This window comes from Heterodontus francisci, chromosome 17, assembly GCF_036365525.1.
Source record: "Heterodontus francisci isolate sHetFra1 chromosome 17, sHetFra1.hap1, whole genome shotgun sequence".
Taxonomy (NCBI): Eukaryota; Metazoa; Chordata; class Chondrichthyes; order Heterodontiformes; family Heterodontidae; genus Heterodontus; species Heterodontus francisci.
The window spans coordinates 70,621,948-70,766,126 of record NC_090387.1 but is presented as its reverse complement, the minus strand read 5'-3'; the positions used below and the strand labels follow the sequence as shown (position 1 = coordinate 70,766,126).

Sequence of the window (144,179 nt, the reverse complement as noted above, 5' to 3'; positions counted from 1 at the left end):
AATAAAGGTGGCCTGACCAATACCCATATTTCAGATTCAATTTTGAGAAGAACTTGGCTCTAGCAAACATTGGGTTGAGCTCCTCTAGAGTGAGAATCTTGCGAGGACACCTCTTGAGTGCTTGATTTAATCTTCTGGGTGCAAGCATACTCTAATGGTACCATCCTTCTTAATTACACTGGTTATAGAGCTACACCAATCAGTGTGTTGCTGAACATGGCAAATAATCCTGTCATTCCATTGTGTCAAGCTCGGCCTTTAATTTGTCCTGTATATGGACACTGCACTTCCATCATGGATCTATGAAGGGAACTGCATCATCTTTCAAGTGAACAATGGCGCCTCCTATAAACCTGCCCATGGTGTCAAATCTATCTGGGTCTTTCTGTTGAGGAAGACCTCAATAAGGTCACACTTGCCTTGACTATCTAGCATTGGCACTTTACTGATCTTGTGAATCATCCTTGTCCAGAGTTCACTGCCTTCTGGTAGTCCTGCTACCACTGGACCATTGGTGTCAACAACATAGAAGACTTGTAGTGACCATGTAGAACTTCCCATATCTGCACTTCAACGTCAATGCTCCCACGCAGTAAACTGGTGGACCGTTATATGTGGAGAGTGTAGCTTTTGTTGGCTGTGACATACATTCCCACTCTGCTAGGCACATGTATTTGAGTATCAGCAGTTGTAAAATGTTGCCGCTTGCCCCAGTATCTATCTTCAGTCACAGCTTATGTTTACCACTTTTGTTAGGACATATAATTTCAACTGTGGTGAAAGCTTCCAGTTGTATGACTGCATCCATGTGCTGTGAGTCTGTCACTGTATACAAAGCTTGTTCACTTTCTTGCTTGAGTTTGCCTCTTTCAGTGCTTTCTTTGCTGTCCAGGTCTTTGTCTACCTCATGGGCATGCCTGTGCTTGAAATGGTACTTGGTGAACTCTTTTTTTTAGTCTTGCCACTAGGCAGCATCTGTTTTTGTTGAGCTGTGGCTTCTGACCACTTCTTCGCTGCCAGATTTTCTACATAGTCTTGCCCGGTATCGCTTTAGATCACAGGCCTCACAGGTATTTCTGAATGCAGGACAGTTACATGGCTGATACATTAGACCACACCTGTGCACGCCCTGCCCTGTCGAGGTGCCTTGGCTACCTCACCAATTGCTGTTGCTACACCAAGCGCTTGTATATATTGCCTGCTCACAGTTACGGCTTTGTGTTTTTGGCATCTTCAAATAGACAGTCGATGTTGTATCCTTTTTTCTTATCATGCAGATCCTTTTGGAATGCCTCTACTGGAGTCAATGCTATTACCAGCTCCATTATTCTTTCAGAGAGTTCTGCATCTAAGAAATCGCAATCTTTTCCTTTTTCACAACATCTACTGACAAACTGGTCAATAGTTTCTTTGTGCTGTTGTCCATAGGCCATCAGTTCAAGTGATTGGACTCTGAAGTTGACCTTGACTCTTAACTAAGTGTTGTCCAGAGTTTAAATGGGTCTTTCTGGTCTGCTTCTGGCAGTCCAGAATTGCTGATGTGATGGAGACCTTTATTGCCAATTGCTATCTTTATTTTTATTGCTCGCTTGTCAGATTCTGCAACGGCAGGGTCTAAACGCATAATTCCATATGCTGTCAAAATAGTTGGAATTCATGACGGATGTCCAGAACTTTCCAATTCATGGCTGGATTTTTCATTGTCATGGCGCCAAAATTTCTTGCTTCACAAGAATTACTTTGCCAGAGCGTTCCCTTTAAACTGCTTTTCCTTTGATGGCTTTCCTTCAAAGGAAAAAAAACAATGCAGATCTATTGTGTCTGCAGCACTGGACCTCTGCCACACCCTGAGCTCTATGGCTGCAGCACTGGACCTCTGCCACACCCTGAGCTCTATGGCTGCAGCACTGGACCTCTGCCACACCCTGAGCTCTATGGCTGCAGCACTGGACCTCTGCCACACCCTGAGCTCTGTGTCTGCAGTGCGGGCTTTCAGCCTCTGCATGGAGAGACTCTGCCCACAGAGCTCTTTTCAACTGGAAATCTCACAACACCTAATGACGGTGCAATCTTGCAGCCCTGATTCAGATTGGCTTTTTTTTCCGCTCAATTCCACCAGAACACTGCCTTTCTGGTTGACTACCGTTCCGAGAAAATTCCCCTTTCTATTACTCATTCCCTCAGAATATTGATTCTCGAGGGTGATTTTCGAATCCAGTCCCAAATCCCGCACCGCTGCTTCTTCCAGCCATTTTCCCAGGCTTTTATGGCTTCTCCTGTTATCCATAATGTCACGCTTGTGATTACTGTCACAATGTCAAACACCACTGCTAGCATGTTGTGCACATCTGCATCACTGCCACCATATTGTGTTATTGGCTCTTAACACAAACACACCAAACACTATAACAATGATTAGTAAACGAAATAAAAGATTCTTTCTTGAAGAATAATAGGATTCTGGGAGAGCTCTTCAATATAAGTGCTAACTGCTAACTCTGCTCCAACTACTCTATCACATGTTAACTTGCATCACTTCCTGTGATGACATATACCAAACTATTTACATTTTCAGTATTATGTTAATCGGAATTGAAGCAATTAAAGCAATATCACAACACAGATCCCACCTCTGCTAAAGGCAGGTGTGGGCTCTGTAATGGGCCTACCGAATATCAAAGTACAAAAGTAATCAAACCACTAAGTGCAGGCTTTAGTTTCCCTTTAAGGAATTTTCATTTTCAATTTGCCCTTCAGTTGATTCATGTCTGCTGGTTTGCCACATTGAAAGGACAAGGTGTCATTCCAATTTATCTCTGGGCCCTGGGTGGGATGGGGGCGGTGGTGGTGAGGTGGACACAGGGGACACAGTTGCACCTCTACAATACAAGACACCTGCTTCTATTATTAAATTCACCCATCCCCAGGATGTGAGATGGTATCAACAGCCTGAAGAGTCAGAGGCCAGAATTCCCACCTGATTGCAGTTCCAGTAATGGAGTGGAAACCGAGCAATTTCAGAGTCTTACTATCAAGCCAGTAGCATCAGATATTCTCGACTGTTGTTGTTCGTCCTTTGAGGTGAAGATGACCATGTTCATCATCTGAGGTGTTTGGTAGGGTTCTGGTGGGTACGTAGGTGACGGCTAATGCCGATCTGCGCCCGGAAGGTTCTGCTGCAAATTGGGCAGGATACCACAGAGAACTGAGTTTTGGATGAGCTGCTGGCTCAGGATTTCCTCTCCTTGAGTTTTCTCTCTGCCTCTGTATGCACTTGCTTTTGAGAGAGGTTGCACCCTTTTTTATTTGGTTGCGCCAGGTGCAGCGATCCTGGGTGAGCTTCTCCTAGGGTGGGGTTGATATCAAAACTCCTAAGCAAGGCCTTCAGAGTGTCCTTGTAGTGCTTCCTTTGACCACGATGGAAACGCACCTCAAGCTCTCCATAGAAGACTCACTTTGGTCAGCGAGTGTCAGGCATTCTGGCTACATGACCAGTACAACTCAGTTGTGACAGTCTCAATCTGGTGCGGATGCTCGGCATGCCAGCTCAGGTGAGCACCTCTGGTATTTCGTCCTGCCATCTGATCTTCAGAAGTTTCCAAAGGCAGCTCAAGCTTCTTGGCATGACGCTGGTACCGTTCAAATCTCACATGTGTAGAGCAGAGTGGGCAGGACTGTTGCTCTATAGACTTTCAGTTTGGTAGGCGGACTTATTCCTCTTCATTCCCAGACTGATGCTCGAAGTCTGCCGAAGGCTACACTTGCTTTGGCAATTCTTGCATGTGTCTCATCATCAATATAGACAGCTCGAGAGAGTGTGCTGCTGAGGTAGGTGAACTTATCCGCTGCTGACAGGTTCTGATCATGGACTGAAACCTTGGGCTCGAGATAGGGCTTTCCTGGAGCAGGCTGGTACATTATTTCAGTTTTCTTTGTGCCAATCATAAAGATGAAGTTGTCTCATGCCTTGGAGAACAAGCCCATCCTACATTGCATGTCCAGCTCTGAAACGGCAACAAGTGCACAGTCATCGGCAAACAGGAAATTGCAAAGTATGTCCTTGGAGACTTTGGATGTTGCCCAGAATCATCTCAGCTTCTCATCCATGCAATGTCTGATTTTGATGCCATTATGAAACACATTGGAGAGTATGGCAGAGATAAATAGGCTGAAGATGGTTGGTGCTAGCATGCAGCCCTGCTTAACTCCAGTAGTGGCTGGGAATGGGTCAGAAGACTCACCATCATCCAGGACATGCACAAGAATGTCATCGTGGAACTGTCAAACCATTGTGATGAGTTTCTCAGGGCAGCCAAATTTCTCCATTATCTTCCAAAGGCCCACACGACTGTGTCAAAGGCCTTGGTCAGGTCAACAAACATGTTGTATAGGTCCATGTTCTGTTCTTGGCATTTCTCCTGGAGCTGTCTAACTGCAAACACCATATCAGTAGTTCCTCGACCTGTTCTGAAACCGTACTGACTCTCTGGCAACAGATCCTGGTCGAGATGTTGCACTAAGCGGTTCAGAAGGTTTCTGGTGAAGATTTTGCTGGTGATGGAGAGGCGTGAGATTCCTCTGTGATTGTGGCAAGATTGGCGAGTTCCTTTCCACTTGTACAGGTGGACAATGGAGACAACTGTGTATTCTTGTGGGATGGTTCCGTGCTCCCACATAGACTGAAGGAGTTCAATGAGCTTCTTGATTAGGCATTAAGCTTCAGCCTTGTAGGCCTCAGCTGAGATAGCACCAGCTCCTGGAGCTTTGCTGCTAGGCAGGCGTTTCATAGCATTTGTCATTTCTAACAGTGTGGGAGGGTTATCGAGAGAACAGTTGATGGCAACTCATGGCAGCCTGTTGATTGCTTCTTCCTTGACGGATGAAGGCCCATTAAGGATGTGGTTAAAGTACTCTGTCCATCTTTCTAGTAGTTGGGCAATGTTGACCTGTGGGAAACAAGGATTGGTGATGAATTGGTAGTCTGGGGCCCATAGACAGATTTCAGAGCATCGTAGAATCTCTTCCAGTCTTTGTGGACAGCATATGACAGGAATTTGTTTGTTTTCTGCTTCAGCCAAGTGTTTTGCATCTCTCTGAGCTTGCATTGGATAGTCCTGAGGATGTTGCAGTAGGCATCGTCCTCGGATAGTAATGACTTGTCATTGAGATAAGCCCGACAGAGGTAATGTTTCTGCTCCACCAGTTTTTGGATCACCTCATTGTTTTCATTGAAACAATCTTGACGCTTATGAGAGGCAGGGCCAAGGACCTCTAGAGTAGTGGAGTGCACTTTATCCCTGAAGGTCGCCCAGTCATCTTTGATGCAGTGAGTGTCTATTTTGACTGTACACAGGCAACTCTCAAGTATCTCTGAAAGAGATTCCTTCATGACTGCCTGTGTGATCCTTGAGACGCTTCTGGATATTCATGCCTGGGGGGCGACTAGGGGGCTGGATCTTGATGTTTAGCTTGAGACAATAGATGGTGGTCAATCCAGCAGTCAGCACCACACATGGCTTTTGTTATGCACACATCCTGCCTAACCCTCTGCCTGGTGATGACATAGTTGATTAGATGTCAATGCATGGAACGGGGGTGCATCCAAGACGTCATGTTGCTGTTAAGGAGGTGGAAAACAGTGTTGTTGATTAAGAGTTCCTGCTCAGCACACGTCTTCAGCAAGAGGAGGCCATTCCTGTTACAACTACCCCCTTCCCAAGTTTGGTGATCTGAACCAATTCTTGCATTGAAGTCACCAAGAATGATTAGTTTGTCTGACTTTGGCGCAGCAGCAATCATGGAGTGGAGGTCATCATAAAATTTATCCTTGACTTCATCGGGGTTGGTCATGGTAGGAGCATACACACTGATGAGAGTTGCTTGCCTGTTACCATGCAGGGGAAGTTTAAGCACCATTAGACAATCATTAACACCCTTGGGAGGGCAAGTCAACTTACTGACAAGATGGCTCATGACAGCAAAGCCTACACCAGCTTCGTGCCATTCTTCTTTTCCACAGCCACTCCAAAAGAATGTGCAACCTGTTCCTTGAGCTGACCCTCCTCAGGTAGCTGAGGACTGCGATCTGGACGCTGTACCTAGCCAACTCTCTACCGACAAGAGCAGTTCTTCTCTCCGGTCTGTCGGCTGTAGCGTTATCCATGAGGACGGCACGTTCCATGCGCCAATGGTGACCGGTGTCACCTTAGCTTTCATTTTGGAGATTGACTTATGACCGCATTGATGGGATCCCTGCCAGCTGTGGCCTGCCGGCCAGGATAGGTGAAACAGATAATGTTTAGGGCAACCTTTCTAGCCCCTTCCTCATTCTAGAGTGGTGAACAGTGGTGGGCCTGAAAAGAGCAGTTCAGTCACTCAGGAGCTTCTGAGTTCCACTACTGCTTTCTTCTAGTGAAAAATGACCCTCTGGCCTGAGCCGCCTGTTTTCAGGTTCACGGCGACAGCTCCCAGTGAATCCACACCTGCTGCTTCGTTGTTCGCACATTGCCACAGGACTTGCGACAGATCGATACTGGATGACAGATAAAGATGAATATCATGACTTGTGCATGAATTGGATTTTAGCGAGGGAGTGTTGCATATCATCAGCCTCTCTGTCTCATTCTGACCTATCTTGGTCCAGTGGCAAGACAATTCGAGATGGCTGGATAGAGATCCGCCTGCAGTGGGTGGCCAGGATGTCTTCTGAGTCTTGTCAAGCTCTGCACATTCTACAACACGTTGCTGAACCACCTTCAAGGCTGTTGGACCTTAGATTGGTCTTATCTGCCCAATTTGCCAGAATCAGCCTTCATATGCCAGGGTAGACAAACCCTAATTCGCCGAAGGTAGGACAGCGGATGGCTTTCCTCGCCTTGTTTGAACTGCCCATCGAAACAGTTTAGTGGGGTGTTGCTGCTGTTGCATCCTAACAGCTGCTTGGAGCCACAGGTGAGGAGCTGGGTGAAGGTGAGGACCAATACAAGACGAGCCATTCCAAGGAGTGTGGCGAACCCGCCTGTGAGAGGTGCTACCCCGCCCTTACACCCCTATTCTTGACTACTGAAAGTAGGATCTTGCATTTACGTGGTGTCTTTCATGACCTCAGGAAGGCAGTCCCAGGAGGTTACAAGGTACAGGAGTGGGAAAAGAAGCCATTGGTGTAGCAGCATTGGCGTTATTCAACAAGAAGCACCGTAATCATGTGAGATTGATTCCACAAACCCACACAATGTGAGGGAGTAGTGTGATCAACTATATCAGGGTAGATGAGCATGAGAAGGAGCGATAACACACCACAGTCATAGATGTCATTCATGACTTTGGCCAGTATCAGCTCAGCACTGTGAGCTTGGTGAAAGGCAATTTACAATGATTCAAACAGGGAGTTTTGGGAGAGAGAGAACAGCACAGATGCATATAAGAGGAAACTATATAAGTGCATAGAGAGAAAGGAATAGAAGGATATGTTGATATGGGTGATGTGAAGTAGGGTGGGAGGAGGCGCATCTAGAGAATAAACACTAGCATAAAGCTCTTGGGTCAATAGCCTGTTTCTGTGCTGTAAGTACATTGTAATTGCAGTCAATCAGCCAGTGCATTTCCCATCAATTATTCAATAGCAACACAAAATGCAATGGATGCCTATTTGCCTCTGCCATCCAGTGCTGCAATCCTGGTAGAGGAGGGAGAGACTGAATTTTCAGGTGCCCCCAAAATACCAATGTAGCCAGTATGTGAGTTTGAGAACACTGTTCCCAGCACCAGCAATGTTAAACAGGACAGAGCAAAGGGCAGGACAGGGATCCCACTATCCTCCCTATTGAAGCCAATTAAATTAGTTTTAAAGCTCACTAAGAGCTTGAGGGGAGGCTGGAAGCACACTGGTTTCAGGAGTCATCTGTCACAGCTAAGCTGAAGGGTGGCAGATACAGAGTGGGGAGCCAGTCATGGCTGACCCAGGGTGTTCTGGTACACTTTTAAGTAGGTGTGGCTATGATCTATGTACATCACCACCTAGGAAATGATGTAAGGTATCACATGATAGGTAGTCTGCACTGTGTAATCATCCAAATAAGACGCGTTATCAAGAGCTCGCGAAGATTGTGCATGTGCTCCTTAATCTCCACGAATAAAGAACCCACCTATGAGTTTACCAATCTGATTTGAGTGGTTGGTGATTTGTGTTCCGTCGTAAGAAAATGAAACAAAATATGGTAGCAGCTTGTGGTTTCTGAAGATTTTTGATTTTTTTTATTCTTTCATAAGGTGTGGACATTTCTGGCAAGGCCAGCATTTGTTGCCCATCCCTAATTGCCCTTGAGAAGGTGGTGGTGAACCACTGCAGTCCATTTGATGCGGGTACTCCCACAGTGCTGTTAGGGAGAGAGTTCCAGGATTTTGATCTTGCGACAGTGAAGGAATGACAATATAGTTCCAAGTCAGGACGGTGTGTGGCTTGGAAGGAAACTTTCGGTTGGTGGTGTTCCCATGTGTCTGCTGACCTTGTCCTTTGTAGGTTTGGAAGGTGCTGTCAAAGAAGCTTTGGCAAGTTGCTGCAGTGCATCTTGTAGATGGTACACACTGTCACTGTATGCCAGTGGTGGAGGGAATGAATGTTTGTGGTTGGGGTGCCAATCAAGCGGGCGGCTTTGTCCTGGATGGTATCGAGCTTCTTGAGTGTTATTGGAGCTGCACTCATCCAGGAAAATGGAGAGTATTCCATCACACTCCTGACCTGTGCCTTGTAGATGGTGGACAGGCATTGGGGAGACAGGAGGTGAGTTACCTGCCTCAGAATTTCCAGCCTCTCACCTTCTCTTGTAGCCACAGTATTTATGTAGCTGGTCCAGTTCAATTTCTGTTTTCTGGTAACCCCAAGGAATGTTGATAGTAGGGTATTCAGCAATGGTAATGCCATTGAATATCAAGAGGAGATGGTTAGATTCTCTTTTGCTGGAGAAGATCATTGCCTGGCATTGATGTGGTATGAATGTTACTTGCCACTTATCAGCCCAATTCTGAATGTTGTCCAGGTCTTGCTGCATATGGGCACAGAATGCATCAGTATCTGAGGAGTTGCGAATGGTACTGAACACTGTGCAATCATCAGCGAACATCCACATTTTTGACCTTAAGATGGAGGGAAGGTCATTAATGAAGCAGCTGAAGATGGTTGGGCCTAGGACACTACCCTGAGGAACTCCTGCAGCAATGTCCTGGGGCTGAGATGATTGGCCTACAACAACCAACCATCTTCCTTTGTTCTAGGTATGACGCCAACTACTGGAGGGTTTTCCCCTGATTCCCATTGACTTCCATTTTGCCCAGGCTCCTTTATGCCATACTCAGACAAATGCTGCCTTGATGTCAAGGGCAGTCACTCTCACCTCCCCACTTAAGTTCAGCTCTTTTGTCCATGTTTGGACCAAGGCTGTAATGAGGTCTGGACCTGACTGGCCCTGGCAGAATCTAAACCGAGCATCAGTAATAAGTGCCACTTGATAGCACTGTCGCCGACCCCTTCCATCACTTTGCTGATGATCGAGAGGAAGCTGATGGGATGGAAATTGGCTGGATTAGATTTGTCCTTCTTTTTGTGGATAGGACATACCTGGGCAATTATCCACATTGCCGGGTAGATGCCAATGTTGAAGCTGTACTGTAACAGCTTGTCTAGGGGTGTGGTTAGTTCAGTAGCACAAGTCTTCAGTACTGTTGCTGGGATATTGCCAGGTCCCATAGCCTTTGCAGTATCCAGTGCCTTCAACTATTTCTTGTTATTATACGGAGTGAATCGAATTGGCTGAAGATTGGCATTTGTGATTCTGGGGACCTCAGGAGGAAGCCAAGGTGAATCATTCACTTGGCATTTCTGGCTGGAGATTGTTGCAAATGCTTCAGTCTGGTCTTTTGCACTGATGTGCTGAGCTCCCTCATCATAGAGGATGGGGATATTTGTGAAGCCTCCTCCTCCTCTTAGTTTTTTAGTTGTCCACCACCACTGGTTGCAGCAGGACTGCAGAGTTTTGATCTTATCCTTTGGTTGTGTGATCGCTTAGCTCTGTCTACTGCATGCTGCTTCCACTATTTGGCATGCAAGTAGTCCTGTGTTGTAGTTTCACCAGGCTGACACCTCATTTTTAGGTATGCCTGGTGCTGCTCCTGGCATGCCCTCCTGCACTCTTCACTGAACCAGGGTTGATCCCTTGGCTTGATGGTAATGGTAGAGTGAGGGATATGCTGAGCCATGAGGTTACAGATTGTGGTTGAGTACAATTCTGCTGCTGCTGATGGTCCACAGCACCTCATGGATGCCCCGTTTTGAGCTGCCAGATCAATATATGAACATATCAATTAGGAGCAGAAATAGGCCATTCAGCCCCTCTAGCCTGCTCCACCATTCAATAAGATCATGGCTGATCTGTTTGTGTCTCGAATTCCACAGTCCCATCTACCCCGCTAACTGTTGGTTCCCTTGCCTAACAAGGGCGGCACAGTGGCGCAGTGGTTAGCACTGCAGCCTCACAGCTCCAGGGAGCCGGGTTTGATTCTGGGTACTGCCTGTATGGAGTTTGCAAGTTCTCCCTGTGTCTGCGTGGGTTTTCTCCGGGTGCTCCGGTTTCCTCCCACAAGCAAAAAGACTTGCAGGTTGATAGGTAAATTGACCATTATAAATTGTCACTAGTATAGGTAGGTGGTAGGGAAGTATCGGGACAGGTGGGGATGTTTGGTAGGAATATGGGATTAGTGTAGGATTAGTATAAATGGGTGGTTGATGGTCGGCACAGACTCGGTGGGCCAAAGGGCCTGTTTCAGTGCTGTATCTCTAATCTAAAATCTAATCTAATCTAAGAATCTATCTACCTCCGCCTTAAAAATAATCAACGACCCTGCCTTCACACCTTTTGAGGCAGAGAGTTCCAAAGTCGCACAACCCTCTGAGAGAAAAAATTTCTCCTCCTCTCTGTCCTAAAAGGGCGACCCCTAATTTTAAAACAGTGTCCCCTAGTTCTGGATTCACCCACAAAGGGAAATCTCCTTTCCGCATCCACTTTGTCAAGACTGTTCAGGATCTGAAATACTTCAACCAAGTCATCCCTCACTCTTCTAAACTCTAGTGAAAACAAGCCCAGTCTGTCCAACCTTTCCTCATAAGACAACCTGCTCATTCCAGGTATCAATCTAGTAAACCTCCTCAGAACCGCCTCCAATGCATTTACATCCTTCCTTAAATAAGGAGACCAAAACTGCACACAGTATTCGAAACTATAACATCCTTACTTTTATTTTCAATTCCTCTTGTAATAAAGGATAGCATTCCATTAGCCTTCTTTATTACTTGTTGTACCTGTATATTAACGTTTTGTGACTCATGCACTAGAACACCCAGATCACTCTGCACCTTGGAATTCTGCAGTCATTGTCCAGTTAAGTAATGCTCTTTTTTTTAATACTTCCTGCCAAAATGAACTACTTAACATTTTCCCACATTATACTCCATCTGCCAGATTTTTGCCCACTCACTCAACCTATCTATATTGGTTGTAACCTCCTTATGTCCTCTTCACTACATACTTTCCTCCCTATCTTTGTGTCATCTGCAAATTTAGCTACCATGACATCGCTCCCCTCACCGAAGCCATTGATAAAAATTGTAAAAAGTTGAGGTCCCAGCAGAGACCCCTGCGGGACTTCACTCGTCACATCCTGAAAAGGAACCATTAATGCATACTCTCTGTTTTCTGCCAGCCAGCCAATCTTCTATCCATGCAAATGTGTTACCCCCTACACCATGAGCTTCTACTTTGCGCAATAACCTTTTATATGGCACCTTGTCAAATGCCTTCTTGAAGTCCAAATACAGTATGTCAACGGGCTTCCCTTTATTCACAACACATGTTACTACTTCAAAGAACTCCAATAAATTGGTTAAACATGATTTCCCTTTCACAAAACCATGCTGACTATTCCAATTACCTTGAGTTTTTCTAAGTGCCCAGCTATAGCCTCCTTAATGATTGATTCTAACACCTTCCCCACAACAGATGTCAAGCTAATTGGTCTATCATACCTGTTTTCTGCCCCCCCCCCCACCTTCTTGAATAGAGGTGTTATATTTGCTACTTTCCAGTCTGGCGGAACCTTTCCAGAATCTAGCGAATTTTGAAAAATTAACACCAACGCATCTACTACCTCATTAGCCACCTCTTTTAAGACCCTATCATGAAGTCCACCAGGACCCGAGGACTTCTCAGTCCGCAGCTCCATCACTTTGCTCAGTACTGCTTCCCTGGTGATTGTAATTTCACCAAGTTCTTCCCTTCCTTCCACCTCCTGATTTACAGCTTTTACTGGAATGTTTTTTGTATCCTCTTTAGTGAAGACAGAAGCAAAATATTTGTTCATTTCATCCACCATTTCCTTATAATCTACTATTAACTCCCTATTCTCACTCTCTAGAGAAGCAACACTCACTTTACTTACTCTTTTTCTTTTTAAATACCTGTAGAAACTCTTGCTATCTGCTTTTACATTTCTAGCTAGCTTCCTCTCATACTCTAATTTCTTTCTCCTGATTAACCTTTTAGTCATTCTCTGCCGTTCTTTGTATTCTGACCAATCATCTGACCTACCACTCATCTTTGCGCAATTATATGCTTTTTCCTTAAGTTTGATGCTTCCCTTAACTTCTTTAGTTAACCACGGATGATGGGTCCTCCCCTTAGAATTTTTCTTTATAGTAGGAATATATTTATTCAGACTATTCGGAAAAATCCCCTTAAATGTCTGCCACTACTTCTCTATTGATCTATCTCCTAGCCTAGTAACCCAGTTCACTTCAGCTAGCTCAGCTTTCATGCCCACGTATTTGCCCTTATTTAAGTTTAAAATACTAGTCTTAGAGTCACTGTTCTCTCTTTCAAGCTGGATGTAAAATTCAATCATACTCTGGTTGCTGCTACATAGAGATGCCTTTACTCTGAGGTCATTAATTAATTCTGTCACATTTCACATACCAAGTCTAATATAACCTGCTGTCTGGTTGGTTCCAGACATGCTGCTCTAAGAAACTATCTTGAAAACATTCTCTGAACTCCGCATCCAGGCTATTATTGCGAATCTGATTTTTTCAGTTTATATGTAGATTAAAATCACTCATATTCATTGCCGTACCTTTATCACAAGCACCCAATATTTCTCCTTGAATACTCCGACAATGGCCTACATTGTGATTACTGTTCAGGGGCCTGTAAACCACTCCCACTAGTGACTTCTTTCCTCTTCGTTTCCTCATCTCCACCCAAACCAATCTACATCCTGATCTCCTAAACCAAGGTTATCTCTAACTATTGCACCAATGCCATGCTTGAATAACAGTGCTGCCCCTCTACCTTTACCTAGTTTCCTATTCTTCTCGAATGTCATATACGCCTCAATATTCAGGATCCAATCCTTGTCATCCTGCAGCCACGTCATCATAATGGCTATCAGATCATATTTATTTACTTTAATGTGCGCTATGAGTTTTTCTACTTTGTTATGAGTGCTACGTGCATTCAGATACAGAGCCTTTAGTTTTGTCTTTTTGAATTGACAGTGGACTTCTCAGGGTTTTTTAGAGAGTTTCTGGAAAACAAGCTTGGTTGTGGTCTTCTCTCCTCCTTCACTTCTTCAGCAGGATGCTAACTCCAGAAGGTAAAGCACACTGACAGTACAACCGAAAGCTTGTTAGTTTGCTGCCCTCTCAGGTGCACTCAAGTGGAAGGCAGCAGACATTCTCTCTGAATTCCATCTTTACATTGTCCTGATTAAAGTGTTCAATACCTACACAAAAAGATATGTGCAGAAGCTTTGCCTCGTGGCCTGGGATAAGGAATATTCAGCACAGCGAGCCAGGCTTCATCCATGGTGCTTTTCGATCAGACAAACACTCCTATCATTTCAGACCATTTTTCTTTTCCGTCCATTCTTTAAGTTTCTCCCCTCACTGACTTATTATGCTGGACTTCCATGTTTGGGCCCAGCCTCCTGAACCTTAACAGGAGCCCATTCTTCAGAGTTGGTCTAGGCAGTGAATGTTGGTGGAGTTTTCCATTGTGTGCGGTATAAGATCCCAGTTCAATTCTGTCCTCAACAACAACTAGCACTTATATAGCACCTTTAACATATTAAAATGGCCCAAGTTGCTTCACAGGAGCATAATCAAAGAAAATTTGGCGCTATACCACAAAAGGAAATATTAGGACAGTGTGATGTTCTCAGGACTAGAGTGAGGTTTAGCCAGGTTTGGTATAAGATATGAGGCAGAGATTGAGACAGAAGCAGCAGGCTGTTGAACATAATGGAGTCTTCTTTGTTCTGTTTTACTTTCACTTTCCTTTGCTAGCATCTGTGTTCTACAGCAGCCTCCAGAGTATGCAAAGCACAATGCAATTGGAATTTCAAAACCCTACAAAACTATACCCCTCCCTTCTTAGAAAGTGAGAGACATAGCATATTTCAATGGTTTATTTCTGCAAGTTGTTACGACCGAGGTGGAAGGATTGCACTGTTTTTTCTAGTTCCACTTCTCCACAGGTCACAACATATATTTAAATTTTTCCCACTTACTGATACGGTCAATCATAGACTCTATTTTTATCCCAGAATAAAACACACCAACCAGGTTTCTTCAATAAACAATAAAATTATCAGTTTATTATAAAACAAGTCTTAACCTGTAATGAAGCAAAGCATAAACACACAGATTAAAATATTAAAATTCAATTTTTACTTTAGCCCCACACACACACACACACACACACACACACACACACACACACACACACACACACACACACACACACACACACATATACACCAGTTAATCAGAAAAATAAAAGGGATGTTTGTTTAGAGCTCTGTTACAAAAAAAAAAGACAAAAAAAAAACACTTAGGCTGAATACTTGCCGATTCTTGAAGAAAAAAAAGAGAAGATATGGAAAGATGTCCTTTGTTTTGGTTTGGAGTCCCAAATGTTTATAGATGACTGTTACTAGGATCTTCCTAGAACAGTTTAGATTAGATTAGAGATACAGCACTGAAACAGGCCCTTCGGCCCACCGAGTCTGTGCCGAACATCAACCACCCATTCATACTAATCCTACACTAATCCCATATTCCTACCAAACATCCCCACCTGTTCCTATATTTCCCTACCACCTACCTATACTAGTGACAATTTATAATGGCCAATTTACCTAACAACCTGCATGTCTTTTGGCTTGTGGGAGGAAACCGGAGCACCCAGAGCAAACCCACGCAGACACAGGGAGAACTTGCAAACTCCACACAGGCAGTACCAGGAATCGAACCCGGGTCCCTGGAGCTGTGAGGCTGCGGTGCTAACCACTGCGCCACTGTGCCGTTCTTTCCAGGCAATGTTGAAGATCAGTTTGGGTAGGCTTTCCAAGAAATGCAGCTACAGAGGTTTCAGATAGGCCGTCCAGCAGAAATGTGGAAATAGGAGTTTCAGTTCCCACACATTCGATACACAAGGTTTCTTCAAATACGGGAGGAAAGAGGAGACTGACACACTGGACACACAGGGTTTCTTTCCAAGAGAGAGAAAGAGATGACCTGGGTTTTTCTTAGGAGGCAAAAAACCAACTGTCTTTTGTACATATTCTGTACAAGTGAAACCAAAATCATTTCCAAAGTCAAGTCTGACCTCTATAAATCTTGACCTGTCACTTCTCTGTTAGCATCTTCTCCAAGTCAAAACAACAAGCACCCTGTTGGTATTTTATCTGAAATCAGGTGCCTTCCTGTAAGGGCTTGTTTACAAGCCAGGTCCGGAAACCTTCAGGTGGCCTCTTTTAACAAAACACAAAGTTCAGCATCTCATCAAGCGTCCAGATGAATCAATGTCCATAATTCAACCATAAGTCCTTAAAAACATATTTTACAAAATAAAGAAGCACTCTTGTAACAAAGTGTAAACAACAAACTTAAACTTAAATAGTTCACTTCGTAACATACCCACTAAAGTAATTTTTTTTAGTTCTTTCATGGGATGTGGGCATCACTGACAAGGCCAGCATTTCTAGCCCTTGAGAAGGCAGTGGTGAGCTGCCTTCTTGAACCACTGCAGTCCATCTGGGGTTGTAGGTACATCCACAGTGCTGTTAGGAAGGGAGTTCCAGGATTTTGACCCAACAACAGTGAAGGAATGGTGATATATTTCCAAGTCAGGATGGTGTGTGACTTGGAGGGGAACTTGCAGGTGGGGGTGTTCACATTTGTCTGCTGCCCTTGTCCTTTTAGGTGGAAGAAGTTGCTGGTTTGGAAGGTGCTATCAAAAGAGGCATGGGGAATTGCTGCAGTGCATCTCGGAGATGGTACACGCTGCTGCCATTGTGCGTCAGTGGTGGAGGGAGTGAATGTTGAAGGTGGTGGATGGGGTGTCGGTCAAGCAGACTGCTTTGTCCTGGATGGTGTCGAGCTTCCTGAGTATTGTTGGAGCCACACTCTTCCAGGCAAGTGGAGAGCATTTCTTCACACTCCTGACTTGTGCCTTGTAGATGGTGGGCAGGCTTTGGGAAGTCAGAAGGTGGGTTACTCGCTGCAAAATTCCCAGTCTCTGACCTGTTCTTGTAGCCACAGTATTTATGTGGTTGGTCTAGTTCAGTTTCTGGTCAATGATAACCCCCATGATGTTGATAGTGGGGGTTTCAGCAATGGTAATGCCATTGAATGTCATGGGGAGATGGTTAGATTCTCTCTTATTGGAGATCGTCATTGTGTGGCGCGAATGTAATGCCACTTATCAACCCAAGGCTGAATTCCAACCAGGTCTTGCTGGATGTGGGCATGGACTACTTCAGAATCTGAGGAGTCGTGAATGGTACTGAACACTGTGCAATCATCAGCAAACATCCCCACTTCTGACTTTATGATGGAGGGAAGGTCATTGATGAAGCAGCTGAAGATGATTGGGACTAGGACACGACCCTAAGGAACTCCTGCAGCAATGTCCTGGAGCTGAGATGATTGGCCTCCAACAACCACAACCATCTTCCTTTGCGCTAGGTATGACTCCAACCAGTGGAGAGTTTTCCCCCTGATTCCGATTGACTTCAGTTTTGCTAGGGCGCCTTGATGCCACACTTGGTCCAATGCTGCCTTGATATCAAGTGCAGTCATTCTCACCTTGCTTGATGGCCAGCACGGACACGATGGGCTGAAGGGCCTGTTTCTGTGCTGTATAACTCTATGATTCTACGACCTTACCTGCTATAAAGGGTGTATGTGAAATGAGTTTGGCAGTCTCAATCCAGTTCCTATTGAGGATACATGGAGAACAGAACTTTGTTACAAATTGTCACTCTCATTCAAAGAGACTGAGTTAACAAGGGCTGGTGAGAACTGGAAAACTCACACTGTTGCATCAGGAGGAGTTCTCCAAGACTGGGGTTTAAAGGCACTTTGTTGCAACATTGCAGAGAGAGTTTTGCTGCAATTTGGACATTGGGTTGTGTTCTCCAAGTGTTCCATTCCTAGAGCTGACATCCATTATTTTACATTCAGTGAGTAACTTGTAGAGATAAATAGAGATAACTTCGCTGATCAGTGCAGTAATGATCCACACCAGATAAAAGCATGTATTTTATAATTAATGAGGAGGTGATATCATCCTAGAGATCTCTCACTGAGATAACAGGTTATCTCATGGATACAGTACAATTTCCTTTGTATAGGAAAGATAGTCCTAACCCACTCACACTAGGGGTTAACAAAGGTTTGTTGATCTTTGTCACTTGTAGGAAGAGCTCACCATCCCCAAAGAGCCATGCTGTGCCTTTAACATGACAATTTTTCAACACCATGCACTCTGAGACCCAGGTTTATCTGCCTGCAGTCTGCCCCAGTGTGAAATCCTGATCCCAGGCATGCCCTCAACATGGGGTTGGAAGCACAAGCAGGGCACACCCCACCAAGTGGTGGACGGTAATTTCTGGGTCACCCTTGTACACTCCCTAGTGGCCAGCTTCATAGCAACTTTGGCTGGGAGGCAGGGATCAGGCCACCAAACTGCCCTACGCAACCTGTGAGACTGCATGTGGCACTGATAAACCCAGGAGAAGTGAAGGGAGCAAGCATAACTCAACAAACTGAATAGAAATACTCAGCAGGCCTGTCAACATCCGTCCAGAGATGAAAACTTGGTAATACTTCACACATAAACCTTCATCAGAAATAAATCAAATGCTCATTTGCTTGGTTTTTGTCTTAGCAGGCCTCCCAGCATTGATGGTACTTGTGATTACTGCAGTAAACAAAGGGGACAGCTGTGATATATATCAGATTGAGACTGTGGACACAAATTCTGCTTCTATGTAAGTTTCACGATTACTGGAGCCATGAAATAGAAACTCACATTGGACATTCGGGCGGCACAGTGGCGCAGTGGTTAGCACTGCAGCCTCACAGCTCCAGGAACCCGGGTTCGATTCTGGGTACTGCCTGTGTGGAGTTTGCAAGTTCTCCCTGTGTCTGCGTGGGTTTTCGCTGGGTGCTCCGGTTTCCTCCCACATTCAAAAGACTTGCAGGTGATAGATAAATTGGCCGTTGTAAATTGCCCCAAGTGTAGGGAGGTGATAGGGAATATGGGATTACTGTTGGGTTAGTATAAATGGGTGGTTGTTGGTCGGCACAGACTCGGTGGGCTGAAGGGCCTGTTTCAGTGCTGTATCTCTAAATAAATAAACCCAGGGTGTCAGAATGCTGTTCAAAGCTCTTTGTCCATAAGGTGAACACAAGCAATGCAATTCCAACCAGGCAGCACCCACATCTTTCAGTGCGCAAAATTGTAGCAAAGGCAACAGTGTTGGAGATGTTAAGTGTCGGAGCACCAGGCCAGATTGGACACAGGCCTTGATAGGCTCAGGCTGCCTGGGGGTGGTGGTGGGAAATCAGTGGGCTGTTCTGCTGTACCAACAGCTATAGTTCCGAGCAGCAAATAATTGGTTTTACAAAAACTCCAAGACATCTATTACAACTTCCAGTGGAAGGAGAACATCTGGATGACAGAGTTGGAACTTTGGGGTTTATGGTGAAAATTCTAATGGAGGTACACCGTTAGAGCAGATGAACTCTGATCGTGTCTGTTTATTTTTCCCCACAGATGTTGGGTAACAAACAAAGTTGACCATTACCTCACCAACTGTGGTTGCTTTGTTGTAATATTTCTCGGTAACATGGTTATGCTGGCGGTCATGTGTCACAAGGTTGTTCAGTTACAAAGACTATCACCCAGTCACAATGAGAAGCGTAGGCTCTTTAAGAATGTCTGTGGGGTATTGGGCTTGTGCTGCCTGCTGGGAGTTACCTGGTGCTTGGCTTTCTTCTCACACGGAGCTCTGAATCAAGCTGGATATTACTTATTCTCCATACTAAACTCCTGACAAGGTTCGTTGAATAGAAATTACATCTTACAGTTTATTAGAGGTAAAAATATTGGTTTGGTAATCATTGATTATTCAAACAATTATTCATAATTACTGTAAACAGGTTTCTATGAAGACCCCTGTTCCATGTTTTAATTGATGAATGATTGGGGTGGGATTTTGGCTTTGTACCATGGTCTAAGACGCGAATGAGGCCTGTCTTCCATCTCGCTCATTGACTTTAACGGAAATAAAACTGAAGCGAATTGTAAAATCGGCTGCGAACACAATATCAGATGTTTTACACATTCAAGCAAAGTCAAGATCTATCCCCATTGAGTCTGCTGCACCGATGAGCTATACAGACCAGGATGATCCCAGTCCCAATCCCATCGCTGTGCTGAATTGGCTCATCTCAATTGAAGTCAGTGGCAAGAATATAGAGCGGCTGTAAAACCAACATTCCAACCTGATCCCGTGGGTTAACCACCTGGTAAGTTAGATTATAGTTACACTCCCCACAACCCCCATCCTCTCCTCTGCCACCCCACCGACCCTGGTCCCGAGAGACTGGGCACACACATGAAGAAAGACTGGCTGGGGACTGTAGTGCAGAGCTGCCAGTGTCTGTGTATCTGGACCCCAGAAATCATCAGGACCACGGGGAGAGATATATAAATGACTTGGATGAAGGGACCAAAGGTATGGTTGCTAAATTTGCTGATAACACAAAGATAGAACATACGAACATACGAATTAGGAACAGGAGTAGGCCACTCGACCCCTCGAGCCTGCTCCACCATTCAATAAGTTCATGGCTGAACTGATTCCTCCACATTTCCACCTACCCCCAATAACCTTTCACCCCCTTGCTTATCAAGAATCTATCACCTCTGTCTTAAAAATATTCAAGGACTCTGCTTCCACTGCCTTTTGCGGAAGAGAATTCCAAAGACTCACGACCCTCTGAGAGAAAATATTTCTCCTCATCTCTGTCTTAAAGGGGCGACCTCTTATTTTTAAGCAGTGACCCCAGTTCGAGATTCTCCCACAAGGGGAAACATCCTTTCCACATCCAACCTGTCAAGAGCCCTCAGGATCTTATATGTTTCAATCAAGTCACCTCTTCCTCTTTTAAATTCCAGCAGATACAAGCCTAGACTGCCCAATCTTTCCTCGTAAGACAGCCTGCCCATTCCAGGTATTAGTCTGCCTCCAACACATTTACATCCTTCCTTAAATAAGGAGACCAGTACTGAACACAGTACTCCAGATGTGGTCTCACCAATGCCCTGTATAACTGAAGCATAACCTCCCTACTTTTGTATTCAATTCCCCTCGCGATAAAGGATAACATTCTATTAGCTTCCCTAATTACGTGCTGTACCTGCATACTAAACTTTTGTGATTTATGCACTAAATTCATTAAATTCACATCTTTAAACAATATACCCATGCACATTTTTTAATTTCAAATGTGTTGAGTTGTTGTAATCTCACCTGCTGTCATGCTGTGTCTCCAAGGTTCATTTTAACTGGAGTCACAGAATGGGCTGTGAACGGGTGGGTCCCACTCAAAATCACTGATGTAAAGTGCAGCCAAGTGCACCTGAAAAATTCAACAAAAACAAACATACTTCCTTCCATTAAGAAGGCTGGATAAGCAATCATCACCAGTTTTGGACCCATTGACCCTGTTTTCATGCACAGGGCATGTCTTGAGGCAAAACTTTCATTGCCGGAAAATTCAACATGGGCCTAAATTTGGCCCATGTTGAATGAGTCCATTCAAATGAGACCATGCACCTGCCAGCAGTACCACCTCTGTTTTTCTTGCCAAGATCAACAATGAGTGACTGAATGCTAAGATGCAGATACAGCACGCAATTATGAAGGCAAATGGTATGTTGGCCTTCATTACAAAAGGAGTTGAGTGTAGGAGTAAAGATGACTTAATGCAATTATATAGAGCCTTGGTGAGACCGCACCTGGAGTATTGTGTACAGTTTTGTTCTTCTTATCTAAGGAAATATATACTTGCCGTAGAGGGAGTGCAACGAAGGTTCACCAAATTAGTTCCTGGGATGGAGGGATTGTCCTATGAGGAAAGATTAAATAGACTGGGCCTTTATTCTCTGGAGTTTAGAAGAATGAGAGGTGATCTCAATCAAACATACAAAATTCTAATAGGGCTCGACAGGGTAGATGTAGGAAAGATGTTTCCCCTGGCTGGGGAGTCTAGAATCAGGGAACACAGTCTCAGAATAAGGGGTAGGCCATTTAGGACTGAGATGAGGAAGAATTTCTTCACTCAGAGGGTGGTGAATCTTTGGAATTCTCTGCCCCAGAGGGCTGTGGAGGCTCAGTATTTTAGTATGTTCAAGACTGAGACCGATAGATTTCTACATATTAAAAACATCAAGGGTTATGAGGATAGTGCAGGAAAATGGTGTTGAAGTAGAAGATATACCATGATCTCGTTGAATGATGGAGTGGGCTCGAAGGGCTAAATGGCCTACTCCTGCTCCTATTTCTTATGTAATCAGAAAACAGAGTGCCCCACAAATTGGATATTCCAGGTTGGGCCTCTGGTTTTCCCTCCCCCACTACTGCCCACCTCCCTCCTCCTGACAGCACAGGCCTCATAGTAAACGCCTTGATAATTATTTTACATTTCCACTTCAGTAATGATGATTCTGGGAATCAGAGCTCCAGAGATGGTGTCAGGTATGAATTTGTTTTATTGAAGGATAGATTAAAGCAGCACATATTCGATGTCTGGATGCTACCTGCTGACTGCTCACAGCACCCCAATCAGATAGAAACCACTGCCTCTGACAAACGACCTTTGTGAACTGCATTTTCTCAATGAAGTTGCTCCAACAACATCACGGTTGGAAGTCCATCCAACTATTTAAAAAAGACTTCCATTTATCTAGCACCTTTCACTTCTTTAGGACATCCCTAAGCACTTTACAACAATTTGCATACTTTTTGAAGTGTAGTCGTTGGGCAGAATTTTCACTGTGGAGGTGGGAAATGGAAGTTGGAACTGTTTTCAGGTCCCCAACCCATCCCAGGGGGAAACAGAAATGAGCCCCGAGTTTCACAGAGACGATGAGTTAATTGATGTGGAGACGAATTTGCCGTCCAATTAACTGCTGCAGGGAGCAGGAACGGAGAAAGGCCAACTCAACTGCGGGCCCGATTTAAACTCACCATGGCAGCCATTACCTTCACTGTCAATTGACTTCAGTGACTGGATAGTGAATCAATCCAATCAGGACACTGACCTGGAGGAGATGCTGCAAGCCATGAGTGAGGTCCTCTTCCCAGAGGGTGGCAGGAGGAGGCCACACACGGGCCAATCTGCCTGGATGAAGGTAGCTGCCACTGTCAATGGCAGAGGCCTGGTTACAAAGACTTGGATCCAGCGTCAGAAGAGGTTTAATGAGCTGATATGCTTTGGCAAAATGAGTGCAACTCCCAACCCTCAAGATAGGCCTTTGGGTATTCCCACTTCAGCTGACACTCCAGCTGAGGAGCTTAAGGGCACATGTTGGGAGGGGTGTGTCAAGGCCACTTACTGAGCTCTCAGAATGGCTCAGAGACTTAGTGCTGTTGAATAACAGATGAATGAATGCCAGGAATGCCCGGGGATTTATTAACATGTGTTTCAGATGCGATTCAAAATATCATTATGCGGTAAATGTTCCAAAACTTTATGAGTACTGATGTGGTATGAAGTGAGATACCCTTGCAGCTGAGCAAGCCTTCCATGAAAAAGGCACAAGTGAAATTGGACATAGAACATAATAAAGCAATTTTCTTTGGAAAGTCAGTAGATTTGCAATTTACCCAATCAGGACGTTACTGCATCCCTCTGACAAAACCTAGCATCCCCAATAAGAATGTTAGTGGTGTTAATGGCATCAGGCGATAGGAGTTTGAGAGACAAAAAGCAAATTGTCTGAAAGTTGCATCGACAATTTGCTCATCCCTCTTGTCACAGATTAAAAATCCTACTAAAAGATGCAGGGGTGATTGATGATGAGTAAACAAAGCTTACTGAAGAGATTAGTGACAAATATAGAGGAGGACGTCATCATGGCCTATTGTAAGTCTTCCATTAGCAACAGATTTTAATGAAGTAGTAGACATGGATTTAAAAGCTGCGGGACAAGGACAGAAAAATTTTCATTTTGCATTTGATAGACATGGGGACATGATTCAGTCTTTCCACAGTAATACATGGTAAGACAAAAAAGTGATTGTGGATAAAATCATGGAAAATGAATAGGGAGTGGACTGGGGATACCAGCTAAATCCCTGACTGACAATGGTGGGGGCGGGGAGGGGGGGGGGGGGGGGGTGGATATTTGCCAATGACGAGTTTAGAGACATGTGTGAAAATATGAACACTGCAGTGATGAACACTGCAGCTGAAAGTCCTTTCAGGAGTGGACTCTGTGAAAGATATCACAGTGAATGAGATAGTCCTAAAGATCTTAGTTTGCAATTTGGTTGGTCAGCTAAGATGTGCCCTGGCATGGGCAGTCCGTGCGAAGAATTCACTTCAAATGTTTGGGAACTGTAACCCTTATCAGTTGGTCTTTGGGAGGAACCCCAAAATACCTTCTGTGCTGTGATCATCCCCCAGCCATAGAAGGAATGACAATTAGTTAAATTTTTTCTGCACACTTGAATGCCCTACATGCAGGGAGAAGGGCCTTCAAGGCAGAAGTCTGAGAAAATTCAACAAGCCTTATGGCATCACATAAAACCATCAGAGATAAACTTTAATCCTGGGGATTTAGTATTCTATAAAAGAGAGGGTGAAAGAGTGGAAAGGTCTGGGTAAAGTGATGGGAAGGTGGAGATTCTCCAACTTGGTAGTCAAACTGTTAGGGTCCATTCATCTAGGTTAATAGGGATTGATCATAAACTTGCAGGATCTGAACAATTAGTTGAAGGTGATGAGGCACCCTGTACCTCATACCCATATGTTATACAGTTGTGAGGAACAGAATACAGTAGATAAAGGGCTGATGACGATGGACAAAGAGATATTCGTACACAGGATGGGGCTATTTTACCCAAAGGACAACTGCCTAAAGTCAGTACTAGGGTAATGTACATACCATAAGGGTCCACTGAATGGGGGAATTGTAGGGCGAGCAGGGAAAGCCACTGGAAAATTCAAACATTGGCTAAACATCCAAGATGATGGACAAGAGGTAAGATCTATGGACTGGCAAAATGAGGTGAAACAGTGGAAAGTAAGAAAATGCATTGTGAGTCCCCGTAGTGGGTCTGGAAGTGACTCTGACACTAGGAAACAATTCCATACTAGCGATAAAACCTCTGCTTGTAGGAGGGAAGATCCTGTAGCAGTAGTGATAAAGAGATAAGAGGGCAAATAGAGGCCATAGTTTGACTAGGATATGCAATACAACCAGGACTACAGGACAATCTTGGAACACGACTAGAAGTAGAAGCCCTCATGATCAAGAAGTTATGACGGCTGCAAACAAATTGGAAGAAAAATTAAGAGGCTAAACAATAAGAGTTGGAAAATTGGAAGGAATTTGGGATCTATTCTGAAGTGCATGATATGGGATAGCCAGCCTTGTCACACTGATGGAAATGTATGGAGAAAGTACTCCTAGATGGGACATATAAGGCTAAAGTGAGACTAGTGGCTTGAGGTTTTGAAGAGAGACTTGGTGATTGACAAGTTAAAGTGGACTCCCCCACAGCAGGAAAAGTAATCTTGAAAATTTTCTTAGCCACATACTCGTGGGAAAGTAAGTCGATTGATATAAAAGTCGCATTTCTTTTTTGCAGGGTGTAAAATTTCAAAGAAGTCTTTTTGGAACCACTATAAAGAAGCAAGTGATGTAGAAGGGAAGCTGTGGAAATTAAACAAATGTGTTTATGGATGGAATGATGTGTTGAGAGTATGGTATTTCTCGGTTAGGTCTGTCTTGCTGAAAGTAGGTTGTATTCAGTTGAAAGCAGATCCAGCAAAGTTCCACTGCTATCACAAAGAGAAACTCGCAGGCATTTTTACGATGCATGTCAATGATTTTCTATGGGGATGTTCTGTGGAATTTGGACCATTGGTTGCAGGTAAATTAAAAGGGGAGTTTAAGAATGGAAGTCAGGCTTCAGTGGCTTTTAAATATATAGGTTAGACATTGATCAGAATAGGTTGGTAATAACCTTGAATCAGCAATCATGTTTAGAAAGTGTTAACTGGATCCCGATTAAATCAGGTCAGGTCATCACAGAAAGATGGTTTTACCCCCAAAGAAGAAACAGCGCAGTTAAGAAGTTCGTTTGGACAGTTAAACAGGTTATGTGCTCAGACAAGGCCTGATGCCAGTTATGGCATATTGGAACTTAGTAGTATGATGAAACACACTATAATTGAGGTTTTCAGGGCAAATAAAACATTAAAGAAATTAAATTTGGAGAAATGCATATTCAAGTTTCCAGTCATGGGTGATCCAAAAGACATGAAATTAGCCCTATTTAGTGATGCTTCTTATGCCAGTCTTCCAGATGGTTATTCGAGTGCAGCTGGATTTATCATATTCTTAGTGGGGGAAAATTGGAAGTGTTGTCCCTTGGCCCGGGAAGCCAAGAAAATAAAAAAAAGTTAAAAGTACCCTAGCTGCGGAAACACTGACGTTAGTAGAAGCAATAGATATGGGATTCTATTTATCTAAAATTTTGAAGGCAAAGGGCATTCAGAGAAAAGTTTGGCCATTGAATGCTATTTAGATAACCATTCTCTATGGGATAATGTTCATTCGATAAAGAGTGTCACTGAGAAAAGATTAAGGATTGACCTTGCAAGTATAAAGGAAATGTTGGAGAGAAGAAAGATGTCTAAAACAAAATGGGTTGATGCAAGTCACCAATTATCGCATTGTTTTACAAAGCAGAATGCTTGCTCCAAGAAATTATTGGAGGTCTTAGTGGAGGGACACCTTGCATTATGAAGAGTCATGAGAAATATGGAAAAAAACAATTTGTTTCTTCTTTGATTGCTTTGTAATTATTGAAATCTCTTTGTTTAAAGAAAGGGGCATATGTTAATGGTAGGTTAATCATGTTTTTAGAGATAAACAGGTTAAGGGTATTGTTTAATTAAGGCGCCAGAGCAAACATAAGGAGAGCCTGCTGGGGCAAGGGGAGAACAAAAAGGCAGAGATTTGTAATGCCGCATTCTGTGAATAAACCAACCATCAAGAAAAGGATCTGTATCAAGCTTCATTCTTCACCATTTGGCTGGGAATCACTTAACACTCTCTCTCCTTTGAAACCATCATCACTCTCATTAAAAAAAAATCCATCCTTCCTCTCCAACCTTACCCTCCTCCAAAGGCCCTCAAATGAGCTGCCATCCTTCAGATCCATATCCATCTCTCCCTATTTGAATCCCAGCTCACCCCGCTGACCCCCACTGCCCCACCCGTTCCGTTTCCGCCCTTCTCAAAGTATCAACTGTGCCCTGGTCAAAGTCCCAGATTAAATCCTCCATGACTGTTGTGCACCATCCATTCTGGTCCTTTTTGACCTCACTGCAGTTTTCAGTATAGTTGGCCACTCCATCCTCCCTCAAATGCCTCTCCGCTGTCCTCTAGCTCCTTCAGACTGTCCTTGCACAGTTCCATTGACACCAATCCAAAGCCAGCCACTACATTTTCAGCATTGGCTTTTCTTATTCATCAATCTGATTTGTTAAACACCACATCTGCTTTGCAGTCATTATGACTGACTGAAGCAATTACCTCACCTCTTTCTTTTATGGTAAAGCATGACATAATCTGTAAAGGCAATTCTTTTATTATGTAGTAAAAATACAGCTACTTAGAATTTTTGTTACAACCAGAAGATGGCAATGATTCGTAAACAATTTTGAAGTTGTGACATTACTCAGGTCCTGCCTGTGTTGCAACCTTTGCCTCCTCCCTGGCAGTTATAGAACAGGAATCGTCCAGAGGACATTACAAAACTATAGACTGAGGCTTCAGATAGAATGATACAGTACAGGAGGCCATTCAGCCCATCATGTCTGTACCAGCTCTTTGAATGAGCAATCCAATTCATCCCACTCCCCTGCTCTTTCCCGTAGCCCTGTGAGTATTTCCCTTTACATATATAAAAATGAATAAATAAAAAATTTTAAATCCTTTTTATTGAATCTGCTTCCTCCACCTTTCAGGCATTGCATTCCAGATCATAACAACTCACTGCCTAGAAAAATCTCTTACCTGGTTACCAATGGATCTTACCAATATATATTAAAAACAAGGTTTTTCCTGATGGCTCTGTGGGCCGTTTTACGAATGGTGATGTGAGTGCACTGCAATAGGGCCTTGTACTCAGGGAATGCTGCATAAATGGCAAAAGTGGGGTTGTCTCTTCTGCCACTGTAGAACAACATGCATGACTGCACATGGCAGGAGAGGGTAATAGCTACCCCTGAAGGCAGCAGGGATCTATGTGCTTGTTGATCAGAGCAGGGTGAACATTCAGTAGCGGGAAACACCCAGCAGCACAAAGGTTCAGTGCAGTGGACACTTAGACTTTCACAGAGATTGCCATCGCAGCATTGTTCCCTGACCACAGGACTGGTTCAGGGAGCCGAAGCAGGAATAACAAGCAGTGAGGGATTGGATGATACAGCCAGGCCACTGAGACTCCTCCTATTGGCAATATCTACTCAAACGCTGTCAATACCCTCCAGTGCTTCAACAGCAGCTTTAAAGAGGAGAAATTAACATAATGATTTGAATGAAGTAAACCTGACTAAAGAAAGGAAGGACTTGCATTCTTTGGCCTCCTTATCTCGAGAGACAATGGATAAGCGCCTGGAGGTGGTCAGTGGTTTTTATGTAGTGAATTATCATGTTCTCAGAATATGTCAAAGTGCTTCATAACCAACAGATTACTTTTGAACTACAGAACTGGTGTAAACTGCGCAGCCAATTAGCAAGGTCCCACTAAAAGAAACGAATGTTGGCTGAGGGAGGAATGTTGACCAAGACACCAGGTGAAACCCCTGCTCGTGTCCGATTAGTGCCATGAAATATATTATGTTCTCCTAAAAGGACAGACAGGGCCTCAATTCAATCTCTCACCCAAAAGACAGTATCTCTAACAATGTGCTGCACACAACTACCTTGAACCCACTATCTCATGACCCAAAGGAGAGCGTGCTACCAACTGAGGCAAACCTAATTTTCATGTGGCATATTAATGTACGTTACAATTGTTTACTGCGAGTTAATTTAGGAGCTTGAGCAAAACTCAACTCCGTCTCCATTAAGAACATAAGAAACAGGAGGGGGAGTAGACCATATAGCCCATTGAGTCTGCTTCGCTATGATTTTTGTATCATCGTCAGCCACGGGTGAGGTACCGGAAGACTGGAGGATAGCTAATGTTGTGCCTTAATTTAAGAAGGACAGCAGGGATACGCCAGGGAACTACAGGCCGGTGAACCTTACATCAATAGTGGGAAAGTTATTGGAAGGGATTCTGAGAGACAGGATTTTTATGCATTTGGAAAGGCATGGTCTGATTAGGGATAGTCAGCATGGCTTTGTGTGTGGGAAACCATGTCTCACGAATTTGATTGAGTTTTTCGAGGAGGTGACCAAGAGGATTGACGAGGGCAGGGCGATGGACGTTGTCTACATGGACTTTAGCAAGGCCTTTGACAAGGTCCCACATGGTAGGCTGGTCCAGAAGGTTCCAACACATGGGATCTAGGATGAGCTAGCCAATTGGATACAAAATTGGCTTGGTGATAGGAGGCAGAGGGTGGTAGTGGAGGGTTGTTTTTCAGATTGGAGGCCAGTGACCAGTGGTGTGCCGCAGGGATCAGTGCTGGGCTCTCTGTTGTTTGTCATATATATTAGTGATTAAAATGAGAATGTAGAGGGCATGATTAGTAAGTTTGCAGATGACACCAAAATTGCTGGTATAGTGGACAGTGAAGAAGGTTGTCTAAGGTTACAACAGGATATAGATCAACTGGGAAAGTGGGCAAGGGATTGGCAAATAGAATTTAACGCAGACAAGTGCGAAGTGATACATTTTGGGAAGTTAAACCAGGGCAGGACATATACAGTGAATGGCAGGGCCCTGGGGAGTGTTGTTGAGCAGAGAGACCTTGGGGTGCAAGTACATAGATCCCTGAAACTGGCAACACAGGTAGACAGGGTGGCGAAGAAGGCGTATGGCATGCTTGCCTTCATCGGCCGAGGCACTGAGTACAAGAGTTGGCACATCATGTTACAGTTGTACATAACGTTGGTTAGGCCGCATTTGGAGTACTGTGTGCAGTTCTGGTCGCCGCACTACAGGAAAGATGTGATTAAGCTAGAGAGGGTGCAGAAAAGAATCACAAGGAGGGTTTGGAGGGCTTGAGTTATGAAGAGAGATTGGATAGGTTGGGTAGGAGGCTGAGAGGGGACATGATGGAGGCATATAAAATAATGAGAGGCATAGATGGGTAGATAGCCAGAGTCTGTTTCCCATGGTAGGGGTGACTAAAACTGGAGGGCATAGATTTAAGGTGAGAGAGAGGAAGTTTAAAGGGGATCAAAGGGGTAAATTTTTCACACAAAGAATAGTGGGCATCTGGAATGAGCTGCCTGAGGTGGTGGTGGAGGCAGGAACAGTAGCAACATTTAAGAGGCGCCTGGACAGGTACTTGAATGAGCAAGGCATAGAGGGATATGGAATTAATGCAGGCAGGTGGGAATCGCATAGATAGGCATTATAGTTGGCATGGACGCAGGGGGCCGAAGGGCCTGTTTCTATGCTGTACGACTCTATGACTCTGTGACTCAATATGATCATGGCTGATCTGATTAACACCAACTGAAAATGATGACCCTTTCATTCACAATTCACATGTGTGCACCAGTTCCAACACAAGGTAAATTACATTTCCAGCTGATTTTGAAAGAAAATCCAAGTCTTTAATCAAAGGAGTAAAAAAGTATTCTTCAGAGTTTGCTATAAATTAGGACACACAATAAATCTATAAATGTACAACACCATCAATGACAAAACTTCATTGCCACGTCATTCCTCCCAATCTTCTTCAGGTGAAACACTAATTTTTCTCGATTGGCATTCTTCCCCTGCTGCTGTTTCCATTTGTCAAGCACCTGATAGGCTTTCTCATCCAAGCCATGGCTATCACAGTCATGATCGATGCCATGGATATCTCCTTCAGTCAAACTCAAGTATCTGCCTAATGTCTTCCAGTCTTTATTGAGCAATTTGGCCAATTCCATACATTCATCTGAAGTCACACTGGCTAATGGAGCTGCAACCAGATAGAAAGGCTTAATATAAAACAGGATTTTAAAAAAGTCCAACAAATGCATTTATACATGTATTTATATCAATAGTTAAAAGGCTGGGGTGGGGGACAACATTCTGTAGCAGAGCCAACAGAATAACTTATTCCACTATTTTTAAATCACTTTTGTTCAGTGACTTTTTTTAAAAATTCATTCATGGGATGTGGGCCAGGCCAGCATTTATTGCCAATCCCTAATCCCTAATTTAAGGTGAAGGGTGGGAGATATAAGGGGGATGTCAGGGGAAGGTTCTTTACCCAGAGAGTGGTCGAGGCATGGAATGCCTTGCCCGGGGAAGTTGTTGAGTCAGAAACTTTAGGGACTTTCAAAAGGCTTTTGGATAGGTATATGGATAAAGGAGAATGATGGGGTATAGATTAAATTGTCCTTGACAGAGGACAAAGGATCGGCACAACATTGTGGGCCGAAGGGCCTGTTCTGTGCTGTATGTTCTATGTTCTATGTTCTATGTTCCCCTCAAGAAGGTGGGGGTGAGCTGCCTTCTTGAATTGCTGAATTTGAATTGTGGTGATAACATGCAGAGCCTGGCTTGGGAGATACAAGGAGCTTACCAGTAAGTTGAATTAACATAACAGAGTGATTACACTATATGATACCAGTGTATGGATGCTTATTGTGCTCATTTAAGATTTCTTGCTATTTTAACAGAGGTGTTAACTGCTCAAAATAAACACACTAATTCAGATGTAAACTGGTATAACTAAGGGATGGCAATCACTATCCTGAAACTAGTCAAGAGACACCAGTCACTGCCCTGTAAGTAGGCAAGCTGTGGCAACTACTGCCCAAAAGGATGCCAGTCAGCACCCAGCAACTAGTCAAGGGGCAGCAGTTGCTATCTACCAACTAGCCAAGGAAAACCAATTACTACACGTCACTGCCTGGCAACTACCCTTGTGGCAGCAGGCATTATCAAGTTAGTCCACCAAGCCAGTTTCCCAGTGGTGGCATCAACATTCATTGTTTGAACATTTTCTTGCTGTGAGCACAAGCCAGAGAGAGATAGGGCTATAATACCGCAGAACTGACTTTCTGACCATGGCTCGCCTTAATAGAGGTTCCTTGAGGCAGAGAATCCTTGTGAAATGACCCCTGTAAAGCCTGAATGAACAATGCAGAAGGTAAGATTCACGGAGCGATGGGACACGAAAGAGCTGTGCTGAGGGGGTCAACACCCCAAACAAGCATCTCGCTGATCTGAGCGTGCCACATTTGGTGGGTTCTGAGGACAGGCCAAGCTCTCCTTTACAGGATAGCAGAGGGTGGTGAAAGAGGAAGTCATCACTCAGCTCACTCCAAGGCGGGGATATTCTTGAGACAGGAGGGAGATTTCTTCAGCACAATGTCAAAGCATAAAAGGGCCAGTTCTGTTGCCTAAAGATCAGGTGATGGTGATTAAAAGAGAAAAACTTGCATTTATATAACCTTTCACAACTTCAGGATGTCCAACAGCCCTTTAGAGCCAATGAGATACAAATGATGTGTAGCCAATGGTGCAATTTAGGTGTAACTTCAAATTTGCCCCTTTCCATCAACTCCAGTTCTACAGGAAAGCAGCTTTTTCAATAGTGCCAGGTCCCAGTTCCATCAGGTTCGAGACCTGGTGCGGGAACACCCGCATCACATGGGCACACACGATGCCAGTGACAACAGAGGCAAGGCTGGAAGGAGATGATGCAATAATCACTTGCTCCCACTTCCGGTGGAATCTGGGAGCACATAAACCTGCTGCTAATGTGTCCCACCCTTAATTCCTGCCCCCTCCCACTTGAACAATGACGGCCAACACCCAGGAATATTTTTTGGCTCAGAATTGCTCATGAGGGAGCAAAATGTTGAGGGAGGCCAGGAACACACTAGACAGACAACAGACAATGTCTAGAGTGAAGAATCAAAGAAAGGGGTACGGGTGACTGAAGCAACCAGGCTAGTTCAGAACCGACAATAATGAATTCATTCGGCCCCATCATAGGAACATAGAAAATAGGAGCAGAAGTAGGCCATTCGGCCCCTCGAGCCCACTCCGCCATTCAACTGGATCATAGCTGATCTTCTACCTCAATGCTATTTTCCCACACTATCCCCATTCCTTGATATCTTTAATATCTATCAATCTCTGTCTTGAATATACTCAGACTGAGCCTCCACAGCCCTCTGGGGGAGAGAATTTCAAAGAGTCACCACCATCTGAGTGAAGAAATTACTCCTCATCTCAGTTTTAAATGGCCTACCTCTTATTCTGAGACTGTTCCCCCTGGTTGTAGACCCCCCTCCCCCCACCACTGGCAGGGGAAACACCCTTCCTGTCGAGCCCTGTCTGCTTCAATGAGATCACCTCTCATTCTTCTAAAATCTAGAGAATACAGGCCCAGTCTTCTCAATCTCCCTCATAGGACAATCCAGGCCATTCCAGGAATCAGTCTGGTGAACCTTCGTGGCACTCCCTCTATGGTAAGTATATCCTTCCTTAGGTAAGGAGACCAAAACTATACATAATACTCCAGGGCGGTCTCACCAAGGCTCCATACAATCACAACACCACTTCTTTATTCCTGTACTCAAATCCTCTTGCAATAAAGGTCAACATACCATTTGCCTTCCTAATTGCTTGCTGTATCTGCATGTTAGCTTTCAGTGACTTATGAACAAGGACCCAGGTCCCTTTCGACATCAACACTTCCCAATTTCTCACCATTTAAGAAATACTCTGCATTTCTGTTTTTCCTACCAAAGTGGATAACTTCACATTTTTTCACATTATATTCCATCTGCCATGTTCTTGCTCACTCACTCAGCCTGTCTAAATCCCCTTGAAGCCTCTTTGCATCCTCCTCACAACTCACATTCCCACCTAGTTTTGCGCCATCAGCAAAACTGAAAATATTACATTTGGTCTCCATATCCAAATCATTGATACAGATTGTGAATAGCTGGGGCCCAAGCACTGATACTTCCAGTACCTCAATAGTCACAGCCTGCCAACCTGAAAATGACTCATTTATTCCTACTCTCTGCTTTCTGTCTATTAACTAATTCTCAAGTGTAGCCAGTATATTACCCGCAATACCATGTATTCTAATTTTGCTTATTAACCTCCTGTGTGGGACCTTATGAAAAGCCTTCTGAAAATCCAAACACACCACATCCACTGGTTCCCATCTATTCTGCTAGTTACATCCTTAAAAAACTCCATCCGGTTTGTCAAACATGATTTCCCTTTCATAAATCCATGTTGACTCTGCCCAATCCTAGCATTATTTTCTAAATGTCCATTTATCACATCCTTTCTAATAGATTCTAGCATTTTCCCTATTACTGATGTCAGGCTATCAGGTCTGTCGTTCCCCATTTTTTCCCTCCCTCCTTTCTACCTTCCAATCTTCAGGAACCGCTCCAGAATCTGTAGAATTTTGGAAGATGATCACCAATGCATCCACTATCTCTACAGCCCCCTCTTTCAACACTCTGGGATGTAGATGATCAGGTCCAGAGGATTGTTCAACTTTCAGTCCCATTAATTTCTCCAGTACTACTTTTTTTTATTATTAATACTACTTTCTTTCAGTTCCTCATTCTTGCTTGTCTCTTTGTTCTCTCTTATTTCTGGGTGATGTTTTGTATCTTCCTCCGTGAAGACAGACACAAAGTATTTGATTAGTTTCTCTGCCCTTCCTTATTCCCCATTATAAATTCCCCTGTCTCTGCCTGTAATTGACCCACATTTGTCTTTGCTAATCTTTTCCTTTCTACATACCTATAGAAGCTTTTAAATCCATTTTTGTTTCTCGCTGGTTTACTTTCACATTCTATTTTTCTCTTTCTTCATCAGTTTCTTGGTCCTCCTTTGCTGAATTCTATTATGCTCCCAATCAAAGAACAAAGAACAGTACAGCACAGGAACAGGCCATTCGGCCCTCCAAGCCTGCGCCGATCTTGATGCCTGCCTAAACTAAAACCTTCTGCACTTCCGGGGTCCATATCCCTCTATTCCCATCCTATTCATGTATTTGTCAAGATGCCTCTTAAACGTCTCTATGGTACCTGCTTCCACCACCTCCCCCGGCAACAAGTTCCAGGCACTCACCACCCTCTGTGTAAAGAACTTGCCTCGCACATCCCCTCTAAACTTTGCCCCTCTCACCTTAAACCTATGTCCACTAGTAACTGCCTCTTCCACCCTGGGAAAAAGCTTCTGACTATCCACTCTGTCCATGCCGCTCATAACTTTATAAACCTCTATCATGTCGCCCCTCCACCTCTGTCGTTCCAGTGAAAACAATCCGAGTTTATCCAACCTCTCCTCATAGCTAATGCCCTCCAGACCAGGCAACATCCTGGTAAACCTCTTCTGTACCCTCTCCAAAGCCTCCATGTCCTTCTGGTAGTGTGGCGACCAGAATTGCACGCAATATTCTAAGTGTGGCCTAACTGAAGTTCTGTACAGCTGCAGCATGACTTGCCAATTTTTATACTCTATGCCCTGACCGATGAAGGCAAGTATGCCGTATGCCTTCTTGACTACCTTATCCACCTGCGTTGCCACTTTCAGTGACCTGTGGACCTGTACACCCAGATCTCTCTGCCTGTCAATACTCCTAAGGGTTCTGCCATTTACTGTTTACTTCCCACCTGCATTAGTCTTTCCAAAATGCATTACCTCACATTTGTCCGGATTAAACTCCATCTGCCATTTCTCCGCCCAAGTCTCCAACCGATCTATATCCTGCTGTATCCTCTGACAATCCTCATCACTGTCCGCAACTCCACCAATCTTTGTGTCATCCGCAAACTTACTAATCAGACCAACTACATTTTCCTCCAAGTCATTTATATATACTACAAGCAGCAAAGGTCCCAGCACTGATCCCTGCGGAACACCACTAGTCACAGCCCTCCATTCAGAAAAGCACCCTTCCACTGCTACCCTCTGTCTTCTATGACCGAGCCAGTTCTGTATCCATCTTGCCAACTCCCCTCTGATCCCGTGTGACTTCACCTTTTGAACCAGTCTGCCATGAGGGACCTTGTCAAAGGCTTTACTGAAGTCCATATAGATAACATCCACTGCCCTACCTTCATCAATCATCTTCGTCACTTCCTCAAAAAACTCAATCAAATTAGTGAGACATGACCTCCCCTTCACAAAACCATGCTGCCTCTTGCTAATAAGTCCATTTGTTTCCAAATGGGAGTAAATCCTGTCCTGAGGAATCCTCTCTAATAATTTCCCTACCACTGACGTAAGGCTCACCGGCCTATAATTTCCTGGATTATCCTTGCTACCCTTCTTAAACAAAGGAACAACATTGGCTATTCTCCAGTCCTCTGGGACCTCACCTGTAACCAATGAGGATGCAAAGATTTCTGTCAAGGCCCCGGCAATTTCTTCCCTTGCCTCCCTCAGTATTCTGGGGTAGATCCCATCAGGCCCTGGGGACTTATCTACCTTAATGCTTTGCAAGACACCCAACACCTCCTCCTTTTTGATAATGAGATGACTGAGACTATCTACACTCCCTTCCCTAGGCTCATCATCCACCAAGTCCTTCTCCTTGGTGAATACTGATGCAAAGTACTCATTTAGTACCTCGCCCATTTCCTCTGGCTCCACACATAGATTCCCTTCTCTGTCCTTGAGCGGGCCAACCCTTTTCCTGGTTACCCTCTTGCTCTTTATATACGTATAAAAAGCCTTGGGATTATCCTTAATCCTGTTTGCCAATGACTTCGCATAACCCCTTTTAGCCCTCCTGACTCCTTGCTTAAGTTCCTTCCTACTGTCTTTATATTCCTCAAGGGATTTGTCGGTTCCTAGCCTTCCAGCCCTTACGAATGCTTCCTTTTTCTTTTTGACGAGGCTCACAATATCCCGCATTATCCAAGGTTCCCGAAACTTGCCAAACTTATCCTTCTTCCTCACAGGAACATGCTGGTCCTGGATTCTAATCAACTGACATTTGAAAGACTCCCACATGTCAGATGTTGATTTACCCTCAAACAGCTGCCCCCAATCTGAATTCTTCAGTTCCTGCCTAATATTGTTATAATTAGCCTTCCCCCAATTTAGCAACTTCACCCGAGGACTACTCTTATCCTTATCCACAAGTACCTTAAAACTTATGGAATTATGGTCACTGTTCCCGAAATGCACCCCTACTGAAACTTCGACCACCTGGCCGGGCTCATTCCCCAATACCAAGTCCAGTACGGCCCCATCCTTAGTTGGACTATCTACGTATTGTTTCAAGAAGCCCTCCTGGATGCTCCTTACAAATTCTGCCCCATCCAAGCCCCTAGCACTAAATGAGTCCCAGTCAATATAGGGGAAGTTAAAATCACCCACCACTACAACCCTGTTACCTTTACATCTTTCCAAAATCCTCAGCCTTACTGCTTTTTTGGCAACTTTATAAGCCTCTTTCTTTGATCTAATACAATCTTTAACTTCTCTTTGTTAACCATGATTGGATCAATTTTCCTGCTGGGAATCAGCTCACAGACTGGAAATTCCCAGCTAGTAATAGTATTTACCAATCAAACAGTGTAACACAATTACTCACACTTTACAATTTCTTCTTGGCTGGTATTCTGAGCTGCTTCTACAAAGAGATAAAATGAAAAACATTGTCATTTTTTTTTTTAAAGAGTATGCAGCCTCAATTTCTGCCCCTCTCCCAGTCTTCACTCAGACACATGCCTCGTGGGGTCAGAGGACAGGGTAAATGGCCCTGCTCTTAACTGGCACCATGAGTCAGCAGAAGAGAGATTGTTCCGGATCAGTCCTCCCCTATCACTGCAGACTACTTCCTTACACACTGCTCACTGTCCTCAAGCAACGAGGCTGCTATTGACACCTCGGTATTGGTGGGGGGTGGGCGAAGTGAACCAGTATTGCTCCATGCTGGGATGACAGCTGGCTGTGCACTGACATGCAAAGGCATGACATCTATTAATTATTTTAAATATTCACTTTCCCTGTTTCAGGCACCGAGGCTGAGAATTTTCACTTCAGCACTGGGAGTGCTTGCCAAAAAAATTCCACACAAGCCTCTGATCTCTTGGACCATTAATGTGAACGGGTGAAATTTGCTGCCATGCACTCCCAGCATGCACCAGGACAGCGGAGACAGGAAATCCTGGCTCCAATCCCACAACCCAATGGCCTCAAAATCAACTGAAGTTCAACCAACTGCACCGTGAAGTTCCCCAGCCCCAAATGCAGTGAAGTAGCCCTTACTGAAACAGTACAGCATTGAGTTCCCCACACCAGCCATCCTGTGATCTGAGTGAGGTTGCCAATTTAGTCTCAGTATTACAGAGTGTCAACTCACACCCATTGGGTACAAATGTGTCCCATCAGCCTGGTAGGGCTTTGAACCTTGATCCGACTGCACAACCCAGACTTTGGCAGCTTTCCTGCTGAACGACAGAATGGTGAAGAACTAACCAACCAACTGTGACATGCGGGCAGGAGTTAAGAGCACAATCTGAGCATATAGGCAGGTACATCCCACTGTCTTGATAATTGTGATCTATATTTATTTTATTTTTTTATTTAGAGATACAGCACTGAAACAGGCCCTTCGGCCCACCGAGTCTGTGCCGACCATCAACCACCCATTTATACTAATCCTACACTAATTCCATATTCCTACCACATCCCCACCTGTATATGATAACCATTATCCAACAGATTCAATTCCTGCAGTGGTGATCATGTAAATAACCATTGCTGCGTATATTAAAATAATTGGGGGTCAGAGGATGACAGACTGCTTCAAATTCATCCTCATGGATTATAACATCACCCACTCTCTCCCAATCTTTCTCACCAATAACCCATTGTTCACTTCAATAAATTGATCCAGGATGGAAGGGCACAGGAGCGCCGTTTGTCCGACTGGGCACAGGAGCGCCGTCTGTCCGGCTGGGCACAGGAGCGCCGTCTGTCCGGCTGGGCACAGGGAGTTTTTCTTCTTCTTTACACCGGGAGAATATTTAATATCTGGGCACAGTAAAAGAGTAAATGGAGGAGGGAATAGTTGCATCGGGTCTCTGCTCCCACTACATTGCCCTATGATAGCCTGGGCTATCTGCAAATGGACGGACTGGAGTCTATAAATGCAGTAGACACAGGCTCATTAGAATGGGGGGTAGGGTGAGGGACAAACATTCCATGCCCACTGGCCACACTATCCTCCCATTGAGTGCCTGAGCAGAGGAGTGTCTGCAGAAACCTGGTCTTGCAGCTCATGCTGATCTCCAGAGATCACAATCGAACCCCAAAGATTTACGAGATGAGTTTTATTTCCTCATTTCCACACCATCCCCAACCCCTGGATAATCTCTACGCCGGAAGCAGTCTCTCTCTTCTCACAGGTGCTGGACACCTTGGGTATGTTGTGTCTGTTGGCTCCCCTGTGAAGCGCCCAGAGAGGAAAATTACTCTTCATATTTCCTACTACCTTTGCAACCTGTAATAGAGATTCTGGCGAGCGAGGAGCCACTCACAGAGCTAGATCACCACAGGAAGACAACATCAAACTCACCGGCCAGCTCCTTTATGAAGTTGGTTTCCGGAACAGGTTCTGTTTTGTTTAGACAAATTTTAAAAATGGAAAGAATTGGTTAGAAGTGAGAATGCTGATATACTAATCTCATATTATTCGCAGTCAGAAATCCACAGATTTTGCTATTTTAATATGTACGAGGATATAGCTGCTTATAGAATGTAGAATGAGTCAACACCAATGCAGGCCATTCAGCCCGTCAAGCCTGTGCTGGCTCTTTTGTATGCCATCCACTTAGTCCCATTCCCCATAGTTTTGGAAATGTTACTTTTTCAAGTATATATCCAAATTCCTTTTGAAAGTTCCTGCTGAATCTGCTTTCACTGCCCTTCCAGGCAGCGCATTCCAGATCATTGGGCAATTCATTGCATAATAAAAATCATCTCTCCTCGTGTTCTTATGCCAATTATCTTAAATCTGTGTCCTATGGTTACCAGTCCTCCTGCCTGTGCAAACAGTTCCTCCTTAGTTACTCAATCGAAGCTCTTCACTAATCTGTGCTGCCCTATCTTCCTCATTATTAAAGAACTCCTGGTACGGTGACAGATCAAATCAGGTCCAAACCAGAGATGAGCTGTTTAAGGTTCAAGTGTGGTTTTATTCCTCACTCTCTCTCCTCTCCTGGGCTGACACGGAGCTAGAATTCCACGACAAACCACAGCCTTCCACCCACCCACCTCATCCCCAACCCCCAGTACCTCAGCAAGCAGCCACTCATCACACAGGCAGTGAACTTCAGCAGACCACTCGACTAAAGGGCATCCCACTTGAGCCCGATCCTGCCCTCATTTGCTGTCCACTCTCCAGCAGGATTACTAAATCATGATCAGGATCAGGAACCCTGGGGTTTATCGCTTCCCCTTCTCTATTCTGTGGATGTTGAGGGTCATTGCAACCCCACGATATCCAAGGGTCAGTGAACTCAGCCCAGGCCAGGGGCAGACCCAGAGCCTTCCTGAGCATCACATCTCACAGGAGCTGCTGTGTTAACACTTCTGATCCACCTTTAACTGGGCACCAGCTAGACAGTGAACCAGTAAACTCATTGAAACCATCCAATCAGATCAGCCTGAGCCAAACCACAACACATCTCTTCCGACGGCTTTTTTAAAATCTGAGACTGAGGTTTTCTGCTGCCAGATCAAGCAGTTGCAGTGTGGTGAAGCTGGCATGCTTTGGTGAGTGACGCTACACTAGCCTGTGATAGCACAGCTCACCATAAACCAGGGGCACTGGGTAGCCCTGGCACTCACATAGTGTGAAGTGAGCATTTTAACAGCTATGCTGCCAGACGCCATTTGCTTTAGTCACTTTTCTTCCATCCTGGTCTCAAGGCACAGACTCACACAGGTGGCCTCGATAGCCAGTGATGGCAGATTATTTGAGCACAGTGGGCATCACAGCCGAAGCTCCTCCAGTCCTCATCCACCAGCAAATAGTTCAAGGCTGAGTTCCTGTGTCCGGCCTATACTGTTACCACCACCCAATGGCCCAGTCTAGCAAGGTTACCTCACTGAACTGGCCCTCTGTTGCATACACACACACACGCATGCACGCACTCACACACACGGACATTCCAGCAAGGGCCAATGAGCACATGTCAGAAACACAGACTATAGTCCAGGGACACTGAAAACAATTACTCCGGCGCCAGGTGAGATCAGCTCAAGCAGCAGAGACAGGAAACAAGAAAGCCCCCATGGTTCAAGTGAAGACTTTGAAAAATAGAACCTCAGTGGCTCCCGGCGTACTATTTCTTTGAGGGGAAAAAGCTATGGCTTACCGATTAAGTTGATGTGTTCATTCTGTTCCTCAACTGGTTCTAAACAACACAAAGAACGATTAGAAATCAGCAGGGGATATTGTAACAGGAATTAATCTTTGAGCAGAAGGACCTCTGTATTCCTGATGTCGGCATCCTTTAAAACACAGGTCAAGTCATTTTTGACAACACTGGGTCAATATGTAACCCTGTACAATCCAAAACAACTGGCCTGTACTGCTACCTAGTGGTGACACAAAGGAACTGCACCATGTAAGCAAGGATGCAGGGGAGATCAAATAAAACAAAAAGCTTATCTCCCTTCCAGGTGTAGGTAAACGAGAAGCTGGAGAAGTACCAGTGCTTAGCATGTGACTCTTTCTCTGCACATTAACTACATTCTTCAGTGAACAGTGGGCTGACCATCCAGTGCTGATGTCAGAGAACGGAATATCCTTGAAGAAAATCAGCTCAGCATCACTGGCACATGCTGTGTACATGCTAATACTGAGAAGCCCATCGGAAGAGACTGGGCCTGTGTTCACTGTGTTCATTCTGTACAATAAGCACATGCTCTAAGGGAATCTATCTGGCTGATATCATCCCATCCATGCACACCAGGTAGGGAAGGACTGAACGGTTTATCCCAGGAAAAGCTGAGCACTCATTCAGGCACCATATCCAATAATAATCTGATGGATAATGTTGTCATGTTTGGAAGGAGTGTGATGAAATAAACCGTAGAAATTATAAAATTAAAAATTAAAAAACTGTGGCACTTGACTATACAATGAAATGGAAGAAGAGCGCCCCCCCCCACCCCCCGCAACCACATTGGAAATATACATATTTGTCTGCTGAAGCTGAAACTTGTTAACCTTGTTGGAATTAACTTTGGGGAGAACCCATTAAATTGAAAGGAGTCCATTAAATATTGATGACTCCTACCTACAGGAATGAACTAACAAAGAATTTTTGCAGACAACCAGCCTCTGTGGCCAAGGTCATCACAATGGGTGTGAAGAACACCACTTCATCAGAATGGACCACATTCAGGTTCCCATATCCTGGAACATTGTATGAATCACCCAGGGAAGAAAGCCTTTAGTCACCTGACTGAAACCCCAACCTGACAAGCTTCTACCTTAAAAGGTATTCCTCTGGAGAGAGATGGGCGACGCACAGGCCAAACAGCCAGAGAAGGTCTTTTCCAGCCAGAACAGTTGTGAGACAGTCCCAGCTCAGCAGGAGCCCTGCTGATAACATCTTCTAACTACTGCAGCAGAGAAATTGCAAGGTGACTTTGGAATTCCCTATCTGTGAAAGGGAACCAGGATTTTCCCCCATTGACTTTGGATTAAGGCTTAACCACAAGGAGCCTGCAATACTGCTTCATTTTCAAAACAAAGAACTTTCAGGCCTGCACCACTGAAAGATTTCCTTCCAAAAAGCTTCTAAAGGTTTTCTTAAAACAACGGACTTGTTTGCCACAATTGGACTCGAACTGTATGCTACCACTCTACTCTCTATCTTTTCTTGTGTGTGCGTGAATACGCGAGTGAGTGAGGTTGCGAACATTTTTCGGTTACTGTGTAAAATAAATAATTATCTTTCTTTTTTAACCTACAAGAGAACCTGTCATTTGTCTATTTATTTGACCCTTGAAACACACAGGGACTAAAACTATTTTTAAAACACTACCGGCGGTCAGTTGAGAGGTGAAAAGTAGAAGTCACCCACACTACTTCCCATCTGACCATAACATTATCAAGAAACGGTCATACACTGAGCTTTGTATAAAACACCTGGCACTGAAGCAAACAGTCACCAGAAGTGAAGGTTGTAGAATTCCTGACCTCATACCCCTCCTATAAATTAAACTCATTCTAAATAGTTCAAAGATGAAAGGTCACAGACCTGAAACGTTAACTCCATTTCTCTCCGCACAAATGCTGCCTGATCGGCTGAGTATTTCCAGCATTTTCTGATTTTACTTCAGATTTTCAGCATCTGCAGTATTTTGCTTTTGAGTTGAACTGCAACCTTCCGCAGATACAATGTTTCTATTGTTAAAAGCTTTGTGCAGCTGAAGAGTTGCACGAAAGAAGAGAAACAGAATTCAAACCAATAAGAGCTTCTAATAACTGGCTTGAATCTAGTTTTGAAATTCCAGTGAATGGATTTGCCGTTCAATTGGACGAGGTCAATGTTTGGTTGTCTTACTTTTTTGTTTGGTCAGTATTTATGGTCAGTTCTCAAAATGAGAACTCTTGGTGTCCCAATACTAATCTGACACCTGGTACAAGCAAAGACTGCTGGTTAACACAACTTGTCAGTACTGTGGAAACGTGAGTAGTCCATTTCCTTTGTTTCATTTTACACTGCCTCTTCTTGTTGTGAGGAAGAAGAGACCAGAGCTCAAGGCTGTCATCACCTCTGCAGATTCATGGAGCATCTCAGACCTTAGCCTGGGAGTAGATCATTTACCCCAACCCCCACCCCACCACCAAGATGCTGCCTGACACTGCAAAAGGTGAAACATAAATTTTAAACAAGCAGTAGGAGGCACTGAGTGTTGCAGCTGCAAAATTAAACATCAGAGAGTGAGAGCAGTTTGAAATTCTCTGCTTCCTTCAATTCCCAATTTGAACTATGCTGAATGGGAGACGCAGAGGGGAGACTGCATGGGGGAAGTGAATGATCTGCTGTGATCTACGACACTTCCCGCACTGGGTGATCTGCTCTGATCTACGACACCTCCCGCACTGGGTGATCTGCTCTGATCAACGACACTTCCCGCACTGGGTGATCTGCTCTGATCTACGACACATCCCGCACTGGGTGATCTGCTCTGATCTACGACACCTCCCGCACTGGGTGATCTGCTCTGATCTACGACACCTCCCGCACTGGGTGATCTGCTCTGATCTACGACACCTCACGCACTGGGTGATCTGCTCTGATCAACGACACCTCCCGCACTGGGTGATCTGCTCTGATCTACGACACCTCCCGCACTGGGTGATCTGCTCTGATCTACGACACCTCACGCACTGGGTGATCTGCTCTGATCATTGACACAGCTGCACTGGGTGATCTGCTCTGATCAATAACACAGCTGCACTGGGTGATCTGCTCTGATCTATGACTCTGCTGCACTGGGTGATCTGCTCTGATCAATGACTCTGCTGCACTGGGTGATCTGCTCTGATCAATGACACAGCTGCACTGGGTGATCTGCTCTGATCTATGACACAGCTGCACTGGGTGATCTGCTCTGATCAATGACACAGCTGCACTGGATGATCTGCTCTGATCTATGACACAGATGCATTGGGTGATCTTCTCTGACCAATGACACAGATGCGTTGGATGATCTGCTCTGATCCATGACATAGTTGCACTGGGTGATCTTCTCTGACCAATGACACAGCTGCACTGGGTGATCTGCTCTGACCAATGACACAGATGCAATGGGTGATCTGCTCTGATCAATGACACAGATGCAATGGGTGATCTGCTCTGATCTATGACACAGCTGCACTGGGTGATCTTCTCTGACCAATGACACAGATGCATTGGGTGATCTGCTCTGACCAATGACACAGATGCACTGGGTGATCTGCTCTGATCAATGACACAGCTGCATTGGGTGATCTGCTCTGATCTATGACACAGCTGCACTGGGTGATCTTCTCTGACCAATGACACAGATGCATTGGGTGATCTGCTCTGACCAATGACACAGATGCACTGGGTGATCTGCTCTGATCAATGACACAGCTGCACTGGGTGATCTGCTCTGATCAATGACTTTGCTGCACTTGGTGATCTGCTCTGATCAATGACACAGCTGCACTGGGTGATCTTCTCTGACCAATGACACAGCTGCACTGGGTGATCTGCTCTGATCAATGACTTTGCTGCACTGGGTGATCTGCTCTGACCAATGACACAGATGCACTGGGTGATCTGCTCTGATCAATGACACAGCTGCACTGGGTGATCTGCTCTGATCTATGACACAGCTGCACTGGGTGATCTGCTCTGATCTATGACATAGTGCACTGGGTAATCTTCTCTGACCAATGACACAGCTGCACTGGGTGATCTGCCCTGATCAATGACTCTGCTGCAATGGGTGATCTGCTCTGACCAATGACACAGCTGCACTGGGTGATCTGCTCTGACCAATGACACTGCTGCACTGGGTGATCTGCTCTGATCAATGACACTGCTGCACTGGGTGATCTGCTCTGACCAATGACACAGCTGCATTGGGTGATCTGCTCTGATCTATGACACAGCTGCACTGGGTGATCTTCACTGACCAATGACACAGCTGCATTGGGTGATCTTCACTGACCAATGACACAGCTGCACTGGGTGATCTGCTCTGACCAATGACACAGATGCATTGGGTGATCTGCTCTGACCAATGACACAGATGCATTGGGTGATCTGCTCTGATCTATGACACAGCTGCACTGGGTGATCTGCTCTGATCTATGACACAGCTGCACTGGGTGATCTGCTCTGACCAATGACACAGATGCATTGGGTGATCTGCTCTGATCTATGACACAGCTGCACTGGGTGATCTGCTCTGATCTATGACACAGCTGCACTGGGTGATCTGCTCTGACCAATGACACAGCTGCACTGGGTGATCTGCTCTGATCTATGACACAGCTGCACTGGGTGATCTTCTCTGACCAATGACACAGCTGCACTGGGTGATCTGCTCTGATCTATGACACAGCTGCACTGGGTGATCTGCTCTGACCAATGACACAGCTGCATTGGGTGATCTGCTCTGATCAATCACACAGCTGCACTGGGTGATCTTCTCTGACCAATGACACAGCTGCACTGGGTGATCTGCTCTGATCTATGACACAGCTGCACTGGGTGATCTGCTCTGATCAATGACACAGCTGCATTGGGTGATCTGCTCTGATCAATGACACAGCTGCACTGGGTGATCTGCTCTGATCAATGACACAGCTGCACTGGGTGATCTTCTCTGACCTATGACTCTGCTGCACTGGGTGATCTGCTCTGATCAATGACACAGCTGCACTGGGTGATCTGCTCTGATCAATGACACAGCTGCACTGGGTGATCTTCTCTGACCTATGACTCTGCTGCACTGGGTGATCTGCTCTGATCAATGACACAGCTGCACTGGGTGATCTGCTCTGATCTATGACACAGCTGCATTGGGTGATCTTCACTGACCAATGACACAGATGCATTGGGTGTTCTGCTCTGACCAATGACACAGCTGCATTGGGTGATCTGCTCTGATCTATGACACAGCTGCACTGGGTGATCTGCTCTGATCTATGACACTTCCCGCACTGGGTGATCTGCTCTGATCTATGACACAGGTGCACTGGGTGATCTGCTCTGATCAACGACACCTCCCGCACTGGGTTTTCTGCTCTGATCTACGACACCTCCCACACTGGGTGATCTGCTCTGATCTACGACACCTCCCGCACTGGGTGATCTGCTCTGATCATTGACACAGCTGCACTGGGTGATCTGCTCTGATCAATAACACAGCTGCACTGGGTGATCTGCTCTGATCTATGACTCTGCTGCACTGGGTGATCTGCTCTGATCAATGACACAGCTGCACTGGGTGATGTGCTCTGATCTATGACTCTGCTGCACTGGGTGATCTGCTCTGATCTATGACTCTGCTGCACTGGGTGATCTGCTCTGATCAGTGACACAGCTGCACTGGGTGATCTGCTCTGATCAGTGACACAGCTGCACTGGATGATCTGCTCTGATCTATGACACAGATGCATTGGGTGATCTTCTCTGACCAATGACACAGATGCGTTGGATGATCTGCTCTGACCAACGACACAGCTGCATTGGGTGATCTGCTCTGACCAATGACACAGCTGCACTGGGTGATCTGCTCTGACCAATGACACAGCTGCACTGGGTGATCTGCTCCGATCAATGACTTTGCTGCACTGGGTGATCTGCTCTGATCAATGACACAGATGCATTGGGTGATCTGCTCTGATCAATGACACAGCTGCACTGGGTGATCTTCTCTGACCAATGACACAGATGCATTGGGTGATCTGCTCTGACCAATGACACAGATGCATTGGGTGATCTGCTCTGATCTATGACACAGCTGCACAGGGTGATCTGCTCTGATCAATGACACAGCTGCACTGGGTGATCTGCTCTGATCTATGACATAGTGCACTGGGTAATCTTCTCTGACCAATGACACAGCTGCACTGGGTGATCTGCCCTGATCAATGACTCTGCTGCACTGGGTGATCTGCTCTGACCAATGACACAGCTGCACTGGGTGATCTGCTCTGACCAATGACACTGCTGCACTGGGTGATCTGCTCTGACCAATGACACAGCTGCACTGGGTGATCTGCTCTGACCAATGACACTGCTGCACTGGGTGATCTGCTCTGATCAATGACACAGCTGCACTGGGTGATCTGCTCTGATCAATGACACAGCTGCACTGGGTGATCTTCTCTGATCTATGACACTGCTGCACTGGGTGATCTGCTATGATCAATGACACAGCTGCACTGAGTGATCTGCTCTGACCAATGACACTGCTGCACTGGGTGATCTGCTCTGATCAATGACACAGCTGCACTGGGTGATCTGCTCTGATCAATGACACAGCTGCACTGGGTGATCTTCTCTGATCTATGACACTGCTGCACTGGGTGATCTGCTATGATCAATGACACAGCTGCACTGGGTGATCTGCTCTGATCAATGACACAGCTGCATTGGGTGATCTGCTCTGATCTATGACACTTCTGCACTGGGTGATCTGCTCTGATCTACGACAACCCCTGTACTGGGTGATCTGCTCTGATCTATGACGCTTCTGCACTGTACGTCTCCCTGAGCAGCATGACCAAAGTAAGGATGAGTGGATATTTGAGAGCTGTCCGCAGCACCGGTCTGAGTGGGATACAGAACTTTCGTTTGAAGAATAACATTATAAAATGTCAAACGTGATAGATCTGAAGGCTGGATTGCTGACCAATGATTGATAGGATTGCCTGTATTGGAACAAAAATATTCTGCCTTAATTTGGACAGTAATGTGAATCTGGGAAGGAAGCTCCTGATGAGAGTTACCTTGGAGGGCACTGTAGTCTTCACTATATCCTGAGGAGCTCGGGGCAGCACTTCCATCCACACTCTGTGACTCCTGCACAGAAGGAAAAATAAAAAGATCAGGAAATAAATAAACACCCGCAACTCCAATCAGAGCTGCTTTGAACTTTTTCCCTTTTTGCTTCTAAGCTACAAAAATGTTATCCTACACATCTTTCCTAATCACTTCAACCTCATGATGTTGGAATCAAGATTGATTACACAGTCTTATACTCTAACACATTCCTTACCAGGTCTTCATAGCTGCGCATCTCCCTCAGAGTTTCCTCCCTCCTACAATCCACAGACTTTTCAAACACCAGCTTAACATCACCTAATCACTTCTTAATTTATTTCATCTTCTAATCAGACCTCTTGTCAATGCCCTGCTCCATGGGTCTTGCCATCCCTTTGATGCCCTGCTCCATGTTCTTCCATCACCTCAGTCTCACAGTAAAGAATAAATGATCCTGGGCAAGCATCAAGCGGGAGTAACCAACCAAAGATGCAAAGCTCTCCTGGGTTCGAGGAAGACATGTCAGGTGATCTGCCCAATTCAGAGCTAGCTGCTTCATATTTCTTGCCAAAACCTGTGCAGGAGGTAAATTCCTGGATACCTCCATCTCTTTACTCTGTGGAAAAACTGGACTAAACCATTGTCCAAAAGTCAGTAAAATATTGGGCATTATTGTGATTAACGTCCCACTAGAAACATCAGCCCTTTCAGGTACTGACCAGACAACTACACAATTTCAAGATATTCTGCCTTCATTCATGCTTTTTCAATTTACTCTTACAGCTGGTAATATATTGTGAAAGGGCTCATTGGTGATAATCCTGTCCTGGCATTACTGCAACCTCTTCCTGGACCTTCCCAGTAACCCTTCCCAAAACACTTGTAAATCCACTGGAATACTGCCCTGGATTAACACCAGAGTTGCCTTATTACAATACAATTTCTTGTACCCAATGAAGGAGCAGAATATGTTGCAATCCAGCTGTTTTATTCACAGTAGGTATGGACTGCAATTAAAAAAGCGTTCCCAATATAAATTAAATAAGACACACTTGCATTAGTTTATCCATTGCACATAAACAAAATATCTGTTTTCTCGTACAGTTTTGTGTTACAAATAATGGGTACAAAATAAAGCGTATGCTCAGGGAGTTTAACATCATATTCAGTGGAATTGAGAAGTTTAAAGGGTGATTTAAATGAGGTTTTTCAGATTTGAAAGGAGTCGATAAGGTTGATGAAGAGAAACATTTTCCACTAGCGAGCGAGTCTAGGTCAAGGGGATTTAACCTTAAAATCTAAGTCAGACCAATTAGGAAACACTTCTTCACACAAAGGGTGGTGGAAGTGTGGAAATCTCGCCCACAAACAGCAGTAGATGCTAATGCAGTTCATAATTTTAAAACCAAGATTGACAGATTTTTGCTAGGCAAGGGCATAACAGGATATGGAGCTATGGCGGGTGAATGATACAGGTCAGACTTGATCTCACTGTGTGGCAGAACAGGCTCAAGGGCCTGAATGGTCTACTCTGTTACTAAATATCATGCAAAATATTTGTGCTACATCAATTTGAATTGTGAAAAGCATTCAGCAGCACAATTACAGACTCACTCAATCTCACACTGCTTTAATATACCACCAGGGTGAAGTACAGATTTTTAAGGGCCTATCGTGGGTAATAACACAGCAATTTGAAATGCTAAATTAAGAGTCGCACAAAAGTACATCATCCGTCATTAAAGTGTCATTTCTCCTCTAGCATATGCATTGAGTGACATCAACAGTAGGGGCACTAACTTTAACTTCAAAACATGGGAGGAAAAAAATAAGCCGGGTTTCCCAATCCTGACCCCTGCTGGATGCCTGTTGGGAATCAGGTCCTAGCTCAATGCCCTCTATGGTTAAATAGCACACCATCATACACTGTCTAGGTATACAAGTGAAAAACTGGCACTTCAGTGAGGTACTGAAAGGTGCCCATTGCCTGAGGAACAGTACCTCAAGCAGGGGAGGCATTACATTCAGGGGAGGAGAGAAGGAGAGGCTGTAAAAAGGAGGAGGGAAATAAACAAATTGAACAATGCAGACAGAATCAAGTCGACAAGAAACAATTCACTAGTTTGGCAGAAGCTGCATGAGGGACAAGGCCAGCATAGTGCTACGGTAAACTGTACCTGTTTTGTCAGGGTCTGGATTGCCAATCGAAGCTCCTGTTCATTTGACTGTACTTGTTCAAGCTCATAAACACACCCTGTGACAAAAAAGATAACTAAACACTGTAAATCTGCACATATTCTCAATCTATCCACTGTAACCATCTCACCAATTTCTCCAGATTAGACTGACTCTCAATCATTTCAGATCATTCCCATATGGTCCTGCAGACTGACTCTCACATATTCCCAGATCATTCCCACATGGTCCTGCAGACTGACTCTCACATATTCCCAGATCATTCCCACATGGTCCTGCAGACTGACTCTCACATATTCCCAGATCATTCCCACATGGTCCTGCAGACTTGTCTCTGTGTCCTTTAAAATTGCAGTTGGGATCCTAACTATTTCATAGAACCACAAATCGCGAGACCTGTCCCATGAAAACCAGCAGGGCCTCCAGCCTTTCAAAATGGCAGTAGCTGTAACATTGGTTTTGGTGGGGCAGTAAGTCTACCAAACCCATTTTGAGGCTGTGTTGGAGAGAGTCAGGAGCTGTGCAAAACACAAGGCCAGGAATATATATTTGTCACAAGAAACTACAACTACTGACTCATGAAATACTGAAGCTTGTGGGATAGGGTTGAAGGTTGTGGGTGGAGTCATGTTTCATAACATAGTGACTGTTAAAACATACTTGCAAAGGTTGGACGTTCATCAGGGTTCGCATGCCAACATCTTTTCATCAGATCAATAAGTACATCAGAAGATTCTGGTCTAAGTGCAGGAATCTCTTGAAGGTCTGGCCTGTCCCCCTTTTCTACACAGACTTTTAGATGCTGAGAATTTACAGCATCTGAGAAAGAGAAACCTCAGTGACCACAGAGTACAATTTAGGGACCAATAGCTAAACAATATTTCTGTCCCATTAAACAGGATAACACATTGCTTGATGCAATTAGAAATATGCGCAAACTCTTCTATGCCTGCTGTTCAACAAAAGGTTGGCCCTTCAATTTTAGGTTTTTAAAAATTGGCCATTTCTTGGATGAGTGAACTGTCAATCACAAAGCTGCAGCTTTTGATTACATTAGAGAGTAATATCCACTTCATATTACAGCACTGCCACCAACCCCCTGGCCTGACCAGCCTAATGTCAGTGGCAGTAATGTGAAGTAGGTAAGGAAATGCGACCGGCTATTCGAGAAGCAAGCAAGCACCTCAAGAGGTGGTTTGTCTGTCAACTGGAAATATAAATGGACGCTGTCCACAGTGCTGGCTACCATTTTATTTCGGGCAAGGCCAAGTTGCACAATCCGCCCACTGTGCAAGGCAGTAACGAGACCTTCACTCCCTTGGACCTGCACCTTTCTGCGGCCACTGGCAAGCGTTTGCAGCCATAAAATGAAAGTTATGCTTGTGATTCTTAAACCGACTGTTCCTCTAAGACTGCCCTTTGACATGGTCTTGGAAACCATTCAGTAATGGTGATCGCACTTATTGCATTGCATCAGAAGCCCTGACCACAACATGGGACCCATTCCAGTGTAACAGAGAGCGAGATCCCTTAATGATGGGTTACAGAATAGGTACAGTGGTTACCAGATAGGGTCTGTAGATTAGACTGGATAAGAAATATATATAATTGAAAAAAAGGATTAGACGAGCATGGAAAATGCAACTGGCTCATGACACTGCATGTGTGTAGTATAATAAAAATATAATAAAATAAAATTCATCACTTCAGGATTCTCTGTTGGTTTTTAATAAACCCAGGCACCTAGTTTAGTTACCCAAGATCAAGTCTGACAAATGATCCACATATATCGAAAATAACTCCTCCACACACCCTAAGCTATTGAAACACATACAAAGTTGTACTTACTTTTATAAGGTTTTTGGCAGGATAGTATCTCCCAGATGACAATTCCATAACTACAAGATTATAAATAGAAAATAGTCATAAATTTATGTTATAATTGATTTCAGGAATTACAGCTATACAGTATTACAGCTTTAAACTTGTGAGATAAAAACAGAAAATGCTAGAAACACTCAGCAAGTCTGGCATCAGTTCTGATGAAAGGGCACAGACCTGAAACGTTAACTCTGTTTCTCTCTCCACAGATGCTGCCAGACCTGCTGAGTATTTCCAGGAGTTTCTGTTTTTATTTCAGATTTCCAGCATCTGCAGTATCTTGTTTTAGTGTTAAACTTGTGAGGTCTGGTTAAAGGCTAAGCAATCAACCAGATGGACAATTGTCCATTTATTGAGGGATTTGATCTGGCAGGGCCTCCGAGTCTGCACTAACCACCAGTATCCAGATCGGGAAAGAGCAGATAGTAAACCCTGGAATCCCCCAAATGCACAGTACAGGCTCTAGACCATTAGCATAAACTCAGAAAATTAGCCCCTGCTTGTCCAAACTGCAGAACATGTGTCATACGTGGCATTAATGCCCTAGTGACTTGGTCCCTCCCACAATCCAGCCCCCTGCTCCATAGCTACTTCTAGTTGTGTTTCTTAGGCTACTGGCTTCATGGTTTGAATCTGTAAATGCTGGTAGTTTGGCAACGTCTGTCCTGAAGTGTTGCCCCTGGACGGGTGAATAAATCCTAAATCCATCAACACAGAAGCAGCATTGAGACCTGCCGTTCCCAAACCCCAGAAAATCTAGACACACAATACCAATGGTACAAGAAATACAACCAGAAATAGTGACCAGCAACAAGGGAGAAGCCCCTGGATAAATTAGTTTCTGCAATGACTAAACATGATATAGAAACTACATTAACCAAGGAGCCAAGTATGGGCAATAAACTAAACTTCAGTTTTATCAGAACAAGAATGCAAGGTGAAAGGAGCAGACAGAAAAGACAGAATGGCAGAGGGAGTAGAATCAAGTATGGTCTCAGTGGCAGCACTAACCACGAACAGGCTACAATGCAAAGATCAGTCACTTGTCACTAAAGAACTTCAAAAATACTGAACATTTGGGAAACGTCTGAACAGAAAACACAGGAGGTCCTGGTGAAGTCTTTCAAATCAGACATCAAACTGAAGCCCCATCTACGCTCTCAGGTGGACAGGAAAGATCCCATGGTACTATTTGGAAGAACAGCAGGGAGTTTTCCCCAGTGTCCTGGCCAATATTTATCACTCAAACAACTTATCTGTTCATTATCTCGTTGATGTTTGTGAGATCTTGCTGTGCACAAATCAATTCATACATAACAAAAGTACTTAATTCACTGTAAAGGGCTTTGGAACATGCTGAGGTTGCAAAAGGCACTAAATAAATGCAAGTCTTTCTTTCATTTCAAAATGCAGGGAGCTGTTGAAAGCGTTCAGTTAGCTCTGGATGAAACATCACAGGCTGCGGTGGGTTTTGTGGGGGCATCGCTGCTTCCTCTCCTAATACACTTCCCTGAATAATGCCCCCTGGAATCTATTATGTATTTAATCACAGTTTCCAATGTGGCTTGGCTCGCGCAAAATGCTGCTGCTTTTTTGGAATTTAATATCAAATCATTTATCTGTCACATTAGCATTACTTAGAAAGGACACAACAGTAAGTAACTAGGACAAAAACTGTGACAAAAAGTTTGAATGTCATAGAATTAAAGCTCATTGTATCAATTATTTTGAGAATAACAACTTACATTAATAAGACATAGAAAAATGGGCCTATACATTTCACAGAGGTGTAAAAAAAAGGATGTCAAGAACATCATGGAGATATGGAGTACAAGGGCATGAAGTGATTTAAATATGAGGATGAGAAATTTAAATGGGGATTGTGAGCCAATGTAGATCAGTAGGGATAGAGATAATGGATAAGGTGGGTCTTGCAGCAGGATAGGTTATAAACAGCAGAGTTTTGGGTGACCTGAAGTTTAAGGAGGAGGGGAGGCTGGTCAGGAGATGGGCTGAGACAGTCACAGATACATTAGATATTATGGAGGGCTTTGTGATGGAAAGGATATGGGTCAGAAGCTCAACTCCGGATCAAATAGTACACTGAGATTATGAACACTCACATCAGATTGAGATAGTGGGGTGGAATCAGGGACAAGGATGCAGATTTGGTGGTGGGGACAAAAGATGATAATCTGGTCTTCTCAATGTTTAGTTGGAGGAAATCGTAGCTCATCCAAAACTGGATGCAGGGAAAGCAGTCCAACAACACTTAGACAGGGGTAGGGTTTAAGAGAGATTGTGGAGAGGTGGAGCTAGGTGTCATTGTAGATGTGGAAGGTGACCCCATATCTTTCAGATAATATCGCCAACGAAACACATGTAGAGGAAGAGGAGGAGGAGGAAGAGGAAGAGGAAGGGGAGGAAGAGGAAGGGGCCAAGGATAGATACTTGGAGGACTTCCCAGTCAACAGTGAAAAGGCAGAAAGAGAACCCACTGCTGAAGGTGTCCTGGCTCTGATCGAATAGGCAAGAGTGGAACCATGTAAGGAAGCCCCATTGATCTGGCCTACAAAGGAGTGAGCATTGAAGGATAATGATGTGGTCGACCCTATCAAAAAGCTACAGAGTGAGGCAGAATACTGTCAGAGGTGTCAACTGGGATCTTGGCGAGGGCCATTTTAGTGCTTTGTGGGGGGTGGAAACTTGATTGCAGAGATTGAAACAGGGAGTTATGAAAAAGATGGGCGCCAACAGTGAGGAAGTTATATTGGAAAGAATTATGAAGAACACTGGTTGGGCCTCAGCTGGAGTACTGCCTCCAGTTCTGGGCGCCACACTTTAGGAAAGATGTGAAGGCATTAGAGAGAGTACAGAAAAGATTCAGGAGAATGGTTCCTGGGATGAGGGACTTCAGTTACATGGATAGATTGGAGAAGTTGGGCCTGTTTTCCTTGAAGAGAAGATTGATTTGATAGGCATTCAAAATCATAAAGGGGTCTGGACAGGGTGGATAGGGAAAAACTGTTCATATTGGTGGAAGGATTGAGAACAAGAGGGCACAGATTTAAGATAATTGACAAAAGCAGCAATAATGACATGAGGAAAAACTTTTTCCGCAGCGAGTGGTTAGGATCTGCAATGCACTGCCTGAGAGTGTGTTGGAGGCATGTTCAAATGAGGCATTCAAGAGGGAATTGGATTTTTATGTGAAAAGGAAGAATGTGCAGGGCTACAGGGAGAAGGCTGGGGAGCGGCGCTAGTTAAAAAGCTCTTTTGGAGAGTCAGTGCAGACACGATGGACCGAATGGCCTCCTTCCGTGCTGTAACGATTCTGTGATTTGGGGGTTGGCGATGGAATGGTAGTTTGTAAGGAGAGAGTTGTCGAGGGCAAGCTTTTTTGAGGGCTAGGGGGGGATGATAACAATGGTTTTGAAAGTGAGGGATATAGGACCTGAAGAAAGGGAACCACTTACACTGTCAGGTGGTATGGGGACCAGGAAGTTTAGTGGGAATGGGGTCAAGGGTAAAGGAGGTGGTTCACACTAGGGAGGTTTGATAGAGATATAATAAAGGACTAGATTATGTTCCCCTTGATAGAATGGGGAAGACCAGCAGGCATGTCTATAGGCTATTCATGGGTAGGGCTAGGTTAGGTGTTCAGCTGTTCCTCTTTTACGAGAGGACAGCGGACCTTTGCAACAAGTTATCATCTTGTGCTCACTCTCTGCAAATCTTCAAAGAAGAGGTATACCAGTTTCTGATTGGGCTGAAGATCTGATCTTATAAAAAGGCAGGTGAGATATAAGCATGACCAAAGTGGCCTCCTGAACTCATTTTCCACCACTTAAGGAAATTGGATACAATTTTCCAGATTTTTTTCCCACCAAATTAACTTCAAATATATATATTTGTGTTTTTGCCTTTCCCAGGAGACTGCATGGCTGCTGGTGGGTAGGTGGGAGAGTAATTAAACACGATGCTTCAAGCTTCACAAATGTGTGGGGCGGTTAATGGACCAGCTGATCTATTCCTGCCTACGTTCATATTAGGGGAGCTCAGTAGGACATCAGGGCAGATGGAGGTGAAAGCAAAGAGAGAGATATGAGTTAAGAGCTAGCGCAGAATGGAGTCTGAGTTGGTGGGAAAGAGGGAAGCAGCAGAGGCTTCTGAACAGATGGTTTTGACCTTGGTGACAAAGAAGTGCCTGAAATCTTCGCACATTGTTGTTGAAGGTGGAGAAAAAGGGAAAGGGAAGAGGGGTTTAAGGAGACAGTTGGTGCATGGAGAAATGAAGCCAGGGGTTATCTTCGCACTCCAGGATGATGCTGGAGTTGTGGGTGGTTTTGGCAGGGGAGAGAGAGGCTCGATAATGCTTGGTGTGATCCAGCTGGATCTGGTGATGGACGAGTAAACCAGCTGAACTCCTCAGACTTGAGGGAGCAAAGACAGGCGCCAGATCAGGGGGAATGATTAGGTTGGGAAACAGCAAAAGATGCCACCTTCCGCATAATCCCAGGTAAGTGGGGTGAATGGGAGAGAAATCCTCCAAGGATCCAAGCACTGTCCTGTCCTGGCACAATTTACATGTGACAAACGAGGAAGGAGCAGCGAGCAGGGGGCTCAGCCGGAATGGGGAGAGGGTCATTCTTGTCAGGATGGTTGGCCTCACTGCCTGAATTTTCCATCATTCTCTGCAGTGATCCCAAGAAGGATTTTCAATAATATAACAGAATAGTCAGTGCCTCACTGAGATCTTACACTACTCAGCAACCTCACAAACCGAAATGATACCCCAAACTAGCATGTGCAATAAACAAAGTATAAGTCTGGTTACTAAGATTTCTATTTATAACAATCCCAACCATAAGTATAGAAGTATCTAGATAATATCACTGATCCCAGCCATAACTAAAAGTCAACCAAGCAATCTTCAGCTACATGAGCCTTTGTACAGTTGGCCACAAAACAAAACTGCAGCTCGGAAAGTGAAAGGAAAAGTCAGTTACTCACATTAAACTTCAGCACAATAAACAATACGACTGTATTCCCAGAGCTGTCTGCTCATTGACCCAAGAGTGCCCTGGAGGCAGTGTTAGTATGTCATTACTGCTTACAATGCAGGTATTTGTTGTGCACATTTCATGATAAATCCATTCAATGATTTAACAGCTTTTCAAAAAATTAGTAGATCCGCGATGGTAATCCTGTCAGTAAATTGGAGGTTACACTATTTTCTAACCACCGGAGCATTATATTATAAAATGCAGAGTGTATTATCCAGCTGCCAAGGTGTACTTGTGTGTAATCTGATATGCCCCATTAATATCTAATTACTATGTATCCTGAGGTTAATTAGAGGGTAATTGCTCAGGAAGATGTCAAAGGGGTTGGGGGTGAAGGGTGAGGGGTGAGAGAAAAATCTCCAGCAGGAAATGACTGGCATTCTTTGTTCAAAAAAATACATATTGAAAAATCAGAGGATGATTTGCATTTGAGACAAAATGTGGCACATGAAGCATGACAGATATATACCCAAACTTTTATCTATTAGCAAATCTCTCATGACGTTGCTGGGCTATGGATGAGGGGAGCAAAAATGTTGAAATAAGGTTCTGGTTGCTATCTATTGATTCATGTTGGAAAGTGTGCATGAGTGAATATACAACGGTCGATTGTCACCTTGCCATTTAGGTGTAATGCTGCCATAAAAAGGGAAATGAAAATTGGGCAGTTTCTGTAATAAGCGGCTGATCCACAACACCAGGTTTACACCTGGGCGGCAAATTGAAAATCTCCCCCACAGATGGGGCAGGTTCAGAGTCAGCTATGCTGCCCACGTCGCCACACAGTCTTGCAACAGAATGGCTGCAGCAAGAGTCAGGGTCTCAAGTGGAGGGAAGAAAATTGGAAGGACAGCCAGGTAGTGCCAAAAGATGCCAGATTATTGTTGCTACTATTTGTGTTTTAAAGTTGGTTGAATAACATTTGGGTGCTCATTAGTCAAAGGTAACCCTAAAGAACTGCTGAAAACAAACTTCAAGAATAAAGGACCAATTTCTGTCGATATTGTAATTTAGGAACTTTTCTTCCTTACCTGTACACATCAAACTTCACACCTTTTCTGGCATTAATGCTCTCAAAGCATTCAGGTGGTATATAACTGACAGTGCCCTCATTTCTGTTGCAGTCATAGCTATTCTGACCTGTGGGCTTCCGCCATTTTGCCAGGCCAAAATCACAGATCTAGGAAGAAAGAAAGACCGGATGTGAGACATACAGTTTCAAAGACAACTTGGAGCAAGAATCAAAAAGTGCTGGAAATACTCAGCAGGTCAGGCAGCATCAGTGGAGAAAGAAGAGATAACATTTCAGGCCTGTGACCTTTCATCAGTTCTGATGAAAGGTCACCGACCTGAAATGTTAATTTGGTTTCCCTCTCCACAGATGCTGCCTGACCTGCTGAGTATTTCCAGCACTTTTGTTTAATTTCAGATTTCCAGCATCTGCAGTATTTGGCTTTTATTATTGGAGCAAGAATCTCCCTTTTCTCTCAAGCTGTACTATAGAACTGCCATGTCATCTGACAGTGTGAAAACTGCTCCATTAATAGTGTGACTCTTCCATAGCAGCCAGTACAAAACAGCAGCTGTGCAATCTTATGCATCCGCAATTACTGTTAACTTGCTATTTGTGACTTTGTTTCTGGCTGCTCTGCCCTCCTCAATGATTGGGGAACCTATACATAGCCCAGTGAACGTATTCTGCAAGCTTCACCCTCCTTCCCAACAGCAGAGTGTGGTTCCTGCCTCCAATATATGAGTGCAGATTGTGAAGGAGGTTATTTATCCAAACATGAACTTGTCTTTTCACCTGATAGATGCTGACAGATCGGCTCTGCATTTCCAGCATTTTCTGATTTCATTTTAGATTTCTGCCATTCGCAGTTTTTTTCCCCCTGTACTTTGCAGGTATTGCCCCTAGAGGGAAACCAGCACTTTTTAAACAGGTCCCAAGGCAGTACCTCATTTGTGGTCCTACTGCTGAGATTACAGCTGCAGTCAGTGATAGGAATATTTGGGCAATATTAATGGCTTTTTAGAATAGTGCTTCAAGCTTAACATTATATTCAATTTACCTTAATGCGATAGTCCTTGTTCAGTAGAATATTGGCAGTCTTCAAGTCATGGTGAAAGAGGGCTGGCTTGAGGTTATGAAGGAAGTTCATGCCTAAAGCGATCTCATATGCAAAACGCAGACGAAGAGGCCAAGGGACTTTATAGTAACAAAGGAATTTATCCAATGATCCATTGTCCATGAATTCAGTTACCAATCCCAGTGAGGTGATTCCATTACGCAAGCACCATTTTGTGACTCCATACAATCGAAGAATGTACTCAAATTGTGCTTTGTACATCTTCTTCGCCTCTTTCACCAAATCATGCTCATCACTATAACAATAAGCAAGTCAGAGAGATGTCACAGTGATGCAATTTATCACCATCATATCTTAACAGGTGAAAAATCTCTCAGTTCCCATTCTGTTCACTCCTACAAACCTACTTCAGTGCACTAAAGGCTGAGCACAAGGTAAGGCAGCAGTGTCAGAACCCAGATCTATGAGGATAATGTATAGAAATGCAATATATTATTCCATTAAATCAAAAATTAAAAATTGGTGGAACATCAACAATTTCTTTTATTTATATAATGCCTTTCACATCCTCCGGCTGCCCCAAAGTGCTTCACAACCAATGAATAACTTCTGAAGCATAGTTACCATTGTAATGTAGGCAAATCACAGCAGTCAATTTGTACTCAGAAAGGTTATACAAACAGCAGTGAGATAAATGCCTAAAAATCTGTGTTTTTTGTGTTTTCTGTTCAGTGAAAATTACTACTTTATTTCTCCAGTATTTCTTTGATTGAAAGAAGTGAGAGGCTCACTATCCCTCCCGTCATTCCAGCTGACTGATTCTCCTCTAACATAATTTTTTTTTAAATAACTTTAATGTTTTTCTTAAGTTTAAATTCTACTCTCACAAGGCACAATACAGTGCAGCTGGTCTTTAAAAGTCTGATGATTGGCAATCATTCTTCGAACACAACACAATGACAAGAATTGTGTCAAATAAGTCATCCATACATAATGGGCCAGAATTTACTGTGTTACGACTGTGGCGGGAGCAATGCATTGTCAATTCAGTCCCGTCACTCCACAGGTCGCAACATATTATTTAAAGCTTTCCACCCAACCGGAAAACAGCCAAATTAAACACTCATAGTAACCCCAGAATAAAACAGACCAAACCAGGTATCTTTAGACAACAACAAATTAACTATTTATTAAAACTAAGTCTTAAACACTATTAAGATAAATCTATCTCTAAAGACCTTATAACTTCTTATTTCAATCTGACTCCCCCATTCACACACATATACTCAGAAATAACAGGAGTTAACCGGGTTTAAAAGTGGTTTTTAAAGAATTAGCTGTTTCTTAAGAATAAATAAACAAGTAATTCTTTGTTGGTTACATCCCTGATGGATGAAGTATTCTAATGTGGAAATAGTCAAAGGCCACTCGAAGTCTTCACATGGATTTGTTGCAGTAGTTGATTCTTAATAGGCATTCAACTCTTCAGCTGCAGTAGGCATCAACAGTTCCTTCAGCATTACCAAATGGTCTCTTAAAAGGGTTATTTCCTCTTAGGCAATTAATTCAGCCTGTAGTTCCTTGTAGAATTTTGCTGAGAGAAAATAGACAGTTCTCTTCTCTTCAGGCACCTTCACTAGAGAGTCTCTCAAAACTAACTCGTTCAGACCCAGTTTTATACACAGTTAAGTGGAAACATTATACCATGTGACTTCTCTCTCTCCTGCTGTCGCTTAGGTAACAAAAATGCAGTTACTGGCATACTGTGCCTTAGAAATTCCAGAGCTTTCTCTCCCTTAAAGGTGCACTGTTTTTAATACAGTCTTAAAGGCATACACACTGTTTTTGATCCAAGGAGAAAAATAATTACATGTCCATGACATCTCCGCCCTTGGCGAAATGAAACACCATTCCTGAAATGCGTTACATTACAATGCCAAAAAATGCAATTGAGAAAAATACATTTTTCACATTCACACACCATTCACTCTACTGATAATTTATAGCATTTTCTTTATAAAATTGCCATCCACGTAAGTTAAAATGGTTAAATTCGTGACAGTCGGCGACAACATTATTTTTCCCCGAAATATGCAAATTTTTAAATGATAAGGCTATAACAACAAATTCCATCAAAACATTTTTGGCTTTAAAATTTTGACACAGTTTGTCCCATTCAGCCCATTACAATCTTCCAAACATAGTCTCCCAGTTGTTTCATTCCGACACACAGTGGCAACAGTGTGTACCAACTGCAAGATGCACTGCAGCCAAGCACCAAGGCCCCTTAGATAGCACCTTCCAAAGCCACGGCTTCTACCACCCAGAAGGACAAGGGCAGCAAATGCAAGGGAACACCATCCCATCTGCAAATTCCCCTCCAAGCCACACACCAACCTGACTTGGAACTATATCACTGTTCCTTCACTGTCACTGGGTCAAAATCCTGGAACTCCCTTCCTAACAGCACTGTGGGTGTACCGACCCTACATGGACTGCAGCGGTTCAAGAAGGCAGCTTACCACCACCTTCTCAAGGGCAATTAGGGATGAGTAATAAATGCTGGCCTGGCCAGTGACACGCACATCCCATGAATGAATTTAAAAAATGCTTTCCTTCCAAGTGTCCCTTTAGTCCATCACCTCAGCCAGGTGAACTGCATAGGAACGAACACTGGCCACTACTGGGTTCACTATTCCCTGAGAAGTTTCTAAAGTATCCCTTAACCTGTGTGGTATTCACTTGACACTGAATAACTCTGTCCATTATAACAAAAACTGACTTTTCGTTATCTTGGGGTATCAAAGAAACAATGACATCCCCTCAACACATTTATCGCTGTAAGACACAAGGTGTTGCTCACTCTGTCTACACAGTCTTTTTTTTTAATGCATTCATGGGATGTGGGCCGCACTGGCCAGGCCAGCATTTATTGCCCATCACTAATTGCCCTTGAGAAGGTGGTGGTGAGCTGCCTTCTTGAACCGCTGCAGTCCATGTGAGGTAGGTACACCCACAGTGCTGTTAGGAAGGGAGTTCCAGGATTTTGACCCAGCAGTGAAGGAATGGCGATATAGTTCCAAGTCAGGATGGTGTGTGACTTGGAGGGGAACTTGCAGGTGATGGTGTTCCCATGCATTTGCTGCCCTTGTCCTTCTAGTTGGTAGAGGTCACGGGTTTGGAAGGTGCTGTCTAAGCAGCCTTGGTGCGTTGCTGCAGTGCATCTTGTAGATGGTACACACTGCTGCCACTGTGGGTCGGTGGTGGAGGGAGTGAATGTTTGTGGATGGGCTGCCAATCAAGTGGGCTGCTTTGTCCTGGATGGTGTCGAGCTTCTTGAGTGTTGTTGGAGCTGCACCCATCCAGGCAAGTAGTCAGTATTCCATCACACTCCTGACTTGTGCCTTGTAGATGGTGGACATGGTTTGGGGAGTCAGGAGGTGAGTTACTCGCCGCAGAATTCCTAGCCTCTGACCTGCTCTTGTAGTCACGGTATTTATTTAGCTACTCCAGTTCAGTTTCTAGTCAATGGTAGCCCCTAGGATGTTGATAGTGAGGGATTTAGTGATGGCAATGCCATTGAATGTCAAGGGGAGATGGTTAGATTCTCTCTTGTTGGAGATGGTGATTGCCTGGCACATGTGTGGCACAAATGTTACTTGCCACTTATCAGCCCAAGCCTGGATATTGTCCAGGTCTTGCTGCATTTCTACATGGACTGCTTCAATATCTGAGTCGTCGCGAATGGTGCTGAACATTGTGCAATCATCAGCAAGCGTCCCCACTTCTGACCTCATGATTGAAGGAAGGTCATTGATGAAGCAGCTGAAGATGGTTGGGCCTTGGACACTACCCTGAGGAATTCCTGCAGTGATGTCCTGGAGCTCAGATGATTGACCTCCAACAACCACAACCATTTTTCTTTGCTCTAGGTGTGACTCCAACCAGCAGAGAGCTTTCCCCCGATTCCTATTGACTCATTAAGGGCTCCATAATGCCATACTCGGTCAAATGCTGCCTTGATGTCAAGGGCAATCACTTTCACCTCACCTCTTGAGTTCAGCTCTTTTGTCCATGTTTGAGCCAAGGCTGTAATGAAGTCAGGAGCTGAGTGGCCCTGGCAGAACCCAAACTGAGTGTCACTGAACAGGTTATTGCTAAGCAAGTGCCGCTTGATGGCACTGTTGATGACACCTTCCATCACTTTACTGATGATTGAGAGCAGACTGATGGGGCGGTAATTGGTCGGGATGGACTTTTCCTGCTTTTTGTGTACAGGACATACCTGGGCAATTTTCCACATTGCAGGGTAGATGCCAGTGTTGTAGCTGTACTGGAACAGCTTGGCTAGGGGCATGGCAGGTTCTGGAGCACAGGTCTTCAGTACTATTGCCGGAATATTGTCAGGACCCATAGCTTTTGCAGTATCCAGTGCCTTCAGTTGTTTCTTGATAGCACGCAGAGTGAATCGAATTGGCTGAAGTCTATGATGCTGGGGACTTCAGGAGGAGGCCGAGTTGGATCAGCAACTCGGCACTTCTGGCTGAAGATTGTTGCAAATGCTTCAGCCTTATTTTTCGCACTGATGTGCTGGGCTCCCCCATCATTGAGGACAGAGATATTTGTGGAGCCAGTTAGTTGTTTAATTGTCCACCACCATTCACGGATGTGGCAGGACTACAGAGCTTTGATCTGATCCATTGGTTATGGGATTGCTTGGCTCTGTCTATCGCATGCTGCTTACGCAGTTTGGCACGCAGATAATCTTGTGTTGCAGCGTCACTAGGTTGACACCTCATTTTGAGGTATGCCTGGTGCTGCTCCTGGCATGCCCTCCTGCACTCTTCACTGAACCAGGGTTGGTCTCCTGGCTTGATGGTAATGGTAGAGGGGGGGGATATGCTGGGCCATGAGGTTACAGATTATGGTTGAGTACAATTCTGCTGCTGCTGATGGCCCACAGCGCCTCATGGATGCCCAGTTTTGCATTGCTAGATCTGGTCGAAATCTATCCCATTTAGCATGGTGGTAGTGCCACACAACACGATGGAGGGTATCCTCAATGTGAAGGTGGGACTTTGTCTCCACAAGGACTGTGCGATGGTTACTCCTAACAATACTGTCATGGACAGATGCATCTGCGGCAGGTAGATTGGTGAGGATGAGGTCAAGTATGTTTTTCCCTCTTGTTGGTTCCCTCTCTACCTGCTGCATACCCAGTCTAGCAGCTATGTCCTTTAGGACTCGGCCAGCTCGGTCAGTAGTGGTGCTACTGAGCCACTCTTGATGGTGGACATTGAAGTCCCCCACCCAGAGTACATTCTGCGCCCTTGTCACCCTCAGTGCTTCCTCCAAGTGCTGTTCAACATGGAGTACTGACTCATCAGCTGAGGGAGGCGGTAGGTGGTAATCAGCAGGAGGTTTCCTTGTCCATGTTTAGTCCGATGACATGAGGTTTCATGGGGTCCGGAGTCAATGTTGAGGATTCCCAGGGCAACTCCCTCCCGACTGTATACCACTGTGCCGCCACCTCTGGTGGGTCTGTCCTGCCGGTGGGAGAGGACATACCCGGGAATAGTGATGGTGGCATCTGGGACATTGTCGGTCAGGTATGATTCCATGAGTATGACTATGTCAGGCTGTTGCTTGACTAGTCTGTGGGACAGCTCTCCCAACTTTGGCACAGGCCCCCAGATGTTAGTAAGGAGGTCTTTGCAGGGTCCACAGGACTGGGTTTGCCTATGTTGTTTCCGGTGCCTAGGTCGATGCCAGGTGGTCCATCCGGATTCATTCTTCTTTGACTTCGTCACGGTTAGATACAACTGAGTGGCTTGCTAGGCCACTTCAGAGGGCATGTAAGAGTCAACCACATTGCTGTGGGTCTGGAGTCACATGTAGGCCAGATCAGGTAAGGACAGCTGATTTCCTTCCCTAAAGAACATTAGTGAGCCAGATGGGTTTTTACAACAATCGACAATAGCTTCATGGCCATCATTAGACTAGCTTTTTAATTCCAGATTTATTAATTGAATTCAAATTCCATCTTCTGCTGTGGTGGGATTTGAACCCATGTCCCCAGAGTAATACCCTGGGTCTCTGGGGTTACTAGTCCAGTGACAATCCCACTACACCACTGCCTTCCCTAAATGAGCAATTGGATAGGCGTCTGCCTTCACTACCACTACGACTTTTCTGCAGTCTCTGCGAAGTTGGGCCAACCCACCAGGTTTAGGAATCAAGACTACCGTCGAATTCCTGCTGCTCTGACTAGGCTCAACTAAGCTGCCGTCCAGCATGCTTTGGATCTCTGCTTTTACTTGGGCCAGTTTGTCTGGACCTACGCCAGCAAGGATGTTGTGTAAAAGGAATGGTTCCCCCTATACCCACATCATGTGTGGATAAGGTTGTATCCCGGCTTATCCCCACAAACTCTTTTAAACGTTGTGAAAAGCCTGGTTAGGTCTTCACGTTGTTTTGCCTCTGAGTGCAAAAGCATGTTGTCGAATTTTTCTAGCCATTCTGTATTCGCTAATCTGATAGTTGGAGGTTCAATCTGAGAATTTTCTAGGCCTCCTTCTGCCTCATCCTCACTATCTTTTTCCTTCTCAACAGTCCTGATTACCTGACATACCTGTACTGGCTTATCCTCCTCCCTGTGGTAATATTGTTTTAACATACTGATGTGACACAACCGGTTCTTCTTCTGGTGATCAGGAGACTCAATCAAGTAATATACCTTACCCACTCTTTTGATCACTCTATATGGGCCACTGAATCATGCTTTTAATGCTTCTCCCTGTAATGGCAACATTATGGAATTCCTTCCCTGGTTGAAAATTGCAGGCTTTTGTATTCTTGTCTGCCCATTTTTTCATGTTGGCTTGGAATGCTTTAAGGTGTTCCTGAGCCCCGCCGCAAGCTTTCGTGAGCCTTTTCTGGAACGCAGATACATTGTCCAGTATCGAAGAATCATTCTTTTGTTCCAAGAATCTGTCTTTTATGAGTTTTAGAGGACCTGTTACTTCATGTCCACAAACCAATTCGAAATGACTGAAGCCTGTAGACTCATTCGGTGAGTCTCTGGTGGTAAATAAAAGAAAGCCTAGTCCTTTATCCCAGTCATACGGATATTCATGACAGTGTGTTCTAATCATTGTTTTGAGAGTTTGGTGGTATCTCTCTAAAGCTCTCTATGAACTATGGGTGATACGGTGAAGATTTCAACTGTCTAATCCCCAAATTGCCCATGACTTCTTGAAATATCTTAGACATGAAATTAGAACCTTGATCTGACTGAAGTTCAAGTGGTAATCCATATCTCGAGAAGAATTGGATTAACTTTCCTATTACTATTCTAGAAGTAATTCTCCTCAAAGGAATGGCCTCTGGAAATCGAGTAGCCATATCCATGATAGTAAGTATATATTGATGTCCCGCTTTTGTTTTTGGCAAGGGTCCTACACAGTCTACCAATACCCTGCTAAATGGTTCCTCAATCACTGGTATGGGAACTTGTGGTGCTGGTTGTATGGTAGGTTACGGTTTTTACAACCAGTTAGCATGTCCTACATAATTGTTTCACATTCTCTAATAACTGGCCAGTAATAATGTTAGCTTATGTGTGATTTGGTCTTCCGGAATCCCCCATGTCTGGCAAAAGTAATGTCATGTGCTAACCTTAATAATCCCTGGCAATATTTAGGTGCTACCACTATCAGTTCAACAACTGTCCAGTCTTTGTCCACAGGTCTATGAGGCAGTCTCCATTTCCTCCTCAAAACCCCGTTTTCCATATAATAGCCTTCCAGAATTCCTTTCACCTCAACTGTGCTATTCAGTATATCTTTAGATTAGCTTGCTGTGCTTCAATGATAGAAGATCTGTTAAATATCTCATTTGGATTATCTAAATCCCCAAACAATGTTTCAGATACTTGGCTATCTGTTTGTGGTCCCACTTTTACCTCCAACAATGGATCCTGTTTAGCCATTGCTCGGGTGACTACACACGCAGGAAATATTCCCGGAACTTCTTCCTGTAATCGCTCCATTTCCCTAAATTCACACGGTCCCTCTGTAATTATAAGAGAAACTGATACTTTGGATCCGGCCAAATCATTACCTAGGAGTAGATCAATTCCCTCTACTGGTAAACTGTGGATAATTCCTGCAGTTACTATCTCAGATATTAAGTCACTCTCTAGGCATACTTTATATTAAGGTGCGGGTATATACTCCCCACCATTTACATTAACTAAAACTTTAACGTTCAAGGTGTTCTCTGGTGGAAATGTTATATCTTTCCCCAGCAAGTGTTTGGGTTGCTCCTGTATCGCTGAGTATAATCATAGGTTTGCCTGCCTCACTTAAAGGATATGGAGTTGCTTTCCCCCTTGACAAAAATTCATTATAACTTTCGGGTATTTTATTCTTAACCTCTACAATCACTTTAGTTTTTGTATCTGGTTTTACAGCTGCCCTTAAAGCTATAACCTGGTCTGCTATACACTGTGAAATCAGTTCGGGTGGAAATAAGGAATAGAAGTCACGGGTGAGAGTCGTCTATATGCTTCACTGTAGGACAAAGTATAAATTGGGAAATAACGTAGGCATGTAAGAAGGGTGCTACAATTGTCATGGGTGGTTTTAATCTACATATCGACTGAACAAATCAGATTGACAAAGGTAACATGGAAGACGAATTTGTAGAGTGCATCAGGGATTGTTACTTAGAGCAATATGTTGTAGAACCTACCTGGGAAAAGGCTATTTTCGATCTAGTAATGTGTAATACGATAGGATTAATAAGAGATATCGTAGTTAAGGATCCTCTAGGGGGTAGCAATCACAACATGGTAGAATTTCAAATTCAGTTCGGGTCTCAAACCAGTGTCCTCAACTTAAACAAGGGAAATTACAGAGGTATGAAGAACGAGTTGTCTGAAGCGGGCTGGGAAAATAGACTAAGAGGAAGTTCAGTGGACGAGCAGTGGCAGAAATTTAAGCAGATATTTCATAATGCTCAGCAAAAATTTATCCCGGTCAAAAAGGACGACTCGATGAGAAGGATGAACCACCCGTGGTTAACAAAGGCAGTCAAGGAGAGTATCCAATCAAAAACTAAGGCATATAAAGCGATGAAAACTAGTGGTCGGCTAGAGGATTGGCATTTTTTTTTTTTGGAACTAGCAGCGGATGACTAAAAAGCTAATAAAGAGGGAGAAAATTGATCATGAAAGTAAATTGGCAAGAAATATAAAACAAACAGCAAGAGCATCTACGGGTATATAAAAAGAAAAAGAGTAGCTAAAGTGAGCATGGGACCCTTGGAGGATGCGACTGGAGAATTGGTAAAGAGGAACAGGGAAATGGCAGATAATTTAAACCAATATTTTGCATCGGTCTTCACGGTGGAGGTCACTATAAACATCCCACAGATATCAGATAAGCAAGGAGCTAATGGGAGGAAAGATCTTGTAACAGTCTCCATCATGAGGGACAAAGTATTTGACAAAGTAACGGGACTAAAGGCAGACAAGTTGCCAGGACCTGATGACTTGCATCCTAGGGTTTTAAAGGAAGTGGCTGCAGTGATAGTGGAGGCATTGGTCATAATATTCCAGAACTCACTGGATTCCAGGAGGGTTCCAGCGGATTGGAAAACTGCTCATGACACACCCTATTCAAGAAGGGAGGAAGACAAAAAGCAGGAAACTATAGGCCTGTCAGCCTAACATCAGTCGTTGGAAAAATGTTGGAGTCCATTATTAAGGAAAAATTAGCAGGACATTTAGAAAAGCTTAACGCAATCAAAGAGTCAACATGGTTTTGTGAAAGGGAAATCATGTTTGACAAATTTGCTGGAGTTCTTTGAGGATATAACAAGCAGAGTTGATAAAGGGGAACTGGTAGATGTTGTGTATTTAGATTTCCAGAAGGCATTCGATAAGGTGCCACATAAGAGATTATTGCACAAGATAGGAGCTCACGGTATTGGGGGTAATGTATTAGCATGGATTGAGGATTGGTTAACTCACAGAACACAGAGTCGGGATTAATGGTCTTTTTCAGGTTGGAAAGATATAACTATTGGAGTGCCACAAGGATCAGTCGTAGGGCCTCAATTATTTACTATCTATATTAATGACTTGGGCAAAGTGTACTATATCCGAATGTGCTGACGATACAAAAATAGGTGGGAGGGTATGTTGTAATGAGGACATAAGGAATCTGCAACGGGATATAGATAGGTTGAGTGAGTGGGCAAAAACTTGGCAGATGGAGTTTAATGTAGGAAAGTGTGAGGTCATGCACTTTGGTAGAAAGAATCAAAAGGCAGACTATTATTTAAATGGAGAGAGACTCCAAAAAAGTGCAGCGCAGAGGGATCTGGGTGTTCTTGTGCATGAAACACAAAAAGTTAGCATGCAGGTGCAGCAAGTAATTAAGAAGGCAAATGGAATTTTGGCCTTTATTGCTAGGGGGTTGGAGTTTAAAAATAGGGAAGTCTTGTTACCACGGTATAGGGTGCTGGTGAGGCCACACCCAGAGTACGGTGTACAGTTTTCACCCCCGTATTTAAGAATGGATATATTGGCATTGGAGGCAGTTCAAAAGAGATTCACTAGGCTGATTCCTGGGATGAAGGGTTTGACTTATCAAGAATGGCCCAATAGGTTAAGCCTTTATTCATTAGAGGGGTGATCTTATTGAAACATGCAAGATTCCGAGGGGGCTTGACAGAATAGATGTTAAGATGTTTCCACTAGTGGGGGAAATCTTGAACTAGGGGACGTAGTTACAGAGTAAGGGAACACTCATTTAAAACTGAGATGCAAAGGAATTTCTTCTCTCAGAGGGCAGTGAATGTCTGGAATTCTCTACCGCAGGGAGTTGTGGAGGCTAGATCACTGAAAGTATTTAAAGAGGTAGATTTTTGAAATATTGGGGCATTGAGGGCTCTGAGGAGCTGGCACGAAAGAGGAGTTGAGATCTGGGGCAGATTAGCCATGATCTTATTGAATGGTGGGGCAGGCTTGAGGGGCTGAATGGCCTACCCCTGCTCCCATTTCTTATTTTCTTATGTTCTCAGAGTGTTTTCCTCTACATTAGTTTTGCGCACCCCATCATCAAGTCCTATGGGTTTACTTCGCAATTTACAGCACTCTGAACGAAGATGACCGGTTTTGTGGCAATGATAACACTTTGGTTTGAGAACCTCACTTCTACCCTCAGCACCTTCCTTTCCTGGCCTGAGGAAGTGCTCCTGGGGCATTCCCAGCTGTTCCTTCTTGGCCCCGGCTACTTGTCTTCCTTTCACTCTCCCATTTTCTATCCTTCTCGGGTTTATGGGTGATGGACAAAAGGTGTCGGCTTATTCACAAGCTTGAAATCATCAGCAATTTTTGCTGCTTGCCTAGCTTTCAAAACTTTTAGATTATCTACAGGAGATCACTATGAGGGAATGGAATTTTTAAACTGAGATTCAACTCTCGAAGGTTCTCATATGCGGTTTCCATCTTTAATGCCCATATCTAACGGTCAAAATTAATTTGGTTCACCCTCTCAAATTCTACATTTGTCTGCCCAGCCAATCTCCGGAAGTTCCGAAACTTCTGACTGTAAACTTCAGGGACCAACTCATACGCAGCGAGAATAGCCTTTTTTGCTATCTCAGTCTGTGGATGCCTCTTCAGGAAGCATGGCATAAGCTTCACGAGTTCTGTCTACCAACCTGCTTTGCATAAGCAGTGTCCAGATTTCCTTTGGCCATTTCATCCATTTGGCTATTTTTTCAAAAGATATGAAAAATGCTTCTATGTCCCTTTCCTCAAACTTAAGAGCTTGTATAAATTTAAACAGCTTTTTGCTGAGTCCTGATCTAAATTCAGATTTTTCCTGACCTGAACTTGCCCTGGAGTCAAGACCATCTCTTTGTCTTAGCTCCATCTCTCCATTTAAATTCCCTTTTTGCTCTTCACTTTCTCTGAAATGGTCCATCTTCTTCCCTTTCCTCTTTAACCAATTCATGTTTTCTTATTGCTATTGCTTTTTTGTTTTCCTGTTGAAGCTCCAGTTTTTTCATTTCCAACTGAATTTTGGCTAATACACTATCACTCTGACTTACTACCTTCTTGTTCCTCATCTTTTACTTCCAGATGTCAGGCCATTACCTCAAATATCACTGCTTTCTTGGCACCTGATTTTGCCACCAATTCTTTTAGTTTATTCTTAAAGTTATCAAGTCACTGAGGGGAAAAAATTCTCCTTTCCCAGAAACTCTGCTGCAACTGCCAATGTTATTCTGATGGAATAGACTGCACCGTACTATACAAGAAACTGGGTTCCTTTTATTTTTTCATAATTGGCATTAGATTCGGATCCCAACAATAGAGTTTCCAATTAATATGATCCCAGATGCAAGACTCCTAATTTAAATTATCCCAGAGATGAGTAATTCATATGATTCCAAACATGAGCCAGCCAATTAATTTGATTGATCCCTGACAAATTAAATATGGTACAACCGTGGCAGGAGCAACGCATTGTCAATTCAGTCCCGTCATGCCACAGGTTATTTAGAGCTTTCAACCCAACCAGAAAACAGCCAAATTAAACATTCAAGTAACCCCCAGAATAAAACAGACCAAACCAGGCATCTCTAGACAACAAATTAACTATTTATTAAAACTAAATCATAAACACTATTAAGATAAATCTATCTCTAAAGACCTTATAAACTTATTTCAATCTCACTCCCCCATTCACACATACACTATTACAGTAGTTAACCGGTTTTTTTTTTTAAAAAAAAGTTTTTTTTTTTAAAGAATTAGCTGTTTCTCAAGAACAAAAACAATTCTTTGTTGGTTATGTTCCTGATGGATGAGGTATTCTAATGGGGAAATAGTCCAAGGCCACTCGAAGTCTTCACATGGATTTGATTCAGTTGTCGATTCTTAATAGGCATTCAACTCTTTAGCAGCAATAGGCATCAACAATTCCTTCAGCAATACCAAATGGTTTCTTAAAAGGGTTATTTCCTCTTTCGGCAATCAATTCAGCCTGTAGCTCCCTGAAGAATTTTGCTGAGACACAATAGATAGCTCTTCTCTTCAGTACGCTTTGCTGGAGTCTCAAAACTAACTCATTTAGACCTGGTTTTTGCCAGTATTATACAGAGTTAAGTGGAAACATTATACCATGTGACCTCTCTCCTGCTTTGCCTAGGTAATAAAAAATGCAGCTGCTTCCAGAACTTTCTCTCCCTTAAAAAGGTGCATTGTTTTTAAACAGAATCTTAAAAGGCGCACACACTTTTTAATCTGGGGAGAATTAAAAGTCCATGACAACTGTCAACCTAAGGGTGAGGTTAATGGTGCTCACCATTTTTAATGTGCAAGTTGAACATCAGGCGAGGGTAGATGCTTGGTTAAATGAAAAACTCCAGAGGTTGCTGCTGGAGATGTGTCATTCCACTGTTAGCTTCTTGGAAACAGCACCTCACTGTCTGACTCACCATTCATATACATCGATCAGTCTGATGTTCCTTGGATGGCAAATACAAACTAAACTTCCCACAAAAGTTAGGATTTGTCAACTTCAGTCTAAGCACTATTTTTAACAGCGTGGCAAGTTTTAATTACTGTCAAACAACCTCTGACACTGAAAATTAACTATGGCAAGTGTAAAGTCTCAATCCTTCTTAATTGTTGTTGGAGATTTTTTTGGAAAATGTAAATTTTGTTATTTACTTTTTCTACCTCTTATCTCTGTCTCTCAATCCAATTTTACTTTATTTCACTTTCTGTACCCGATTGACATTTCTTGCTTCAAGCCCTGCAATGATTCTTCAATCTGGTTGGTTAACCTTCCTCGCAAAATCGTATGGAAATTAAATTGGCAAATGCAAATTTAAAAACAGCGGATGCTGTTTGTTGGCCAGTTACACTTAATTCTGGCCCATTGCCAATGAAGAAATACAGGGGACGGTTCCTTTTGTTTTTCATTAGTATTGCGGAAAATGTCTGTTCACCTCTATAATTAGAGATTCAACAACAAAATCACCATCCCACAAATGGCAAATCCCAGTTGCTCTTTCCTGCAGTTTTGTTCGGAATTGGGAGAAAAGCAGGTATTTTCCCTGTTCATTAAAAGACGACTTTCACGTCCAGCATTGTTTAAACGTTCCCCCGCCTCCACAACCCAATTAAATTAAACATATACATAACTCATGTAAGATCGGTATGACTGTTCAGCTGTCCAATTAAAATTAGACAACTCTTCACTCTCTCATCGCGCAGTCTTTTACAAAATGAAATAGGTTAGAATTGCGGATTTACAGTAAATCCAGTGATACTCAGTCTCCGCCCTCATTAGAGAGAGGCGCAACTTAGTGGCTGTTTATTCCGTACCTGCCGTTCATTCTCAAGGACTTTATCGCTACCGGAACCCCCCACATCTGATGTCGTGCTTTGTAAACGTCGCCGAAACCTCCGGAGCCAATAATCTTCCAATTTGTCAAATGCTTGTAATCGATTAAAGCGGAGAGAGAAGCCGTGTTGGCGGTGGTTATATCCTGAAACGTCTCCTGGCCCAACGCTGCAGTCTTGTTCTCCATTCTCGTCTAGTGACGCTGGCAGTAACAGCCCAAAACTGCTAGAATTATTCCGGAAACTCCCGCCCCCAAGCCGCAAACTGCTAATCACAGTAGCTTTAAACAGCAGCTTGGCATTTTGCATCATGCTGCCTTTCCAGGAATCAATTTCAGTCTTGAACATATTAAAATGGAAAATCCACAAGCCTCTACAGATTCCAAAAAAAAAATCACAATCTTCTGAATGAAGAAAATTCAGTCCTAATGATCCACCCTTTATCCTGAGACTGTGGCTGCATTCTCAGAATCCAGCTAATACTGGCCCAATTTAATCAACTCTACTCAGAGCAACCCTCTCAACCCAGGATCTTCAGTGTACTACTGCCAAAGTATATCCTTGCTCAGATATGAAGACCAAAACTACCACAGTATGCCCAGCTGTGGTCTTAGCAAAGCCCTATGCAATTATAGCAAGGCTTTTTATTCTTGCACTCCAAACCCCTTGCACTAAAGACCAACGTGCCATTTGCCTTCTTATGTACCAACTTCTTGTATTGCTTGTATGAGTACAAGCAAGTCTGCTCATTTACAATTTTCACACTTTTTTTTTAAAAAAAAAAAGGGTCCACTTTTCTATTCTAATGATTAAAGGAATAATCTCACTTCCCCATCTGCCAGCTTGTTGCCCACTCACTTAACTATATATTTTTGCAGCCAGTGTCCTCCCCACACCTTGGGAATATATCAACATGAAATCTAAGGGGACAGGAAGCTTCAGCTAAGTTACTAACATAGACAAGACGCCAGAACTGATCTATGCAATGCTTCACTATTCACTGCCTGTTAACTTGGAAACACCCCCATTTCCATAATTTTTGCTTCATTAACCAATCCTCCATCCATGCTAATATCATTCCCACCTACATGAGCCTTTGTCTTGCATATTAACTTTTTGTACAAGACCTTATCAAATGCCAGCTGGAAATGAAAGTATAATACATGCATTGGTTCTAATTTACTAGTTAATCTGCAAAAACTCATTCTCTTTCCCCCCCCCCCAAATTTCCCTTTCTCAAAGTTATGTTGGGTTTAACTGATCATACCATGATATTAAGACTTCCTGAATAGTTTAGTTTAGAGATACAGCACTGAAACAAGCCCTTCAGCCCACCAAGTCTGTGCTGACCAACCACACACATTATATATATATATATATCCTCCACACACAGAAGTCCTTGAAGCGGCCAACACCCCCAGCTTATACACACTACTGAGTCAGCGGCGCTTGAGATGGCTTGGCCATGTGAGCCGCATGGAAGATGGCAGGATCCCCAAAGACACATTGTACAGCGAGCTCGCCACTGGTATCAGACCCACCGGCCGTCCATGTCTCCGTTATAAAGACGTCTGCAAACGCGACATGAAATCGTGTGACATTGATCACAAGTCGTGGGAGTCAGTTGCCAGCATTCGCCAGAGCTGGCGGGCAGCCATAAAGACAGGGCTAAATTGTGGCGAGTCGAAGAGACTTAGTAGTTGGCAGGAAAAAAAGAGAGGCGCAAGGGGAGAGCCAACTGTGCAACAGCCCCAACAAACAAATTTCTCTGCAGCACCTGTGGAAGAGCCTGTCACTCCAGAATTGGCCTTTATAGCCACTCCAGGCGCTGCTTCACAAACCACTGACCACCTCCAGGCGCGTATCCATTGTCTCTCGAGATAAGGAGGCCCAAAAGAATCCACACACACAAATCCCATATTCCTACCACATCCCCACCTGTCTTGATATTTCCCCACCACCTACCTATACTAGGGGCAATTTATAAAGGCCAATTTACCTATCAACTTGCAAGTCTTTTGGCATGTGGGAGGAAACCAGAGCACCCAGAGGAAACCCACGCAGACAGGGAGAACTTGCAAACTCTACATGGGCAGTACCCAGAATTGCACCCGGGTCACTGGAGTTGAGGCTGCGGTGCTAACCACTGCACCACCCCATGGGGAGCAGAGCTTTGGATGAAATAAAGTTTATGGAGTAACAAAGATGCACTCTTCAGCTTCCTGTCCCCTTAGGTTTCATGTTGAGTATGCAAAACCTTGTTCCTGGTAATTTGCCAACTGCTCAAAAGCATGAAAGATTGTTGAGTTGGTTCTTATGGACTTGCTTTTTTTAAAAAAAAAAACAAAGTACCTGGAAGTGTTTTTATAAGGCAGTAATCTCATTAAGGGATGCAGGGGACATAAGTCATGAAAGCAGAGCACTGTCAAACACTGAGGGGATAGGGAAAGGATTGTTGTAGCACTGGCTAGCCACCTAAAAAATTAGTAACCAACATTCTTTGGTCCATCACACATCTACAGAAATCTATAGAATCACTACTTATTTCCAGGAGAGAAATAAATACTCGAACATAAAATTTGCTTTACATGTCAACTGGAGTAAAACTTTTATAGGTCTAACAGGGTTAGAGGACTGTAGTAAGACAACTGCATTATAGAGACTTGCATCAGTATTTAATACTGCAGTTACAGAACTCCATTGTGTAATGAGTTTGTAGGCAAAAAGTCAAATTTCAGCTAAGCAAAAATTGTATTAAAATAGAATTGATTTTTGCTTCCTTAGTGGCTATTAATTTTATAAATAACTAAGTGCAAGTTTGATTATGTTACTGGAACCAGAAAGTTCAAACCACTTAAGGCATGCTAGAACATATTGACAAAGTAGCACAGTTTACACATGCTTACATTCTAATAGATACTGGAGAGATCAGGAGTAGAATCAAGTTTCAACCATTTAAAAAGAATGGGTTATGTAGCTTGAGGTGCAGGTTTTATATATCACTTAAGTTCAATAAACTAGACTGTAGCACAGCAAATTAAGGCTTTGGCAATTGAAGCTTAAAAAAGGAGCTGGAAAAATTTAACATTCCTACATTTATAAAAAAAGTCATCCTTCAAAAATTAAGACATTAAGATTCTTTAAAAAAAAAATATTTACTATCGATACCCAATTTGGCCACATTCAGATTTAGTATCCAGCTCTGGCCAAAAAGAACTCCAATTTAGCTAGGAAAGCTTGTTATTGAATTCCAAAGTCTACAAATGTAGAAGAAAACAAGAGCATTATGGTTAGAATGGTGAAAATGTATCCCAAATGTGTCAAGTACTAGACAAAATCTCAAATGATCTTTGCTAAACAGAAGAACCACCATGCTGTTAAATAGCAGACAGGAGCAGTGCCAACACCAATGTTTTATTCAAAAGGATTTAGTGGCATTATAGAATAGACTTGCACATTGATAGGTGGGCAGCCATAAAGGCAGGGCTAAAGTGTGGTGAGTCGAAGAGACTTAGCAGTTGGCAGGAAAAACAGAAGCGCAAGGGGAAAGCCAATTGTGTAACAGCACCTGTGGAAGAGCCAGTCACTCTAGAATTGGCCTTTATAGTCACTCCAGGCACTGCTCCACACACTAATAACCACCTCCAAGCACTTACCCATTGTCTTGAGATAAGGAGGCCAAAGAAGATGAATAGATATAGCTGCCCAATGAAATGCATTAATCTTAGTTTCTGAAAAAAAGTTTACAAGAGCTTTCACTGTTTAACTGGTTAGTTACCCAAGACCACATCTGTAGAATGTCTCTACACCTGCCAATGCAGTTGGCAAGTTGACTTCCAAAGCCAAATGTGACAATGCAAAGTCAATTACCCTTGGGAAAGGTTTGTGGGGGGGGGGGGGGGGGGGGGGGGAAAAAAAAAAAAAAAAGAGGGGAAAAAAAAAAGCAGGCAAGAACTAATCTGCAAGATTTTGCTCTCATTTATCTAGACTATGAATAACACTTCTATAAAAAAAAACATTCCGTAATGCTTGAACTTGAAGACATTCAGTAAAACCAAGTCTTCACAATTCAAAAATGTAGACTATTAAAGTTCACTGTTGGAGGATACCACAACTTGTTAGCACTGGGTGTAGCTGCTTAACTAGAGAAGAAAGATTATAAGTTATATTGTTCAGTAACTTAGTGTTTGTAGTTCAGTTAGACTGACTGGATTGGTTGTGAAGCATGGCTCATTTGTGTTATACACAAACCACAAAATCAGTCATGTGTATTGATCACTTTATTTAAGTTTTTTTTTATACATTTAACTGCTGGTTAAATAGCTTCAAGAACTCCAGTTGGTCTTCATTTTCGCATTACTTTGGCCAAAGTAATTGCAAGGACAAGGAACACCATGGAAGAGATCACAATGATACCAGGAATAGTAGCAAGCATCAGGTCTGCAGGAGGAGATTTAAAAATTAGGCTCGCTGTGATAAGAAAGGTGTTGCTGACAGCATAACAGGAAACAGCTGGTGTTTGAGAAAAAAAAAAAAAAACTTGACCTCCATCCATTTCCTGAATGGAATTGATATCTTGAAGCAAGTGACCCAATTTCTCTTGCCAACCAAGTGGCAAATAACTGGAGTTGTTCAATTAGAATATTTTGCATAAAACATTGTATACCATTCAGGAAATTCAAAGGTGTAATTGCTGCAGTGCAAATTTTGAATTATGTATGATTGAAATCTTAATGCTGCACCCTACAGTGCCATTGACTAAAAATCAAATGGCAGTGCTACTTGCTTGCTAATTAGGTGTTTTATTAAATCCTCAGTACGTGGCAAGAACAAGGGGCCACCAGGGAGCAAAATATAGTGTCCAAACTAGTGGGACTGTTGATGAATACAAAATGTTGGGGGGGGAAAAAAAAAAGACAAATTTGATGTCTATTAAATAGAAGTACTTGACAAGACTCTTGGAAAAAGTTGTGAATTTTGGCACTAATAGTTTGTATTAAATGGAAACCCACAGTAGAAGTACTAATTCAGCTAGTATGGAAAAGAACATCCCCAAGACAACTAGAAAAGCATTGTTCGCATGAACAGGAGTGCCAATTTGGCTTGTTTTTGCCCCAGTTGTATGCAATTAAGAAAACTTACTAGGTTGGCCAACTTCATGCACATGTCTGTCAGAGAGTGTCCAATGAATAGGTCCATAAGTCAATAACCCTTCATATGGAGTGTTAGCATCCCTTTTGGTCTTCAGAGAAAGGCCAGGACAGTCCTACAAAAAAAAAAAAGAAAGAAAAAAAATCATTGAAGGTAATTGGCAAAAAAGGCAATTAATTGCTGCCTTTAAAAAATTGCAGGGTGGTAGAAGAGTTTATTAAATTCAACACTGTTGAAAACTCACTGTAGAGGTAACTTACAATCATACAAGGCTCCAGGCTGCCAGGAACACAAATCTCAGTTCTGCAATGCAAGAACACTACTGGATATTTAACAAATCGAAACATCTGCACACTGAAGTTAGCCATAGTCTCATTTCCAATTTGATTGTGATACTGTACAGTCTCATCAGTAGGGCATCTAATGAGAAGCACAAAATTAAATTTAGTCCATTGAATAGCTCAGTTTAAATGCTTACAGCACACCAGGGGCTCATTAAACTCTGCTGGCACAAGTTTTCTGTCAATAGAATTATGACTATGGTTTAATAGTCAAGAATTGACTAAAAGACATCTCAGTTCTTTAGTTACATTACAAAGTTAATGTTAAAAGTTGATGCTGTTCAGCAAATAAATTGCAGTGCAATTTAAATTTAAAATATTTGCTGCTAATTTTTCCTAAAACAAAAAAGTTAAGAAAATTTGCCACTAGATGTATTGAACTTCCACATTTTCCAGGTAATTTTACTTGGATCAGCAGCAATGAGTCAACTGATTCTGCACACTTGAGCTATGGTTGAGGAGCTGGCAACAAAAAAACAAAAACAAACCCTTGATGTGATAGGCCTACCCAATTTCAGAAATAGGATTTGGGCATTTTTTGCTACTGATCAAATGCCAGTACCAAGCAAAAAAAAAAAAAAAAAACAAATATAGCATTAATACCCAAAACAAAAAAAAGGGTTTGAGCTATTCTTAGACATTTCAACTATTTAAATTTCAGTAGAGTCCACTGTTTGCAAATTAATGAAAATTGGATATTTCAAAGTTCAAACATAATCCCATAGTGCAAGATGCAAAAAATTTAGAAAAATGGCTAAGTTGTACCAGCAACATCCCAACAGTTTTAAGCTATTGTGCATAAAGTGAAATAATGTCAGCTCAATACTTACCCCTTCTTAATTAGATAATACTGGGGCAAGTCATCTGGATTTTTTGTTGGTGTAGCCCAGCAATCATTTATAGTCAAGTCGAAAAAGTTATTTTCTCCAGGTTCAATCTTCACACTGATGTATAGCCTCTCTGTCCAAGGCAGAACTGGCAACTCCACATAAGCACTCTCATACTTTGAACTTTTATATAGAGCCATTGATACAGTGACTATTCCTTCTTGTACATGTAGCACTGCAATACTAAAGAAATGGCACAGAAATAAATAGTTAATTGCATCACTTGCATGACATACTTCAAGAATGTATGGTGTCACTTGAGTTCCAAGTCAAATCTCTCACTTTTTGGATCTTTTAGTACAGCTCACATTAATTTGCCTCATTCTGTCACTCAATGTCCTACAACAGGACAACTGAGCCAATATTGCTATAGTCTTACATTGAGTAGTTTAAATTAATCAAATTTCCCTCCAGGATTCTTGAATGTAGTTAGCATTTTACCACCATAGATTTCTACTTCTGTAAAAGCCAATTAGCACTTTCAAGAAAAGTCAACCAAAGCCAGCCTATTAGTTATCACAATCAGTTCAGGGAAAGAAAAAAAAAAGACAGCTAGATCAATGCTATAGAAACTGCTGCCAAATACTGAAGTAAATGGCCCAAATTGTGGACATTTTCAAGGCTCCTTACCAAGGCATGTTAGTACAGGTAAATAGTCCACAATAGACTAAGTTTACACCTGTATTAATTTCCAATTGCCAGTGATGCAATGGAGCAAATAAAGGTTTAGACTCCATATCTTGATGGAGAGTCAAAGGGTTTATGGTATTAAAATAAAGGGACAAACACTGAGGTCACTGAACAATTCAAGTTACATTTCAACAGTACATCACCAGTATTTTCAGGATCAAATTCAGGCATGTATTTAGATCAGTGGCTCAATGTTTTACTTCATACAAAGCTGGTTTAAAAATGTTCCAGGTAGATCTGTGGCAGCAGTGGAGGCTGTTGGAAGGAGGGCTGCATGGCATTTAATGAATAAAATCATAGTGAATGCTATAGAGACAGGTTACTGGTGATAGTTGAGCCTAGGTAGGTGAACTCTTGAACCACTTCCAGAGCGTGGTCGCCAATATTGATGGATGGAGCATTTCTGACATCCTGCCCCATGATGTTCGTTTTCTTGAGGCTGATGGTTAGGCCAAATTCATTGCAGGCAGACGCAAACCTGTCGATGAGACTCTGCAGGCCCTCTTTAGTGTGAGATGTTAAAGCAGCATCGTCAGCAAAGAGGAGTTCCCTGATGAGGACTTTCCGTACTTTGGACTTCGCTCTTAGACAGGCAAGGTTGAACAACCTGCCCCCTGATCTTGTGTGGAGGAAAATTCCTTCTTCAGAGGATTTGAACGCATGTGAAAGCAGCAGGGAGAAGAAAATCCCAAAAAGTGTGGGTGCGAGAACACAGCCCTGTTTCACACCACTCAGGATAGGAAAGGGCTCTGATGAGGAGCCACCATGTTGAATTGTGCCTTTCATATTGTCATGGAATGAGGTGATGATACTTAGTAGCTTTGGTGGACATCCGATCTTTTCTAGTAGTCTGAAGAGACCACGTCTGCTGACGAGGTCAAAGGCTTTGGTGAGATCAATGAAAGCAATGTAGAGGGGCATCTGTTGTTCACGGCATTTCTCCTGTATGGGTACAACAAGCGCATGGGTAAGGCTTCCACTGCTATGTTCAGACTGACCAAGAGAGTGTGGGAAAATGGCGCACTGACACGGAACACAAAAGTCCGAGTGTATCAGGCCTGTGTCCTCAGTACCTTGCTCTACGGCAGCGAGGCCTGGACAACGTATGCCAGCCAAGAGCGACGTCTCAATTCATTCCATCTTCGCTGCCTTCGGAGAATACTTGGCATCAGGTGGCAGGACTATATTTCCAACACAGAAGTCCTTGAAGCGGCCAACATCCCCAGCTTATACACACTACTGAGTCAGCGGCGCTTGAGATGGCTTGGCCATGTGAGCCGCATGGAAGATGGTAGGATCCCCAAAGACACTGTACAGCGAGCTCGCCACTGGTATCAGACCCACCGGCCGTCCATGTCTCCGTTATAAAGACGTCTGCAAACGCGACATGAAATCGTGTGACATTGATCACAAGTCGTGGGAGTCAGTTGCCAGCATTCGCCAGAGCTGGCGGGCAGCCATAAAGACAGGGCTAAATTGTGGCGAATCGAAGAGACTTAGTAGTTGGCAGGAAAAAAGACAGAGGCGCAAGGGGAGAGCCAACTGTGCAACAGCCCCAACAAACAAATTTCTCTGCAGCACCTGTGGAAGAGCCTGTCACTCCAGAATTGGCCTTTATAGCCACTCCAGGCGCTGCTTCACAAACCACTGACCACCTCCAGGCGCATATCCATTGTCTCTCGAGATAAGGAGGCCCAAAAGAAAAAAAAGAATGCTATAGGCTTCACATCCAGTTACATACCACTAAAGAAAGGTTATTGGACATAGAAATACTCCCTAGAATACACAAATGCATCTTAATGGTGTGTTAAGAATGGCAACACTTCTTAATGTAGAGTCTCTTGCATATTCTACATTCACATCTTCCAGGAATCAGCACAAGATTTAACAAAAAGTAATGAGCACATTTTGCAATTTTAATGCAAGAAAAAAATGTTATGGCTGAAAGATTAGTTGTTCAGCACCCAGAGTGAGAATCTGGCCAAAATTCTTGCACATTAGCTTCAGACAAGTTGGATTTTTGGTTGTATAACGATTAAAAATCCAACTTTAGTACCTAGTGAAGATCCTCAGCAGGTTAAAGCACTTTCAAACTAGCTGGGTTTCAGACTAAGTACCCATACATTTCCATGGGCACTAAAGTTAAGCTGCTTTCAGAGAGAGATCAGTGCAGTTATATTTCTGGAATACAAGCAAAGTCAAAGTTGTACTGAGATAGGAATAGGACAGAAATTTTGCAAACATTTAACAAGGACTTACGTTTTTGGCTGTATGGGGAATTTAAGTTGTACTGTCCTTTCACGATAGTATACACAAGTGAAGTCAATTGCTTCAGAAGGAAGTCTGGTGATGATGCCAGTCATATGTCTGGTCTGCAATCCATTCATATACATGATGTGTGTAGCATTACTCTATTTAAAAGAAAAAATTACAAACTCAAAAAACTTCAATTCTCAAGTGGTTCTACACCAGCTCAGAAAATGTAAATCAGTGGAAGAGAAGTGAACTCATAATTGAAAGTCACATGTAGGAGGACATAATCCATCTTCCCAATAAAATATTTTATAGTCAGGGGTCTGCATTAAGTCAATGCAAGTTACATTGAATATCTACATTTGATATCAGGTCAGTAGATTTAATCAGATGCAGAGTCTAAGGTAAGGATTTTAAATTTCTTTAGAAATTAGTTCACAGCAGTTCAAACTTTTTTGGTTGAAGTTCCCTTTTTCAAATAGATTAGCATTATACTAGATAAAAATCTTAAGTGCTGGATGTAAAGATAGTTTTTAAAAGCATTATTAAAACATGTGTTCCTTATAGATGAGATATGTAGTACTTAATATTTTACATCTCCCTGGCATTGGTAATTGGCCATTATTGTACTGCCCTCCTCCTCAGGTAGGCAGCCAGTCTACTGTGCTGCACATGTAGCAGCCTCACTCTAAGCTCACCTCTGGATGTAACTCAACTATTAGATGCCCTGGAAAGTCTGTACAAACCACAATGAGAATTACTGGTTGATGTAACCACACCTTAATTTAAGCCTTGGTATCATGAAAAGTACACTGCAAAGCTCATGTCCCGAGGTATTATGTCCAAAAATTGAAGTTAATGCTCCAAATGGGAGCTGACTAGAAACACCCCCAATCTGGAATTAAAAAAAAAAAAAAAAAAGTGTGACCTGGACAGCACAATATTCTAACCTTCAAAAAAAAAAAAAAAAAAACCCTTTTTGAATGCAGTGATTTTATTTGAAAAAAAAAGGGAGACATCCAGAACAAACCATTAATATCTAATTGAGAAAATTAAAGACTGCTCCCATTCACAAATTGGGAAGCAGCAATACTGTTGGCCTACTGTGATTTTTCTTTACTATTTGTAAACTGTTGTGGTTCTCAAAATGAGGTGGCACATGTGGTGGTTGCACTTCACTCCTACAAAACCCACCAGCAGCTACTGCTCAAATTATGTTGCAGACACCTTGGAAAGTCTATTGACCCCAGTTTAAGAACCACTGGCTACAGCAAGACTAGTCAAATCTGTTTTACATTATCTAAAAAAATTTTAGATAATGCTCCAAAAAGTCTCCAGCCCTCCCATCAGGTACCAAAAAGGTCAATTGAAGTACAGCTAATATGGAGGAACACCATGCACCTTCAAGTTTCCAGTTCTAAACTGGGAAGCTTTGGATCTCCCGGCTACAGTTTCACACAGAATTAATGTCACCTTCAAACTAGTATGCAATTCTACATTTCTTGCCCCTCCCAAATGAAGTTGCTAGAGAGCCTCAAAAGGACAGTTTAATGCCATGACTACCTATATATGTAGCTGGTTACTGGTCCCTAACTTCTAGAATTTATATGGAACATTTGCCTGATTAAATAAATAGACAATTTGATCGTGATTTTTGCATATTCAAACAGTGATAAATTCTTACCAGAAGAACAGTACCACAATGAGTGTAATTATTGTGGTGTATTGTGATACTGTAGTACTCTTTCCCATTTATAACTTCTAGTATAGCTTTGCAGGCACCCTCAAACAACTGTACAGAGTCCATGGTTATATTTTTCCAATCAAAGTAATCCTTCAAGATCAATACTTTTATGTAGGTCTGCTCACACAGCACCTCCATTTTTATATCTGCAGAGAAAACCAAAAAAATTCTATAAATCCCTCCTTATTGTAGGTATTAAGTCATTACAATTTTATATTCCAACTATAATCTGTGATGTGGCCTCATCTGCAAATTAGGCAATGACAGTTTCCATTTATATAGCACCTTTAATGTCAAAGTGCCCCCCAAGTTGCTTTACAAGCATTAACAAACCATTTGACAACTGCCAGAGATTAGGCCTGATGATCAAAAGCTTGGTCAGAGATAGGCTTTAATGAAATGACTAAAAAAAAAACAAAGGCAAGGGTAGAAGGGCAGATTTAGGGAAAAAATTCTAGAGCTTGACATCTGAAAGCAGTCAGCAATGAGGGCAGTAATTAAAATTGGAAATGTTAGAGGGGCCAGAATTAGCAGAGCAGAGATCTCAGGATGGTGGGGCTGCAAGGCAGTGGTTAGCACCGCAGCCTCACAGCTCCAGCAACCCAGGTTAGATTCTGGGTACTGCCTGTGTGGAGTTTGCAAGTTCTCCCTGTGATCATGTGGGTTTCTGCCGGGTGCTCCAGTTTCCTCCCACAGCCAAAGACTTGCAGGTTGATGGGCCAATTTACCTTAGTGTCAGTAGGTGGTAGGGGAATTGAGGGGGATGTGGTAGGAATATGGGATTAATGTAGGATTAGTATAAATGGGTGGTTGATGGTCAGCACAGACTTGGTGGGCCAAAGGGCCTGTTTCAGTGCTGTATCTTGAAATAAAATTGGGGGGGGGGGGGGGGGTGCAGAAGGCCATAGAGGAATTTGAAAAATGAAGTGTTGCTCAGCAAGTATATTAATTAACAGTCCTGCTCACCTTTAAGGCATAATGAGCAGTTTCACATGTCAGATAGAACTAGGGAGACCAGCTAAGAGTGCATGGTAGTCAATGCCTAGTGCTAACTAGGCATAGATGAGGGCTTCATCAGCAGATAAGCTGAGGCAAGGATGGCATTAGGCAGTCTTAATGGCATAGATGTGGAGGAAACTTACTGGACCAAATATGAAACCAGGTTTGTTAATAGGCTGGTTCAGCTTTATTCAGTTGCCAGGAAGGATGGTGTTTATGGCAAGGAAACAGTGGCTCCTGTCTTTCTAATGTTCACCCTGTGTCTGTGGGTTTTCTCCAGGTGTTCTGGTTTCCTCCCACAGCCAAAAGACTTGCAGGTTGGTAGGTAAATTGGCCATTCTAAATTGTCCCTAGTGTAGGTAGGTGGTAGGGAAATATAGGGACAGGTGGGGATGTGGTAGAAATGTGGGATTAGTGTAGGATGAGGATAAATGGGTGGTTGATGGTCGGCACAGACTCAGTGGGCCGAAGGGCCTGTTTCAGTGCTGTATCTCTAAACTAAACTGAAAAGAATTTCTGCACATTCAGCACCAGATGTCAGACAAGCTGAGAGATTGAGAGGAGAGACAAGGTAGCACTGTATTGTTAGATGTAGGAAGACAATCTTCAGATGTTGCTATCAGGAAGCACATGAGAAACAGGAAGGGAGCAAGGAACAGTTGCAGGTAATTCTCTGGCTGCACCTGGATAAATATGACTGGAACTAGGATAGTGCAGTCCCACCCAGCTGACAATGAGCCATTAGAGAACTTAATGTTAACTGTGTCAAAGGCTGCAGACAGGTAGAGAAAAAGGAAATAGTTTACATCCAACATTTAGAGTCGACTTTGATGTCATCTATGACTTTGGCAAGTGTTATTAGAGTGCTGGGGTAGAAAACCATTTGGAGTGTCTTTCAGCACTGTAGTTGAGAACAAGTATGAATGAGGTGCAAACATGTTCAAGGACAAGGAAAGGAGTTGAAGGCACTAGCTTGCCAGAACAGAAGGGGTCAAACGTTGCTTTTTGAAAAAAAAAGGGTGATCCAGCCAAAATAAGATGGATTGCTAAATTAGTGTACCACAGACAGACATTCAAATCTGTGTTCCTTAGACTCAAGGTAGTGAAGTTTGGTGGTGGGGAAGGGGAGAATGCAGGTATTACAGGAAGCATAGGGGGTGCACATGTGTAATGGTTTTAGTGGTGACCCAGGGAAAGAGAACAGGAGCCAAAAATTAGCTGCAGAAATGCAGGCCAAAGGCTGCATATTTCAGAATGTGAAAGTGCACTAAGGAGCTGGAGAAGATTTTTCCTGGGATGGACAAAGCAATGGGATAAGAGGGGAATATGGGTAGAGTGCAATATAAAAAAATGTCATGCCTCAGATTAGTTTTGTAGAGAGGCCATGTATGATAACAAATGAAGGGGTGGCCACAATTAAGGATAAAGTTTATATGGAGTGAGAATTGAGGAAAAAAAAAAGGCAGTAAACTCAGGTGAAAGCAAGAGTTGGGATGGAGACTGAAGTCACCAAGTGAGGTTACTTAGTCTAGAGGCAGAGGGAGGAAAGTGATTTGTGAAATTGAGAGAAACTAGGAGGGTGGACTGTACAAAAGACAAGACACTCAAAAGAGTTGATACCAGGGGAGTAGGAGACAGACAAAGGTGTGATTTAAAAACAACAAGAGCCACACTACCACTGAGTTTAGTGGGACAAATAGTAAAAGTTAATGCAGTTTCTCTGCCCGACAGAGGGAGGGGGAGAGGAGAGGAGAAATGTACCACCTCAGTCTCCATCAAATCAATCACAATCACCTCATGGATGGTAAAGCCCTTATTTACAAGCAAGTAAAACATTCTAGAAAGATGTGCAGAGGTGGGGTGATAGCTAGGTTCAATGAGGGGTTAGCAAGATTAGCCCCTCAGGCATGCAGGGTAGGAAGAGAATAGAACAATTGGAGCTTGCTGCGAGGCAGTGATGAGTGCCTCAGTGGGTTCTTTGGAGGATGTCCAGAGACAGTGAGAAGCTGTAGAATACCTAGAAGGAGCCAAGCTCAGAAGGCCAGCAAGAGAGCAGAAAAGACAATGAGTATCCAAAGGAGGCAAGATGTCAGGCAGGATAGAGGGGTTTAAAAAAATATATATATATATACACACAAGTAATGGACTCTGGTCCAGAGCAGCAGCCAAAATGCACATGTCTAAATTGTTTAATTTTCAAGAGTCTGTTGTTAGTCAGCAAACAAATTGATAGCTAGGTGATATAGTAAGGGGTTGAGGTGTGGATTCAATAGTTAAAATCTTTAAGGCAATATCAAATGAATGATTGCTGGTGATTAAACTTCCACACAGAGCAAAAGTTACTCATGCCTGTGGATGGTCCCCCAAGAATTGCATTTGAGTTGTTGAAGTGCAACTCCTGTTTCAACTGTCAAATGCCAGAAGGTCAAAGTATCAGTGAAAAAAACTGTTCAAAGCACTGCTGCTCCAATTTAATAAAAGGTGCTTTAAGTGATATGAGTGGAAATGGAGCATGGTCTTCCAGTTCCGATTCAGAATGCTAAAACCAATCTCCCTTGTGCACAAACTGATTTTTTTTGGCCACTGAAATCCAAAAGCAACATTGGGATCTTCCCCAAATAACAGTCAAGTTTTTCAACAGCTATTTTATAATTCTTCCCCCACACATGTAAACTCATACTTTTGACAAGCTTTCCAGTTACTCAATATTCTACTCAGCCAGGATTAGTAATGTTCTCAACCAGTTACCAGCCATTTTAGACCCCCCAAATAAACAAAACTCTTTAATGAAATACAAACTGATGAAGGATTAAGTACCTGTGAATCAGTAAATACAATTAATTTTACAATTTATTGGCTCAAAAGTAGTTTGCCAGGATTTCTGTCGTTATTAAAAAAAAATTAACAAATGGGTATAATTCTTCAGAACACTTTAAATTCAATCCCCTTTTGAACATCTGTTCACATGCAGCGGTTATGTTTGTTAGAAAGACAGTCAGGCATTCATTTGGCATTAGTTTTCAGTGCACAACTTCACTAGCCTGAATTAAAACATTAAATAAGCCAGGTGACTACTCCAATCAAGAGCATTTTTACCTTCACATCTCTCTCCTTTGAGACCATGTATACACTTGCATTGAGCAACACCGTTCACAAGAGTACACATTCCTTCGTTCTTACAAGGATTTGGATCACAACCTATTGGATAAAAAGCAGTTGAGTTTATCCCAATTTATACCTTCACCCTTTATATAACCAGTAGTGATGCTATTAATTCTTTCAACACTTGTATATTGAAGCCATCAAATACACATTGTCACCAATGAAAGTCAGTTGAAAATTTCACGAAGGTAAAATATTTGCAGCAATATCTGATGTTCCGTTTGGTTTCATTACAGTGCCAGGTCCGTTACTAAGGGCCTTGTTTATGGTCCAGATAAATAAGTGTCATTTAAAAACTAATTAAGGAGCTGCTTTAGATCACGTTAGAACAGCCACTCCCGACTTAGAATTCCTAGTTAAGATTTGGTCCAATTATAATACAAACTCGATGGGAATGGATTTCTTATTCCTAGTTTAATCTGTTTGACAATGACCGTTTGGCCTTTTTAATGAAAAAAAGCCTTAAGCTAGTGAGGATCAAGATATTATTGTTTACTGTCACTAGAGTAAATAGAGTCCACAAAGCCAGTGTGCACATTAATTGATCAGAAATTAAGTGATGGAAAGAATTAAAAGAACTGATTGTGGAATGCATTTTCTTTTCTCTTCTGCAGAAAGCCTCGATGAAGTTTTTTTTTTAAACCCGCATTTCGCGATCAACATTTCTATTCCAGTTAACCAAGGTCCAAGGGGTGGGAAAGGGAATCACTAATACTTTAGTTTGCGATTTAGCATACCAAGTTTTATCTATACACGTTTAGAGAGACTGAAACAGATCGAATTATTAACACGTTGAACCAGTGATAATCACTTTTTAAACTGCACCGTGAAACATTTCTCTTATACACTTACCAGTACTATTGGTTGTAACAAAAACGCCACAAAATAACAGCATCAGTACCTTGAACAGCGCCTGCGAAAATACACAAGAAATCATTTCTGCTCTACACACTGTAACTTTTCAGAATGCATTAAAATACACTTGCACACACCATTTGTATACTTTTACCCACCATTGCCTATCCTGCACTGGTCAAAGGGCTTTTAAGATTTTCTTTGCCGGTTAGTGGGCGGGGCAACAGATATTAGTCTCAGCTGTTGTGTCAATTCTCCAAGAAGAGAGTTGGCTCGATTCGAGATCAAAATTAGCACTAAAATTAGCCATTTGAGGATATTGAAAGGGGGAGGAACCATGTTGACATGGTAATTAACACTCCATTCCACAAGTTGCTCCTGGACATGTGACTATTGATCTCCCAGAAAGAAGAGGGGCACTGGCTTTAAAATCTAGACACTGAGTATTTGAGGTGTGATGAAGATTAATTGAGGACACAGCTACCTGGAAGAGATAGTATAAGAACTTATACAATTGTAATGCCCAAGGGTCTATCTTACATCCATCAGTAGGGGGTGGCCTTTTTTTATTGAACCAATTTCACTAATCCGAAAAACAGCTCTACAAGTTCCCCCTCATCTGAGGAGGCTCCAGCGATGTAATAATCTGAACATGAGGTTTTCCTGATCATTTCTAATCTCATTTTCCAATGTCGTGTCAACTTGTTTCATTTTACCTGGTAAATATTGAATTAAAAAATTATTTAATATTTCTACCATTTCACTATAGCTACCTGTGATTTTATCCTGACTGTTCCTTTATGACCCTATTCCCATACTGACCTTCATTTTTTTAATTGATGTGTCTGTTGAATATTTTAGTAGAACATAGAACAGTACAGCACAGTACAGGCCCTTCGGCCTACGATGTTGTGCCGAACCTTTAACCTACTCTAAGATCAAACTAACTACCTACCCTTCATTCTACTATCATCCATGTACCTATCCAAGAGTCCCTTAAATGTCCCTAATGTATCTGCTTCTACTACCACCGTTGGCAGCGCATTCCACGCACCCACCACTCTCTGTGTAAAGAACCTACCTCTGACATCTCCCCGAAACCTTCCTCCAATCACCTTAAAATTATGCCCCCTGGTGAAAGCCCTTTCCACCCTGGGAAAAAGTCTCTGGCTATCCACTCTATCTATGCCTCTCATCATCTTGTACCCCTCTATCAAGGGGTACATCCTTCTTCGCTCCAATGAGAAAAGCCCTAGCTCCCTCAATCTTTCTTCGTAAGACATGCCTTCCAGTCCAGGCAGCATTCTGGTAAATCTCCTCTGCACCCTCTCTAAAGCTTCCACATCCTTCCTATAATGAGGCGACCAGAACTGAACACAATATTCCAAGCGTGGTCGAACCAGGGCCTTATAGAGCTGCAGCATAACCTCGCGGCTCTTAAACTCAATCCCCCTGTTAATATTAATGTTTCTTGACAATTTAATTTCATAGCTCCTCTTTGCTTTCCTTTTTTTTTTACTTTTCGAGTAATCTCTTCATATTCTCTCTTGTATTGCTGTCTTCTGCTGTCCATGTACTTTGCGTGTGACCCCTTGCTCACCCGCAATTTTGCCCTTGTGTCTTTATTCATCCATGGTGACTTATTAATGTTTTGGTTGATTCTTATTCTTTAGTGGATTGTACTTTTCCTGGGCTCTGTTAAACACCTTTTTGAATGTTCCCTTTTACTATTCTACATCATTGTTACCCAATATTGTTGTCAACTCTATTTTCCAGAGTTCTATTCTCAGCCCCTCCAAATCAGCTTTTCTCCGATCTATTACCCTGATCTTTGTCACACTTATGTCCTTCTCAATTTTAAAAATTCATACTTGGGATGTGAGCATCGCTGGCAAGACCAGCATTTATTACCCATCACTAATTGTCCTTGAGAAGGTGGTGGTGAGCTGCCTTCTTGAACCTCTGCAGTCCCTCTGGTGTAGGTACACCAACAGTGTTGTTTTGGAGGAGTTCCAGGATTTTAACCTAACGACAGTGAAGTAAAGGTGATATAATTCCAAGTCAAGATGGTGTGCGACTTGGAGTTTAGTTTAGTTTAGTTTAGAGATACAGCACTGAAACAGGCCCTTCGACCCACCGAGTCTGTGCCGACCATCAACCACCCATTTATACTAATCCTACACGAATTCCATATTCTTACCACATCCCCACCTGTCCCTATATTTCCCTACCACCTACCGATACTAGGGGCAATTGCTAATGGCCAATTTACCTATCAACCTGCAAGTCTTTGGCATGTGGGAGGAAACCGGAGCACCCGGAGGAAACCCACGCAGACACAGGGAGAACTTGCAAACTCCACACAGGCAGTACCCGGAATTGAACCCGGGTCGCTGGAGCTGTGAGGCTGCGGTGCTAACCACTGCGCCACTGTGCTGCCCCACGGATGACTTGCAGGTGGTGGTGTTCCCATGTGCCTGCTGCCCTTGTCCTTCTAGCTGGTAAAGGTCGCAGGTTTGGAAGATGCTGTTGAAGGAGCCTTGGCGAGTTGCTGCAGTGCATCTTGTAGATGCTATACACTGCTGCCACTGTACGCTGGTAGTGGAGGGAATGAATGTTTAAGAAGGTAGACGGGTGCCGATCAAGTCAGCTGCTTTGTCCTGGATGGTGTTGAGCTTTTTGAGTGTTGTTGGAGCTGCACTCATCCAGGAAAGTGGAGAATATTCCATCACACTCCTGACTTGTGCCTTGTAGATGGTGGACAGGCTTTGGGGAGTCAGGAGGTGAGTTACTTGTCACAGAATTCCTAGCTTCTGACCTGCTCTCATAGCCACAGTATTTATATGGCTACTCCAGTTCAGTTTCTGGTCAATGGTAACTCCCAGGATGTTGATAGTGGGGGATTCAGCGATGGTAGTACCTTTGAATGTCAAGGGGAGCTAGTTAAATTTTCTCTTGTTGGAGATGGTCATTGCCTGGCACTTGTGTGGTGCGAATGTTACTTGCACATATCAGCCCAAGACGGAATGTTGTCCAGGTCTTACTGCAAGCAAACACGGGCTGCTTCATTATGCCATGCACACATGAAGTGCAATGATACAAAACTTATGGACAAAAACTGAAGAGTTATAAAAACTGACTTTGTCTTTTTAAAAAGCATCTTTCTTATAAAAAGTGAACAATGCTCCAAAATGGCCACCAAAGGAAAAGGACTTGGCTTATGTATTTTCAAACTGTCTAACAGGAACAAAGGAAAATCATCAAAGCTAAAAGGTGTCATTTGCACCCATCCTACACCCATCCTAAAATATTCCAGAATTGAATGGGTTCTTCTGAAACAAATAAGGTGTGAAGTAACCATGTCCTGGACCATTGTGTGATCACCATGGGGCTGAGACCAAAGCAACTCCTACCCAGAGGCAAGATGTAACACAGTTTTATCTTGAAAAGCAGCCTAGAGATAGAGTGTGGGAGAGACACCCAGAAAGCAGCATCCAGAAGCTTGTTTCCAACAAACCAGAAGCCACATGCCCTGCTGTAAAATTCTACATCTACACTTTATACAGAACTAGAAGTTATCCACCATCTTCAACTGAACTTTCAACCAAGAGACCAACCTACAAACACCTCAGGCCTGCAACAAATGAGAACTTGACTGCAAGAGAATTCAACAGGTTTACCAAGACTCCCCCTGAAACCTACACCCCACTTATAAATGCTTACCCCTTTTTTCCTCTCTATCTGTCTCTTGGGTGTGTGTGTGTATGCATGCACATGTGTGTGTAAATGTGTGCGTGTGCGAGCAAATGCGTGAGTGGATGCAGTTGCGACAATTTTGGGATAAGGCGTATTGAGCAATAAATAATTGATTTTCTGTTTTAAACCTACAAGAAAACCTGTCGCTGTCTGTTTATTTGACAAATAGAACACAGAGGGGTTAAAACCTAATAACAAAACACACTTGCTGCAGTCAGGTGGGAGTTGAACAGTGGGAACCATCCACAACTCACTATGTGGCTGTGACAATTATCTGAGGATTTGCGAATGATACTGAACATTAGGCAATCATCAGTGAATAACACCATTTCTGAACTTATTTTGAAGGGAAGGTCATTGATCAAAATGGTTAGGCCTGGAACACTACCTGGAGGAACTCCTGCAGTGATGTCCTGGGACTGAGATGATTGGCCTCTTTCTCCTAGATTCCCTGTGGTCTGACATTGATTTCACTAACTAAATATCAGTGCGAGCTTCATTTTCAAAAATGAAAACAGAAAATGCTGGAAACCTTCAGCAGGAATGATGGCATCTGTGCAGAGAGAAGCAGTTACCATTTCAGGTTGATATTCTGATGAAATATGCACTTGGGTTAATAAGCAATGTCATAGTAAAAGATCCACTGGGAAATAGTGATCATAATATTTCATGTTAAGTTTAAAAGTGACACATTTCAATCACAAACAAGAATCTTAAACTTAAACAAAGCCAATTACAAAGGTATGAGGGATGAACTGGCTAAGGTTAATTGGGTAAATAGACTGGAAGGTACGGCGGTAAATGAACAGTGGGAAACATTTAAAGAAACAATTCAAAGGGTTCAACAAAAGTACATTCTGTTCAAAAACAAAAAACTCATCCAAAAAGACCCATCCGTGGCTCACTCAGAAAGTTAAGGAGAGCATTAAACTAAAAGAAGAGGCATACAATGTTGCAAAAAAAAGTAGCAAGTCTGAGGATTGGGAGTGTTTTAGAAACCAGCAAACGGCCACCAAAAGGTTGATAAACAGGGAAAAAATAGAATATGAGAGTAAACTAGCCAGCAATATAAAAACAGATTGTAAGAGCTTTTATAAGTACATAAAAAGGAAGAAAGCAGCTAAAGTAGACATTGGTCCCTCAGAGGCAGAGACAGGAGAAATCATCAAGGGGAATGAGGAAATAGCAGAGGCATTGAAAACATATTTTATGTCTGCCTTCACAGTAGAAGACACAAGTTTCATACCAGAAATAGGCAGTAACCTAGAGGCTAAAAAGAGTGAGGAAATCAATCAAGAAAAAGTATTGGAGAAACTTGAGGGATGAAAATCTGACCAGATGGTCAGACCAGATGATCTGACGAGACCAGATGACTTACATCCTAGGGTTCTAAAAGAGATAGCTGCAGAGATAGTGGGTGCACTATGATTTTGAAGAATTCCTTAGATTCAGGAATGGTCCTGTCAGATTGAAAGTTGGCAAATGTTACACTGCTTTTCAAGAAAAGAGGTAGGGAGAAAACAGGGAACAACAGGCCAGTTAGCCTAACATCAGTCGTTGGGAAGATGCTGGAAACTATTATTAAGGAAGTCTTAATATTGCACTTGAAAAGGTATAGTATAATTAGAACAAGTCAGCATGGTTTTATTAAAGAGAGATCCTGTTTGACAAATTTATTATAGAGTTTTGCGAGGATGTAACTAGTAGGATAGATAAAGGGCAACCAGTAGATATAGTATACCTGAATTTTCAAAAGGCATTCGATAAGGTGCCACATAAAAGATGAATAGGCATGATAAGGGCTCATGGTGTTGGGGGTAATATATTAGCGTGGATAGAGGATTGGTTAACAGACAAGAATCAGAGAGTGAGCATAAATGGGGTATTTTCAAGTTGGCAGGCAGTGAATAGTGGGGTGCCGTAAGGATCAGTGCTGGGGTCTCAGCTATTTACACTCTATACTAATGACTTGGATGAAGAGACAGTGAGTAATGTATCTAAGTTTGCTGATGATACAAAGCTTGGTGGAAAGGTAAGCTGTGGGGAGAATGTAGAGAGGCTGCAAAGAGATATAGACAGTTTAAGTGAGTGGGCAACAAGATGGCAAATGGAGTATAATGTAGGGAAGTGTGAAGTTGTTCACTTTGGTCGTAAGAATAGAAAAGCAGCATATTTTTTAAAAGGTGTGAAACTGTTAAGTGTTGATGTTCAGAGAGACTTGGGGGTACTCATACAAGGAACGCACAAAGTTAACATGCAGGTGCAGCAGGCTATTAGGACGACAAATCGCACGTTGGCCTTTATTGCAAGGGGATTGGAGTACAGGAATAAAGAAGTCTTACTAAAATTGTACAGGGCTTTGGTGAAACCGCACCTGGAATAGTGTGTGCAGTTTTGGTTTCCACATTTAAGAAAGGAGGCAGTGCAATGAAGATTTACTAGATTGGTCCCTAGATGAGGGGTTTGTCCTATGATGTGAGGCTGAGTAAATTGGGTCTATATTCTCTGGAGTTTAGGAGAATGAGGGGCAATCTAATTGAGACATACAAGATTCTGAAAAGGCTTGATAGGGTAGAAGCTGAGAGATTGTTCCCACTGGTCAGGGAATCTAGAACACGGGGACACAGTCTCAGGATAATGGGTCAATCATTCAAGACTGAGATGAGGAGAAATTATTTCACTCAAAGGGTTGTGAATCTTTGGAATTCTCTAACTCAGAGGGTTGTGGATACTCCATCATTGAATATATTTAAGGCTGGGAGAGATAGATTTTTGGTCTCACAGCGAAATCAAGAGATATGGGGAGTGGGCAGGAAAGTGGAATTGAAGCCCAAGATCAGCCATGATCGTATTGAATGGCGGAGCAGGCTCAATGGGCCATATGGTCTACTTCTGCTCCTATTTCTTGTGTTCTTGTGAAACATCAAAGGTTGACTCCATTTCTCTCTCCACAGATGCTGCCTGACCTGCTGAATATTTGCAGCATTTTCTGTTTTTATTTCAGATTTCCAGCATGCATAGTATTTTAATTTTATTTTCTTAATTTTCAAACCAAATTTACCTTAATATGTGAAGCACAACCCCATATTTTATCATGTTTCCATCTCTCTCATTTTGCTCAGTTTTCTCACTTCCTCAGCTATTTACATACCCTTTGTTACTCTAATGTCTTTTACTTGTTCAATGGTTCTATTACTTGAGATGATCTTTTCCATAATTGTACTTCCAATTCTTCTCTGCATTTGTACTGTTTCCACATGAAAAGGGGAACTATAAATTAATTAAGAAAAATAAATTTAACTTAATTAACACAATAAAGATTGCAGGTCAGGTGATGGGTTGTAGCTGCAGCATGTGGGAGCTTTGGATGCCGCGGTAACCATTTCTGCAGCTTGAGGAGCTTTGGCTCAGTGTCAATGAGCTGGAGGCTGAGCTGCAGACACTGTGATGCACCAGGGCGGAGAAAGTTACTTGAACACTTTGTTCCAGAAGGCAATCATACCCCTTAGGATAGGGTCATCTGATTTGATCAGGGATAGGAGAGTATGACTACGAGCCAGGCAGGTAAGGGGATCAAGAAGTTGAGAGCGGAGGAGATTCAGTCCTTGAAGTTGAGCAACAAGTTCGAGGTTTTTGCAGCTTGTATGGACATGAGTGAGGGCTGTAGTGTGGATAAGCAGGTTGACCATGGCACCATGGTACAGGAAGCCATTCAAGTATGGGTCGTGAAAAGGAATGTAGTGGTAGTAGAGGACAGTATAGTCAGGGGGATAGATACTGTTCTCTGCACCAGAGAGCGAGAGTCCAGAAGGCTGTGTTGCCTGCCCGGTGCCAGGGTTTGGGATATCAGCTCAAGGCTGGAGAGGAACTTGCAGTGGGAGGGGGAGAGTCCAGTGGTCATGGTCCATAGTTACCAATGACATAGATAGGACTAGGAAAGAAGTTCTGCATAGGCAGTATGAGGAGCTAGGCAGTAAATTAAAAAGCAGAACCTCAAATGTCATAATCTCTGGATTGTTATCTGAGCCATGCGCAAATTGGCATAGGGTAAATAAGATTAGAGAGATGGCTGAAAGACTGGTGTGGGAGAAGTGGGTTCTGGTTTGTGGGACACTGGCAATAATACTGGGGAAAGTGGGGGCTGTACCATTGGGACAGACTTCACCTGAACTGTGCTGGAACCAGTGTTCTAGTGAGTCATATAATTAAGGAAGTAGAGAGGGCTTTAAACTAAATAGAGGGGGGATGGGATCATGTAAGGGAAGATTGAGTAAATTATAGGGAAATGACATGTCAATAGATCAAGGTAGTAATAAAGGTAATGATAATCAGAGTATGGCAGGAAGGGACAGTGACTGCAAACTTAAGAGTGTGCCAGCAGATAGAACCAGAACTTACAAAGCAGTAAAAAAAAACTGAATTAAGGGGTCTGTATCTGAATGCCCGCAGCATTCGCAATAAAACAGATGAATTGTCAGCTCAAACAAAAATTCATATGTATGACCTGATAGCCATTACAGATACGTGGCTACAAGGAAACCAAAACTGGGACCTGAATATCCAGGGGTATGTGACATTCAGGAACAACAGGAAGCTGGAAAACGGTGCTGGGATAGGTCTGTTAATTAAAGCGGGCATTTGTATTGTAGTGTGAGATGATCTTAGTTCTAAAGATTAAGACATAGAATCAGTTTGGGTGGAACTAAGAAACAGCAAGTGGCACAAAACATTGGTGGGAGTTGTTTATAGGCCACCAAACAGTGGTAATGTAAATCACAGTATAAATCAGGAAATTAGAGGTGTGTGTAACAAGGGGAATACAGTAATCATGGGAGATTTCAATCTAAATATAGACTGTGTAAACTTTATTAGTACTAATGTTGTGGAGGATGAATCCTTGGAATATACACAAGATGGTTTTCTAGAACAGTACGCTGAGGAACCAACTAGGGAACGAGCTATTTTAGATCTAGTATTGTGCAATATAAAGGGCTAATTAATAATCTTGTTGTAAAAAAACCTTTAGGAAAGAGTGACCCTAATATGGTAAAATTTTACATTAAGTTTTAAAGTGATGTAGTTCAATCAGAGACTAGGGTCTTAATTCTAACTAAAAGGAACGATGAAAGTATGAGGAGCAAATTGACTATGGTGCATTGGAAAACTACATTAAAAGGAGTCCTACTCAGGCCCCCTCCCCCAAATCTTTTTCCAGTACATTGATGACTGTATCGGTGCCGTTTCCGAACTGGAAAACTTTATCAACTTTGCTTCCAATTTCCACCCTTCTCTCACCTTTACATGGTCCATCTCCAAGACTTCCCTTCACCTTATTCGACTTCTCTGTCTCCATCTCTGGCGATAGGCTGTCTACTAATAATCATTACAAGCCCACCGACTACCACAGCTACCTCGATTACACTTCGTCACACCCTGCCTCCTGTAAGGACTCCATTCCATTCTTCCAGTTTCTCAGTCTCTGACGCATATGCTCTGATGATGCAACCTTGCACGACAGCGCTTCTGATTCTCAAACGAGAATTCTCTCCCACTGTGGTGGACAGGGCCCTCAACCGTGTCTGGCCCATTTCTCGCACCTCTACCCTCATCCAGAAAGCAGCATTCCGAAAGGATCGTTCCCTCCGCGACACCCTGGTCCACTCCTCCATTACCATCAACACCCCGTCCCCTTCCCACGGCACCTTCAATTGCAGGAGGTGTAATACCTGCCTTTTTACCTCCTCTTTCCTCACCATCCAAGGCCCCAAACACTCCTTTCAGGTGAAGCGGTGATTTACTTGTACTTCCTTCAATTTAGTATACTGTATTCACCGCTCACAATGTCGTCTCCTCTACACTGGGGAGACCAAATGCAGATTGGATGATCACTTTACGGAACACCTCCACTCAGTCCGAAGGCATGACCCCGAGCTTCTGGTTGCTTGCCATTTCAACACTCCCCCCCTGCTTTCATACCCACATCTCTGTCCTGGGCTTGCTGCAGTGTTCCAGTGAATATCAAAGCAAGCTCGAGGAACAGCATCTCATTTACCGATTAGGCATGCTACAGCCTGCCGGACTGAACATTGAGTTCAATAATTTCAGAGCATTATTTTTAGTTATTTTAGCTTTTTTATTATTTATTATTTGTTTATTTTATTTCAGTTGGTTTCATCATTTTTTTTTACCATATGCCTATCCACTTTTTTTTCATGTTTGTGCTTTGGGCCAGGGCTGTTCAATTTTCTGTCAATTAACACCCTCTCTGCACTAACGCTTTGTCTTTCAGCACACCATTAACATACCATTTGCCTTTGCTCCATGACCGACTGGTCAGTTATTCTCTGTGATCCTCTATCCTATCAACAGCTTGCCTTTTGTTATCTCTTGCCCCACCCCCACTTTATTTGCTTAAAACCTATTACATTTCTAACAATTGCCAGTTCTGAAGGGTCACTGACCTGAAACATTAACTCTACTTCTCTCTCCACAGATGCTGCCAGACCTACTGAGTATTTCCAGCATTTCTTGTTTTTATTTCAGATTTCCAGCATCTGCAGTATTTTATTAAAAGGTATGATGGTAGACAGGCAATGGCTAACATTTAAAGAACTAATACATAGTTTACAACAAAAATACATTCCTTATAATGCACAAAAATCCAGCAAGGAAAGTGGCTAACAAAAGAAATCAAGGATTGTATTCGAGCAAAGGAAGAGGCATATAAAGTTGCCAAAAAAAAGGTAAGCCTGAGAATTGGGAGCATTTTAGAATTCTGCAAAGGAGGACCAAGAAAAAGATTTTTTTTAAAAGGAAAATAGAATATGAGAATAATCTAGCGTGAATCATAAAAATGGGCTGTAAAAGCTTCTGTGGGGATTAAATGCAATATTTCCAAATTGGCAGATGACACAAAACTAGGTGAAAGTGTGATTTGTGAGGAGGATGCAAAGACACTTCAAGGGGATTTGGAGAGGCTAAGTGAGTGGGCAAAAATTTGGCAAATGGAATACAATGTGGAGAAATGTGAGGTTAACCACTTTGGTAGGAAAAACAGAAATACAGAGTATTTCTTAAATTGTGAGAGGCTGGGAAGTGTTGAACTTCAAAGAGACTTGGGTATCCTTGTTCATGAGTCACTGAAAGCAAAGATGCAGATACAGCAAGCAATTAAGAAGGCAAATGGTATGCTGGCCTTTATTTCAAGGGAATTTGAGTATAGGAGTAAAGATATCTTGCTGCAATTATATAAAGCCTTGGTAAGACTGCACCTGGAGTATTGTGTGCAGTTTTTGGTCTCCTTACCTAAGGAAAGATATACTTGCCATAGAACGAATGTAATGAAGGTTCACCAAACTAATTCCTGGGATGGAGGGATTGTCCTATGAGGAAAGATTAAATAGGCTGGGCCTTTATTCTCTGGGGTTTAGAAGAATGAGAGGTGATCTCAATCAAACATACACAATTCTTACAGGGCTCGACAGCGTAGATGCAGAAAAGATGTTTCCCTTGGCTGGGGAGTCTAGAACCAGTGCACACAGTCTCAGAATAAGAGGCAGGCCATCTAGGGCTGAGATGAGGAAGGATTTCTTCACTCAGAGGCTGGTGAATCTTTGGAATTCTCTGCCCCAGAGGGCTGTAGAAGCTCAGTTATTGAGTATATTCAAGATGGAGATAGATAGATTTCTACACATTAAAAACATAAAGGGTTATGGGGATCATGTCGGAAAATGGTGTTGAAGTAGAAGATCAGCTGTGACTTATTGAATGGTGAAGCAGACTCGGAGGGCAGAATGACCTACTCCTGCTCCTGTTTTATATGTTCTTATGTTCACCCACGAACACACTCAATGAACTCTTTTTTTGAACTGAACTAGCAATAACTAGTTAAATAAATACTCAGAATATTAACTAATTTAAAACTTAGTTTATAAAGCTTGGGCATTGAAACTAATGAAAGGGAAAATCTGAAAAAGTAAAGTCACAGCAAGCATGGAGGAGGAGCTCTGAGGGTGAGTAAATCAGGTGAATAAACAGTAAGTGATTTTTTTTTTAATTCAAGCGATCAATAAACAAGTAAATAAAAAAGACCTGAGATGACAGGATAGGCTATGTATCAGGACTGTAATATGCAGAGGTTTGTGGATAGTGAGACTATGCAGGGTTCCTACATCTGCAGGAAATATCGCTACCTTCAGTCATTCTGGCTCAGAGTCATTGAGCTGGAGTATGTGTTACAGACATCCTGGCACATAATGGAGGGGGTGCATTTCTGAATATTTTTATCCAGAACACAGTAATACCCTAGAGGAAAGCACAGGTTTAGGAAGGGGAGGGAGTGACTATTAGGGAGCAGAGTAGTGGGATCTTGGTGGGGTGGGGGGGGGGATTAATAAGGATGACCTGCAGATACTGGCCTTGTCCTACAGGTATGTTATGCTTACTACCTGTGAGGACATGGAGAAAGACTGTGGGAGGACAGCCACAATGCAGACCAAGGCAACATGCCTCAGAAGGTTGTGCAAGTTGGGAGGGGGAGGGGGAACAGAGAATAGAAATGTGGTTGTAATAGAGGATTCTATAACTAGGGGAATTGATAGTGTTCTCTGCAGCTACAAGTATCAGTCCTGAAGGGTGTGTTCTCTACCTGGTCCCAGGGTAAAGGCTATCCCAAGGCAGCTGAAGAGGAATTTGGAAAGGGAGGGGTAAAATCCAATTGTTCCGGTCCATGTTGGAACAAATAACACAGGTAGGAACAGGGAGGAAACATGGCTAAGGAATTATCAGGAGTTAGGTACTAAATTAAAAAGCACCACCTTTAGGGTAATAACCTCTGGATTACTGCCCAAGCCACGTGAAAGTTGGCATAGAGACAGAGAGATCAGGAGAGTTAACACATGGCTAAAGAGCTGGTATGAGAAAGAGGGGTTCCTTGTCTTGGGATACTGGTACCAGTACTGGGACAGAAAGGAGCTGTACCAGTGACCTAGCCTAGCTGTTCCAGTGCAGCTACAACACAGGCATCTACCTGACAATGTGGAAAATTGCCCAGATAGGTCCTGCCCACAAAAAGCTATACAAATCCAATCCAGCCAATTACTGCCCCATCAGTCTACTCTCAATCATCAGCAAAGTGTTGGAAGTTACTGTTGACAGTGCTATCAAGCACCACGTACTCAGCAATAACCTGCTCATTGATGTTCAGCTTGGGTTCTGCCAGCGCCACTCGGCTTCAGACCTCATTACAGCCTTGGTCCAAACATTGACAAAGAGCTGAATTCAAGAGGTGAGGAGATGGAGACTGCCCTTGACATCAAGGCAGCATTTGAACAAGTGTGGCATCAAGGAGCTCTAGCAAAATTGAAGTCAATGGGAATCAGGGGAACTCTCCACTGGTTGGAGACACATCTAGCATAAAGGAAGATGGTTGTGAATCACAAAAGTTAGCATGCAGGTACAGCAAATAATTAAGAAGGCAACTAGAATGCTGGCCTTTATTGCAAGGGGAATGTAGTATAAAAGCAGGAAAGTCTTGCTGCACTTGTACGGGGCATTGTTGAGACTGCAACTAGAGTATTGCGTGCAGTTTGGGTATCCTTACTTAAGGAGGGATGTATGTCCATTGGAAGTAGTTCAGAATAGGTTCACTAGGCTGATAAGGGGTTATCTTATGAGGAAAGGTTGAGCAGGTTGAACCTATATTCATTGGACTTTCGAAGAATAAGAGGTGATCTTATTGAAACATATAAAGTTCTGAGAGGACTTGAGAGGGTAGATGCTGAGAGGATGTTTCCTCTCCTGGGGGAATCCAGAACTAGGGGTCGCCATTTAAACATAAGGTGTCTCCCATTTGAGACGGAGATGAGGAGGAATTTCTTCTCTGAGAGGGTTGTTAATCTTTGGAATTCTCTTCCCTGGAGAGCAGTGGTCATTGAATATATTCAAGGCTGAATTAGACAGATTTTTGATCTACAACGGAGTCAAGGGTTATAGGGGGCAGGCAGGAAAGTGGAGTTAAGGCCACAATCAGATCAGTTATGATCTTATTGAATGTCTCGAAGGGCTGAGTGGCTTACTCTTGCTCTTATTTCTTATGATCTTATGATCCATTGCCTTCCTGCCTCTCGTCCCTTTCCTCTGCTTTCCTGATACCCAGGGCTCTGCCCTTTCTGTGGAGGATGTTATTTCACATCTCAATTGGACCAGAAATCTGAGAGTCGTGCTCCCATTGCCAGCTCCTGCCTTCAATGTGTTCAGATGGAATTGCAATTGTGTCTAGAAGGCTTGCTTCTTTCTCTTGTGCCCCCGTGATGCCAGGAGGGTGACAAGCTCCTGAGTTGCCTATGCGTTTACCGACCACTCTCTCTGCAAACCCGATGGCACCTGTGTGCCAATGTCCAAATCCCCCTCTGCGCCATTCCCTCTTTCATGGGGTGCACCTAATTTGTTCAGGTGGCCATGACTGGCTCCCCACTGTGTTGCCGCCTCCACATACCTGGTCTGCCGCAGAGATCACATGCAGCCCACACACCTCTGCCAAAACCAGAACATGACCCTCAACAAGCTCACAATGAGCTCTTTAAGCACCGTAATTGACATCAATACCGGATCGGGTTCTCAGGGCTGCCATTTGCCCATCCTGGTGAAAGTCGCCAGCGCCGGGAATGGTGATGGGAAACTGGCACACTGGATGGCACCAGTATTTTCATCTCCCACCCGCCTCCATTCCCATCCCTGACTGGACCCCAAAATGTTGCCCAGCGTGTCAAAGAGGGGATGGTCTTTTTCGGAGCAGAGAGGTTAGGGGAGGGAAAGTGAGTGGTTGGCACAGAGTGGTTGTAAACACATTGCACTGCAAACAGAATGTAAAATTTGGGTGTTTGGTGCAAGTGGAACTTTCTGGTAAGTAGTCATGAGTCAGTAGTTTCAAACTGAAATTTAGTTTAATTTTTTGAATTGGGAAATCTAAATGAAACAGCACTTAACAAAAGATGCCTGTTAACTGTTAACTAGCTGTAAATGATTGCCTGAATTACTGAGAACAGGAAGCTAAGTCAGCACTTGTAACTTCAGTGTGGCTCAAAAAGGTAAACAGTATCTGCTGACACATAGTGTAAAAGGTTTGGTGAGAGTGGCAATTTAGTGCAGGCGTGAAAGAAGGTCTTGATTTTTGCCTCCAATACTTGCAGAGGTTTGTACTACAGATAAATATTTACCATAGAAACACAGAAAGGTTACAGTAGGAAGCCATTCAGCCCATCGAATCCATGCCAGCTCTCTGCAACAGCAACTCAGCTGATCTCACTCCCCTGCCCTTTTCCTGTAGCCCTGCAATTTTTTTCTCTTTAAGTGATTATCCAATTCCCTTTTGAAAGCCACGATTGAATCTGCCTCCACCACACTCTCAGGCAGTGCATTCCAGATCTGAACCACTTGCTGCATAAAAAGATTTTTCCTCCCGTCACTGTTGCTTCTTTTGTTATTCACCTGAAATCTATGTCCTCTGGTTCTTGACCCTTCCACCAATGGGAACAATTTTTTCCATCTACTCTGTCTCGACCCCTCATGATTTTGAATACCTTGATCAAATTCCTTCTCAACCTCTTGTTTAAGGAGAACAACCCCAGTTTCTCCAATCTATCCATGTAACTGAAGTCCCTCATCCCTGGAACTAATCTTGTGAATTTTTTCTGACCCTCTCTAAAGCCTTCACATCCTTCCTAAAGTGTTGTGCCCAGAATTGGACGCAATACTCCAGTTGAAGCCAAACCAGTGGTTAGACAGATTCATAATTTCCTTGCTTTTGTACCTATGGCTCTATTTATAAAGTCCAGGATCCCATATGCCTTTTTAACCACTTTCTCAACCTGCCCTGCCACCCTCAATGAATACAGCCCCAGGTCTCTCTGTTCCTGCACCCTCTTTAGAATTGTACCCTTTAGTTTATATTGTCTCTCCTCGTTCTTCCTACCAAAACTTATTACTTCATAATTCTCTGCATTAAATTTCATCTGCCCATGTCCACCCATTCCACCAGCCTCTCTATGTCCTCTTGAAATCTATCACCATCTTCCTCACAGTACATCCAAGTTTTGTGACATCTGCAAATTTTGAAATTCTACCTTGTAAACCCAAATCTTGGTCATAAATACTTATCAAAAAAATCTGCCTATCGCTTAAACTAGATCAAGTACTTTGTTGAAAGACTAAAAACTATAAGCTATGTTGATTTAAAAAATTGACTAATTAATCAAATAAATAATAGATGGTTAGATGACATGGCAAACAGGTAGTGTGCCTCAAATGCAGGATGTGGGAGTTTGTGGAGAGCATTGCAATCTTGGACAATCACATCTGCAGTAAGCAACTGCCCTGCAAGGAATTTCAGCTCAGAGTTGTTGAGCTGGAGTCCGAGCTGCAGACATTTTGGGACATCAGGGAGGAGGAGAGTTACTTGGATACTTTGATCCAGGAGGCAGTCACACCCTTTAGGTTAGGAAGTGGTACAGGTCTGGTTAGTGGTCAGGGAGGGTGTGACTGTGAGTCAGGCAGGTAAGGGGACCCCAGGTGCAGTGCTGGAGGAGCCTCAACCTTTGCCCTTATTCAACAGGATGAGGGCAAAGTCTGCAGGGAGGATGAGAAAACTGGCCACGGCACCATGGTACACAGGCCATTCTACTGGGGAGAGTAAAAAGGAATGCTGTAGGGACAGTCGAGTTAGGGAAATAGATATTGTTCTCTGCAAATGCGACCAGGAGGTCCAAACATTGCGTTGCCTGCCCAATGCCAGGTTTAAATACATCTCCTCATGGCTGGAAAATTGTTGGAGTGTAAGAGTGAGGATCCAGTTGCCGTGGTTCAAATGGGAACCAATGACACATGCAGAAGGAGGAATGAGGTTCTACTGAAGAGTTTGAGGAGGTAAGGTCCAAATTAATAAGCAGAACCTCAAAGGTAATAACCTCTGGATTGTTGCCTGTGCCATGTGCAAATTGGCATAAGATCAAACAGACCAGAGAGTTGAGTGTCTGATCCAAAGAGTGGTGTGGGATGCAGGGGTTTTGATTCATGGGGCACTGGCACCAGTACTGGGGAAAAAGGGAGCAGTTCCAGTGGGACGGGCTCCACTTAAACTGGGATGGAACCAGTGTCCTGGCAAATTGTGTAACTAGGTGCTGTAGAAGGGGCTTTAAACTAAAAAGGTATAGGGAGATACTCAGCAGGTCTGGCAGAATCTGTGGAGAGAGAAGCAGAGTTAACGTTTCAGGTCAGTGACCCTTTTTTTTTTAGAGATACAGCACTGAAACAGGCCCGTCAGCCCACCGAGTCTGCACCGACCAACAACCACCCATTTATACTAATCCTACATTAATCCCATATTCCCTACCATTCTCCTACCACCTACCTACATTAGGGGCAATTTACAATGGCCAATTTACCTATCAACCTGCAAGTCTTTGGTTGTGGGAGAATACCGGAGCACCTGGCGGAAACCCACGCGGTCACAGAGAGAACTTGCAAACTCCGCACATAACAGTACCCAGAACTGAACCCAGGTCGCTGGAGCTGTGAGGCTGCAGTGCTAACCACTGCACCTTCTTCAGAACTGTTCTGAAGAACGGTCACTGACCTGAAATGTTAACTCTGCTTCTCTCTCCACCGATGCTGCCAGACCTGCTGAGTATTTCCAGCATTTCTTGTTTTTATTTCAGATTTCCAGCATCCGCAGTATTTTGCTTTTATATTAAGGCATAGGGAGAGTTCAATTGAGGGAAATTTAAAGAGAAAATTCAAGCTCACAGAGCAGAGTAGTACAGAAATTTGAGTAAAGATAAATAGGAAGGTTCAACTGTAATAGTGCAGTGAATAAGATCAAATCAGGGGAAAATGGTAAAGTTAGAATTAAAGGCGCTTTATCTGAATGCACGAAGCAATTGTAACTAAATAGATGAATTAATGGAACTATTAGAGATAAATGTGTTTGATTTAGTAGCCCTTACAGAGTCATGGTTGCATGGCGACCAAGGTTGGGAAATAAATATTCAGGGTTCTTGATGTTTCAAAAATGGACAGCCTGATAATAAAGGATGACATATGAACAGTAGTCAGGAGGGATCTTGGCTCGAAAGAGCATGAAGCAGAATCAGTATGAGTGGAGATAAGAAATAGTAAGGGTCAGAAAAGGGTGGGAGTAGTTTATAAACCCCGTGACAGAAGCTATACTGTTGGACAGAGTATTAATCAAGAAATAAAAGGAACCTGTAGCAAAAGCAATGTAATAATCATTGGGGGGGGGGGGGGGGGGGGTGGCATTGAATAAATAAAATCAGTAAAAGCACTTTGGAGGACAAGTTCCGAGAATGCATTTGAGACAGTTTCTTAGAACAAAATATGTTGTGGAACCACCCAAGGAAGAGGCTATTATAGGTTTTGTTTTGTGTAATAAGACATGGTTAATTAGTAATCTCACAGCAAGGGATCCTCCGGAAAGAGTGATCATAACATGATAGAATTTCACTTTGCGCTTCAGTGATGTACATATGTCTCAGGTTAGAGTATACAACTTAAGTAAAGCCAATTACATAGGTATGAGGGATGAGTTGGATAAGGTTAATTGAGAAATTAGACTAAAAGGTATGACGGTAGATGAGCATTGATGAACATTTAAAGAAATATTTCATAATTCTCAACAAAACTACATTCTATTGAGAAATAAAAAAACTCCTTGGGAAAAGTGAGTGATCTGTAGTTAACTGAAGATATTAATAATAATATTAAATTAAAAGAAACGTATAATACTGCCAAGAGTATTAAGCCTGATGATTGGAAGAGTTTTAGATTGACAAAGGGAGAAAATAGAATGTGAGAGTAAACTAGCCAGAAATATTAAAATATTCTAAGAACTTCTACAATTATGTACAAATGAAGAGAGTAGCCAAAATAAACATGGGTCCCTTACAGGCTGAGACAGGAGAAATTAGAATGGGGAATAAGGAAGTGACATGGATGTTAAATAAATATTTAGTGTGTCAGCCGTGGGCTCAATTGGCAGCACTCTCGCCTCTGAGCCAGAAGGCTCTGGGTTAAAGTTCCACCCCAGGACTTGAGCACAAAAATCAAGGCTGACACTCCAATGCAGTACTGAGGGAGTGGTGCACTGTCAGAGGTGCCATCTTTTGGATGAGACGTTAAACCGAGGCCCCATCTGTCCACTCAGGTGGCTGCAAAAGATCCAATGGTACTATTTCAAAGAAGAGCAGGGGAGTTCTCCCCAGTGTCCTAGCCAATATTTATCTCTCAATCAACACCGCAAAAAACAGATTATCTGGTCATTATCACATTGCTGTTTTTGGGAGCTTGCTGTGTGCAATTCACTGCTGTGTTTCCTACACCACAACAGTGACTACTGTTCAAAAAAAGTGCTTCACTGGCTGTAAAGCATTTTGAGACATCCGGTGGTTGTAAAAGGCATTTTCTTACTTTCTTTTTCTTCCTTTTTTCTTTTATTGCTTTCTTCCTTTTCACATAAAACTCATACCAGAAATTTTGTAGGACCAAGGGTCTAGTGAGTGAGGATCTTAAAGTTATTAATATTAGTAAAGAAAAGGTACTGCTGAAATTAATGGGACTAAAGCCAACAAATCCTCTGGACCTGATGGCCTATAACTTAGAGTTTGAAAAGAGGTGGCTGCAGAGAAAGTGGATGCATTGGTTATGATCTTAAATTCCCTAGATTCTGGAATGATCCCAGCAGATTGGAAGTTAACAAATGTAATTCCTGCTGTTCAAGAAAGAAGGCAGAGAGAAAACAGGGAACTACAGGACAGTTAGTCTGACATCAGTTGTCGGGAAAATGCTTGAATCCAAAATTATGGAGGTGGTAACCAGGCACTTAGAAAATCATCATATGATCAGGCGGAGTCAACATGGTTTTATGAAAGGGCAATCATCTTTGAAAAAATATTGGAGTTTTTTTGGAGGATCTAACTATCAGGATAGATAAAGTGAACCAGTAGATGTAGTATATTTGATTTTTCAAAATCCACACGAAAGGTTGTTGCATAAGGACTCATGGGGTTGAGGGTTATATATTGGCATGGATTGGTCAAAGGACAGAAAACAGAGGGTAGGAATAAATAGATGATTTTCAAGTTGGCAGGCTATTACTAGTAGGGTATTGCAAGGATTACTGCTGAGGTCTTAACTATTTACAATCTAATGACTTAGATGTAATGTATCCAAGTTTGCTAACAAAACAAAGCTACGTGGGAAAGTAAGCCGTGAGGAGGACAGACTCTGCAAAGGGATACAGACAGGTTAAGTGAGTGGCAGATGGAGGATAATATAGGGAAATGTGAGGTTATTCACTTTGGTAAGAATAGAACATAATATTTTTAAATGGTGAGAAACTATTAAATGTTGGTCTTCAGAGCGATTTGGATGTCAAGAAACACAAAGTTAACATGCAAGTACAGCAAGCAATTAGGAAGGCAAATGGTATACTGGCCTTTGTGGCAGGGGGTTTGGAGTATAACAGAAAGGAAATCTTGCTGCAACTGTACAGGGTTTTGCTGAGACCACTCCTGGAATACCATGTACAGTTTTGGTGCCTGTACTTAGGAAGAATATACTTGCTTTAGAGGGGGTACAACGAAGGTTTACTAGATTGATTTCTGGGATGAGAGGGTTGCCCCTATGAGGAGTAATTAAATAGCTTACTTTGCCCCAAGCTTTGAATTGTCTCTGCAGCATAAAAGAATAGGAGGTGATCTCATTGAAACATAGGATTCTGAGAGGGCTTGACAGTGTTGATGCTAAGAGGCTGTTTTTTTCCTGGCTGGAGCGTTTAAGACTAGGGGTCATAGTCTCAGGATAAGGGGATGGCCATTTCAGACTGAGAGGAGAAGAAATTTCTTCACTTGGAGGGCTGTGAATTTTTGGAATTCTCGACCCCAGGGAGTTGTCGATGTTCAGTTGTTGAGTTGAGTTGAGGCCAAGGATTAACCATGATCATATTGAATGGTGGAGCAGGCTTGAGGGGCCATATGGCCTACTTCTTTTCCTATTTCTGATGTTTGAGAATAGTTCAGTAATTCAAGCAGATCAGCAGATGTTTAGCAAATTCTAAGTTTCACGGATTTATCAGAAATGCTATACAACATTAAATTTTGGGGTTCAGAAGTTATTATGCTACACTGTAAAGGAACAAAAAAAAAATCAAATGTGAAAATTAAAAAACAGAAAATGACAAAATGCAAAACAGGTCAATCAAACCTCTCAAAGAGAAAGTTCTGATAATGAGTTTCATTTGATATAACTTTCGCTTTCAGAATCTGACATGCATTTCCAACCATTTCTCTTTTTCATCTCAATTTTTCAATTGCCTTTGAATTTATCCCTACCCATTTCTTGGTGTATTCTGTAATTTTCCCATTCTCTTCAGGCTGATATAAGTAAAGATCTGAAGGATCCCATTCTAATGCCAGTATTTATGTAGCATCATTTACACCATCAATATATCCTGAAGCACTTTACTACCAGTGAGTTACAGTGCTTTTGAAGTGTAGTCACTGTTGCAATGAGGGTTAACACAACAGCCAATTGATGCAAAACAAGGTTCCTCCTGCAAACAGCGATGAGATAAATGATCCGATGATCAGTTTTAATGGTATTGGCTGAGGGATAAATTTTGGCCAGGACAACTCCTCAGCTATTCTTTAAATAATGCCATTGGATTTTTTTATGTCCACCTCAGAGGACAGGGCTATGCTTTGACATCGCATCTGATAGACCGACCTCCAACAGTGCACCACTGCCTCATTACTGTACTGAAGTGCAAGCCTAGATTATGTGCTTTATGTCTCTGAACCGTGACTTCTGACTCACAGATGACAGCACTACTATTGAGTCAAGATTCACAATGCACCAGAGTAAACTTAGGAATTTCCACTGCTACAGACACCTTCAGTAGGGCTACATGCAGTGGGCATGTGAGATACAGTCTGCATATAATTCATTTGACATTGAGCTACTGTACCTGGAAACCATATACCAAGTTGTGCTCAGGTCAGAGCTTTCTTGCCACTGTGCAATCCTGGAGGATTTTTCTTAAAGACGATTCCAATCTACCAGTTTGATAACATTGAAATTTTCTATTTGATGTGAATAGTAGAACATACAGCTATTAAAAATGTGAAAATTAGTGGTAACTGTGAACAGTATTTTGCAGTTCTGTCCATTAGCAATTTAAAGTTACTTAATGCACAAAGTCAAAAAGCAGACAGAAACATTCACTGCAATCACCAGTGCATCCTTGAGCCAATTTTAAATTTATCACAGAATATTCCTTTGACAGATGAGAACTTACATTACATTTGCAAACATTTAGTGTTGAGTTTGTAAGATATACTTTCATTATGTAAACATAAACCTACATTTGCTAATGTTGTTGAAAGAGCAGTTTTCAAACTATCCAATTACCCAAAACAATGCAGTTGAGACACTGAAATTCTGTATGTCTGTCACGTCAGGAAGTTATGCCATTCGCTAGCATGGGGAGTTTCATGCAAATTTCCTGGATAAATCACCTAAGTATGAGGTGGTGTAAGTTCTGGCCTAAAAGTACAGTGGGCAGCTTAATCTACATTAGACGACTGAAGTCCACCTGCCTGATATCTCAGGACAGCAGCATGTGGCAGTCCTCCTCACAGCACGATGGTGGCAGGCGAGACCGGGCTGCCCAGGAGCTCCCTCCAGACAAACAGCCAGCTGCAGCTCCTCATTAGAATGCGGCCGCCATGAGTTGAGTGCCACCTCAGTCCCACTGCCCTTCTGCACAGCATGTAGTGCCATCTATGGTGTGCCAGCCTGGCCCTCAGGTGGTACACAGAAGTAGTAACAGTTGAGTGAGATGGGAAGTTACACCTCATCACCAAGAGGAATCAAGATGTAAATAAGGAGTACGATGTTCATTTGCTTCAACTGTAAAACATGTTTTTATTACTGTACATTTTGCACTGATCTTGTGCTCGGTTATTCATGAATATTTAATTCATTCAGGTAAGGGAACATTCAGCTGGCATGAACATTTATACTCGTGATAAATACTGTCACAGTGCTATGTGGGCATTGAGGGCTGCTCAGCAGTCATGTACTAAGGTTGGTAGTGGTTTCAAGGAAGATCACTTTCTTGGTAATTGGAACAGAAGGAATAATATGCTACATCATCAGTGGTTGAACTCCTCCTGCACAATCTGATTTTGGATGGCCCTTGCAGCAGCCAGGGATGAATCGTCCAACTGTTCATCCTCCTCAAACGCTGGGGCCTGCAGCTCCCTTTCTTCGGGTAGCAGTGGCTCCTCATCGTCTATGTTGAATAGATGGCCTTCCTGCAGTGCAAAATTATGCAGTACGCAGCATGCTATGACGATTCTTGCAACCCTTTGGGGTGTGTACTGCAGAGCTCCACTGGATCTGTCCAGGCAGCGAAACCTGCTTTTCAACAGTCTTATGGTCCTCTCCACCACGGCTCTCGTTGCTGCCTGAGCTTTGTTGTATGTGTCCTCTGCCTGTGTTTTTGGTTGGCTCAGTGGAGGCATGAGCCACGTCTGCAGGGCGTACGCCTGGTCTCCGAGCAGCCACCCTTGGACATGGTTATCTTCGTGGAAGAGGTCAGGGAGTGTTGAGTGCTGTACAATTACAGCATCGTGACAGCTGCCAGCATGCTTGGCATTTACATACAGGATCTTCTGGTGGGCATCGCAGACAATCTGAACATTTAGCGAGTGAAACCCCTTCCTGTTCACGAATATAAGCGGTTGTTCTGCTGGTGCCTTCAGTGCCACGTGTGTGCCGCCTATGGCACCTTGAACCTTGGGGAATCCAGCAATGTAGCAGAACTCCTTTGCTCTTTCCCTCTGTTGCCTGGGCGTGATGCCAAAGTTGATGAACCCTGCAGCTCTATTGAAGAGCACGTCAGTGACCTGTTGAATGGCTGCTCTCACCGCTCCTTGGCTGATATTGCACATATTGCCTGTGGCACCTTGAAATGATCCAGTGCCAAAAAAATTTAGGGCAGTGGTCACTTTCATTTCGACAGACAAAGCCGTTCTGGCAGTGGAGTGAGGCTGAAGATCTTCACGAAGGAGTTCACACAGATTTGCAATGGCATCCTTGGACAATCGCACCCTTCGAACACAGAGATCCTCCGAAAGGTCCTCAAAGGACCTGCGCTGCCTGTAGATACGCTGGGGAGGGTAGTACCTAGTAGGGTGGTGTCTTTTACCATGCTGCCTTATTCTCTTCGCCTCCATACGCTGCTGCTCCTCCTCCTCCTCGTCTTCCACAATGATGGTATAGAGAGGTATGCCCATGGGAAATGCCATACCGTCTCGCGAGTCGTTCTGAGTATGTGAGTTGGGTGCCCTGGATGGGGTGGAAGTGGTTACAAAATGTAGGGATGGGTTGAGACTGAAGCACTGGGAGGAAAGTCAAGTGCAAGTCTCACTGTGCAAAGATGGATTGGAAAAATCCCTCTGTGGAGCCAGAAAGCAGCAAGCAAAGTTTGGGTACTCTTCAAAGCTTCCAATTTCCTCACTTCCGCCTGGGTCACGTGAAGCAGCCGGGCCTGCTCCGGAACTTTCCCAGGGTGCAACAGCGGCGTAACATCAGGAAATTCCCAGGCGCAGCGCCACCTGGCGACCGGCAGCCTCCCTCCCGAAGGGCGGCCACGCCCGGACCCAGGCCACCACCCGGCCACGGCCGCCACCCACTCCAAACCCAGGCGCGCCGGCCGCTTTCCTCGCCCTTTCCTTTCACACAAATTTTCGGCGTAACAACGGAAATAGCAACGGCCAGCATGACCCCGCCCTCGATCCTGGCCCCTCCCCTGCCCCGCCCCCTGTTCACCGGAAACAGCAGCTGCGCCTGCGCCGCTCATTCTTTTTGGTAGTCTTTGGTTTCTCCACTGGAGTTTACAACAAAAGGAGAAAGAAAACTATGGTCTCGTACATTGCTTTGTGCGTTCTCACGCTTTATGATTTTAATTAAATGGCGAAGCAGTCGGCGGGAAGTAATGGTGGAAGGTGGTGGGGGGGGATGATTATGAAGAAGGACCAAGTAACTGCCGGTGGTGTTCAGCTGTAAATGTTCCCTCAGAGAGGGACCGGGATCAGAACTGAGATTGGAATTGAGAGGCCGGCAGCCGCTGCTTTGTTTACAATGGAAGTTACTGACTTTCCTGGGGCCGGGGGGTAGAGTAGTGCTGGTTTGCTGCCGCTCGGACTTGTTCCCATTTCAGGCCCCGAGCCTCAGCACAGCGCACGTTGCCACCCCAGGGCGGCCTTTATTGCTGCAGTAGCCGCCCCCTTGCCTGGGTGAGGCTGCTGGTTGAAGCTGAGTTTGATATTCTGGGTTTAATTTTACAGCCAATATACCGAGGGGCTGATGGCTTTATGTTCATAGAACTGCACAAATAGTCAGCCTCGGAGAGGAGGGGGTGGGGAATGGAGTGGAGCCTCCCAGGCGTGTGTCTGGGAGTTTGGGTAACCAAATTCATACCCTACAATCTGTGGTATCACCCCTCTCCTTTTAAATAAACGCATTTCAGCCCTCGACACGTTGTATGGATAGGTGCCTAGCACCTGACGCCACTCAGCCCATCTGTCTTCAATGTATTCTTGCAGTCGACAGGGAAAACATTTTTTCCTTTACAAGGTGATTGTACCTCTTGAGTAGTAGGGATAGACAGGAAATCCTAAAATAATGAATCTTTCATTTGGAGAAACACAAGCAAGCTTTTATGGGAGAGGCTAAAGGCTGTATTTTTTTTTTATTTCCAAAATATACTTTATTCATAAAAATCTGTAAAAATTACATTCCCAAACAGTTTAAAACAGCATCAAGTCAAAAAATACGAACAGTGCAAAGGTGATCAGTTACCTTCTATACAATCATGAGTTGCCTCACAACCCTTCCATTCCATTTGTCATGCCATATACATTTTTACATTTACAGCACACAAAATTTCTCCGATACAGTTCGAAGGGTTTCCCATGGATCCAGCCCCTCAGTTCAGCTTGGTGGGGGGACCTTACACTGTGGTCTTTCCCCATTGAGCCTTTGCTGCGGCTGCCCCAAGCTTTAGTGTGTCCCTCAGCACGTAGTCCTGGACCTTGGAATATGCCAGTCTGCAACATTCGGTCATAGACAACTCTTTTCGCTGGAAGACCAGCAAGTTTCGGGCAGACCAAAGGGCGTCTTTCACCGAATTGATCCTCAATATCCAGGGGCACTGGAAAGTTTGTCCCCCCCCTTCTCAAAAATTGCATGTTGTGGTTATGTACACACTACCTCTATTGGTAAATGTGACAAACCATTTACCAGTTCTCTTCACCACCACCGCATCCGATTTCTTTGCTCCTTCCCCCATGCCCTAGTACACTGGACCTATAATACCACTGATACATTTGCAGCTCCATGGCGGTGTGTTGGTGCTTTAGTTGGGGTTTTTGAAAACTTCATTTAATGCATCACTAATAAAGATTTTCTTATTGGGCTTGATCAAAAACATTCACTTCATTTCATATCTGTTTGTAAAATGTAGCAGTTTTGTTTTTGAAGCTGAAACCAACAGGGACACTGGTGTTGCTCCATATTGTGTAGCCTGTGTATTGGGTTTCATCAGCTGTGTACTACATAACTGATAAATCGCTGCCCCCATAATGATAGATGCATAAACTTGATTAACTGGCAGCTTGAACTGTTGGCGGTCACTTGGGAAACTTGCAAGCATATGTGTTTTTGTCTACATTGACTTTTGAATTTTGCCAAAGCTGTCACATCTGATTGTAGCTGGGTTGACTGGAGGTAAGGTTATCATGCAGTGGCAACTTATAGTTTTGAGCCTATGCCTTTATGGTTTTTCATGAAGTGCTGTTGCATCTTCCTCCTCCCTCCATGTTCAGTGGCTTATTAATGCTCTCATGAAAGTAGGATGAGGGACCACAGGTTCAAACGAGTAAATGGAAAATTTAGAACTTTTTGAGGGAGCTCTTCATACAAGAAGTATAGCTCTGCTGGTTTAGCAGATTAAGCACCAGCAGTACCTCTGCGTACAGTTTAGAGTCTTCAAATCTTGGATCCAGTAATCTCTATCTACTCTCACTGGGCTTAGGTAAGTGGGGTGTTCCCATGTGCAGAGAAAGTGTGCATTGGGAAAACATTCTACATGGGTAGATAAATTGGAGACTTGGTTTGAGCATTCCTAAATACGTGATTAGTTTCTCCTGAGACCCATACATCTAGGTGAAAGATCTGAGGCATTTTTAACAGGTTACTGCACACCAGCTTCTGCTTTGGTGCGACTGAGCTTTGCCTGGTTAGTGCACAAATGCCAGATGTATTATTTAATTTTACACAAAAGGCCAGTAGACTAGTGTTCATCATAGTGATTAAGTGAAAAGAATAATCCAAAGGAAATGGAGTTCATTAGCTGTGATAATGCATTGCTATTCATGTCGTTTAACTTCCATTAACTCAGTAGTTTGATGTGCAGCTAAGTACTAATGTCTTAATTCAGCAAGGACTGTGAGTGTACGTAGAGAGTGTTTAGCTCGAATTTCTATTGCCCTTTGCCAAAATAGTGGAAATTCATATTGAAGATGATGAGCTCCTCCCTGTTACTCCAAAATGAAAATTTGCAGGTTATTCAGCATTTGAAAAGACCAGCTGAGGTTTTGGATGTAATCGTTCATCGGAACTGACATCGTCAGATAGGAGAAGCCCCTCAGTTAGGGCTGACTATGAAAGAGGACAAAGAGCAATCCAGGGTAAGAATAATTAACTGGGGGAAGGCCAACTTCAATGGGGTAAGAATGGAGCTGGGGTGAATAAATTGGAGTCAGAACTATTTAAAAGGTAGAGAGAAAACAGGGCATTATAGACCAGTCAGCCTGACATCGGTAGTGGGGAAAATTCTAGAGTCCATTATCAAAGATTTTATAGCAGAACACTTGGAGAGCAGTGCTAGAATCGGACAGAGTCAGCGTGGATTTACGAAAGGGAAATCATGCTTGACAAATGTACTAGAATTTATTTGAGGATGTAACTAGTAGAGTTGATGAGGGGGAGCCAGTGGATGTGGATTATTTGGACTTTCAGAAGGCTTTCGACAAAGTCCCACATAAGAAATTAGCCCGTAGAATTAAAGCGCATGGGATTAGGGGTAGTGTATTGCGATGGATAGAAAATTGGTTGGCAGACAGGAAACAGAGTAGGAATAAACGGGTCTTTTTCCGAATGGCAGGCAGTGACTAGTGGGGTACCGCAGGGATCGGTGCTCGGACCCCAGCTATTCACAATATATATTAATGATTTAGATGAGGGAACTAAATGAAATGTCTCCAAATTTGCAGATGACACAAAACTGGGTGGGAGGGTGAGTTGTGAGGAGGATGCAGAGAGGCTGCAGGGTGATTTGGACACGTTGAGTGAGTGGGCAAATGTGAGGTTATCCACTTTGGTAGCAAAAACAGGAAGGCAGATTATTATCTGAACGGCTATAAACAGAGAGGGGAATATGCAACGAGACCTGGGTGTTCTCATACACCAGTCGCTGAAGGTGCAACAGGCGGTAAAAATGGTAAATGGTATGTTGACCTTCATAGCGAGAGGATTCGAGTACATGAGCAGGGATGTCTTGCTGCAATTATACAGGGCCTTGGTGAGTCCACACCTGGAATATTGTGTGCAGTTTTGGTCTCCTTATCTGAAGAAGGATGCTCTTGCTATAGAGGGAGTGCAGCAAAGGTTTACCAGACAGATTCCTGGGATGGCGGGACTGACGTATGAGGAGAGATTGAGTCGGTTAGGATTATATTTCCTGGATTTCAGAAGAGTGAGAGGGGATCTCATAGAAATCTATAAAATTCTAACAGGACTTGACAGGGTAGATGCAGGAAGGATGTTCCCAATGGTGGGAGAGTCCAGAACCAGGGATCATAGTCTAAGGATACGGGGTAAACCTTTCAGGACTGAGATGAAGAGAAAATTCTTCACCCAGAGAGTGGTGAGCCTGTGGAATTTGCTATCACAGCAGTTGAGGCCAAAACATTGTATGTCTTCAAGAAGGAGTTAGATATAGCTCTTGGGAGGGGGGGTGGGGGAGAGGGAACAGGTTACTGAGTTGGATGATCAGCCATGATCATCATGAATGGCGGAGCAGGCTCGAAGGGCCGAATGGCCTACTCCTATTTTCTGTGTTTCTATGTAAAAGCTGGCAGGAAAACCAGTAGATGAACAATGGGTTACCTTCAAAAAAGAGATAGTTTGGGCACATTCTAGGTATGTTCCCTGAAAGGGGAAAAGTAGAGCAAACAAATTCAGAGCTCCCTGGATGACGAAAGAGGTAAAGATTAAGATAAAGAAGAAAAAGCGTGCTTATGACAGATGTCAGGTAGAAAATGCAGTTGAGAACTAGGCTGCATATAGAAGGTCCAGAGGGGAAGTGAAAAAAACAAAGAAGCAAAGAGAGAGCATGAGAAAAGATTGGCAGCTGGCATTAAAGGAAATCCCAAAGTTTTCTATAGGCATTACAATAGTAAAAGGATGGTAAAAGGAGGAGTGGGGCCGATTAGGGATCAGAAAGAGGATTTACACAGGGCAGCAGAGGGCATAGCTAAGGTATTAAATGAATACTTTGCATCTGTCTTTACCAAGGAAGAAGATGCAACCAGGCAATGTTGAAAGAGGAGGTAAGTCAAACACTAGAGGGGTTTAAAATTGATAAGAGGAAGTATTAGATAGGTTGTCTGTACTTAAAGTGAATAAAGCACCAGATGAGATACATCCAAGGATATTGAGGGAAGTGAGGGTGGAAATTGCAGAGGCACTGGCCATAATTTTTCAGTCTTCCTTAGACTCTGGGATGGTGCCAGAGAACTGGAGAATTGCAAACGTTACACCCTTGTTCAAAAAAGGGTGTAAAGATAAGCCCAGTCAGTTTAACTACGGTGGTGGGAAAACATCGAGAAAAAATAATTTGGGACAAAATCAATAGTCACATGGACTAAATGCAAGTAAATTAAGGAAAACCAGCATAGATTTTCTTAAGTGAAAATTATGTTGAACTAACTTGCTGGAGTTTTTTGAGAAGGTAACAGAGAAGGTTGATGAGGGTAATGCTGTTGATGTGGTGTACATGGACTTTTGAAAGGCATTTGATACAGTGCCACACAGCAAACTTGTAGCTCATGGAATAAAAGGGACAGTAGCAACATGGATAAGGAATTGGCTGAGGAAACAAAGAGTTAAAGGTTAATGGATGTTTTTCGGGCTGGAGGAAGATTTGTAGTGTAGTTCCCCAGGGATCCGTGTTGGGACCCTTGCTTTTCCTGATATATATTAATGACCTAGACCTTGGTGTACAGGGCATAATTTCAAAGTTTGCAGATGATACGAAACTTGGAAGCTGAGAGGTGATTTGATAGAGGTATTCAAAGAGGGGTCTGGACAGAGTAGATAGAAACTGTTCCCACTTGTGAAAGGATCGAGAACGAGAGGGCACAGATTTAAAGTATTTGGTGAGAGAAGCAAAAGTGACATGAGGAAAAACTTTTTCACGCAGCTGGTGGTTAAGGTCTGGAATGCTCTGCCTGAGAACATGTTGGAGGCAGGTTCAATTGAAGTATTCAGAAGAGAATTAGACAGTGATAGGAAAAGGAAAAATGTGCAGGGTTACGGGAAGAAGGCAGGAGAATGGAACTGAGTTAGTTGCTCTTTCGGAGAGCCGGTGTGGACATGATGGGCCGAATGGCCTCCTTCTGCAGTGTGACAATTCTGTGAGAGAATCAGTGGAGGTACAAGTAGATGTCTTCTTCTTCTTTGGCCTCCTTGTCTCTGGAGACAATGGGTAAGCGCCTGGAGGTGGTCACTGGTTTGTGAAACAGGGCCTGGAGTGGCTATAAAGGCCAATACTAGAGTGATAGACTGTTCCTCAGGTGCTGCAGAAAAAAATGGTTGTCGGGGCTGTTACACAGTTGTCTCTCCTTGCGCTTCTGTCTTTTTTCCTGCCAACTGCTAAGTCTGTTCGACTCGCCACACTTTAGCCCCGCCTTTATGGCTGCCCGCCAGCTCTGGCGATCGCTGGCAACTGACTCCCATGACTTGTGATCAATGTTACAGGACGTCATGTTGCGTTTGCAGACGTCTTTAAAGCGGAGACATAGACGGCCAGTAGGTCTGATACCAGTGGCGAGCTCGCTGTACAATGTGTCCTTGGGGATCCTGCCATCTTCCATGTGGCTCACATGGCCAAGCCATCTCAAGCGTTGCTGACTCAGTAGTGTGTATAAGCTGGGGATGTTGGCCGCCTCGAGGACTTCTGTGTTGGAGATACGGTCCTGCCACCTGATGCCAAGGATTCTCCGGAGGCAGCGAAGATGGAATGAATTGAGACGTCGCTCTTGGCTGACATACGTTGTCCAGGCCTCGCTGCCGTAGAGCAAGGTACTGAGGACACAGTCTTGATACACTCGGACTTTTGTGTTCCGTGTCAGTGCACCATTTTCCCACACTTTCTTGGCCAGTCTGGACATAGCAGTGGAAGCCTTTCCCATGCGCTTGTTGATTTCTGCATCGAGAGACAGGTTACTGTAGATGTAACAGCTTTTGTTAATCGGCAGCTCGAAGTAGCATGGCTTGACCTTGGACCCACGCCTGTTTTCAAGAGTGAATTTCCCTAAAGCATCTGATGAGGGCAGCAAAGAATAGGGCAACAATAGCTGCTGTCACCAGGGCTGTTAGCCCGAGGTAAAATGGCTGAGATACTAGATCCATTGGCTGAATGGATAGCTCACTGGAAGTTCCTTGGCATCTTAAAGCTGTCTTCCACTGAAGACATTCCAGATTGAAGCTGTCTGTAGATAACTAGTAGAAACACCAGAATAACTGCATTCTAGAACTTTCAAATGCCGTCACTGCAGAATGCTATAAAGAAACGAAAAAATTGGAATGTGACATATGATCCTATGTTAACCGGATAGATTCAGGTTTCTAGCAAAAATTGAGCTTTAATCAAACCTTGCAGTTGGCTTAATTTGTTACTGATATAGCCAACATTCTATTGGTGAAGTCATTTATGTAAGGTCTGCTAATAGATAATTATTGACAAGGGTGAGTATCTGCTAAATGGAGTGACTTGTTATAGAGAGTGACAACAGGGATTTGGTGGAGAGTGGGAAAGAGGTGCCAAGTGCTTTAAAGCACTTTAAAGGACAACAATAAATATATAAATAATCAGAAGTTAATTAGGTGTAAAAGGATTTGTTTTCAAGTAAATTAATGGGACAACGGAGACACATTGCCTGCAATTCCTGTGTTGTGTGGGAACTCTTCGAGTCCGAGATAAGCACCTGCAGAAAATGCCTCGATCTCGAGCTCAGGATTTCTGAGCTTGAGGAACGGCTGGAGTCACTGCAGTTCATACAGGGCGCTGAGAATTTACTGGCACTCATTCCAGGAAGTGGTCACCCTGCAGCTACAGAGAGTTCAGGAGGATAGTGAGTGAGTGGCCATTTGGCAGGGTAGGAAGAAGCCAGCAGTGCAGGAGTCCTCCAGAAGTGTGGCACACTCACCATTTTTCAACACTAAATACCAGTGAGGGTGATGACACCTTGAGAAGTGCAGTCTAGAGCATATCCTGGCAGTGTAGGGCAAATGACTGCACAATGGAGCACAAAGGAGTGTAGAAATGCATTGGTTATAGGGGATTCAATAGTCAGGGAGATAGACAGGCATTTCTGCAACCACCAAAATGAGTTCCCACATGGTGTATTGCCTCCCTGGACCAGGATTAAGGAGAGTGTGGAGAACATTTTGAAGGGGGAAGAGGAATAGCCAGAAGTTGTGGGCTGTGTGGGAACCAATGATATAAGAAGGAAAAGGGTTTAGGCCCTGTGTCAGAGTTTCAGAAACTAGGGAGGAAGTTTAAAAAGAAGGACCTCAAAGTTAGTCATCTCTGGACAACGCTGAGTGTTATGTATGAGTGAGTATAGGAATAGTAGGATAAAACAGGAAAGATAAAGTTAATAACAAAAAGTGCTGGAAATACTGAGCAGGTCTGGCAGCATCTGTGGAGAGAAGCAAAGTTAATATTTCAGGTCAGTGACTTTTCATCAGAACTGGCAAAGGACATTGATGAAACGTTAAGTCTGCCTCTGTCTCCACAGATGCTGCCAGACCTGCTGAGTATTTCCAGCAGTTTTTGTTTTTATTTCAGATTTCCAGTATCTGCAGTATTTTGCTTTTATTTTAAAGATAAAGTTAATGTGTGGCAGGAAAAATAGTGCAGGAGGGAGGGCTTCAGATTTGTGGGCTGGAGTGACTTGTTCAAGGTGAACGGCTGGCAGCGCTGCAGACCTGGGACCGATGTCCTTGCTGCAAGAACTTAATGTCAGAACATAAATGTGAAGTGTATGCCAAATGGCCTGTTGAGCCTGCTCTGCCAGTCAATAAGGTTGATCTTCAGCCTCCACCTCACTTTCCCACTTGATCCCTTGATTCCCCTAGAGGCCAAAAATCTAGCGATTTCAGCCTTGAATATACTCCATGAGCATCCGCAGCTTATTGGGTGGAGAATTCCAAACATTCACAATCCTCTGAGTGAAGCAATTTCTCCTCACCTCAGACCTAAGTGGTGGCTGACCCCTTATCCTGAGAATATGCTGCTTAGTTCTGGACTCTCCAGCCAGGGATGACAGTCTCTCAGCATCTACCCTGTGGAACCCTCTCAGAATGTATGTTTCAATGAGATCACCTCTCATTCTTCTAAACTCGAGAATATAAGCCCATTCTACTTTATCATTCCTCATCGGACAACACTCTATCCCCAGGAATCAATGCAGTGAACCTTTGATACGCCAGCACTACGCTATTTTTCTTCTCTTTTCTGTCTCTATTTGCGTATGTATACTGGCGTGGGGCGCAGCATTAATCCATAGGCATTAACCGAATTAGAGTTTAAATTTTAATAAATTTCACTTTTCCTTTTTAAACCTGAGAAAGCCTGTTTGTGCTCATTTCTTTGCCTTATAATTGGAGAGTGGTGAACAAGGATTCACAAAGGGGGCAGCTCACAACAGTGTGTTTAAAACATAAACCCTGTTATAATAGAACCAGGTGAAGGCTGAGAAAGACCCCTGGATACCTTTCTCGCCTGGTCATAACAAAAAGCTGATATAAATGTGTGAAGATTAGGTTCCAGTTCTATCCTTCACCACCTGGCTTCATGGATTAAAACAAGAGTGTCCCACTCAGCTGGGCAATGGAGGAGGATGGTATGGGCAATCATGTTGGCTGCAGACAGGTAGAGAAGGATGAGGAGTAGTTTACCTTTGCCACAGACGCATAGGGTATCCTGGGCTTTATTAACAGGGGCATAGAGTACAAGAGCAAGGAAGTTATGTTGAACTTGTATGAGACACTATTTCGGCTTCAGCTGGAGTATTGCGTCCAATTCTGGGCACCGTACTTTAGGAAAGACGTGAGGGCGTTGGAGAGAAAAGATTCACGAGAATGGTTCCGGGGATGAGGAATTTCAGTTATGAAGATAGATTGGAGAAGTTAGGATTGTCTTCCTTGGAGAAGAGAAGGCTGAGAGGTGATTTGATAGAGGTATTCAAAATCATGAGGAGTCTGAACAGAGTAGGTAGGGAGAAACTGGTCCCACTCTAGAAAGGATCAAGAATGAGGGGGCACAGATTTAAAGTATTTGGTAAGAGAAGCAAAAGTGACATGAGGAACAAACGTTTTCACGCAGCGAGTGGATAAGGTCTGGAATGCGCTGCATGAGAACGTGGTGGAGGCAGGTTCAATTGAAGCATTCAAAAGGGAATTAGACAGTTATATGGAAAGGAAGAATGTTCAGGGTTATGGGGAGAAGGCAGGGGAATGAAACTGAGGGAATTGCTTTTTCAGCGAGCCAGTGCGGAGACGATGGGCCGAATAGTGGCCTCCTGCACTGTAACAATTCTGCCACTAAGGCAAGTATATCCTTCTTTAGGTATGGTGACTGAGTTTGTACACAGTACTCCAGGTGTGGTCTCACCAAAAACCAAAGATTAACTAGTATCGTTGGGGAGCGTTTAAACTAATGTAGCAGGGAAGATGGTGGCATAGTGGTAATGTCACTGAGCTAGTAAACCCGAGGCTCATGCTATTCCCCTGGGGACATGGGTTCAAATTCCACCATGGCAGCTGGTGGAATTTAAATTCAATTAATTAATAAATTCAATTAATTAATAAAAATCTGCAATTAAAAGCTAGTCTCAGCAATGTGCCATGAAACTATCAATGATCGCTAAAAATCTATCTGGTTCACTAATGTCCTATCGGGAAGGAAATCTGCCGTCCTTACCTGGTCTGGCCTACATGTGACTCAGCAATGTGGTTGACTCTTAACCGCCTTCTGAAATAGCCTAGCAAGCAACTCAGTTGTGATGGGCAGCGATGCCCACATCCCATGAAAGAATAAAAATAAGGCACCAGAATGAACAATCAGAAAGGAGAAACAAGGTGCACAGAGGTCTGGGAGAGGTAAATAGTACTGGAGTAAAGCACAGTTCAGAAATAGGAGGGATCCGATGGGCAGCAAATATGACCCAGTCTAAAATGCATTTGGAATGCACGTACGTAAATGTGCAGAGCGTGGTAAATAACATTGGTGAGCTGCAGGCACAAGTCACCACGTGGGACTATGATGTGTCAATGACAGAGATGTGGCTCAAAGGAGGGGAGGATTAGGCACTTAACATTCCTAGTATTCAGGAAAGATTGGGAAGGGAAAAGAGGAGGGGGGAAGGTGACAGTATTGATTAAATAAACTATTGTAGCATAAGAGAGGGATGATGCAGTTGAGGGGCCAAAGACAGTCTATTTGGTTAGAATTAAGGAGCATTGGTGGAGCTATTATACTACTGGGTGTATACTTTAGACCAGAACACAGTAGGAATAGATAGAGGAGCAGATTTTCAGACAAATTACAGAACGATGTACCAAGTACAGAAAAGAGATAATGGAGAACTTCAACTATCCTACATTAGCTTGGGATAGTAATGTAAAGGACAAAGTGGGGAGGAATTCCTGAAATGTGAACAGGAGAGCTTCTCATGATTGCTGTGCTTCCAGCCCAATGAGGAACGCAGTCGTGCTGAATCTAGTTGTGGGGAATGAAGTGGGGCAAATAAATGGAGCACTTTCCATGGGAGAGCATTTAGGGAATGGTGATCATAATATTGGGTTTGGAATAATTATGGAAAAAGACATGGTACAATCAACATTAAAAATACTTAAATAAAAACAGAAAGTGCTGGAAATACTCAGCAGGTCTGGCAGCATCTGTGGAGCAAGAAGCAAAGTTAACGTTTCAGATCTGTGACCTTTCATAAGAACAGGCAAAGGTTAGAAAAGAATTAGGTTTTAAGCAAGTGAAGGGGAGACGGGTGGGGGAAGAGAACAAAGGGGAAGGTGTTTGATAGGGCAGGAGAGATTAAATAACAAAGCTGTCCTGGGACAAAGGCAAACAGTGTGTTAATGCATGTGGTGACAGACAAAGCATTAGTCCAGAGAGAGTGTTAATAGCAGAATAATGAGCAGCTCTGACTACATGAAAAGCAGGCACATGGTTAAAAAATAAAATATTTTAAAAATGGCCAGTCATGCTCTGAAGTTATTGAACTCAATGTTCAGTCTGCAAGGCTGCTAAGTGCCTAATCAAAAGATCAGGTAGTGCTTCTCGAGCTTGTGTTAATGTTCACTGGAACACTGCAGCAGGCCAAAGACAGAAATGTTGGCATGAGAGTGGGGGGGGGCGCGGGGGGAGTATTGAAATGGCCAGCAATCAGAAGCTCGGGGTCATGCTTTTGGACTGAGTGGAGGTGTTCCGCAAAGCAGTCACCCAATCTGCGTTTGGTCTCCCCAGTGTAGAGGAGACCGCATTGTGAGCAGCGAATACAGTATACTAAATTGAAAGAAGTACAAGTAAATTATTGCTTCACCTGACAGGAGTGTTTGTGGCCTTGGAGAGTGAGGAGAGAGGAGGTAAAAGGGCAGGTATCACACCTCCTGTGATTGCGTGCGAAGGTGCCGTGGCAAGGGGATGAGGCGTCGGGAGTAATGGAGGAGTGGACCAGGGTGTCACGGAGGGAACGATCCCTTCTAAATGCTGACGGGAGAGGAGGGGAAGATGCTTTTGGTGGTGGCATCACACTGGAGGTGGTGGAAATGGTGGAGGATGATCCTTTGGATTTGGAGGCTGGTGGGGTGGAAAGTGAGGACAAGGGGAATCCTGACGCAGTTCTGGGAAGGAGGGGAAGGGGTGAGGGCAGAAGTGTGGGAAATGGGCCAGACATGGTTGAAGGCCCTGTCAACCACAATGGGGGGGTGGGGGGGGCGGGTGGAATCCTCGGTTGACGAAAAAGGAGGACATAACCAGAAGCGCTGTTCCGGAAGGTTGCATCATCAGAGCAGATGCGGCGGAGACGGAGAAACTGGGAGAATGGAATGGAGTCCTTACAAGAGGCAGGGTGTGAAGAAGTATTAAAAGTACTTAACTATAGGAGGGCTGACTTCAGTGAGTTGAAAAGGGAGCTGGACCAGGTGAATTGGAAACAAAAGTTGGTAGGCAAGATGGTTCAGGTACAGAATGGACATGTTCCTCGGAGGGGGCAAGGACCAGCATCCAAAGCTAGAGCTCCCTGGATGACTAAAGATATAAAAGTTCAAATGAGACAGTAAAAGGAGGCTTATGATATTTATAAGGTTAGTAATACAGTAGCGAATCAAGCTGAACATAGAAAGCAAAGAGAAATCTAAAAAACAAATGAGGGGCGAAGAGAGTATGAGAATAATGGGAATAGATTAAGGGCTAACATAAAAGAGAAACCAAAAGTCTTTTATGAACACAAGTATTAAAAGCACAGTTAAAGGAATGGTGGATCCAATTAGGAACAATAGTAGGCCATTTAGCCCCTTGAGCCTGTTCTGCAATTCAGTGAGATAATGGCTGATCTGTCACCTAACTCCATATTCCATAATACGTTTAGTGAACAGAAATCTGTCAATCAGAGTTAAAATTAACAATTGAGCCAGCATCAACTGCTGTTTACAGAAGAGAGTTCCAAACTTCTACCACCCTTTGCATATAGAACTGTTTCCTAACTTCACTCCTGAAATGTCTGTTAGGCATTTTTAGGCTATCTAGATTCCCCAACCAGTGGGAATAGTTTCTATTTACCCTATCTTTTCCCCTTGAAAACTTAGATCAAATCATCCCTTAATTTTCTAATCTCCAGGGAATACAGCTCTTGTTTGTGTAATTGCTCCTTTTAATTTAACCCTTGAAGTCCAGGTATCATTCTGGTAAACCTATGCTGCACTCCCTTCAAGACCTAGAGATATCCTTCCTGAGGTGTGGTGCCCAGAACTGAACAGAGTACTCCAGGTGTGGTCTGACCAGGGCTTTGTATAGCTGTAGCATAACGTCTAACCACTTGTATTCTAATCCTCTAGATATGAAGGTCAGCATTCCATTAGCTTTCTTGAACATTTTTGTACTTGTCCATGACACTTTAATGATCTGTGCACATGGCCATGACATTTTAATGATCTGTGCGCATGTACGCCTAAGTTTCTTTGGACCTCTACTGCTTCTTGTTTTTCACCATTTAGGAAAAACTCTTATCTATCCTTTTTAGGTCTTTAGAGACCAAAAGGGTGATCTTATAGAGGCAGAGGCATGGCTGAGATACTAAATGGGTACTTATCACTGTCTTCACAAGAGAAGAGGATAATGCCGATTTTTTGTTTAATTCATTGTTGCGGTGTGGGCACTGCTGGCAAAACCAGCATGTGTTGCCCATCACTAATTGCCCTTGAGAAGGTGGTGGTGAGCCACCTTCTTGAACCGCTGCAGTCTGGGTGGTATAGGTACACCCATAGTCCTGTTGAGTAGCGAGTCCCAGGATTTTAACCCGGTGTCAGTGAAGGAAGGGCAATATATTTCCAAGGCAGGTTGGTGTGTGACTTAGATGGGAACTTGCAGGTGGTGGTGTTCCCATGTGCCTTCTGCCCTTCTATTAGGTGGTAGAGTTTGGTAGACGCTGTTGAAGAAGTCTTGGTGAGTTAATGCGGTACATCTTGTGCTGGTGGTAGAGGGAGTGAATGTTTAAGGTGGTGGATGGGGTGCTGATCAAGCAGGCTGCTTTGTCCTGTATGGTGGAGAACTGCTTGGGTGATTTTGGAACTGCACTCATTCAGGTAAGTGGATAGGATTCTATCACACTCTTGACTTGTGCCTTACAGATGGTGGAAAGGTTTTGGGGAGTCAGGAAGTGAGTCACTCACTGCAGACTATGCAACCTCTGGGGATCTGCTCTTATAGCCACAGTATTTATGTGGCTGGCCCAATTAAATTTCTGATCAATGGGGTGACCCCCACGATGCTGATGGGGGATTTGGCGATGGTAATGCCATTGAATGTCATGGGACGGTAAAAGAGGAGGCATGAGTGATATTGGTTCGGATTAAGATATATAAAGAGGATTACTTAAAAGGCTGGCAGCCCTCAAAGAAGAAAAGTCACCATGTCTGGATGGGATGCATCCTAAGTTACTGAGGGAAGTAAGGATGGAAATTGCGGCGGTTCTGGTCACCATTTTCTAATACTCCATAGATATGGGAAAGGTGCCAGAGGACTGAGTATTGCAAATGTTACACCTCTCATAAAAAAAGGGGTAAACCTGGCAACTACATAGCCTAATATCAGGGGTGGGTAAATCTTAAGACAATAATCCTGGACAAAATGAATTGGCATTTCGAAAAGTATGGGTAATAAATGAAAGTTATCACAGATTTGTTAAAGGCTAATTGTGATCGACAAATTGAATGAGTTCATTGCAGAACAGAGAGGGTTGATGAAGGTAGTATGGTTGATGTGTGTATGGACCCTCAAAAGGTGTTTGAGAAACTACCACCTAATAGACATTAGCAAAATTAAAGCCCATGGGATTAAAAGGACAGTGGCAGCATGATACAAAATTGGCTATGGGCCAGAAAGCAGAAAGCAGTGGTGGACAGTTGTTATTCAAATTAGAGTGAAGTATACGGTGGTATTCCCCCAGGGCTGGTATTCGGACCATCACTCTTTTTGATATATTAATGACCTGAACTTGGGTATACAGGGCATAATTTCAAAATTTGCAAATGATACAAACCTCGGGGAAATGTAGTAAACAATGAAGAGAAATAGTAACAGATTTCAGGAGGATATAAACAGACTGCTGAAATGGGCAGACCCTTGGCAACCGAAATTGAACTCAGAGAAGTGTGAAGTGATACATTTGGTAGGAAGAATGAGGAGAGGCAATATGGACAAAATGGTACAATTTGAAAGGGGGTGCAGGAATGGAGAAACCTGGGGGTGTATTTACACAAACCTTTGAAGGTGGCAGGACAAGTTGAGAAGACTTTAAAAACGAAAGCATTAGAGATCCTTTCCTTTGTTAACAGAGGCATAGAGTACAAAAGTAAGGAAGTTATGCTAACCATTTACTAACACAGTTTAGGCCTCAGCCAGTGTTCAGTTCTGAGCATCACACTTTAGGAAGGATGTCAAGGTCTTGGAGAAGGTGTAGAAGAGATTTCCTAGAATGATACCAGGTTTGAGGGACTTCAGTTAGGTGGAGAGACTGGAGAAGCTGGTGTTGTTCTATTTAGAGTCGAGCAGTTTGGAAGAGATATGATAGAAGTGTTGAAAATTGTGAATGGTTTTGATAGAGTAGATAGAGAAACTGAACCAGAGGCAGTATGATAACTCTTCTCTCTTACTCAACCCCACAATTAATCTTTGACAGGATTGCACTGTTTTTTTTAGCTACTGCGTGCCATGAAAGTTCCACAAGTCATTCAATAGTTTTTAATTAAACTGCACATTGGATTACTAGAGTTGAGTAATGCTCTGTACCAACAGTATGTCTAGCATCTTCATTCAGCTTACTTGGGAACAAGTGGCTGTCCAACTGACAATCTAGGACAAGCTCAGTAAATATGTCAGTCAAGTAACCTTTCAGTCTCCGGTCTGAAACTAAGTATTTGCATCCTGTCCGTCTGCTTTCAGGCACCTTTCATCAAGGGGTGGCCTGTACAAACCGTCGCACTTTCACCTCCATTACTTCTTAGATTACAACAGTGACTACAGTTCAAAAGTACTACATTGGCTGTAAGCATTTTGCGACATCCTGAGGTTGTGAATAAATGAGAAGTATTAAAAATGGAGATTGATCAAAATGTTGATATATGTGGCATATTTAGAATTGTATCTTTGCTCATTAGACACAAAACATTGTCCCATTTATAAGATGGCCATCAAGAATCAAATTCACACTTCAGAGGAGCTCACTTATATAATATTCCTATCTCCAGATTACAAGCACACAATGCTCTAATTTGTGATATACTAACACTTTCTGTAGTTATCCTATTATCCTATGGTGAATGATGCCTTTCTCTTGTTTTCCTTGTTGGCAACCAGTCTCACAGGCATCTTTGCTGGTGAAAACAAGTCTCACACAGACCTGCTATGGAAAACAGTCAATTGGTCAATTCAATAGGTTTTAAGAAAGGATCTATTGAATCAGCCGGGCAGATTTGGGGAGGTGGAGAACCAATGATACAAAAGCAAAATACTGCGGATGTTAGGAATCTGAAATAAAAACAGCAAATGCTTGAAATACTCAGCCATCAGACATCTTTGGAGAGAGGGACAGAGTTAACATTTCAGGTTGATGACCTTTTGTCAGAACTGGAAAAAGTTAGAGGTGTGACAGGTTTTAAGCAAGTACAGAGGCAGGGAAGGGGAGTGAGAAGGAGAAAAGAGACAATGGTGTAAGGCAAAAGAAGATAGTAATTGGACAAGTAAAGAAACAAATATTGGGTCTAGAGGAGGTATAAATCAGAAACAGCAGAATCATTACTAACAGCTGCTGTCTGAAAAAATGGCGCAGTCTCTTGCCATTTAATTTGTCATGCCTTCCACCCTATCACAGACCTTTCCTTTTGTTTCCCCTCTGTCTCCACCTTTCCCTGCCTCTGGACTTGCTTACAACCTGTTATATCGCTACGTTTTCCCAGTTTCGATGAAAGGTCATTCACCTGAAACTCTAACTTTTGTTTCTGTCCACAGATGCTGCATGATCTACTGAGCAGTTCCAGAGAACTGATATTGAACTGTGCATCATTCAGTCATGGGATGCATTGTTATTTTTAAATAAATATATGAAAACATTTATTCTAGAATATCAATTGGTCATCGTTTGTCTCTTTGCGCTGTGTGGGTCACAAGATACTTATGGATATATGGGTGATGTGCACTAAAGTATTTTTTTAAACTGGTGTAATTGTGGCAATTGTGTTCTAAATTTGAAGCGCGGAGGAGGTGTACATACGTCAGAGCTGCATATACAGTGGAACCTTGTTCTTACAAACATCTTGTAATCAACACCTTCCCCAGTCCCAGTGGGAGATTTATTATAGTTAGTGAAGGGAACACTAAACCCCAGAGACTGAATTGCTGACATCAAGTGCTGCATTCCGTCATTTCTCATGGGTCTGTAATGAGGTTTGATATAGTCCAGCAGCTCCTCATGTAGCTGCATAACTCATCCAATACTGGGTTAGGGAAGGAATGGTAGCTCGAGCTAGTATCCTGGAACCAAAAGCTTGGAGATTCCTTTTGACAGCTGATGCCTCAGGGACTTTGCTCGGTCTCCTAGGGCCTGTGGTGCAATTGCTCCGAACATGAGAGACATTTTGTTTAAGTTGAACTTTAGGTTGAAGATGTCAAAGCAAGAAGAACATATGTATTGCAGCAACTCTATTTCCTTTAAGTAACTTTCATTGACTCTTCCTCATAATGCATTTGTTTCTGTCAGAAAGACAGGCAATCAGAAATAAAAAGTGAGATAGCATCTGAAAGAGATAACTTGCCATTTTTTGATTGTGAACCATTTCCTCTTTCCTGTGCTTTGATTTGTTATGAGTACCAATGTTTTCGGTTTTATTTCATGTAAACATTTGTGCTGATTTGCAGCAATGAGCAAAGTGCTGAAACAAAGTCTTTTTTCTATTCTATTTGGTAAGAGTATGGAAAAATACACATTAGACCAGGAAAAGAGAAGGAGCTGTTATCATTTATCTACAGCAAGTGCCAATGAATTTGAAGGCTAAAATTTTATGCAAATAAACATTATTTATAAACAATTTGGTTAAAAAGCCGATTTGTTTTAATTATTGTTCCCCTCTTTTCTGAAGGCTCTGCCTCTATCCGGAAATGTGGTTCCACTGGTACCAACAGTCCCCTGAAAGTGCCTTTCATGACCTCAGGATGTCTGTGTTTTACAGACAATGAAGTACTTTGAATTGTAGTCGCTGTTCTATGACAAATTTGCCTACAGCAAGCTCTCTCAAATAGCAATATGATAATGACCAGATCATCTGTTTTTAGTGATGTTGATTGAGGGATAAATATTGGCTCAGGGCAACATGGAGAACTCCCCTATTCTTTGAAATAGTGCCATGGAATCTTAAGTCCACTTGAGAGGGCTTAATGTGTCATTCAAAAAGCAGCACTGCCTCAGTACTGCACTGGAGTGTCAGCCTAGATTTTGTGCTCCAGTCTGTAAAGTGGAGACTTGAAATCACAACCCTCACACTGAGACAAGAGTTCTCCCATTAAGCCACAATGGCACATTTGGCACTTTGACCAATTGGCTGTTTTTCATTTATGAGACTAAATGGAGTGACTGCAAGCTATTCAAGAGGGGGCTGAGGGTAAATAAACATCACAGCTAAAACTGATTTGGTACACATACATGTGCTTTTCAGCACAGGTGATTGGATATTCCTAAGAAGCAGGGATCCTAACCTGTTTTATTCTTCTCCATAACCAAAGGACACAGAGACCAGCTATAGGGCTCTCACCACTGACCTGATTGAGATCAACTAATTTAATGCAGATGTGGATTCAATTTGGGAACTTCTACATTTGTATGACTCAGTACCATATGATACATTCATACCTACAAAGTGGTTAAATGCATAGACCTCAGCCAAATATAGGGCAAAGTATATTATGAGATGATTTACTTTATTAATGCAGCTGTGAACGGACAGGGGGCATTCTGAAGGGGGAGGGTGAACAGCCAGAGGTTGTGGTACACATCGGTACCAACGACATAAGCAGGAAGAGTGATGAGGTCCTGCAGGGGGAGTTTAGGGAGTTAGGTAGAAAGTTAAAAAACAGGACCTCTAGGGTTGTAATCTCGGGATTACTCCCTGTGCCACGTGCCAGTGAGGCTAGAAATAGGAAGATAGTGCAGCTAAACACGTGGCTGAACAGCTGGTGTAGAAGGGAGGGTTTCAGATATCTGGACCATTGAGATCTCTTCAGGGACAGACGGGACCTGTACAAGAAGGACGGGTTGCATCTAAACTGGAGGGGCACAAATATCCTGGCTGCGAGGTTTGCTAGCGTCACTCAGGAGGGTTTAAACTAGTGTGGCAGGGGGGTGGGAACCAGAGCAGTAGGACAGCAAGTGAAATAAATGAAGGGGAACTAGTAAATAAGGCCAGTAAGACTAAGAGGAAGAGCAGGCAGGGAGATATTGCGGAGAACAGTGGGACTGGTGGTCTGAAGTGCATTTGTTTCAATGCAAGAAGTATAACAGGTAAGGCAGATGAACTTAGAGCTTGGATTAGAACTTGGAACTATGATGTTGTTGCTATTACAGAGACTTGGTTGAGGGAAGGACAGGATTGGCAGCTAAATGTTCCAGGATTTAGAAGCTTCAGGTGGGATAGAGGGGGATGTAAAAGGGGTGGGGGAGTTGCATTACTGGTTAAGGAGAATATCACAGCTGTACTGCGGGAGGACACCTCGGAGGGGTCATGCAGCGAGGCAATATGGGTGGAGCTCAGGAATAGGAAGGGTGCAGTCACGATGTTGGGGGTTTACTACAGGCCTCCCAACAGCCAGCGGGAGGTAGAGGAGCAGATATGTAGACAGATTTTGGAAAGATGTAAAGGTAACAGGGTTGTAGTGGTGGGTGATTTTAACTTCCCCTATATTGACTGGGACTCACTTAGTGCTAGGGGCTTGGATGGGGCAGAATTTGTAAGGAGCATCCAGGAGGGCTTCTTGAAACAATACGTAGATAGTCCAACTAGGGATGGGGCCGTACTGGACCTGGTATTGGGGAATGAGCCCGGCCAGGTGGTCGAAGTTTCAGTAGGGGTGCATTTCGGGAACAGTGACCATAATTCCATACGTTTTAAGGTACTTGTGGATAAGGATAAGAGTAGTCCTCGGGTGAAGGTGCTAAATTGGGGGAAGGCTAATTATAACAATATTGGGCAGGAACTGAAGAATTTAGATTGGGGACAGCTGTTTGAGGGTAAATCAACATCTGACATGTGGGAGTCTTTCAAACGTCAGTTGATTAGAATCCAGGACCGGCATGTTCCTGTGAGGAAGAAGGATAAGTTTGGCAAGTTTCAGGAACCTTGGATAACGCGGGATATTGTGAGCCTCGTCAAAAAGAAAAAGGAAGCATTCATAAGGGCTGGAAGTCCAGGAACAGACGAATCCCTTGAGGAATATAAGGACAGTAGAAAGGAACTTAAGCAAGGAGTCAGGAGGGCTAAAAGGGGTTATGAGAAGTCATTGGCAAACAGGATTAAGGAAAATCCCAAGGCTTTTTCTACGTATATAAAGAACAAGAGGGTAATTAGGGAAAGGGTTGGCCCACTCAAGGACAGAGAAGGGAATCAGAGGAGCCAGAGGAAATGGGCGAGGTACTAAATGAGTACTTTGCATCAGTATTCACCAAGGAGAAGGACTTGGTGGACGATGAGCCTAGGGAAGGGAGTGTAGATAGTCTCAGTCATCTCACTATCAAAAGGGAGGAGGTGTTGGGTGTCTTGCGAAGCATTAAGGTAGATAAGTCCCCAGGGCCTGATGGGATCTACCCCAGAATACTGAGGGAGGCAAGGGAAGAAATTTCTGGGGCCTTGACAGAAATCTTTGCATCCTCATTGGCTACAGGTGAGGTCCCAGAGGACTGGAGAATAGCCAATGTTGTTCCTTTGTTTAACAAGGGTAGCAAGGATAATCCAAGAAATTATAGGCTGGTGAGCCTTACGTCAGTGGTAGGGAAATTATTAGAGAGGATTCTTCGGGACAGGATTTACTCCCATTTGGAAACAAACAAACTTATTAGCGAGAGGCAGCATGGTTTTGTGAAGGGGAGGTCACGTCTCACTAATTTGATTGAGCTTTTTGAGGAAGTGACAAAGATGATTGATGAAGGAAGGGCAGTGGATGTTATCTATATGGACTTCAATAAAGCCTTTGACAAGGTCCCTCATGGCAGACTGGTAGAAAAGGTGAAGTCACACAGGATCAGAGGTGAGCTGGCAAGATGGACACAGAACTGACTCAGTCATAGAAGACAGAGGGTAGCAGTGGAAGGGTGCTTTTCTGAATGGAGGGATGTGACTAGTGGTGTTCCGCAGGGATCAGTGCTGGGACCTTTGCTCTTTGTAGTATATATAAATGATTTGGAGGAAAATGTAGCTGGTCTGATTAGTAAGTTTGCGGATGTCACAACGGTTGGTGAAGTTGCGGATAGTGATGAGGATTGTCAGAGGATACAGCAGGATATAGATCGGTTGGAGACTTGGGCGGAGAAATGGCAGATGGAGTTTAATTGGGACAAATGTGAGGTAATGCATCTTGGAAGGTCTAATGCAGGTGGGAAGTATACAGTAAATGGCAGAACCCTTAGGAGTATTGACAGGCAGAGAGATCTGGGCGTACAGGTCCACAGGTCCGCAGGTGGATAAGGTAGTCAAGAAGGCATACGGCATGCTTGCCTTCATCGTATGGGGCATAGAGTATAAAAATTGGCAAGTCATGCTGCAGCTGTAAAGAACTGTAGTTAGGCCACACTTAGAATATTGCGTGCAATTCTGGTCGCCACACTACCAGAAGGACATGGAGGCTTTGGAGAGGGTACAGAAGAGGTTTACCAGGATGTTGCCTGGTCTGGAGGGCATTAGCTATGAGGAGAGGTTGGATAAACTCGGATTGTTTTCACTGGAACGACGGAGGTGGAGGGGCGACATGATAGAAGTTTACAAAGTTATAAGCGGCATGGACAGAGTGGATAGTCAGAAGCTTTTTCCCAGGGTGGAAGAGTCAGTTACTAGGGGACATAGGTTTAAGGTGAGAGGGGCAAAGTTTGGAGGAGATGTGCGAGGCAAGTTCTTTACACAGAGGGTGGTGAGTGCCTGGAACTTGTTGCCGGGGGAGGTGGTGGAAGCAGGTACCATAGAGACGTTTAAGAGGCATCTTGACAAATACATGAATAGGATGGGAATAGAGGGATACGGACCCCAGAAGTGCAGAAGGTTTTAGTTTAGGCAGGCATCAAGATCGGTGCAGGCTTGGAGGGCTGAATGGCCTGTTCCTGTGCTGTACTGCTCTTTGTTCTTATGTTCTTTGTTCCTTGTTCAGTTTGTAAACATTCTACAGGCTTATTATTTCATGCATTATACAACATGTTTGTGTTTTAGTGGATGGGGTGGTTGTGCCCCTCCTGCCCTTTGCAGGAATTCATAATCCAGTTCTGCATGGTCTAACTATATAGTCAGGACCATCTTTCAGATGAACCAAGGACCTGTCTACCCACCCTGCCCCCATCCCCCCCCCACTCTCCCCCCACCAGGTGAATGTAAATCATCCCATGACACTATCCAAAAAGGAGAAGGGGAGTTCTCCAAGTTTCAGGGCCAATATTTATCTTTCAACCAGCATTATGGAACAGATTATCTGGTCTTTATCTCATTGCTGTTTATGGGACCTTGCTATCAGAAAGTTGGTTGCTGCATTTTTTAAATATTACAATAGTAACTATACTTCAAAAGAATTTCATTGGATGTAACCCACCTTAGGATGTCCTAAGATCATGATATCTACCTTATGAATGCATGATGTTTATTGCACTGACACTATATTTGTAGTATGAATGCACTGAGAGTGTTCCATTGCTATTTGATGACTTTGAAACTGCGGCCAGTTGCACTGTGAAATGTCCCCTGAAGTGAGGTGTCACAAGCAAAGTTCCATTCCAGTGAAAGGCATGTGCTACCCACACTACAACTTTTGCAAATTGGCATTTTTAGTAAGTTTATTGTGAAAATAAAATTTCCCAATGTAAGTCAGATAGCATAGAAGGCAAATCTGAATGCAAACAGTGTGGTTTGTCCTGAAATCATCAGTATGGTTCTGACCTACCCTGAATGATTCTTTTTAGCCACCTTAATCAACAACATTTCCAGCAGTACTCACAACAAAACTATTGCAATGCAGAATTGTGACTCACTGGTAGCAGTGTGGTTTTGTTGGGACAAAGAACAAAGAACAGTACAGCACAGGAACAGGCCATTCGGCCCTCCAAGCCTGCGCCGATCTTGATGCCTGCCTAAACTAAAACCTTCTGCACTTCCGGGGACCGTATTCCTCTTTTCCCATCCTATTCATGTATTTGTCAAGATGCCTCTTAAACGTCGCTATTGTACCTGCTTCCACCACCTCCTCTGGCAGCAAGTTCCAGGCACTCACCACCCTCTGTGTAAAGAACTTGCCTCGCACATCCCCTCTAAACTTTGCCCCTCTCACCTTAAACCTATGTCCCCTAGTAACTGACTCTTCCACCCTGGGAAAAAGCTTCTGACTATCCACTCTGTCCATGCCGCTTATAACTTTGTCAACCTCTATCATGTCGCCCCTCCACCTCCGTCGTTCCAGTGAAAACAATCCGAGTTTATCCAACCTCTCCTCATAGCTGATGCCCTCCAGACCAGGCAACATCCTGGTAAACCTCTTCTGTACCCTCTCCAAAGCCTCCATGTCCTTCTGGTAGTGTGGCGACCAGAATGGCACGCAATATTCTAAGTGTGGCCTAACTGAAGTTCTGTACAGCTGCAGCATGACTTGCCAATTTTTATACTCTATGCCCCGACCGATGAAGGCAAGCATGCCGTATGCCTTCTTGACTACCTTATCCACCTGCGTTGCCACTTTCAGTGACCTGTGGACCTGTACGCCCAGATCTCTCTGCCTGTCAGTACTCCTAAGGGTTCTGCCATTTACTGTATACTTCCCACCTGCATTAGACCTTCCAAAATGCATTACCTCACATTTGTCCGGATTACACTCCATCTGCCATTTCTCCGCCCAAGTCTCCAACCGATCTATATCCTGCTGTATCCTCTGACAATCCTCATCATTATCCGCAACTTCACCAACCGTTGTGTCATCCGCAAACTTACTAATCAGACCAGTTACATTTTCCTCCAAATCATTTATATATACTACAAAGAGCAAAGGTCCCAGCACTGATCCCTGCGGAACACCACTAGTCACATCCCTCTATTCAGAAAAGCACCCTCCACTGCTACCCTCTGTCTTCTATGACTGAGTCAGTTCTGTGTCCATCTTGCCAGCTCACCTCTGATCCCGTGTGACTTCACCTTTTCTACCAGTCTGCCATGAGGGACCTTGTCAAAGGCTTTATTGAAGTCCATATAGATAACATCCACTGCCCTTCCTTCATCAATCATCTTTGTCACTTCCTCAAAAAGCTCAATCAAATTAGTGAGACGTGACCTCCCCTTCACAAACTCATGCTGCCTCTCGCTAATAAGTTTGTTTGTTTCCAAATGGGAGTAAATCCTGTCCCGAAGAATCCTCTCTAATAATTTCCCTACCACTGACGTAAGGCTCACCGGCCTATAATTTCTTGGATTATCCTTGCTACCCTTGTTAAACAAAGGAACAACATTGGCTATTCTCCAGTCCTCTGGGACCTCACCTGTAACCAATGAGGATGCAAAGATTTCTGTCAAAGCTGCAGAAATTTCTTCCCTTGCCTCCCTCAGTATTCTGGGGTAGATCTCATCAGGCCCTGGGGACTTATCTACCTTAATGCTTTGCAAGACACCCAACACCTCCTCCTTTTTGATAGTGAGATGACTGAGACTATCTACACTCCCTTCCCTAGGCTCATCATCCACCAAGTCCTTCTCTTTGATAAATACTGATGCAAAGTACTCATTTAGTACCTCGCCCATTTCCTCTGGCTCCACACTTAGATTCCCTTCTCTGTCCTTGAGTGGGCCAACCCTTTCCCTAATTACCCTCTTGCTCTTTATATACGTATAAAAAGCCTTGGGATTTTCCTGAATCCTGTTTGCCAATGACTTTTCATGACCCCTTTTAGCCCTCCTGACTCCTTGCTGATGATGTTTGCAGGATGATTGTTGGTAGCTGAGGAGTCTGAAGAATTTTTGGTCCATTACCACTGCCAATTGCCATGGCTCGGCTAAGTTAGTCCAACCTCCTCAGACCAGAGAGTGTTGTTGGATTGTGCATTAGCTTCTGATTTTTTTTTTTACTTTATCCAGTTACATATTAAAACTATTTTAGCACAGCCCTAAAAGCATCTTTTTCCCTGGAGCAGTCCAGGTTCAAGTACAGTGACCATAGATGTCCCTGCACCGCAAGTAGGGCTTATAACTACAAGCTGTTTTTACATTGGTTCTAGCTGAGGTTGGATTAAGGGAGACCAGCATTATTGAGCTGCCACTTGGTGATTAGAGCATTAAATACTGCACTCTGATCATGACAGCAAACTCTTACATTGAAACTGAGACATGATCCCAGTCTCTTGGAATCTGATTTAAACAAGTGCCAGTATAAAATGCAAATTAGGCAGATGGACTAACACCTTGTGGTGACAGGGCAGTTTCTGATGAAGACTAGAAAAGAAGTTTCAGGTGTGGGAGCACTGCGGTTGGCTGTGGAAGATATTCACTGGTTTGTCTGACCTGTTGCTGTTTTTTTTCAATCTAAGTTCAAATTCTGTATTTCCTGCCACAAAAAACTGGGTTTGGGCAGTAATTAATTCTTCAGTGATGGGGCATGTGGGCAGAATGGGAAAAGGAAGAGAAAATGGTGCTGCATATCAGGAAGTTAGCCTACTGGAGAGTCAGGACCTCTGCTTTCTTTTACATAAATCATTTTTCATTAGAAGTATATTGTAACATTTCCAGCAGGTAGAACTGTAATTTAGCATTTCTATTTATAATGACTCCTTTGTTAAAAAGATAACTTTGTGTAGCCTGTGTTGTCAGATGTCTAGAATCTTCAGAATCCATGCGGCATTTTGCAGGACAGTTGTGGCCAAGCAGTGCCATTGCATCGTCACTCTATATTTGTGCAACCTTCAAATCCTGTTGGCATGGTAAAGCAAGACATCCTCACAAGCTCTGAGTGCTGCTGTGTGACAGTGCCCTGTCTCCTCGAGTCGCTGCTGTGCCAAAACCTCCTTTTATTCAGTACTGGACAATGCCGCTAAGATCAGACTTTCTCTCTGGAAGAAGCCCAAATGCTCATGTTACTCAAGTCTGGGGTTTAAGTTCCAACACCTTGGCATTCTCCCTGAGCATGGCAGCCAAATGGCTACCTGTATCGCCCAGCCCTTTATCTAAAAGCTTAGAACACTGAGTAAACTGTGTTTAAGCTTTTTTTTTAATTTCCAAAATATACTTTATTCCTAAAAATCTGTAAAAAATACATTTCCAAACAGTTCCAAACAGCACCAAAAAATTCAAACATTGCAAGGGAGATCAGTTTCCTTCATTACATTCATGAATTGCCTCACAACCGTTCCATTTCACATTTGACATGCCATATTCATTTTTACATTTTAAACAGCAACTGCTTTGCGCTGTTGCCCACAAGTCAATGCTATTATGCTAAGGGCCCTTTCACTTCTACCTGCATGATGGGGTGGCCCTTTTTAGTGATGCTAATTTCAGAACTTAGAATCGGATGCAGGAAATTAGCAGCATTTGCAAAATCACAAGAATGATTCCAGGGATGAGGAATTTCAGTTATGAAGATAGATTGGAGAAGTTGGGACCGTGTTCCTTGGAGAGGAGAAGGCTGAGAGGAGATTTGCTGGAGGTATTCAAAATCATGAGGGGTCTGGTCAAGTCAATAGGGAGAAACTGTTTCCACTCAAGAAAGAATCGAGAACAAGAGAGCACAGATTTAAAATAAATGGTAAGAGAAGCAAAAGTGACATGAGGAAAAACATTTTCACACAGCGAGTGGTTAAGGTCTGGAATGCGCTGCCTGAGATTGTGGTGGAGGCAGGTTCAATCGAGGCATTCAAAAGGAAATTAAACTGATCTGAAAAGGAAGAATGTGCAGGGTTACAGGGAGAAGGCAGGGGACTGGCATTTGGTGAATTGCTCATTCGGAGAGCTAGTGCAGATACGATGGGCCGAATGGCAGCCTCTTGCACTCTAACACTTCTGTGATAATTACAGATGAGGCAGACCATTTGACCCACCTTGATTCATCTACCCCAAGAGATCCTACTGTCCTATCGTTTTAACAACTAGTTCCTTCTTAAATGATTGCAAGGATTTTTGCTTCCACTACCCTATAAGTTTATCCCGCATGTTGATTACTTAAGCGGGAGGAAGAATTTTCTGATCTCAGTTCTAAAATGACCCTTTACAGGTTTGAGCATGTGTGCCCTACTTCTACTTCTGCAGTTTAGTAAAAGGTAATATTCCCTTTTCTATACCCTTAACAATCTTATCTATCGCTATATGGTTATCTCTCAGCTTTGTTCTTGAAAAGCCCAATTTCTCCAGCATTTCCTCATTCCTGAGATACCTGACACTGGGTAGCTGCCTGGAGGCTGCTCTCTCTGCTCCCATTAGTGCTGGAATGTCTTGGACCATTGTGAAACTAATTATAATGTGAGATTGTGCAGATGCAGTAATATGGACACTAAATACTTTCCAGAGTAATTTGAAATAGCATGTCTGTAAAGGAGATTCAAGTAAAATTGTCCAATATCTAATAAGCATAGCAAATATGTCAGAGACGTGATTATTGGAGTGCAGAACTTCATTATTACAGCTTCATAGATCATGAAATGCATCAATGATCACTAATCCATTTTGATTCAGAGAGGTTATGTTAAATCTTGGGCTAAATCCAACTCCTGAAAAAGCTCAGAATTAGTGAAAAGACATTCAAAAACTGAATTTTTAGCTTTAAATTCTGAAGAGGGTTTTAAAAATATAAATTCACATCTATAAGTAGCAAATTAATATTGGCGGGCAGCCATAAAGACAGGGCTAAATTGTGGCGAGTCGAAGAGACTTAGTAGTTGGCAGGAAAAAAGACAGAGGCGCACGGGGAGAGCCAACTGTGCAACAGCCCCAACAAACAAATTTCTCTGCAGCACCTGTGGAAGAGCCTGTCACTCCAGAATTGGCCTTTATAGCCACTCCAGGCGCTGCTTCACAAACCACTGACCACCTCCAGGCGCGTATCCATTGTCTCTCGAGATAAGGAGGCCCAAAAGAAAGAAAGAAGAAGAAATATTGAAGATTAAACTTAAGTAAACTCTGCAGAGTTTGTATTTTGTAGCAATCCAAAAAAAGTTTATCTCCAACTCAACAAGGGGAGAAAATACTGCAATGCATCTATTGGGAAAATTTTAGAAGGCACATTGATTGTTGAAGTCTCCCTTGTTTACGAACAAACTTTTCCTTTCAGTCCCAGCAGCAGTGTTTCATGGAGGGTTGGATACTGATATCTTGATCTGTGGGGTTTGCATCCAGCAATTCACTGTAGTGGTTCCTTTTATTAAACACAAGGCAGGACATAAGTGCAAATGTGTGTGTTTTTTAAAACATATTATCTTTTCCCACACATGCTAGACTTCCTGTTACAGACACTGCAGTATAGTGTATTTAAAGAGCAAGTCACAGCAGCTTGCTTGCTTAAAAGTTAAAAGGTTAAAATATAGTCAGTCACCTCCATTATGGGTGGGGGAGTTCTTTGTTTCTCCATGCGTTAAATATTTATGCGCACAGGATGAAGTGTTTTCACCAGCTTTCCCCATTGGCAACTCCAGCAAGTTTGCTTTGGAGTTGGGAAGCAGCTGCACTAGCATGGCACAAACCCACAATAAAAGCAGCTATGGGCCCAAGGGCCTTCAGCAACCCCAATCACATTAACTGAATGAATCAGACAATGCAAGGTATTTGATTTGGCAATATTCTCCCATCCAGGACCCCAAACAATGTCGCTGGCAGTCACCATA

General features: G+C 43.3%; 2 protein-coding genes and 1 pseudogene across 3 annotated transcripts; all 3 read right to left on the bottom strand.

Annotated features, from left to right (window-relative positions):
• Positions 1-27,323: 27,323 nt before the first annotated feature.
• On the bottom strand, positions 27,324-74,233 carry LOC137379033 (receptor-interacting serine/threonine-protein kinase 2-like). Its single transcript, XM_068049617.1, has 11 exons — positions 74,018-74,233; positions 59,587-59,899; positions 58,546-58,694; positions 52,416-52,465; positions 51,228-51,386; positions 50,549-50,625; positions 48,338-48,410; positions 41,202-41,240; positions 39,398-39,436; positions 37,409-37,447; positions 27,324-30,790 (listed from the first exon to the last, which is right to left on the bottom strand). Exons 1-11 carry the CDS (start codon positions 74,221-74,223, stop codon positions 30,519-30,521), a joined length of 1,416 nt encoding a protein of 471 aa, XP_067905718.1. The 5' UTR covers positions 74,224-74,233; the 3' UTR covers positions 27,324-30,518.
• Positions 74,234-78,300: 4,067 nt separating this feature from the next.
• Positions 78,301-90,317, bottom strand: LOC137379225 (uromodulin-like). 2 transcript variants are annotated; one of them, XM_068049933.1, is made up of 9 exons: positions 90,276-90,317; positions 90,115-90,175; positions 89,197-89,298; positions 85,042-85,247; positions 83,364-83,515; positions 80,358-80,597; positions 79,447-79,606; positions 79,178-79,301; positions 78,301-78,475 (listed from the first exon to the last, which is right to left on the bottom strand). In XM_068049933.1, the coding sequence occupies exons 1-9, from the start codon at positions 90,276-90,278 to the stop codon at positions 78,381-78,383; spliced, it is 1,143 nt and encodes a 380-aa protein (XP_067906034.1). In that variant the 5' UTR covers positions 90,279-90,317; the 3' UTR covers positions 78,301-78,380. The 2 variants fall into 2 exon arrangements, with proteins under 2 accessions (XP_067906034.1, XP_067906032.1); XM_068049931.1 differs by having other exon boundaries at positions 90,255-90,293.
• A 21,757-nt stretch (positions 90,318-112,074) lies between these two features.
• LOC137379226 (putative nuclease HARBI1 pseudogene) lies at positions 112,075-114,712 on the bottom strand (annotated as a pseudogene).
• Positions 114,713-144,179: the final 29,467 nt, after the last annotated feature.

Bases quoted from the DNA above. Each gene is read 5' to 3' on its own strand.
- LOC137379033 (XM_068049617.1), bottom strand. From the start codon at position 74,223: ATGGAGAACAAGACTGCAGCGTTGGGCCAGGAGACGTTTCAGGATATA. The intron at 59,900-74,017 runs GTACGGAATAAA...TTATTGTTATAG, and splicing joins TCCTTGAGAATGAACGGCAG to TGATGAGCATGATTTGGTGA. The intron at 30,791-37,408 runs GTGAGTAATTGT...ATCTGGTTGCAG, and splicing joins CCAAGAAGAAATTGTAAAGT to CTCCATTAGCCAGTGTGACT.
- LOC137379225 (XM_068049931.1), bottom strand. From the start codon at position 90,278: ATGGTGGGTAAAAGTATACAAATG. The intron at 89,299-90,114 runs GTAAGTGTATAA...TTTATCCAATAG, and splicing joins TGTTACAACCAATAGTACTG to GTTGTGATCCAAATCCTTGT. The intron at 85,248-89,196 runs GTAAAAATGCTC...TTTTCTCTGCAG, and splicing joins CAAAGGAGAGAGATGTGAAG to ATATAAAAATGGAGGTGCTG.